The 144,179-nt window shown below is 49.5% G+C and overlaps 2 protein-coding genes across 2 annotated transcripts; both read right to left on the bottom strand.

Annotated features, from left to right (window-relative positions):
• Positions 1-44,271: 44,271 nt before the first annotated feature.
• LOC119185367 (uncharacterized) lies at positions 44,272-52,764 on the bottom strand. The gene is made up of 5 exons (XM_075869948.1): positions 52,684-52,764; positions 50,484-50,723; positions 49,278-49,640; positions 44,849-45,001; positions 44,272-44,625 (listed from the first exon to the last, which is right to left on the bottom strand). Exons 1-5 carry the CDS (start codon positions 52,735-52,737, stop codon positions 44,272-44,274), a joined length of 1,164 nt encoding a protein of 387 aa, XP_075726063.1. The 5' UTR covers positions 52,738-52,764.
• Positions 52,765-56,699: 3,935 nt separating this feature from the next.
• Positions 56,700-128,204, bottom strand: LOC119185366 (uncharacterized). The gene is made up of 4 exons (XM_075869947.1): positions 128,009-128,204; positions 125,859-126,221; positions 121,238-121,390; positions 56,700-57,068 (listed from the first exon to the last, which is right to left on the bottom strand). The coding sequence occupies exons 1-4, from the start codon at positions 128,189-128,191 to the stop codon at positions 56,700-56,702; spliced, it is 1,068 nt and encodes a 355-aa protein (XP_075726062.1). The 5' UTR covers positions 128,192-128,204.
• Positions 128,205-144,179: the final 15,975 nt, after the last annotated feature.

Raw genomic sequence — 144,179 nt, 5'->3', positions numbered from 1 at the left:
CATTGGTTATCTGCATAACATTTTGCACGTTTTTTGACACCAAGCTGGCAAAGGGGGGCAGCATTCTCCACTCTCGACCCAGCACTATAGACGTCGGTTCAACAACAGCCGCGGCAGGTGCATTTTCAACGGTATAGGCGAAATTTGAAGAGTACTGAACATACTAATAAATGCCGCCGTGTAATGAAATGTCTTAACGACGACTTCTCACAGCACCAATCGTCTGGCAACGCGAAACCCTACTTTACTAAAAGGCACACAAATAAAATACTGCTCCGTATGTGTGCATCTTGCGTGTTCAGCCATTTGTTTTTGTTTATCTATTTTAAGATGAGTCAACTCGAACAAGCATTCGTTTTAGCTGACATTGTTAGCACAAGAGCTTTAGTGAGGTTAAACATGTGGCCAGTAGTGAGTGACACAGGTGGAGCTAGAAGTGATAGGCCACTTCAGCTTCACCTCGAGGCACTCAACTGTTCCCACTGTTAATTCACTTCACGGTAAAACGGTGCACGTCGCGGCATCTCACAAAAGAAGGTGCAGAATGGTGCGTCTTCGTGGAACGATTCTGAACTTCGGCGCACAGGCCACTGGCACCACTATATACCTGCCTTACTTTCGACCATCGGAGGCCTCCACTACGGCGTCTCTGATAATCATATGGTGGTTATGATTATCAATCAATCAATTACTTTCGACCATCGGCGCCGCCATCCACCCGAAGCGGATCGGTGATGCCACAAGCAAAAAGTGTGCAATTGTCCGAAATATTTCATGGAATCCTTGTCATGCCATTGCCGATAGCTGCGCGACAAAAACTGTATCGTGATAACGATGACCACGTGGCCGCAACGAGCACGCTTAGCAAAGCCAATCAACGTAGGCCTATTTGCAGACTAGGTCATTGTTGCCTGACGACATCCGGAAGTCAAGACGAGCGTGACATTAAGCTTATATAGCGCGAGCGTATACTACAACGGCGACACGTCCGTAACTACAACGGCGACACGTCCGAAAATGCTCTTTCGAGAAGTTATCACGAAAGCTTCAATCACTCCTTTGCCTGTAATGATATAGGATTATTATTATTATTATTATTATTATTATTATTATTATTATTATTATTATTATTATTATTATTATTATTATTATTATTATTATTAGTATATTAATATTATTATTATTATTATGCTGCAATCATTGGCGTCTCAACAAGCTGTTTAAACAAAGCTGGGCAAAGCAACAGCTTTGACTCATCTTTCCCATGATTAGCCTGCCGACAACAACCTGATGATTTAGTCAACTGCAAACCTGGAAGCTTTGTCAAGCGATCTATGTAGTGCACGAAATATGCAACAGAGATCACGTGCCTGCCGTGGACGTCTACAGCCGTGTGGCCGCCGCGTTGGCAGCTGGCTCGCCCGCCGCGGCGACGTCCACGCCCCTCGAAGGGTCGTCGTCGTCGCCGTCCCTGAGGGCGACGGGGGCGGCGGCGGCCGGGGCATCCACTGGGGGCGCGCCGAGGCCCATGCGCTTGATGGCCGTGATCTTGGCCAGCACCGCCTGCTCGGCCTCGTCCTGCGGGACGCCCCTGTACTGGAGCCAGTCCTGGTCCTCGAGCACAGCGAAGGCGTACGCAGCCGCCACGTGTAGGCCCAGGCGCTTGCGATCGGCTGTCGCCGCCTCGGGGAGGTGCAGCAGCTTCATGTAGGGGCCGTCCACACCCAGCCGCCGGTACGCCTTCAGAAACTCCTGGGCACAAGAGCCAATCAGGTCCTCCAGGGAATTCAGAAGGAGGGTTGTGGTAGTGTCCCGATCTGGACACCGCCTCGATATCTCTATTGATGCGCGGCGGCTTGTTCTGAATCGATGTAGCACTAGTCTAACACGAAAGCCGTTCACACGCGCATCAAATCCGAGGGTTACTTCGGCCTTCTCTTCATTACACAACGGGTGACGTGGCCAGAGTCATCCAGCAGGGCTTTCACGAACAAAACAAAAAAACAACACACTATCGTGAAGTGCCTTGCGAGGCTGTGTGGTGACAGAGAAGAGCGCTTTCAAAGACAACGAGAACACCTTATTCGCTCGTTTTGTAACGTTACCATGACTACCGCGACAGGCGACTTCGGTGAAGAGAAGAAAATGATGTTTTTATGGGCGGACTGCGCTTTCTAAAAAACTTGAATTTATGTGTCCAATTCCGACGTGAGGGTTGAATTCAGGTTGTGGAATCTGGTAAAAGACGCGTGTTACAATGGAAGTATCTTAAAGGCAGATGCCACAATCTTGTATAATACTGCAGGTCATGGCCATATTTTTCTTACAAGGAAATGTGGAGGAGGGAGAGTTCCGTATTGAAAGAATTCTACATGTGAAAAATAAATCTACACGGCAGGTTCCGCTTTGTGACACGTCACTGGTTCGTGACATTGTACACACGCATGGAATAGTTCCGCGGAATATTAGCCCGAGGCCATCGAACTTCGGCCGTCTGGAAGAGGCCACTCTTCTACAAGTTGTTTAATATATTGTATGCCAATTACGATACGACAATGTAGATGAATCCGCTGTATTATGCAAACCTATTCGCGAGGCTTCGCCGAATTCTGTCTTCAACGCGACGACAGAATTGTTGTATTGGTAAGTGTGTTTGGACTTTCGCGGATACCTGGACCACCGCGCGGTCACACGCGACCTCTACACAGTCGTGTAACTCACCGCGATGACATTGGCTGCCCGATTCACCGCGTCAGTCTGCAACGCGAGCACGTGGTACAGGTATGATCTCACGTACCATAGCATTATACGCTTTCCCGCCTCTTATATGGTATCCTCGAGGTATGTACACATGCGCTACCTGGAGTCTGTCACCCTTCGCGCGCAGCTCTGGGATGATGTCCAGGACCCAAGAGTTCTGGCCCCTGACGTACTCTAGGATCAGTTCGACGTGCTTCATGCCAGCGAAGCGCCAGCGCATGGAGACGTAGTTCTGTACCAGTCGCATGGGGCCCTGTGCGAATGTTTGTAGTGACAGACAGTCAGTAAGCATCAGCGCAGAATCTGCTGTATTATATATGACAATGCCACACTGTAGTGCGCGTTTACGGAGAACACGGTTGGAAGAAATACTGAAGCAACGCTTCCTTTATAATCGGACAAACAAGACACGCATGGTACAAGTACCATGTGTGAGAATACCAATCTGTATATGGTACAGGTTCCACTGGGAGAACATGCATTGAGAGGGACATGCATTCAACCGATCTTTGAGTATACTTTTCTTACGTGGGCGGTCACTGTTCAGAATATACGTAACATAGCAACAGTCAAGTACATGCCAAACTCGCATAATTTGCGCTCCTCTAATATTTTGCCAGCTTTGCTAAAAAGAAAATATTCACTCGCAGATTTTGCGCTCCCCGACCCACCCCAAGCCAGCCAGCCTGCGCGCGCCTGAACAGACTTTCCAATCCTTCAGACGGACGCGCACTTTGCAAAGCAGACTATCGCAGTCAAACGAGCTGCAAGTACACAGTCCATTCTTTTGTGGACTCCTCCCGAACTATAGGGCCTCCAGATTACCGTGCACGAACACTCAAACCTAGCTGCAGACAAGTCGGTGGAACTGTTCGAGCGTTTTCCTCCCTGTATTGTCTTATCTCTACCACCTCGAGAATGCACGCTCGCGTCACGGCACAAACAACTTTCTGCAGCGGAGGCGTGCGGGCTCTAAACAATGTCGCACAAACTGTTCCCCTCGTTGTCTGCGTCCGCGCTGCAACGCACATTTGGTCCATTTCCGAAGTTTAGGTTTCTCCATCCGGCCGACGCGTTATATTCGTTCCCTTGCGATGTGCTGCAGTTTTATATATATACGGCTAAATTGAAGCTCGCTGTCGTAAATTTTGCAGAAGAAAACGGGAACCGTGCCACTGCAAAGCATTTCGAAGTGACGAACTTCAACGTGTGACGATCGGCGCTATCGGTACATGAGAAAACAGAGGAGTGCGCGCTTTCTAATGCAAATTTCCTGCCACTGAAGAAGGCCTTTTCGATTATGTGCGAACGCATAAGTCACTCGGTACGGCCGTGTCGTGGACCTAGTTTCTCCCACGATTGTGGCGAAGAGCTTCATAACGGGTCATCTGAACGCACTCGACAAAATCAAGGACGATGCTCTTTGGGAGGGTGGTTGCAGCGGCCGTGACGATGACTCCCAATCGGGCTTCGCGATCATTTATTCCCACTAGATCGAGCGTGACAGGATCGGACTGGTTAAAGTGCGTGCTGATTCTTCTAAATTAACAAGACCATTTCGTTCCTGCTCCAATTTTTTAGACGTATATATTGCGCGCGTTAGAACTGTCGCAAAATATTCCGTATGCCCTCGTACGCCCTCGTGAAATCCCCGAGTAAATTGCGCATCCCCTTCTCGTGGCCCCAAAATTGCGAGAAAAAAAAATGGGGCGCAAAGTATGCGAGTAAATACGGTAGAACACTCAGGACGGGCGTATCTCCTAGGGGTTTTCGAACACCGTATTGACACTGTGCCTCCTATAGTGTAAGTCGTGTTCCAAAAAACACGGGCATACGGCACATCTAGTTGAGTACAACATTATAAAGACTACGCACCTCGAAACGGCCCCTTAGAGGGCGTGGCCTATAACTGCGTTGATGTGCCGCCACATTTGAGTGCAAATAGGGTATATACAATACAGTTTAGCACGCTCTTGAGTTTAACGGCATCATCACTTTGGGCGCCACGCTGCAGAGTAGAACACGCACGACAGGACAGGCAGTATAAGTTAAAGGTGGAACGTCATTCTTACCACGGGAATTACCACATGCTACAGCCTAGTATATTGTGATGTAGGACACTCACTTTGAAGCGGCTCCTGAGCAGGGCGCGGCAGAGGGCAGCCCTTGTGCGGGGCCACCGCTGGCTGAAGTTGGAGACGGCGTCAGCCTGCTCCTCGCCGTACAGCGGCACGGGAGGGGGCTCCGAGACTCCGGGAAACAGCCGGACCAGGTCGTTGATCCGGTTCTGGAACCAGTCGCGGTTTTGGTTGGAGCCAGGGGCGCGCGGCAGGTTACACAGCAGCACGCCCAGGAGCACGTACAAGTCGTCCATGGTGGCCCGGGGCTCAGAGTCGGCGCGCAGGGCGCAAAGCTGGCGTCGCACGAAGGCACCGCTCACGCGCACTTCGTCCAGCCAGACGCCGTCGACGTCGCTGGCGCGGACCACCTGTCCAAGATGAAGGGTAGGATGCACACGTATCTCTGACAACTATGTGGCGTTGCTTTCATGTCGAACTGCAGTAGATCTCGTTACATTGTCCATCTTACCAGTACTTTACCAGGTGCGTTTTACCGAAATCAACTCCATTTAGGGAGCCTGGTCGGACTGTAGTTGGCACGTACTACGCGGGTGCTCCGAGTCTTTATTTGTCTCTACACCATACCCTGATGATCATCAAAACACCAGTGAATTCTTTATCGGGAAAGAAAAAAAAACCTTGGAGGACGTTTGAGCGTCGCTTTCAAGACGTAATTATCCCCCACCCCCTACCCCGCAAAAAGTTTGCCTACACCCCTGCTCCAAACCAGCACTTATTCGAATCCGGTGGACTACATCCATTATTATCTAGGCCAATGCGATGGCAAACGCCATGATATTGCACGAGTAAGCAAATACACCGAACGAAGAAAGTAAAAGTTGCTCACATGATGCACATAAATTTACGCAATAAAATGAAACTAGCCTAGCTTACACTGCATTGAACTTTACTCCATGCAGTAGTGCGTGGCATGCCAGGCCGGTATCCAAGTGGGAAGTGGGGGGGGGGGGGGGAAAGGGGCCACTTGACTTCTGCTTGTGACGGCCTCCTACGACGGCTACGGTAACTATGCAGCCCACAAGGCTTAGCCAATTGCCGTGAAGTTCGGTATATGGCGGTGTCAGTCTGGTATGTGACATAATTTGTAGGGAGGGGAGGGGGGTATTTCCAGGCTGATTTGATAACTGTAAATTCAAAATGCTGTGCTACCTAACGTTATGATCTTTCGCCTACGTGTCCTGAGTAGCTTCGACGGTATGGTATTGTACTAAATTTATTAGAGAAAATCGTGGTGCCACGATCATTCAGCCACCATGGGAATGATAGGTAGAAGCACAACTTTGCCTAGTCTTTGTATTGTCACACGCTAGCCCTAATTCACGAAGAACGCACCGCTTCGTCTTGCCACTCTCCACAACTACTCCTAACTCCCTTTTTCCCACACACGCAACCCCCACAACTTCCCGTCCCGATGATGATGATGATGGTGCCATCATGTAGTGACCTCTCTCGGCCAAATCCCGATGATGATGATGGCGTTGGTGGAGATCATGATAATGGTGCCCTCTCTCGGTCACTCACATTATATACTTGCAGGCTTCGGACGCACTTCTTGCTTTGTTGTGTTTTGGTTTCGGATTAAGAAAAGGACTGTTGGGAACTTTTTAAGCCGACTTGAACTGGCAAACCAAAATGATCAAGGCTTTTAAGGGAAACTGCTGCACAGTTCGCTCAACTTCTTGCCACGAGAGGCGGATTCAGAACAAACGGTGCCAAACTGAGCCCGAAAAACGAAGCCTAGAGACCGATCCGTCTGCTACCCATCATTCCCGTGCAGCCTGAACCACAACTCGTTCCAGCTGTCACAGACATTGTAAGGTCTGAGTTCCCTGTCATACGAGGTTACGACCTCCTACAACCGATCAACAGCGTTCAGTGACCCCGCTGAAGCAGTCTTCGGGGCCACTTCGACTCGAGACGTGCCTGACGCCATCGCTCACCTGTTCGTATCCGTCCTCGCAGACGAGCTTGAAGAATCCCAGCATGTAGGCGACCGCGGTGGCCGGGTCTCGACTCCGAGTCACCAGGCGCACGCAGTTCGGGTCGAACTGCTGTCCCGGGAACACGAACACCGCCTGGCGGACGAACAGCGAACGCGGCGGGGCGCCGTCAGCGGTCGCCATGGCTTCGCACCCGTGTGTGCGTTGCGTAGTTTTCCTGCGTTTGGAGCGGGACGGTGAGGGGCGCTATTGCGGAAACCTCCTGCAATGAATTGCCCCTTGATCTGTAAGTGGTAATTTACTGACCGAAAAGTATAAAGTTGGATACCTTGTAAACTACAAGGTGTGTTTGGCGAACGGCTGTGGCCATGCGACTGACTATGCTATGGTTTTTTTTATCTTCTGTTATTTTTCTTTGCTTCGTGAAGTATCTCGGTGATCACCTGATTGATGGGAGAGTATTGAATGGAGAGGCCACAGCTGCGGCAGCACAACTGTTACTATGCACCGCTGCGCAGAGGGTAAGGCTCAGAGGCCACAGCTATCACCGTTTCAGGGCACGGATTGACGGATGGTCTCCCTGAGTATCAGACAACACATGCTCTCGCTTTCAAGAGGAAACACCAGACCTCACTAAGTATGGTATACCCCATAGAAGACAATTCAGGCCGCCCCTCCCTATATCTCTTTCACTATCGCATGCTCCATTCTAACTAAAATAATAAAAATTACATACTGGGTTTAACGTGTAAAAACCAAGCAATGATCACGCAAGACGCCACAGTGTAGGGCTCTGGACATTGAGACCATCTGGTGTTATTTAACGTGCGCTGACGTCACACAATACACGGGCCTCTACACCTTCTCCTCCATAGGTATGTGACCTCCGCGGCAGGAATCGAACGCACAACCTTCGGGGCAGCAGCCGAGCAGCCTAACCGCTACACCACCGCGGCGTACCCTCCGCTCTAATAATAAACGGTGAATTTCCACAAAAGTGCGCTCTTTCAATCTAGCTCTAAACTACTTCCCTTTGTACTGTCTCGGCAAGAGACGCCGCCATATAGAGCTTCGAGAGATTATCCCGGTGTCGTGACGTGTAGCCAAGCGTAGCGAACGAGGCAGGTATAGGCTTAATCCGCGAAAAAATGTCATAGCGAACAGGTGCGGCAACGAACCGATATGGTAGGCCACAAACACAACTATGCTTTGACTCCCCTGCCGATGGCCCAAATTCCAACGCAATAATAAAAATCCGTAGGCGATTTACCTGTAATTGTTGAATGTTATATTATTTTCAATTAGGATATGCCTGGCAACTTTAAACTAGTTAACAGTCGGCCCGTTAATCGTAAATCATTGTGTTCACACGTAGACAGGAGCTAAGAGCCACACGATGCGTCTGTCTCTGCGCTGTGTTCTGCGTCCGTTACGAGCTACAGTTTACCACTAATGACCAACCAACAAGCCCAAGTTGAAATCCTTCTAAATTCAGCCCACTTTAATTAACGCAGGCTAAAAGTAGGCTGTTCGAGCAGTGCCGGCAATGGAGAGCAGTTTCCACTACTATACATTACGGCCCAAACGCGACAAACGCTAAGGCAAAGCTTCGCGCCAGTAGACAGTTATACTTTCCAGTTAGCGCGCACGGGGTTAATGGAATGGCATTACCGTGCAGCAAAGCAGGTAAAATTAACTTGAAGGAGGTTATCTAATTGGTGGCTAAAGTCAAGGCACGAGTGAAAGTTAAACCCCTCACTGCAAAGTACCAGTCCTGAACTTCACTATTTAAAGGGAAAAAAAAGATTTATCTAGTTTTTGATTCACTAAGCATTACGACTAAGTGACGTCAGCCGCCGCCCGCTTCAAAGGGTACTGCCATATCAATCCATCCATCCATTTATGGCGGACGAGACGGTGATGTCGCGGGCGTTTACGTCAGCGTCGCAGAGCGTGAAGACACGTTCATTGGTTCATGACCACCGAGAGACCGAACTGCGTCGCAGTTTTATCCCCGTGTGACAGCTTCGGAGCACGGTTACATGGCACCGCCTGCGTCGCTGGAATGCCCGAATACCGAGATGTTACGCTGGCCATGCCGCTTCCAAGGACACGTCAGGTATCGCTATCCATGCCTCAGACAACGCTGCTAAGACTTGGGCGTCGCGCATAGCCTGGTGGCATCTATGGTTACCGGGTACTCACCTCGAAGGAAGGTTCTGTCGACGTGTCGCGCTCACGAACAGACCACCCAATAAGAGGCCGGTGGACCAAGCGGATGAGCGGTCCAAGGTCCTCGCGTCGAGCGCCAACGGAGACAACGGTTCCGGGCGGAGATCAAGAGACTAGTGCGCGTGCAGCGTGGAGCACGATGGCGAGCTAACACGAGCAGGCGTTCGACACGTTTGCACGTGCTCTGTTTTTTCTGTTTGTTCGTTCGTTTGTTTGTTTGTTTGTTTGTTCGTTCCCACAACGTTCTGCCAAACAGCCACTCTGGGAGTTGGCCGATATTTCGTAGTTTTATATTTAGCACATAAAATACGGCTTTTCCGATAATGCTGTACCAACTCGACCACCTCTAGTTTCCGGGTGCTCTATTCGAGATGAGGTTCAGGCGACACCAAAAAAAAAATGCCCAGCCACGAGTCCAAAGTTCGGCAGTCAGCGTCGTCGGACGGCATTGGAAGTCCGGACGGAAGGCGGCGCCGAGCGTACAAAGTTCCTCGTTGGCAGGAGGGCATCGTCTCGACCAACTAGCCAGACGCAAAGGTTCTCGACGGATACGACGCAACCATCGCCTTCGAGGTTCGAGGAGGGACGCGCAAGACAGTCCACTTCAGGAAGACCGGCTTGCCAGGAGACCAGTGGCTGGTAGATGATGTGGAGGGCGGCAAAGCGGACCCAAAACGTCACCGACGTCCTTTGCTTTGCCGTACCGTAATCTTGAGGACGCCTTTATCGCGACGTGGTCACTCGACCACTGAAGTAACGCACAGTACCAAAAAGCGAGAGCAACCCATGAAAACGTAACCTATGGATGTTCGCGCAGTTCTAAGATACTATCGCAATGCACATGCAGTCCTTCGTTTTTTTTTCTTTAGAAAAATAACTATTATCTGTCGTTTATTAAAGATTGCGTAATAGTCTAGTTTGTCGTGACCGTATTTCTTGCTGGCGAGAAACCACACACAGTGCTCCGGCAGGTATACAAGTTGCCCTATAAGAATCGTCGCCCAAGCACTCTGTACTTATAACGGGTGGCCCCGGTGTTCGCTATCACTGCGTTAATGGCTTCGGTTCGTTAATCACCGATCCAGAGGTCAGGCTTGGTGTTTGTTACCCATGCGTTCCACGCATTCTCAGCAGTCCACCTGGTTCCTGGAAGAACGGCACAATCCACCACGCGGGATTGACCACGAAATGTGCGGCAGCCGAATTTGGAAGAAAAAAAAAGACAGGCCTCTGTAATCAGAATCGGCACTTCATTTTGACATGCCGAAGATTTAAAAGTCAAAGGAATAGACTACTTGAAGAACCCCTACGAAAGTTGGACCTAATTTTGTCACTTCCAGTGATTCTTTCACTTGGCTTCAACGCTGTTACAAATTTTTGACGACATTCTAAAAGAATAGAATGCTAAGCACAGCTAAATTCAGTTGTTTTAGGCATAAACGTTTAGGTGTGTGTGTGTGTGTGTGTGTGTGTGTGTGTGTGTGTGTGTGTGTGTGTGTGTGTGTGTGTGTGTGTGTGTGTGTGTGTGTGTGTGTGTGTGTGTGTGTGTGTTTATTATGCTATTCATTTCAACTTTTTTGAAACCCTACAAGTTTGAATTATTAGCTGTAATACCAAATGAATTCAAATCTTTCCTTCAAGAGTGAATTAGTTTAATAAAGCAAGGCACCGTCCGATTCATGGCCTGTCCCCCTAAGTGGGCTGCGCCAAGCTGTTCAGGAACCAGCATACCAACCAACCAACAATACAAAATTGAAACGCGTGTTCACAGAGGTAGCTGAGCGTTTGTTGTGCATTGTTTCACCACAAGGTGGAAGAAACAAATGATATAGCTACGAGAGTGAACTAAAAATCGTCACAATTTTTGACACTTATAGCACGCCGCTCAAGCACAACTAAATACGCACAAAGCGAGTGAAAGTGTTTCCCACGTTCGCCGTAACGGCAACAGGTGGCGCTGACTAACGCTCCCACGCTTAAATGCGTATATATACCCTATAGAGTGGTCGGGGGATGACTGCTACCATAGCTGAGTGGTAGAGCATCGGACGCGTTATTCAAAAGTCGCAGGTTCGGATCCTGCCAGCTATTCTTGTTCTTGTTGTCCTTCACTTGTGGCTCATACCAACTGTGGGGGTACGGCCAATAATTGAGTGGTCTTATAAAGTATTATTCTATTATAGAGTAAAGGAACTTACAAAATGAAAATGTTACAAATTTTGGAATGAAATTTTTATCATCACTGATCTGCACTTACTATAAAGTTATCTCACGCGAAAAACAAACTCTTTTCCAAAATCCAAATGCGATGTCCTAACAGCACATTAACTCTTGCGTTTATGGTTTTTTACTGTACTCCGAGAATTAATTTATCGCCTATCATATTTTTTCTGTTTTGTTATGTGTGTTATTTCCGCTTGTGTTCTTTATTTGCTTATTCATTGTAATCAGTGTGTACCCTCATAATGTTACATTGCTTAGAAACTTACAACCTGGATGTACGACCCCCCCCCCCCCCCCTGTTGTAATGCCTTCGGGCCCTTAAGGTTGAATAAACGAAACAAAATGAAATGAAATCTTTTCGTACACTTCTTTTTCTTCACATTTACGCTACAAATACTTCTAATAATACCCCCTGCGCTTTCTCTGACATTACTGTCCGTTAGTCCTCATTAATAACTCTCACAATCGTTATTTGTGAGTGAGCAGCGCGCTTATTATTTCCTAAGCGTGGCCCCATGCAGCGAGCGAAGAAGTGACCTCCGAGCTTTCTCTAACTTCATCGCCCTCTAGCTGTGAAAGGCCAAGACATGCAGACCACCGCGATCACGACACAAACGCGGGCTCACGAGAGACCCCGCCGTGGTCTGACGCACGCGGGGCGACGACCTTTTAAAGGGCTGTCTACTACCCTTCATTGTTTTTCTGTTTCGTGTCGCAACGAAAAAAAAACATACTATCGGAAGTGTCCAATCTTGTAGCTGTTTCTCTGAAAAGTGTGTAGAGATCTTTAGAACTGAATTTTTTCCATCTCCGTTCGGTCTCCTTCATGGAGTTTCTTAATATACACTAGAGGGAACTGTGGCGCTAGTGTCTATGGGAGCTGCCACGCACGGCGCTTCAGCGAGCATGGGAATGATCGGTAGCACACACATTCGTCTAATTTTCGTACTTCTGACCTGCTTCTGGCTCCGTGTGTGTTCTTGTGGCTTGAAGCTGTTTTTTCACGAAAACATAAATTAGCCAATGTTCACCGTTTGCACTTCACAGCCTTATTCTTTTAGGCTTACCATTTCGAATCAAGTCACTAAGTTTAAAAGGGTTCGTTCTTTCTTTCAAAAGAAAACCGAGACACAGCAATAAACGAAGCCGCAAGTATACGATTCGCCACCCGCAAGTACGAAGACTTGGCAAATGTGTGTACTACCCATCATTCCCAAGGTTGGTGAACGATCGCAGCGCCAGAGTCCCCTCTAGGTAATCTTGGGAAACTCTAAGGTCTCCTTCCATCGGTGAGAAAAATTCCCACAACACTGGTCGGTGGAGGCGACGACGATTGTAGCGTCGTATAAAGTCGAGAACTGAAACCACGTACGCTTTCTGCGGGCTCCTTGTTTTGTTTAATAATAAAACAAATATTTTAGAGGTCGTTTAATGCATGCAGACCTTTGTTTGTTGTAGTTCTTATGAACAGCTCGCGTTCCTACGCCGTTCGCAGGCACGCACGAACGCAGGCATGCGAACACACCGCCGGCAGCGCCACCAGGCGCCTCTTCGAAGGCGGGATAGAAGAAGCAAAGCGTCGATGCAACCTATACGCAAAGCTGCTTCTAGTGCGTAAAATACAATTTCAAGTTATAGATGCTCGTTTTTAATTAAAGTGAGTCTATACCTGCAGGGAATTTCTTGTCCTTCCAGTAGGCTGAACCACTTTGCAGTTGGGTGACGCTAGGGGTCATTCTTTGTCGACTTTCGACATAGAAGTAACATTACAATCCATTGTGTATGAATCAAAAGCTCGCTCGAGGTTGTTGCCGCCGATGTGATGAACGATCTTCTCCTTTTCGCCGCAACCAGATTTTTTTCCCCCGCGTGGTAGACAGTTCCATTAAAGCGCATCCTCAGGACACTGCGCGCCATCTATCCATGTAACACCAGAACACGTTGGCGTCACCCATCTCCGAGTACTTCCAGCGGTAATTGGCGTACATGAATAGCTCGCAGTCGTTAAGCCGGACAACAGATGGATGGATGGATGAAAAACTTTTATTGGGGTCCTGAAGGATTCCACCCCCGTTTTATAGGGGTAGGATTGCGGGCCGCTCCCACGTTGGGACGGGGAGGTCCAGCCTCACCGCCGCATCGTGGGCCTTCTGGACAGCCTTGAGTTGTTGTGTGATAACCGGACTCGTGAGCATTAAATGAAAGGAGTTCTCAGAAAATTTTTCATTTTTTCTTTGTAAAGAGGGGCACCTCCAGAGAGAGATATAGAGAAGAAAGGCAGGGAGGTTAACCAAGCTTGGCTCGGTTGGCTACCCTAACGTTTCGCGCTGCGGTGGTAGGGGTCGTAGGTTCGACTCCCGGTGATGGCACTTTTTCTTCTCTATAGCCTGACGGAAATGCGTCAGTGAAGCCGTGGTGGACACGGCATAAAACACTTTCGTCTCAAAAAGTAACAGAAAAAGGGGGAGGGAAGGGGCAATGCAGAAAATATCAAATATAGGGGGTTTTACTTCCATAAACCACAATATATGATTGATGATCGATGGACGCCGTACTGAAGGGCTCCTGAAATTTTGAACGTCAGTTGTTCTTACAGTATGTGCGAAAAAAAATATATAACTTGTAGGAAACAACGTTTCTGGAGTACACTGTGCACGTGAAGTGGTCGTTAAAGTGCCAAAAATTTCCGAAGTCCTTTACTACAGCATCTCTCACGCAATCATATCGTGACGAGATCATTACTATACTATTATTGACAGACATTCCTAACGACAAGATCTGTGTTCACTATTCCGTAAGCAACCCTATGCTTAACGACGTTAGTAAATATCCGCGCGCCCCTTACCCGCAAAGAGCTGACAAAGCCAGCTAGCCATCGAACGACACAGAAAATTTATCAAAACGAAAAATTTATTTTCCTCGATGAAGCCGCCCGGCAATCGTCACCATGACACGGAGGTTTCCTTGCCGTCCGCGGTGGGCGGGGTGGTAGTGTAAACCACCACTCTAACTTGGACACGTCACTCCATCTTGGACACGATCTTTGTCTTCGCCGGCCAATGTATACGTAACCGGGGGGCCGCGAATCGGTGCGGTGGAATAGACGTCGCGCTGCGGCAGGCGACCGGCCACGCCACTGGACTAGACGGGCCGTGTTGGGCGGGCAGACGTGGACCGGCGAAGCGTCCCTGTTGCTGGTCTCGTCTTGTGGGTGACGGCGTCGCCTCGCAGCACTCGAAGCGGCTAGTGGTCGCCGTCGACGGACCTTGCGCGTCCCGGTCCTTTCGCCAATGTTCCTGTGAGCACGTCGTGGTCGTCATCGTGGCTGCGCCTGCGTGGTACAAGATGCGTGTCCTGGTACGTCGGTCCTTGTCTTTCGCGTCTTTACTTCTTAATATTCTGCGTATTTCTTGAAATTCAGCTGGCCAAGGGGGTGACGCATGCACTCCACTTATGACCCGGCACTATAGACGTCGGTGCGACCTTGGCCCCGGCCGACGCATTTCAACGGTACGCGGAATTCGAATAGCGTAGATAAGTGACACCGGGTGGTGAAACGTCTGCACGAGGGATTTCTCACAACGCGTATTTCCTGGCAACGTTGAAGCCCCGCGCAACAAAGGACACGCAGATGTGATGCTGATGACCTCAGATGGATGGCGCTCACCCACAGAGGGGGATGGGCCAAGAACCGGGCGGCAGGATACTTAAATGAAACTTGAATGAAATTAAAGCCGATCTGAAAATTAGTTTGCTAAAAATGTTTCCTGAGCAAGCCGTCAAACAATCTCTTGTTCCTCACAGACATCGCTACGAATTATAAACTAAAGGTCTGAAAAGGTTAGGGTTCACTAGCACCGTAATCTCTTAGTAGTCAAACACAGTTGAGACTTGGCCATCCATGTGGCAGTAACCAAATGAAATGGCGCGCAAAGTTATAGTAGTACTGGTAGATTTACTTGTATTCCTAGCTTTTGTAATGGGGCTACTAAAAAACCCTTTTCTCTGATAATAGTAACGACGACAGAATAAGAAGAAACATTCAATTGTGTCGATTTCGTTGCAAAAGAAAATGCACAGCGGTGACGCCTTGAGTCGAGCTTTGTTAAGGTAATGCGCGTCTTGTGTATTCAGCCTTTCGTTCTTTTTTTTTTGTCGCCTCTAACTTTAACCCCTGTATTCTAGAACCTCCCTTCACTCAATGCTTCGCCTTTACTTGAGAAAACCGATAGGAGCGCCATCTCTAGGCACGGCAAGTCACTGCATACCAGCGATAGTCTGCTGCGACTCCTGAGTGGCGCAGCGTCATTTTCAGACGAGTGGTGGCGCAGTGCTCAACTCTGTCAAGTGAAGGGTGAAAGTAGAGTCGAGGAGCGTTTTTGAATACGGGGGTAAGGGTTAACCAGCTCGCCCACGTGTCCGTTTTAGCAACCAAGCCGAGCTGACAGTGCTAGCGCAAGATCTTAAGATGGGTTACACACTCGGCCGGTAATGACACCGGCGGAGTTAGAAAGGAGTGACCTCCTTTTTACTTCAGGCACAGCGCAGGGCACACAACCGCAGCCACTGTTGATTTTAGTCATGGTGGGTGCGACGTACGCCGCTTCAGAAAAGAACCTGCAGCATGACGCATGTCTTCACGGAATGATCCTGAAGTTCGACGCGTAGCTGGCGCCACTGGCAGTTTTATACTGCCTACCTGCCTTACTTCGACCATCGGCGCCCTCATGCGTCCCAAGCGGCTCGGCCAAAGTCCATGCAGAACTGTGAAAGGCACCGAAACGATTGATGGGATTCCAAAGGTCATGCACTTTTGAATTGCTGCGAGACAAAACTGTCTCTTGATAACGATCGCGCAGCCGCGACGGGCGCGTTTAGCTACGGCCATCAGCGACGATGACGTATTTGCAGACAAGCTGCAGACAACCACAAGGTGCAGTCAAGTACACAACCAGAAGCTTTGGTTAGTCTTCAAGTGCACCAAATATAAAACTGCGTGATCACCTGACGCCGAACCCGGCGGCAGACGGGCCATGCTTAGGAGGCGCGCCGAGGCCCATGCGCTTGATGGCCGTGATCTTGGCCAGCACCGCCTGCTCGGCCTCGTTCTGCGGGACGCCCGTGTACTGGAGCCAGTCCTGGTCCTCGAGCACGGCGAAGGCGTACGCAGCCGCCACGTGTATGCCCAGGCACCTGCGATTACCCAACTCCGCCTCGGGAAGGTGCAACAGATTCATGTAGGGGCCGTCCGCACCCAACCGCTGGTATGCCTCGAGAAAATCCTGCGCGTAAAGTTCCACCAGACTTGGTCATCCCGAAGGGCGGGTGTCCGAATGTCCGGACACGCCCTCGATATTTCGATTGTCGTACGACGGTCTACTGTACCTGCAGTATGGCACCCCTGGCGCGCACCTCGGGGATGACGTCCAGGGCCCACGAGTTGCGGCGGCCGAGGAACTTCAGTATGAGGTAGACGTGCTTCATGCCAGCGAAGCGCCAGCCCTCGGTGACGTACTCCTGCAGCTGCCACATGGGGCCCTGCGCAAATGTTGGCAGTGAAGGGCAGCAAAAAGAAATGTTACAGAATCTCTCAAAGGAACTATGAGTAACATGCGAAACAGCGCATGGGTCGACTTAAAGTTTCGTTCTGTTCACCACGGGCACCTTGCCCACTGTTAACGCGTCCTGACAAGCACTTATATCTTACGTCATGTCCCGAACCCTTGTTGGAACACGCCACGCGCGCGAGCCCGTGCGTTCATCGCGCGTTCGCAGGATCTCGTTCCGCGACGCCATCACGTGAATGCTGAGACAGTGTAAGGGGCGGAGCCCACAGCTTCGCCCCTTACGCAGGCCCGAACGCACGTGCCAGCGCTTTATGACTAGGATACAACGCGTAATTGGTTCATCGCGCGCATGCGGAATTTCATTTCCCGACGTCATCACACGATTACGGAGAGCGCGTAAAGGGGACTGGCTAAAGCTTAAGGACAGGCCAGAGGGTCTTACCCAGTACCTTATGTTGCGTTCACTCCGAGCGCGGAGCTGTTCCGACCGACCACGTTGCCTGCGCCGCGGGCACGGCGCAATCCAAGAATCCACAGTGGGCGTGCACCATCTTATGGCAGTAAGCGATACAGTGCGCACGCCCGTCTCGGGAAGACTGATTGGCTGCGACCAAAGCGGCCAACTTCTTCCGCCCGAAGAAAATCGATCCACCGGAAGCGATTCCGACAAACAGACGCAGATTTTCCGCTTTCGCGGATAATCCGCATTCGCTTTGCGGATCCGCACTTGGTGTTAACGTGCCTTTACACAGGCTGGAACGCGCTAGCACGTGAGCGTGTTCTGGCAGTGCTTGGGTTAGCTGTTGCGTACGCGCAGTAGAGGTTGTCACGCCCCACACCAGCGGACAGAGCTCCGCTATAAGCTGCTTTGCGAACCGCCGGAATCGCTCTTCACTCACGTTCACTGAAGCTGCACTGTACAGTCCACGTTGCACCGTCATGAGAGATGGACAAACAACGCTACTTTCATCTTCAGGATACTCAGGCGCACGGGATGCAGGCATCGCCTATAGTGCCCTCTATAGAATAGGCGTCAAAAGGGGCATCCATTGAACGGACCTTTCAGCATGGTTTGCCAACACGGGCCGTCACCGTTGAGGACAGATTTGATGCACTCTCGAGTAGAACACTCACGACGCATGCATATCGACAGGATCTTTGAGCATGGTATTGGCACAGTTCCTCCCCAGTGTAGGTAACATTTTCTAAATGATCCGGGAGTATTTCACATCAGGGTAAGTCCAACACGATGAAAAAACGTTCTTCGAAACGGCCTTCAGAGGACAGCGGCATACGATCACTTTGACCTACAGCCACACGTCGGTGCTCGCAGGGTAGACGCAGTACGCCATCGTTACTTTGCGCTCACACGCTGCAGCCTGGTACAAGGCGATGTTATACTCTGGTAACGTATGCTACAGCCCATACATAATGAAGTAGAACACTCACTTCGAACTGGCTTCCGAGCAGGGCGCGGCAGAGGGCCGCCCTGGTGTGGGGCCATCGCTGGCCGAAGTTGGAGACGGCGTCTGCCTGCGCCTGGCTGTACAACGGCACGGGAGGGGGCTCCGAGACTCCCGGAAAGAGCTTGACCAGCTCAACGACCCGCATCAGGAACCAGTAGTGACGCAGCGGGTGGCCGGGCACGCACGATAGGTTGCGCAGCAGCACACCCAGGAGCACGTAAAAGTCGTCCATGGTGGCCCGGGGCTCGGAGTCGTCGCTCAGGGCGCGAAGCCGGCAGCGCACGGAGGCGCCGCTCACGCGGGCCACGTCCACCTCGTCCAGCCAGTTGCCGTCGAGGCAGCTGGCGCGAAGCGCCTGTCAATCAACGTGTGTGCTGTTGCATTGGAGTCGAACTGTGAATTTTGTTACGCTATCCGTATTACCATCCTACGCTATTCCACTCTATCCATATTACGCTATCCGTATTACCGCTATCCGTATTACTGCTATCCGTATTACCGTTATCCGTATTACCGCTATCGTATTATTGCTTGCGGTGGTCGGCAGCTCATCAAAGGGCACGAGTTCGACCCCCAACCGCACCGTTCGCTAACCGATGGAGGCGAAATTCTGGAGGCCCCTGTTCTGTGCAATGTCGGCGCGCGTAGAGAACACCAGAAGGTTGAACAAGCTGCCCACGTATACATTGGGGTTCGGCGTTAAACACTGTATAGCGGGCGCACTTCCATTGTATAAAATAGGAGGTCTATTCGATTTGGCTTGCACTGCCCACACTAGTTCTGAGTATAGTGTCGTGGCGGTGCAGTGAGCGCGCAGCACTGGTCCAGCAGGCGCAGGCACAGCCGTGACACTACAGCGCAGCTGTGTATGGGTAGGGCTTCCGGATAAAAGAGCAGACCATTTTGAACTTCGAAAGCGGATTTGAATTGGTAAGCGTGAAAGGTTAATAAAGCGTTGACGTGAAGAACTTGCACATTTGCTGATCCTTCTCGCGACAAAACGGATTCAGGACCAACGGAGCTATAAGGGAGCAGAATAGACAAAACGCAAGACACGTCCGTCTGCTACCCATCGTTCTCGTGCTGTCCGAAGCGCCAACTCGTTCCCGCTCTCGCAGACCATGGCCTCTCGGAGGCCATGCACAAACCCTGTAGGGCAAGAGATCTTCCTTTTTGTACGAAACTATGGCCCTTCACTGCCGACCATCAGCGTTTATTGGCCATGCTGAAAAGAGTCTTCAGGGCCTCTAAAGACGCGGGGCGTGCATGACGCGCTGGCTCACCTCTTTGTATCCGTCCTCGCAGGCGAGCTTGAAGAATCCCAGCAGACAGGCGACCGCGGTGGCCGGGTCTCGGCCCCGGGTCACCAGGCGCACGTAGTTCGGGTCGAACTGCTACCTCGGGAACACAAACACCGTCTGGCGAATGATCACCGGACCCTGCGGGGCGTCGTCGGCGGTTCCCATGGCTACGCACTTGCGTATGCGTTGAGTAGTTTTCCTGCGTTAAAGAACGTGACACCGGGGGACAGACAGACAGACAGACGAACAGACAGACAGACAGACGGACGGACAGACGAACAGACAGACTGACGGACAGACAGACAGACAGACATACAGACAGATAGATAGATAGATAGATAGATAGATAGATAGATAGATAGACGGATAGACAAACGGATAGATAGATAGATAGATAGATGGATAGATAGATAGATAGATAGATAGATAGATAGATAGATAGATAGATAGATAGATAGATAGATAGATAGAACGATAGACGGACGGATAGACAGACGGATAGACAGACGGATTGATAGACGGATAGATAGACGGATAGAGAGATTGATAGGCAGATAGATAGATGGATCGATAGACAGACAGATAGATAGTTACCGACAGACAGACAGACAGACAGACAGATAGATAGATAGATAGATAGATGGATAGATAGATAGAAAGATAGATAGATAGATAGATAGATAGATAGATAGATAGATAGATGGATAGATAGATACATAGATAGATATATAGATAGATAGATAGATAGACGGATAGATAGATAGATAGATAGATAGATAGATAGATAGATAGATAGATAGATAGATAGATAGATAGATAGATAGATAGATAGATAGATAGATAGATAGATAGATAGATAGATAGATAGATAGATAGATAGATAGACGGACGGACGGACGCACAGACAGAAAATGAACTTTATGCGATCCTGAGGAGCTTTCGCGGGAACCCCTATCGTGTTCCCGGGGCAGAGAGAAGAAAAAAATATCAGAAAGGTGGGGAAGTTAACTAGACTAAGTCCAGTTCGGTTTGGTGGGGGGTCAAGTAAATATCTATTGATCTGTAATTTGTTGGTAGTAATTACGCTAGGCCGCAAACACAAGTGCACGCCTTTACTCCCCGACGCAATATAGCAAAATTATCCCTATACGATCTAGACCTAATTAAGCATACTCAACGTTAAGTAATTATGATAATTATAGTTAACATTAGGTTATATTAAGTTAATTAGCTATAGTTAACAGTCAGTCTTGTACTCGTAAACTGTTGCACATAACAGACGTAGACGAGAGCACAGAGACAACCGGAGAGCGAGTCTCTGCGTTTTTCTCTCCGTCAAGCGCAACAGCGCACGAGTAATAACAAACACAAACCAGCAATTGCCCTATAGTTGATACCCCTCTAATGTGAGAACACTTTAACCAACGCAGATAACAGTGGGCTCTTTTAGCACAGCCGGTAATGGCGAGCCTTTTCCACTATGCGCACCGTTAACCCTTTCCCAAACGCGACAAACGCTACACGCAAGGCCTCGCGTCGGCGTACGTCGCGCATCGTCGCACGGTGGCGCGCACTTGATGTTAAACGAGGAGTAACTGTATGGATTCCTTACGGTAAGCTGCCTGAAGATAGCGTACAGAGTGACTCGCGTTAAAAGCGACGATTCCTGCTATAACGTTGCTACGTCCACCAGTAGCAAACCAGCTTTACTCTGACCTGCAACCTTGCAAGACATCTTGTAAAAAGAACAAACAAATAAAGTAAAAGGTATCCTGTAAAAAAAGAAAATGTAGAAAGACCATAAACAATGTATGAAAATTCCACGCCAGCAATCCGATAGGATCAGAGCCGAAAATAATAATATACTAACGAAGTGATCTTTCGTTTTCATTATGTACGCCAGCACAGCAGAGCAAACATTCCTGTGGCTATAACGTAATTTAATCCCTCAAAAGGATAAAATTACTGCAACTTTAACTTTTAAAACTAGCTTTCCAATTGGATCGGCAATATATTTTTGTCCTTTAATAAAAATGCTGATGGCAGAATAAAAATAAATGGTCTATTGTTTCTATTTCCTTGCAAAAGAGACATAACGTAGACGCTGTTAGGCCAGCCTTATGTACACAATAATTCAGATGCGTGATTCTACAACGTAATCTGGTGATTGTAATTTCTAACTGCCGAGATACACGCCACTGTTTATTCCAGCAAATTCTTAGATGTACAAAGTTCCTGGCTTTATCCAATGATAATTTGTCTATTTCCTCAGTGTGCAAACAAGCATTTCTAAATCTTGGTGTTTTTACGTAAGCCAAACCAGGTATAAGAAGGAAGAGGGGGTCTCCTTAAAGATGATTTGGCTAACGAGTCTGCCATCTCATCCAGTTAAATGCCGAAGTGACCAGGTACCCATAGCATTATTAAACTGTTTAATACACTCAAGAGTGTTGAATTTTTTGCTGCAGAAAGTGCAGTGCATACTGAGAAAGAATTGGTAAGTATGACTGCTCCTGATTCGCTTGCAGGAAGTTTACGAAGAGCCCGAACTATAGCAAATAATTCAGCAACGAATACAGGAGTATAATCCGGTAATCTAACTGAAAAATGACCGGTCGAGAGAAGGACAGAAGATGCCTATACTCCAGCCCTTTCGTTTAATATACGGATGCATACGTCGCAATAATGTTGTTTATGGACTGGTGAGTCAAGTAATCTCGGAACTTATTATATAAATATCGAACGAACATTTGTCTTGCATTAGAATAGAAACTATCATCAAAATCTACGTGAAGTTTTGAACTGAGCATACCTGTTGAGGTAATATGATTGGTATTTACATTCAGAGCTTCCAGCTAGCAGCGCGTGAACGAACCTAACCTGAGGGGAGTGTAATCCTGACCATTGTGTTCTGAAGAATGAGCTTGGCTCTCGAATAAAAACGTAAGAAGCTTGTCTCAGTGGCTAACTGTATATTTTTTTTTACGAATGTTTGAACTGTAAGTATTTTAAACCGAGTTCACAAAGTTGGAAGATGCGCTGCCATGCACAAAACATTATTTGCGACAAACTTGGGGCGTCCAAGAAACAAGCGCGAACCTTCTCTTCCCCATCGTATTAGCTGTCCCATTTTATATGTCGCGCTGCCAGAAAATAATACGCACCCGAATTCCACATTATACCGCACATACATCTTGTAAATCATTATGAATGTATTTGTTCGCAATCCTGTTTTTTTTTTTCTGTTTCCTTATTTTCGTAACCACCCTATATATAAGGCGCGAATCGATGCAGGTGCAGCCAACTTCATCTACGTAGCTTTTCCAATTGAATGTTCTGTTATATACGACTTCTACGTATTTAAAAAAAAACATCGACCTGGGGTATTATCTCGTTACTATACATCAGTGAAATGTTGAACAGGGTCCTAAGAGAGAATGAGAGAAGCGCAATTTTTTTTTACGTTCAATGGCATATGAATATTTTCAAGCCATGCTTCCAACGTGTTTATGTAATTCTGCACTGCCCCATACAATGAGTGCAGATCAATATTTGTTGCTAAGAAAGCGATATCACCTGCATACACGTAATTTTGAATGTCCCGAAGGGTGGGAAGAGAACTCTGCAATATGTCGAATAAAACGGGCGGTAACACTGCGGTGCACCTCGTTTCTGCTTATTTATACCTTTTGGAAGAGCATCCACCACAAGAAGCAATACCATTCTGTGTCTCTCATAAACTCTGTAATACATGCTGTTACATATTTTGGGAAGCAATAGTCTTACATCTGCTGTATTAGAATAGAATACTCCACTTCATCGTACGCCTTAGCTAAGTCTAGAGTCACTAGCGCACAGTATTCGCGCCGACGCCGAGACAGCTGTATGCGACTTTCCAAATACACGTGTGCACACCGAATGGAGTGTTGATTATTTTTCACGTTCTGGGCTGGGACAAGGAAACGAGAAAGAAGAAGAGCGCGAGCGAGGGACGCGGGGACGCTCAAGTGACATTTTCCTAAATACGTCAAGTCATTTTCCTAAATACGTAGTAATTTCGACGGACGCAACGCAAAATCTTCAGAAGGCGGGAGTAGGTATTTTTTCTCATCAGCTTAATTGGTCTTTTGCGCTCCGATTGCCTGACTTCACACCAATTTATCTCGCAGAATTCTTGGCTATTACATTGGCTCTTCGAAAACTAAATTATCAGCAATCAAAAGCTATTATTATTTCGGATGCTTTGTCTGTATGTACACATCTCACGTCCACAAAGAATTCTCCTCTTCTCAGGATATTTTGGTCTCTCGTACCGCATAGCCTATCGGAAGTTCGGTTTATTTGGGTCCCCGGGCATGCTGGAATTGAACTAAATGAAATTGCTGATTCGCTCGCTTCGGCATCTTTAAATTTCCCGGTGGTGCTAGTAGCTCCACAGTTTCCTTTTATTACTGCCGAACGATTCAAACGCCTGTTAATCTTAAAAATCAACGAAACGTCGCTTCTACAATCTGAAGAATTTCGCCACTTGCAATTCACATGGAACACCACAAAATGCCTTTCCCGTCAATGTGAGGTGACCCTCACAAGCTTTCGCTGTAGAGTTCCTCTGTTAAATTTTTATCTCAACAAATCAGGATTTTCATTAACTAACCTATGTGTAGTTTGCAATGAACCGGAAACAATAAATCACTTTCTTCTCACATGCCGCCGCTTCGCCTCACAGCGCCGAATAATTCTTGAAAGACCGATTGGTATGCTCGGATTGCCAGTCAATACATCCATCCTATTATCGTTTGGAGCCAGTCAGTTGGGTGTGGGCCGCAGTGCTATTCTGTCAGCGCTACATAAATTCATTCAGGCAACCGGAAGGATACGCTGCTAGTGGTACTGCCAGATATATACAATTCTTTCTCCCCCTTCCTCATTCTTGTTAATTTGTTTTATATAATCTGGTTTATCGCATTCTTCTGCAATTTTTCACGTTTTTCGAAGGAACATTAATATTGTTCCTATCTAATTTATCTTTATTTTTTGCGTTGTAAAAAATGATCTATTATGAGGTACAGTGTGGCCAATCCCCCATGTGGGTATGAGCCAAGATCTCCTAGGAGACAAGACAAGACAAGTGACAGCAGAGCGCTTCCGAACATAGTTAAATAAACAAGTATTTTTGCCTTATACCTTAAAGACGGAGTTGAGTCTGATCGCAGTGTCTGGAACGCCATCGTCTAAACATTGGTGCCGAAGAACCGGGATGGAAAACCAGGACCCTACGGACGGCTACCAGTCAACTGCAGCGGCATGGAGCGACTAAAGTCGAAGCAGACGTCGCGGCGAGCACAGAACACGAGGATTATAAACGAGGCAAGTGAGCTCCTCGCTAACAACTCTGCCTCCTATGACCAGCTCAACTCCATATATGAGAGGTTGAAGGCAAATAACGAAGAGCTTAAAAACCTGAACAACGAGATTGAGCCGCATATACCTGACGAGGAGTTCGAGGTCGAGTATAACGCTGTCTTACAATACGAGGACGTTGCTACGCGCATTCTCGCTGAGATTCTCAGCAAGAAAGATCGCATGCTAAGGACATCGACCGGAACTCAAGAAACGGTTGCCCAGACAGTCGTAGCACCATCAGACGGAACTGGAGTTAAATTGCCTAAACTGACATTAGCTCCTTTTTTTGGAGACCTATGCAAGTGGACCGAATTTTGGAAACAATTTTACCAAATTGTTCATAGTAACAATCGCATCACTGCCACAGAGAAGTTTCATTACCTGCGACTGTATCTTAAAGGAGACGCTGCATCAGTAATTGCGGGCCTTCCGACGACAGAAAGTTGCTACAGTGACGCCATCAAAATGCTACAGAAGCGATTTGGGGACAAGACGCGCCTGGAGCAAGAATATTTTGCCAAGCTACGGATGTTAAGCCCTGTTCGTTCATCGACTGACACCAAAGCGCTACGCAGCTTGTACGACCAAGTTCTCGTGAATATCCGAGGCTTAGAGACTTTGGGTGTGCACAAGTCGTCATTTTCGTCAATGCTCTGCGACATCCTACTGCGTGCTCTTCCACGGGATATAGTCGTGCAGTATCATCGATCGTGTACCGTCCAGTTGGCATATGACTCGAGAGCTGAAGCTACACCCGTGGGACTGGACCGTGTGCTCAACTTCCTGTGTATCGGGCTGGAATGCCTGGAGAAGAGTGATTTTAAGGATGCCAAAGGACGAGAACATGGAACACTCCCCGTGGCCAGTCAGTCGACGTACTCTCGGCGTGGGAAACCGACGTCATCTGTGCTTCACAGCAACTCGGTACGAGAAAAAAAGGACAACTGCGTATTCTGCTCGTCCAGCCATCACGGATCGGAAGCCTGCACAGCTGACTTGTCACTGACGCAGAAGAAGGAACTGCTTTCCAACGACAAAAGGTGTTTCCGCTGCACCACCAAAGGACATCGGGCAAGGGACTGCAAAAAGAGGATTTCCTGCTCCAGATGCCAAGCTCGACACGCTACAAGCATGTGCGATCCCGATAGATGTTCGCGAAAGTCAGACTGTGCTAACAAGAACTACGAAAAAACTACGACAGTCTGTGCATCACTTGAAAGAAGACCCGTCAAGGAAGACTCTACCACTTCCGTTTTTCTTCAGACTTTCAGAGCCTGGGCCATGAATGATGACACCTGCCGCTACATACGAGGCGTTTTCGATGGTGGCAGTCAGAGGACTTTCGTAACTGAAGATCTGTCCAAGCACCTCAAGCTGAAAAGCGTGGGAGCAACTCGAATAGCCTTCAATACTTTCGCAAATACATCGGACCAAGAGGCTAAGAGGCGTCGCATAGTAGAACTACGACTGCGAAGCCAGTTTTCCGACGCGGAAATAGTCTTAACTGCAATAGAGATCCTAAGCATCTGCCAAGACATCGCAGAGACTGCAATGGACGTAGCCTTCGTTGCGTTTTTCAAGAAGCTTGGAAACGATGTTGCCGATGAGCTCCAACATCCATCATAACTAAGAGTGGCATCAGCGTACTTATCGGGTCTGATCAGATGTGGAAAGTGTTGACCGGCGATGTTTCACGGTGCGAAGGCAACAAATCATTGATCGCACTGAACTCCAAGCTTGCATGGACCTTCCAGGGAAGCACATCGCACTTGGTGTCCCGCCCAACTACTTCACAAATGATGGTGTGCGTGCTAAAAGCCCAAGCTACCGATTCTGACGAGATTTTGCGCTCCTTTTGGGAACTTGAAAACATAGGAATTATGACACGATAAACAAGCCACCTGAAATGAGCAACACCATGAGGCATTTTGAGCAAACGATTAGCTTTATAAACGGAAGATATGAAGTGACCCTCCCTTGGAAGGATAATTTCGAGCTTGCAAGCAACAGGCAAGTAGCCGTTACTCGACTGGACAAGCTTGTCAACCGTCTCAACTCCAGAAAAGGACTGCCCGAAACGTACGACCGTACCATAAGGGAGTACTTGAGGGCAGGACACGCCGAAGTAGTCAGTGACGTACCTGCAGAGGTGACGAAATTATATTACATGCCGCACAAAGAAGTAATGCATGAATAAGCACTGACGACAAAAATGAGAGTGGTGTTTGACGCTTCGTCACATGCCAAAGGATGCAAGTCCCTTAATGACTGCCTTCAAAAGGGTGACAACTTATACCAAGACCTCATGCAAATTCTGCTACGCTTCAGAACGCACCCGGTGGCAGTTATCGTGGACATAGAAAAGGCATTCCTTCAAATTGCGATTCGGGAGGATGACAGAGACGCTTTCCGCTTTCTCTGGTTTGCAGAAGGAGATTTATCCAAGGGCAAGCTGCAAGAGTGGAGGATGACACGAGTGCCTTTTGGAGCTACATGTAGCCCATTTTTGCTCACAGCTACTATTCTCTACCACGTGAAAAGAGCACCGGCTGTCATGGCACAAACAGCGCAAACTCTTGCCGAGTCGTTTTACGTGGATGACTTAGTCACTGGTGCCGACACAGAAGAGGAAGCCGCTAAACTATGCCGAGAAGCGCGCACAATAATGAAATCGGCCGGCATGACATTGCGAAAATGGACAACAAATTCAGCAAATTTGATGCGCACGCTTGAAAATCAAGTGGAATCTACTAGTAATGAGATGGTCGTTCTTCACGAAACGTCGGTCAAGGTCCTGGGTTTGCTTTGGAATCCTGCAAAGGATGAATTCAACTTTTCGGTTGAAAATCTACTCCGGTTTTTGACAGCACAGACGGGTACAAAACGATTTGTCTTGCAGTCAGCGTCAAGAATATTTGACCCGTTGGGATTTGTAGGACCATATACTATTGCCATACGGATATTGTTTCAGAGACTGTGGATACGAGTAATTGGCTGGGATGAAGTCCTACCCAATGACCTGCAAAAAGAATGGAATGATTGGGTCATCCAGCTGCCGCAACTGCAAGACGTCGTCGTTCCTCGCTATCTGGGCGGCGGAGCAAGGAAGACCAATGTGCTTCAAGTACATGTTTTCTGCAATGCCAGTCCAGCGGCATACGGAACAGCGATATACGTCGTATCAAGCCCTGAGGAGCCGATACTGTTGATTGCGAAGTCCCGTGTGGCACCCATTAAGGAGACAACGCTGCCGCGATTGGAGCTGCTGGCTGCCTTAATCGGCTCAATAATGTTGGCATACGTGAAAAGGGCTTTGAGGAATGTTCAAGTTGACTACACGATGTGGACAGATTCTGCCATTGTGTTGTCATGGATAAAAGGTGACGTCAAAAAGTGGAAACAGTTCATAGCCAACAGAGTCAATGAAATTAGGTGCACTACAGATCCATCAAAGTGGAGATACTGTCCTGGAACGGACAACCCGGCTGACCTTCTCACACGTGGCGCGACGCTTGAAAGACTGCTGTGCAGCTCAAAATGGTGGCATGGTCCCGAGTGGCTAGCTAAACCGATGTCTGAATGGCCCCTACAGTTCTGTGAACCAGACATAGCGGAAGCCACCCAAGGTGAAGTTACAACAGTCCACGTCGCACTAATGACACGCTTCTCAGTTCCGATAATTGATATTCAACGGTACAGCAGGCTTCAACAGCTACTCAGAGTCACTGCGTGGATTTTCAGATTTACTGACCGATGCAGAAAAAGAAGTAATCATACAGGACATCTCGTGGCAACAGAAATCCTGAACGCTGAACAGTATTGGATAAGATGTACACAAGAGCAAGGCTTTCTTGAAGAACTCACCTCTTTGACCAATGGCCAACCAGTCGAGTCTACATCTCGAATCTCTGAACTACGCCCTTACATAGACAAAGACGGAATTCTTCGGGTTGGAGGCCGTTTATCCCTCATGCATTCCACACAAGATGTCAAGCACCCAATCATAATGCCGTCAAGTCACCACTTTTCGACATTTTTGCCAAACAGAGCCCATATTCAAGTCTTACATGGAGCAGTTAGAGATACACTTACGCAGCTTCGGGAACGCTACTGGATCTGTCGAGCTCGCTCTTTGGTAAAAAGAGTACTGCATGGCTGCAATATATGCAAGCGTTTCAGTGCGGGCCCAGGAACTGCTGAGACTGCTCCGTTAACAAGTCATCGAGTGACACCAAGGAACCCGTTCGAAGTTGTAGGAGTCGACTTCGCGGGCCCTCTGTATGCACGCACGGAGAAAGGGGACACGAAGTGCTACGTTGCACTTTTTACGTGCGCCGTATCTAGAGCCGTGCATCTCGAGCTTGTCTCGGAAATGACATCCGAGGCTTTCCTGCTGTGCCTACGACGATTTGCAGCTCGGAAAGGATCACCTAGAGTGATCTATTCTGACAACGCACGAAGCTTTCACAAGACATCGTCAGACATAAAGCGGCTAAACCGAATGTTCTCTGAAGAGGACGTCGCTGGTCACCTCAGCACCAACGGCATTTCGTGGAAGTTTATAGCACCAAATGCTCCTTGGTGGGGTGGATGGTGGGAGCGCCTTGTACGATCAATGAAGCTTCCGTTGCGAAAAATTATCGGCAAAGCTCGTCTGAACTACGAAGAAATATCGACAGTGCTGGTGGAGGTCGAAGCAGTCGTGAACTCTAGGCCTCTGACTTTCATCGAGACAGATGCAGGAGAACCTTGCACTTTGACGCCAGCCGAACTTCTCCTTGGACGAAGATTGACTTCCATACCGTATGCGACCGCTGACGAAGTCAACAGTAATTCCAAACGATCAGACGCCATACGCAGACACAACTACAGGAAGCTGCTGGTTGAAAGTTTTTGGAAGCGTTGGCAAAAAGAATACCTGTTGCAATTACGATCTGCACACTTTGCCGACACGAAATCAAATACAGCAATGAAGCAAGGGGACATCGTTCTCGTGCATGCGGACAACCCTCCACGCCAGCTATGGAAGCTTGCAAGGGTCACGGAAGTGTACCGCAGTGCAGACGGTCTCATTCGTTCTTGCAAGATCAAGTTGCAAGGCGGTCACCTTGCGATCAGGCCTATACAAAGACTGTACCCACTTGAACTATGTGTTTAACTTTGCGCGGCCGGGAATGTTGATTATTTTTCACGTTCTGGGCTGGGACAAGGAAACGAGAAAGAAGAACAGCGCGAGCGAGGGACGCGGGGACGCTCAAGTGACAGCAGAGCGCTTCCGAACGCAGTTAAATATACAAGTATTTTTGCCTTATACCTTAAAGACGGAGTTGAGTCTGATCGCAGTGTCTGGAACGCCATCGTCTAAACAGGAGTATACCGATCCGAAGCCAACTTGATTAGAGTTTAATATTGAACGCTCATTGATATAGTTCATTGTTCTGGCTTTCGGGGCTCTCTCTGCAAGTTTGACCAGGTTAGACGTAAATGAAATAGGTCTTACGTTATCCAGGGTAAACCACATTCTCTGTTTTTTTTCTTTTGGTATTGAAACTATTTTGGAAAGCTTCCACTCTGCAGGAATACGAGAATTTTTCAGTGAATAATTAACCATATTACGATTTTCATGTGGGAAAATTTCTTATAGCACTTTTTATCACTGTAGAGGTCACCCCATCAGGTCCAGGAGCAGCAGAATGTAAACACTTCACTACATATCCGCCCGTTCTTCTAAAGATACCTCCCTGAAATCCTCATTTCTCCTTAAGTTCGCCATCGGCTTTGGCATAATCGTCATAAGCTTGTGTTCCAAGCCTTTGGCAACATTTTTCGAGAATTCTGAGAGTTTCGCGAGTAGATATAACTGCAGAATCAATACTTTCTGACTGTGGAATTATTTTTCTTGCACGCAGAAACCTGTAAAGCGCCTTCTTACTTTGGGAAGTTAGACAAATAAATAAATTAATTCATATCAGAGTCATCTGTTGATTTGCTCACTGATCGTTTCATTTCAGCGCCCACGAATATATAATCACACCAGCTTTTGGGGCATTGCTTGATTAACAGCTTTTCCCAAGCCGCTTTTCGCTTTCTGTACCCCCTGACACATTCTACATTCCACCATGGAGTAAAATGTCCTGTTGTGTCCGAGTTTAGAGTTAACGTTGAATTTTTTATGATCCCTTCAATACCGCACACCGTCTGATAGACTGATCTTCTTGCATGTCCTCGCGAGAAACTAACGTAGATTTTAAGTATATTTGTTATTTAAAATATATTTACAAGTGAACCAACTTTTCCGGCTAGACCTATGTACCCTCGGGAATTTTAAAACTAATGGGAAGGTGGTCCCTGTTTGTAGCACAATCTAAGATATTCCACGAGGATATACTTAAAGAGAAGTTAGAAAACGTTAAATATATAGTCGCTTTAGAACTAACTCTAACAAATGTAGCAGCATGTGAGTTCAAGCATGAACAGTTGTTATCAAGCGTCCATTCTCACAAACGTCCACCACTTACATCAGATCTAAAGCCCCGAGACACGTGGTGCAAATTGAAGTCACCAAACAGTAATATATCTTTTCTGCATGAAGCTAACGTGATATCAAGGCATCTAGTGTCCTGAACACCTGCTGAAAAATATGCATTTGTAAAAAAAAAAGGGCGAGCAGCCTGGTAGTGTTATGTCTAACACCAAAATTTCGCAATCCGTACACGACATATTAGCTCAGTGACTAAACTTTGTTGGTATTAAGAAAGCAAGACCACCAACTCTACTCGGCCTATCTAGCCGGATTAATCGATGATTTTTAGGGGGGGGGGGGTGTCTACCATTTGCAAGCCAGGTTTTCTTAATAGCATTTATGTCTGGAAGAATTTGCGAAGAACTAATATAGTAAATCTGTAGTTGCCGACCGAATACACCGGAAATTCCACTGCAGAGTTTTCCTTCAACCTATTTTGGTGCTAGAACTGCAGTAGAAACTGCCTGATCTAGAATATCTTTGTTTTGTTTTTTCAAGAAATCATTTTTGACGGGTTCTCAAAGAAGACTTTCTTCCACAGGTTTCTTCTTTTAGTATTTTAAGTTCCGAGGAGACATTTTCGAAGGGGGAGATCGATAGTGCAGCGGCCACCTTAACGATGGGGGCGGAAATGCTTGACGCCAGTGTGCTTAGATTTAGGTGCACGTTAAAAAATCCCAGGTGACCGAGCGGAGACAACGCTTCGTCCTCTCCGCCAGGCACACGCGAGCATATTCACCGAGAATATGCATGTAGCAATAATGAATACACCAACTAAAAGGCATAACGTTAATCCGAAGTAAACTCTCTGGGCACAAGCAATTCGGTTTCACTTGACTATTTCGACAATTGGAAAGGCAAGATTCCGAATTTTCTTCTAGTTCAAAAAAAAAAAAGGAGCACATTCATGCTGAGTAATCGATACAGTTATCATTATGAACGGTGAAGGACGCAACCGCACGTACACAAGACAAAGTAAGGGGACAAAATACAGCGGCTCGGCTAGTTCGTGCGGCACGAGGCGGATGAGATTTCAACTGAGGAGGACGCGTGTTTTAGATGCGGAGCATCTAATACTCGAGGCTTGTAGTGCGGCGCCGTCCGCAAGCTTCCTCCTCCTTCTTCCACCATCTGTGCATCCCTTCCTCCTCTACACACCGCGCGCGCTTCACTCCTCCACCATCTGTGCACCCTTCCTCCTCTACACACCGCGTGCGCTTCTCCTCTTCACGAACATTCGCTAGCTGTATAATGTAGCGCGCAAGCGCCGTCACGCTTCGAAAACATCGGCAGCTGACGCGCGCGCATGCGCCGTCGCGCTTCGAGAACATCGGCAGCTGACGCGCGCGCATGCGCCGTTGCGCTTCTCCCCCTTCTCGAACATTCCACAGCTGACAGTGCATGCGCCGTCGCGCTGTATATATACTCAAGGTCGGCGCTCGCTCGCTCAGTTGCCGCTCGTCGGTTGGTTTGAACGGCGCGTCGACGTCCAAGGTCGCGGTGAAATGAATTCCAACGAGTCCACAAACACAATGATCGACGTCCCTTCGACCAGCGCCGCCCTTTCGCATACGTGTGTACGTGTTCACTCATTTAACACCCCCTCCTACAACCACGTTAACCAATTTAGCCATCGACCCAAGTAAGTCGCAATTTAACACCCCATTTCACAACCACGTTAACCAATTTAGCCATCGACCCAAGTAAGTCGCACTTTAACACCCCGTTAACCAATTATATGCTCCGCATCCTCCTCAGTGTTCCCCCGAGGGAAGCTGCGGGCAATCTTTTTTGCGCTCCCGTCTTTACCCCGATCTTTGCTCCGCGCTCTTAGCGCGCAGCCCTTTTAAGGGATACATATGGCGCCTCAGCGAGGCAGCCGGAAGAAAACACCCCAGCAGGATGCCGTCGTGGCAGCCTCGGCATCATCTTCAGTGCCAACACAGCTGCAGCAGGCAGAATCCAAGCTGGCACGCTCCAAGAAAACCCAACCGCAGAAAGTCAGCAGCCATCACACTGCCGCCCTCTCCCCGGCTTCGAGCAAAGCGAAGGTGCACACCGGAGCTTCCTCGTCTCTTGCCACGGCCGTGGCTATCTGCGAGGGATAACCCCCCCCCCCCTGGCAGCCACACCTCCTCTCCTCGATCGTCCTTCAGCTACTGCGGCCGCCGAGCAAACGGCGTCCGCCCCCAGTGAGCACGGCGTGCCCCCAAGCACGTCTCCGCGTTCCGGTGGTCCTTACGTCGTCAGCGACCTTCCTCCGAGTGAATGTGCGGTGTTACGAAAGACGGCGACGCCAACACGGTCCCGAAGGCGCCACTGCTCCGAACTCCGCCGACACGGTCACCAGCCGTTTGGTAGCGTGTGTTACTCAGCTTGAGACTGCTTCTGCGCAGAGCTGATAGACGAGCGGACGAGACGACGGTGAGTTAGGGCAAGATTTGTGTACAGCAAAGAGATAGAGGCGTTACAAATTCGGCACTGGGGCAGACAGCTTAGAGACTCGAAGAGCCGAGATGTCTTCTCTCTCACGCTGTTACCAGGCGCACCGCCGACGAGGTTACGATGGGCGCCACGAAACTCGCCGCTGCCAAGGACACCGGGCGCGCCGACTGCGAAGGGGCTCGAACCGACGAGAGGCTTCTCTCACGCATCGGTCAGCTGCTGGCGACGCGCCGCAGGTTTTTTTTTTTTTAATAGGCACCGGGTGGATTCTTTGAGCAACCAAATGTCCAACCAGAAGCGCTGCTGGCCGTGATGTCGGAATCCTCTAATGGAGCCCGCCGCTGCGCGTGGTTGCACCAAGGACGAGGGATGTTGCCACGCATTGCGTAAGACTCGCCAGACTGGAAGGCGCCGATTGCTTCAACGGGCTCGCGGGCTGGGGGAGCTCGCGGTGCGTTGCGTGACAGACCGGCGCCGCCGCTTCATGACGTCGTTGAGTTGGTCGCGTCAGGCGGGCTCGATTGCTGGCCTTGACACAGATTGCCTTTTTCAGAGGCATTGACGTTCGGTGTGGACTCACAGGCGTAACAGCGGCCACCATCGTCTTTCGGCCCGTCGGGAAGAAGGCCAACTTCCTAGCTGCGTCGAGGGATGCGATCGCCGCATTCCTTTCGGGTTTCCAGCCACCCAGCGAGTGCGGGCCAATTTCCGGTGCAACCTCGTTGCTGTCGACGCCCACCCTACCACCGATCCCACCGCCCTTCTCCAGGTTGGGACGATCTGCTAAATCAAGGTTCGAGCCAAACAACTCGTCCTAAACACCTGTGTTGGCATGGTTTTTGTAATGGCCGCAACGATCCCCTTTGAGGACCTTGCCGACAACATATTGCTTCACCTGTGCCCCTTGTGTCCGGCGTGCGCAGAGGCAACTGCCTCACCCTCACTTTCGCTGGGACTACTGTCCCGCCGGATATACTGCTTTACAAGCAAAGGCGCCCTGTTCGACCCCGCCAGCCCCGGCCCTTGCAGTGCTCCCGTTGCGACCGCTTCGGGCTCGCAACCGCCACCTGCTCTCGAGACGAACGATTCCTGCGCTGCGGCATCAAGCACGCCCCAGGATCGTGTGCAGTACACCCTCGCTGCATAAACTGTCGCGGGAAACGTCCTGCCACCGAGCCACGCTGTCCAGCCTGGCAGCTCCATCGCAGGGCCGCGGTCATCATGGCCTCAACCGACGGCACCGTGACTCACCGCCAAGCCCTGCAGCATGCTAGGACCCCTGGCAGCAACGCCTCCATCATCAAGGGACGCCCCTTCCGAGATGCGCTCGCCGGTACCGGCGACGCGACCTCGGAGGCCGCCCCTCGTCTTACAACGAGTGCGCCCATCGTCTCCACTACAACGACGATGGCCCCGCCCTCATCCACAGCTCAGCCGGCCCCTACCGTCGTCCGAAAGTGCTCGACGGCGACGCAGACACGGCGCGCTTTTTCACAACCGCCGGTTCCTGTCGCCGTCCCCAGAAGCACGACTGAGCCTGATACTTCGACCTCGCAGCAACCGAACATCAAAACCAGAAATGACAACTTGACATGGGCTTGCTTCGGGACTTCGAATGGCGCTCAGAGCCCTCACAGTTGGCTACCACGAGCGCAATTTTTGTGTTGTGCCCCTGCTCGCCTTCGAGTCCATGGCTCATCGGTTTGGCCTCTCACTGGACGAACCAACTGCACTTCGTGAGTTCTTCCCTGGCCAGTGTTAAAACGTGCACATCACAGCACCCCCGGCCTTCTTGGTGGTAATATCAGTCGACTGCGTGTGGCATACGGGTCTTCTTGCGCGCGCGCCACTCGCAGTTCGGATGCGTTTTTCCTGTCCTCTACCTTTCTCTTGCATCTTTTATCCTCTCCCTTTAATTCCAATTCCCCCTTCCCTGCGGAGAACTGTGGAGGTTCCCTCGCTTGAGAGAGGCAGTAACGGAACTGCGCTTATTTCTTCCTTCTTTCCCTTTTCTGTCACTTCAGAATACAGCATCAACTTAGAGCGCCAACTAGCTCCAACAGCACGTTCTATTACGTCTGCGGCAGTCTAACAAAGGAGATGGTCACCGTTATCAAAATACGTTCTCACCGCTGAAGCGGGCAATATTAAGAGCGAAATGGACACTTGCCGAACAGCAAACGTCGATTACTTATCCTGGGCGAGACGAATGCAGGAAACCATGTCCCTACACGCAGCGACCGCTTCGCGATGGCAACACTCCCCGATCGCGGACGAACCCGCCGTAATTTCGAACCGTGACGAGCTTTCGAACGTTCATAGGACTACACGAGTGTTCGGGTGTCAATCACAAATGAAAACACGAACGCACGATACTAAGCAATGTCGCTCAACACCATGCCGCAATTATACGATCACTGATCGACAAAGTCGCGCCGGCAGCGTTAGCCGCCTTCGTCTCGGGCGAAGTCACGTGACCAAGAAAGCCCGCCTCGCCGCCGCGCGAGTGGAGCGCGCGGTGCGGCGAACACTTGACGTGAAAACATTTGCAAGTAAATTTAACGAACTTCACTGCTCGGAAACGAAATACAACCGCATCCTATCTACGCGCCGTGCTATAATGTGTTCGTCAACGAATACAGGGGATAATTAGGCCAAAATGCTACCCGTGATAAGGTTTCCTCCGTGTATGGCATTTACAGTTGCGTGCAGCGCGTGAATGCACTGAGAAACAAGTGACTAGTATCACTCTAAATAACTGGTACCGTGCATGGTCTGAAGGGTGGCGTGCGCTAACGGATTAGAACACGTTCGGCTGCCCCGTCGAGTTCTTTCGAAACGTATATAGCTTTAACCATCATGAGTGAAGAACGCCTGATGAGTTTACGATGAGTATCGAGGCCTACGGCTAGGCGCTTCCAGCCGAGACGTTACGAATAGCTAAGCCGCTTCACAAACACATCAGACACCGCTGCCTGCCTTTGCCGACATTAATGGGACACTGGGTACTCACCTCGAAGGAAGACTTTCTCGATGTGCTTGTCTCAGCTAATACAGACCACCGCGTAGAGACTAGCGGAGCAAGCGGAGAACCGAACGGTCCGAGGTCTTCGCCCCGAATGCCAACGAAGCCAACGGTCCCGCGCCGTGCTTGTGCAGCTAAAGCTGAAGTCACGTGATGTGGGCGAATCAATCACGTGGCATGTGACGTAATTTGAACCCGCTGCAGCAATATTTCACCCGGCCGGGGATAATTTACGCTACAAGCGAGGATAGCATCGGTATCCAAGCATCCCCACAGATTCTCTCTGGCTTCCGCCGTTTCACGAGTCGGTCCGTGTGGGCCGAAACTGGAACAACCGAGGAGGAACAACCAAGGAGGTTTTTGAAAAAAAAAAATTGCTGGAGTGGAAAGTATTGCCCAGAAGTCTTACCATGCCTATCGCGAGATGCCGCCTGTGGCGTCCATCTCACTAAGTAGATAAATTACCAACACTCCGCTACTACAAAAGAAAAAAAAAAGAAAGAGAGCTTTTCCCTCGCACACCCAACGAGTTCAGATTGGCAACATTTTCCGTTGTGCTGCAACTTCGTCTTAGTGTTACTAGTTTTTCTTAGTAAGCGCATCTAATTGGAGGCCAAGTTCATTGCCGAATCAGTCACTTATGCTCGTTTCTGTGTGTTATTTTGTCGGCAACAACTATCCTTTAATACAGAACTAACGCAGCGTTTAGACTAAGCTATCAAAGCCACTTAATCGCTAAGTGGGAACTACCAGAAAAGAGCACGTTTTCGACACCCTGGCGGGACAAAATCGAGCTTCACTTTCACTGGCTAGGCTCTGCGGGAGCTTCCACTCCAGCAATTTGTTTTCCAGCCTCTCAGTTCGGGCCTGGACAAAAAACTTTGGGCAATCCAGCAGGCTAAGGAAGCTGCCGGGAGACACGTTCTCTCCGTTGGCCCCTAGGTGGGAGCCTATCCCAGCAATCTGCCGGAAATTAATAAAGTCTCTCTCTCTCTCTCTCTCCTTCGGAACGACTGATGTGTGGTGACGTATAACGTAATCCGCAGGCTCACCATTTTTGTCCGCCGTGTGAATACGGTTTAATAATGCGCGTGCTGCGTATGAAGCACCATCGCGAGCTAACGCGAGCAGGCCGTTCGACACATTCGCGCGCGCTTTGTGTTTGTCTGCCTGCCTGTTTGTTTGTTTGTTTGTTTGTTTGTTTGTTTGCTTGCTTGCTTGCTTGCTTGTTTGTTTGTTTACTTGCTTGCTTGCTTGCTTGCTTGCTTGCTTGCTTGTTCGTTTGTGCTTGTTTTCTCCGTCGCGGTGGAACCGTGACTGTGGGGCTCGGCTGCTGATGACCCGAAAATCGCCGCTTCCATACGGCCGCGCACCGGTCACATTTCAATGGAGGCGAATCGGTGGAGGCCTGTGTGCTGTGCCATGTCAGTGCACGTCACGTATTTCTTTCTGTTGGTGCACGTTAAACAAAATACATGATGGAAATTTCCGGACCCCTTTACGGCTTTTCTGGTAATCGTATCGTAGATATGGGACTTCGAACCCCAGTTATTATTAGCGTGTTCCTTTAACATTACGCCATGGGCCCACTGTAGTGGACTTGCCATGAATTCATGGTTTAATATTCAGTAGGTAATTCGAGTAATGTCGAATGATAACGAACAAATTAATTAAATAATTAAAATAATACTAAGTAATAAATCGAATGAATACTGTCAATAATGTGCGTTCGGGCTATGAGACTGGCATACTAGCACTGTCAAAAGAACTTCGAATATAGTTGTTGGATTTAAACACATTCTTCTTAAAATATTTATCGAATACTTGTCACATTTAGACGCTTGAATGGAATTGAAAATCGCATCAAAAGCTTAGCATCTGCTGAGTTCTCCTTGATGGTTGGTTTGTTGGTCCCGCAGTATCTCGTTTTTTAATTTAAATCCTTGATATCCTATACGGGTTTTGAAATAGACGGCTTACGAACAAACTCATTGGTGTAGGCGAGGCTAAAAGGAGTAATGATAAACCAATATTGTTAAAAGAAACTGAACTCGAGTAATCTTCACATTCAGGCTTTTCTTTTTTATTGCAGAACTATGGACGTGCCGAGTCCATCTTCACGACTTCGTCTATAAGCATCAGGTGGGACCATTTTCGATCGCGATCAATAACATAATTGAGGTTGTTTTTTTTTTGTCACCTCGATTGGTTCATTTTGAAGGGTCCTTCTAAACTTTTTGAACATGCTCAGAAAACGCTGTCGATTGGTTGTCGAGGCTCCCGATAAAACGCATGCCAAATATTATAGTGCAGCTCGCGGCCTGTTTTTTACAATAAATTCTCAGTCATCTGAACATCACTTGCTCTTCTCTCGACAAATCGCGCAACAGGCCAAAAAAAAAAAAACTAGGTCCCATGCCTCATATCAGCCCTTGGCTGATTGGGGCATGGAGAGCATGGCCTTCGAGATTCCAAACGCGTGGTGGGTTACCACGCCATGCGCCAGCAATCTCGGAGGCCATGGGGAGAGCTCGGTCGTTACTGTGGCAACCACGGGAGGCCGCAACTTGTTTACATGAGCGCACGCAATCGCACTGAAAAACCAATCTGGTAAGTGTTCTGTGGAAAAACCATGCATTTGAAAAAAAAAAGAAGAGAGAGATAAAGAGAGAGAGAGAGAGAGAGGGGAGTGTTCAAGTTCAGGAGGCATGCGTGAAGTACTTTCTTCTCTCATGCCATCCCTACTGCGTTGCGCCATGCTTCCTACCGGGCTAAAGAAATTGGGCGGCTTCTTCCTCTTCTAACCACTACCACCACCACCATCCCTGCCTGCATAATATATAGCTTGCTGCGCTTTAGTCGGGACGAGAGAAGAGAGAATCCGATTACCGCGTGTGACAAGTCTCTGTGTAACTCCGCTCATACCAGATGGATTCTAAATTTTTGTTGCGGCGGTGAATTCATGGGGCAACAAGCTCCGCTATTTTAGCGAATTCATTTCGTGGCTACTTGAAAAAACCTTTGTCGCGTGAGCCCTCCCCCTCCTCCAACACTTAACCCGCCTTTTTAGGGGCGTCCCCCATTGTCGTAGTGCGTAACCTGTGGTACATACCCGCATGCCAGTGGCACATACCCGCCCTCGGGCACATATCCGCGTGTTACAAAAAACGTAGTACGGCGTCGTTATCACGCTCTCGGTGTTAACGAGTGCGTTATAACGACTGCTGAAATGTGGTATGTACTCTCGTTCAGTCCTTGGATTGTCCGCTGGATGGCGGTACTTGTAGAGCACAGCACAGGCAGCTCTGTCCAGCTCGGATCCGAAGACCCAAGAGGCCCTCGTGAGACGAGCGAGGACAGCGGCCCGTGTAAATAGGATCCCGTACTAAGGATCCCACTCACCGACATTCCTTCGTTCGTCACAAATAAATGTTTTATTCTCTCTCTCTAGCTATGATAAAGAGAAGCAAGATGACGCTACTTCACTTGATGGACAAGCGCATGCATGGATGGACAGAGAGACAAGCAGACGAACAGACAGACGGACGGACGCGTAGACGCACGCACAGACGGACGCACGAACGGGCGCACGTACGGATGAACTGACGCATGGTCGCACGGACGGACGCATGAAGAGACACATGAAAGGGCGCACGTATGGACGGACGGACGCAGGAATGAAAGCATGGACGAATTGATGGAGGCTTCTTCCCACTGGTCATCATTCCTTCCGTAGATATGCTGTGGTTCTTTAATTTTTTTTTGTCGCTTCTCGCTTGCATGAGTTAGAAACTAAGCTGTGCTGTCGTAATATTATTCCTGTCCGCTTGGCAGTGAACAATGTCTGCACACGACCCCGGCACGGTGGTCTATAGTGGCTAAGGTACTCGGCTGCTGACCCGCAGGTCGCCGGCTGCGGCGGCTGCCTTTTCAATCTAGGCGAAATTGCTGTAGGCCCGTGTGCTCTGATTAGGGTCCTTGGTTAACAATTGATCCTTGGCTAACTAGTAACCAACACGATCGTTGGGCTACAAATTTTTCACTTTTTTTTCTTGCGTCAGAGCATCTACATTTTTTTCTCCGAGCACTCTGTCACAACTAGAACGCATATATTGTGCAAGAACTGCGTAGACATCACCCGACCAGTGAGTGAGTGGTCAAGAACTACAGCAATCTCTGGTCGGTAGGTGGCAGGTTCGAATCCGAGGGGTGTCGTATCAGGGCGACATCATAGTCATCTTGTTTACAAGCCAGCTAAATGAAGCAAGCCTGTCGCTGGGTGGACTGTGGCCGTGTGGCCCCGGTTAGATGTGGATCGAAGGGTCATCGTCGAACGCGGGATGTCAGTCATCTCGGTTGGGGTCACGACTCGCCCGTGCTGCCTGGCCTCGCGGGCGAGGAGGAAAGGCAGCAGATGACGAAGGGGATCATCGTCTGAGGGCGGGTGACCACAGTCCACTTCCCCATTTTCTTCACACAAGCAAAGTTCCGTAGCTAATTATTCATTTATTACCAACACCATCGTCTGGTCACCAGCTTTTTTTTTCTTTCGCGTCAGAGCACTTTCACTTTTTCTCTGAGCACTCTGCATGCAACTAGAATACGTATGTTAAAGAAGCCAAGGTGGTCCACATTTCCGGAGCCCTCCACTGCGGCGTCTGTCATAATCATATGGTGGTTTTGTGACGTTAAACCCCACATATCAATCCATGTCTGCCCGCGCGAAAACGTGTCATGGTGTTTATCAAGGCTTTGGCATTCTGAGATTTTGAGCAGGAATGTCGGCCTCAAGCGTTGCAAGTTTGCTCGGCGACGCGATTCGCGCTGTAGCGATGGTCATACGCGTACCCACAAGAACAAATCTCCCCGGAGTCAATCGGTTAGATAATTTTCACTAGACAGAGATTAGTTTTAATGGTAAACGCCGGAAACAGGGTGGAGCACGCATCGAGGCACACTTTATAGCCAATGCCACCAAACGCATGCTGCGTGCGCCTTCTACCCTCATACCCTCAAAGCCCGAAGCCAGTACACCATCCATTGACACGCACAATTTTTTGAAACTAAAAACGTTATATTTTTCCGCATACGACGCCACCCCACCACACTTCCAGCGTCACGGAGGCCTCCCTGCTCACCGCGGTGGTGGGACGGCGCCTTAAACAGCAAGTTTCACCCACGGCGCCTCGAGGCGCCGTGGGGGCGTGTCCAATCAAACGCTCACAGAGCGCGGAAACTGTCCCCATCCACGCCCGTCCCTGCCCGCCTGACTCGAGACCGCGACTTGGGTCCAGCGTCGATGTCGGGCGACGGCAGGCTAATCGCCAGACTAGCCACGGCATACGACGACGTCCAGGTTGGCACCGCGCAACGGACGATGGCCGGACCACGTTGGTGACGGGGCCTGGGGAAGCGCTCAAGTCGCCGTTCGGCTGCTTTCTCGGAGCGACGGCGCCCCTCCGAGTACTTCCCTCTGTTGCCAGTCGCCGCGGACGCGACGTCACGTGTTCCAGCTCTTTCCGTGGCCCCGACGCTTCTGGGGAGCGCATCGTCGTCATACAGCCGTGGCTGCGCCTGCGTATTGAAGGGGCCATGACACGGTCACCCACCAAGTTGCGCTTTTCGGCCAATAAGTAGACAGTCTATAGTGCATGTGCGTGCGTGAAAAATTGGCTGATGTTTCATTGCTAAACAAGCTCTAGAAATCCCCACCTATAAACCTTGCCCACCGTTGGCGACCATCACTTTTACATGAGTGGTGCAACGTCACATCCTACTTTCTTTCGTTTGTAATTTCTTTCGTTTCACAGAAAGAGGAGCAACAGCTAAAGGCCAGGTGGCCTGACGGAGGCTCTTACTCCTTTGGGCATTCGGCATGCATGCAAATGGTTTCGATGCATGTAAAACAATAAAACATCAAGCATGCGACTAGAGAACAATTCTGTTTCACATGACACAAAATGCCTCTAGGTAACAAAACAGTTTACAAACACTCTATGAAACGCATGGAACGCATCCACGTATGCAATCTATTTGTTTCCCCCTGCACTTTCTGAACATGTTTATGGTGCTGCCGTCTGGGTACTGTCATCGTACAAGAGATATTTCAGCGAGAGCAGCAGTAACGAGATGCGGAAACGGGCACGAGAGTGTAGATGTGGTGCAAACCCTATGCTACTGGTCGGCCGTATCTCGGGTTGAGATGGCTGGGATTCGTGAAAGATGGTGTCGCATACGTTGCCAGGCATGTGACACTATACTGGAGAACGTTCACTGCCGTACACGTTGGACGCTGCCAAAACACGACACGAATGCAATCGTCTGTGTCGTATGCTGCAGCTGCAGCCACTACATCACGAGGAGGCGCAAGGGAACCGGTAAACTAGCCTTGCGCTACAGCTACACTCTGTCAGCACGAATACCATGGTGCCGCCGCCATGTTGCACTCGTGAAACGATTCAAACTAATATCGGAGTGCAGCGCCTCCGTGAACCAGTTCACAAAGTGCAGGTGAAATCAGTAGACCTCTAAAGGCCTGACTACACAGTCACTGCGAACCATCTAATTTGCAATGGCAAACTTTAAATTGTGCTGCCACAAAACTTTTGGCCTCATGTTTTGCTTTTTTCTTTGCTGCAATCTTGCTGGAAGCCCGTTCATTGTAGCAGTTGCGCGGCTCGGCAAAGGGGAATGAATCAATACATCATACAACGTCTGCATGCCCTCTTATGACAAATCCGTACTAACTTTCTGTCGTTCTAAAGCTGATACAGCGGCAGCGATACGGCGGTGCGAGTATACCTCGCCATAGCAATTCCTTACGCTCTTCTGTGTGCTAGCTAAGCCAACGAAGTACTTAATAGAAGGCGAACAAAACAGCGCTTCAGACGGGACACGACGTTACGTCCACATGTCCGATACTGTGTTGTGCGCCGTTTTATTCCTCATTTGACGCATCAACCAGCGCGACATGAAGCACACTGTAACAGACTGGTCCATTCCGGGCACTTCGAAAATTGCTTGAAATCTCGTCGCAGGATTTGCCAGTACGGCGCCTTAACTGGCAGAACATAGCGAATGGAAAGAACAGCCCGGGACTAGCAAGCGGATCACTCTCCGAATGGTTACGAGACTATATACCTGCGCGCCCCCGAAGAAACCGAAAGCCTTCGTACTCCGTATACAGTTGTTAAGAGTTCTGGAGCGTTATACAAGGTACGGGGATAACGTGCCTGCCGTGGACGTCTATGGCGCTGTCGTCGACGCGTGGGCGGCGGGCTCGCCCGCTGCGGCGACGTCCACGCCCCTCGTATCGTCGTCGTCGTCCCTAGGGGCGACGGCCGACGGGCCATTCCTTGGGGGTTCGACGAGGCCCATGCGCTTGATGGCCGTGATCTTGGCCAGCACCGCCTCCTCGGCCTCGTCCCGGGGCACACCCCTGTACTGGAGCCAGTTGTCATCCTCCAGCACGGCGAAGGCGTACGCGGCCGCCACGTGCAGGCCCAGGCGCTTGCGACTGGCTGTGGCCGCCTCGGGAAGGTGCAGCAGCTTCATGTAGGGGCCGTCTGCACCCAACCGATGGTACGCCTTCAGGAACGCCTGCGCGTCGAAGAGTTCGAGGCTTTGTCAGGTCGGTCTACCGGAGGATCTGAACGCCATTTCTCTCATTATGTGAATTTATCATTCTGAAAAGAGGGCGTTGCTTGAGAAGCGTGCATAACATGCGGTCTTGGAGACGATGAGTAGGAGGTTTCACGTCCGATCGCAAGCGGCACCACGTGATACGCTTTGTCGCCTCAGCGTTCGTATAGATATACCATACCTGGAGTTGGTCACCCTTGGCACGCAGCTCTGGGATGATGTCCAAGACCCAAGAGTTGCGGCCATGGAGGAACTCCAGGATTAGCTGCACATGCTTCATGCCAGCGAAGCGCCAGCGCGCGGACACGTACTCCTGTACCTGTCGCATGGGGCCCTGCGCGAACGTTAGTATAGAAATGCGTGACTACAACGCCTACGCTGCTCTTGGTTCATGCGTGGTAAAACTGGTTACAAGAACAACTTCTGAATATACGCACAAACAACGCTATTTTCATGTTCAGCCAACACCGGGGCCTACGTGGTACGGGTACCACCCGCTGCACCTTGAAGTAGAACAATGTCAAAATGGACACGCGTGTAACTGACCTTTGAGCATAGTTTGCCTCTGCGGGCAGTCACTGTCAAGGGTATACGCAAAACAGCTACAGTGAAGTACGGTTTGAATCATAACACTGCCGTAATGCATATTTACTTTCAAGACCTACCTTTCAGCCCTCCTTGTCTAATTCGGTAATCATCAATTGCAATTCGTCTCCCTACTCAGAAATGCAATGTCATCGCTGAAGCGCAGGTTACTAAGGTACTCTCCATTAACTATTATCCCTAACTCCTCCCCTTCTAGCCCTTTGAAAATTTTCTGTAGAAATGCGTTGAATAACATTAGGGAGATTGTATCTCCTTGTCTTACACCCTTCTTTATTGTTATTCTACCACTTTTAAATGCGAAGCATTTCTTAGTGAACTTCGGTGATGATGATGAAAAAAATTTATTATAAAAGAGAGAGGTACGGGGCCAAAGCACGACCCCGCTACATGGTCGGCGTCCTTAGTCCGGGACACCGCATGACGAGGCCCCTACTCGCGCTCGTTTCACCAGAGCCCGTTGAGACTCTAGTGATGAGCAGTTGAGGAGGGCAGTCTCCCATGCCTCTCGGGAAGGGGTAGGGGAAGGGGGTAGGTGGGGATTTTTCGGACATGCCCATACCATGTGGAAGATATCACACGTCTCCCCACAGTGTGGGCACCGTCCATCTGTGTTCACATCGAAATGTTTTAGGATTGCAGGACAGAGTAGAGTACCTGTCTGCAGGCGCCTTAGAGTTCGCTCTTCCGCCTTACTCAGCCCCTTTGCAGGAGCCGGGTAAAGGCAGTGAGTGTCGCGATAATAGGTCAGAATTTCTTTGAACCACAGCAGCGGCGTTTTGGCCTCCGAGTCATAAGAGCCAAGGTGAGCGGCCCGGTGGGTAAGCGCTCGGGCGGCCGCGTTAGCGGCCCATTACCTCGTAAGCCCTGATGACCAGGAGCCCATATGATGCGTTTCGGGGCTGGATCAGCGAGAGCCCGTGTTAGAATTTGGCTGGCTAGGGGGGATATCTCTCCTGTCAAGTAATGAGCACATGCTTTCCGGGAGTCCATGATGATAACTTTCGAGTTAGGGTCTTCGGTGACTGAGCGTGTCTATCTATCTATCTATCTATCTATCTATCTATCTATCTATCTATCTATCTATCTATCTATCTATCTATCTATCTATCTATCTATCTATCTATCTATCTCTATCAATCTATCTATCAATCTATCTATCTATCAATCTATCTATCTATCTCTATCTATCTATCTATCTATCTATCTATCAATCTATCAATCTATCAATCTATCAATCTATCAATCTATCTATCAATCTATCTATCAATCAGTCAATCAATCAATCAATCAATCAATCATTCAATCAATCAATCATTCAATCAATCAATCAATCTATCTATCAATCTATCTATCAATCTATCTATCAATCTATCAATCTATCAATCTATCAATCAATCTATCAGTCTATCTATCTATCTATCTATCAATCTATCAATCTATCTATCTATCTATCTATCTATCTATCTATCTATCTATCTATCTATCTATCTATCTATCTATCTATCTATCTATCTATCTATCTATCTGTCTATCTGTCTATCTGTCTATCCGTCTGTCTGTCTGTCTGTCTGTCTGTCTATCTATCTATCTATCTATCTATCTATCTATCTATCTATCTATCTATCTGTCTGTCTGTCTGTCTGTCTGTCTGTCTGTCTGTCTGTCCCAAACTTGGTATGACGAACCATGACTGTATGAACAACATGTTTGACTAGTCATAACATGAAAATCATGACATGTTTGTCATGAATGTCATGATTTACATTTCATGGTCCTGCCACTCTTGCGGTGGTTTTGTTCCCATAGCATGTCGCAAAACTGATATGGTATGACAAGAATACATGGCGAACAAAAGTGAGACTTTAACATGAAATTCATGACATGCGTATCATGTAACAACATGACTATGTTCCACGCTCATGATACGATTGCGGCCGTTTCGCTAGCGTCATATTTACCAAATTTGGTATTACGGTACGTGAATAGAAAACGAAGGTTTGTGACTGGTGCAAACATGATAATCGTGAGATTCGTGTCATGTATTAACATTACTACATGCCACGCTCATGATGCGCTGGCGGTCATTTCGCTAGCTTCACTCATACCAAATTTCGTATTGCGGAACGTGAATGGATGGCGAAGGTATGATACTGGTGCAAACATTATCAACATGAGATGCGTGTGATGTCACAACATGACTACATCCTACGGTCATAATGTGCTTGTGGCCGCTTCACTATCTTCACATCTACCTAATTCGGTATTGCGTCACGCGAACGGAAGACATAGATCAATGACACATCCAAACATGATAATCACGACATGGGTGTTATGTGACAACATGACTATACACGTGCCACACTCATGATGCACTTGCGGCTGTTTCGCTAGCTTCACATAGTCCAAATTTGGTATTACGTGATGTCAATGGAATACGAAGGTATGTGACTGGTGCAAACACGATAATCATGAGATGCGTGTAATGTGAGAACATGACTACATGCCACAGTCAAGGTGCCAATACATTTCGACGCGACGCGGTGCGCGTGCTCGCCGGCGTTCATTTCGTCGCGTCACGCCGGCGTTGCGACGCCAGGCGCCGTTCCTCCCATATACTCGCAGGCGCGCGCCACGCTGCGTCAACGACGCATGCGTGTTTCACCGCGTCCGGCATCCCTCCGTCACGCAGAGAGGCAGACGCAGTGTTGTCTGGGTAACGCATCGGGGCAAAATGCAGCATGTCCCATTTCACGCCGGTTGCCGTCGGGCCGCGCCGACGTACGCTGGTCGCGCCTGGCTTTAGACTGTAAAGTGCTCACGTTTTGCTAACGTAGCGTCGCCGTGCCCAGCGTGCGCGCGCCCCAAAGCTACATTGGAGTATAATGGGCCCATCATAATGCGCTCGCGACCGTTTTGCTAGTTCCAAATTTGCCAAATTTGGTGTTACGGGACGTCGTTAGATGGAAGTATATGACTGGTTCAAACATGATAATTTTGGCACGCGTGTCATGAAACAACATGACAACATACCACGCTCATAGCGTGCTCGCGGTCATTTCGCTTGCTCCACATATACTAAATTTGGTATCACGTGACGTGAATAGTTGACGAAGGTGAACGACACATTTGAACATGTTAATCTTGACACGGAAGTCATGTAGGGCGTTATTTACATCCACCTCGTAACGTTGGGAATGTGACATAACTTTCCTCTTTCCTGCTTCGCATATCATCGATTCTCACTGTACGTGGGATCTGCCAATTTTTTATGGATATTTCATGGGGCACTATGGTGGCAGTTGATCCTGTGTAGATTTCTTCCAGGATGTTTACATGTGTTTCGTCAACGCCCTGATTTCGCAGTGTCTGATGATTCTCGCTACTGAATCTAATGCCTTCTCGTAATATATGAAGACTATGTATAGTGGTTTGGTGTATTACGAGTATTTCTCTATAACCTGATTGATGGTACGAATATGGTCGGTTGTTGAGTAGCCTGTTCGAAATCCTGTTTGTTCCTCTTTATTATGTTTAAGCCCAGTTATGCTTGTGCAGTTAGCATATTAAAAAGAAACCATTCGATGAAAAAAAAACAATTCTGTGTGAGCCGCATGGGGCCCACGGCTCGCGTGTTTGAGACACCTAATCTAGACATACATGCTACACCTTCCGGCCCAGCTATAGCCCAGCAGACGTGAATCAACGTGTGCTTCTCAGCGGGGCGTGGAACAGTACCACCTTACTTTGCCACCATTTACGATGGACGTACTTGTACAGTATGGCACAGCTTAAAGTGGAACGTCCTTCGTACTCTAGGCACAGATAACCCAACTACAGCCGAGTACATTCTCAGGAACCACACGCACCACAAAGAGGCCCCGATGCAGTCACATTTCGGCGCACATACTGGTAGAAACAAAAGATGTAGTCTAGTTCACTGAAAAACGCCATCGTTAATCTGTAAACATGCTACAGCCTCGTACATTGTAAAGCAGAACACGCACCTCGAAGCGGCTCCTGAGCAGGGCACGGCAGAGGGCCGCCCTGGTGTGGCGCCACTTCTCGCCGAAGCTGGAGATGGCGTCCGCCTGCTCCTCGCCATAGAGGGGCACGGGAGGGGGCTCCGAGACTCCCGGGAAGAGCTCGACCAGGTCGTTGACCCGGTTCTGGAACCAGTCGCGGTTCAGGTTGGAGCCCCGGACACGCGGTAGGTTGCACAGCAGCACACTCAGGAGCACGTAGAAATCGTCCATGGTGGCCGCGGGCTCGGAGTCGACGCACAGAAACCGTAGCTCGCGGCGCACGAAGACACCGCTCACGTGCACATCGTTTAGCCAGACGCCGTCGACTTCGCTGGCGCGGACCATCTGTCGTGGACGCGACGTGGAAGAGGAGACACATGTGTGCATAAAGCGCCTTACAAGTTCGCCGATACGCGCAGGAAGCTGGAAGACTGCGCCTAGAGAGTGTTTTACAGATTGACTCGATTTCCTCCATTTTCGGGAGACTAAGAAACAGGGCGGGGAAGCAGGGTATCAAGCATGTCCGGGCGATGCCCAGAAGATCGATACGTCCGCCCCCCCCCCCCATACCACAGTTCTTGCATTTGATGGCCATGACACACAAAACATTGGCAGCCAATCTACGAAGCGAGTGATGGTGGTGCGAAGCTCCTTGAACGGTTACAAAATGTTCGTTAAGTGCTTATTAAATTATTACGAAGGTCCTAGGTAGCCGCTTGGTCGCGCCGGACTCTACAGCGCTCGCACTTTGCTTGCGTGCTGTCAGGGCGAAGCGACCGTTTCACGCGTTCGCAGCTTTGAAGGGAGAGAGTGGAGACGAAGAGGAAGAGGGAGATGGGTGAGAGAGGAGTGCAAGTAATGACGTGGTGGGGAGGTTCGGCGACGGCGAGGTGCGGGCCTAAGGAGCTTCGCTCCAAAAAAGGAATTTATAGCACAACTCCACGACCTATTCACGGATTGCGAGCTGCACGTGTAACTGCAATAAAGTGCTTTGCACAGGTATTTCAGTCAATTTTTTTCTTTAGCTAGCCGCTCGTTCTATGCACACACTTTTTGTTCTCAACGTTCTTCGAACTAATGCTACTTGTGAAACTAAAGAACCACGCTAAGAGGCTAAGTTAACCCCCTACTCCCCACCAATGCCGTGACCTCCCTTGCACCGTTGTACACGTCATGGAAGAGGCTCACCTGTTTGTATCCGTCCTCGCAGACGAGTTTGAAGAATCCCAGCATGCATGCGACCGCGGTGTCCGGGTCTCGGCCTCGGGTCACCAGTCGCACGCAGTTCGGGTCGAACGGCTGCCCCGGGGGTGGGAACACGTACACCGTCTGGTGGACGAACACCGAACCCAGGGCGTCGGCGGCCGCCAGGGGGAGTGAGCGCATCCGTAGCATGGCTTCACGTCCGTGTAGGCGTTGCATAGTTTCCTGCGTTAGACAACGGGGGGAGGGGGGGACACTATTGCAGACGTAGTAGCTAGGGAGCCTTCATTAAGGCTCTCTACGCAGTCACTCGCTCAAGGAAGCAAGGAAGGATATAGGAAGCTATTTTTCACAGAGGTGCTCTCCGAGTTTCGAGGTAAGATGTGCTCTCTCGAAATAAGTGTAAATAACGCAATAGGTTAACTAGAATGGAAGAAACACGTACGTTGCTTGAACTGCACTTCCACGTGTCATATGCATTCCTTCTTTTCGTCTCAAGTTATCGCACAGTTTGGTCTTCTTTAGGTATCATCCAACTAACCAGAAAAATTTAATGGGATCCATGTGTCTTCGTCTCCTGATATGATTATTCATCACGATTGCAATTTCTCTATGTTCTTCGCAAGAAAGAAAACGCCCAGGCGACATTAGGCACTTCGGAGAGGCTTAGAATAAATGAGACTCATGTTCTTTGCAGCTAAAATAAAGAGTAAAGTCTCAAGCGTAGAAAAGAAAGGGGTGGGGCGAGGGAAAGGACCCCCTTATTTAATTGAACCGGACCATCTCTACTGTTAATCCGACCTTGCTCACAGGTGGGCTATTATTTTTTTTGCTCATATATGTGTTCATATATGGGTCCTCCGTACTGTTAATACGGCCCTGCTAGTATATGTCCTTATGACCCAGGGCGATCCCTCGTCTCTCCGGCATAAACAGTAGCGTTTATCTTAACATACAATAGATGGCGCAGTTGGGTGACGATATACGAAATGGCGATGTACGCATTCTGTGTCGTCATCGCACTTGTCGTCTAGTTTCCTAGTTGGCACTGACCCATAGAAATACGCAATATGGTGGTTGGGTGAATCGACACTAGATGGCGTTACAGCTGCCACTACTCGGGGTGTGGAGAGGAGGAGGAAACCGCCGAACACTTGATAATCTGTAAAGGGCTTCACCCTGTAGTTCAAGATGATGGTGCAGAGTTCTTCTGGCACTGGGGTTTAGGGACAGGGGGGGGGGGGGGGCAAAATAGTGTGTAGAATTAACTAGAAGGAGGTTATCTGATTGGTGGCTAAACTCAAGGCACGAGTGAAAATTAAACCCTTCACTGCAAAGTACCAGCCCTCAACTTCACTATTTAAAGGGAAAAAAAGATTAATCTAGTTTTGGGTTCACTAAGTATTACGGCTGGGTGACGTTAGCCGCCGCCCGATCTAAAGGGTACAGCCATATCAATCCATCCATCCACCCTCTTTGATTGGCAGCTGCATGAGGCTGCGCCGGCGCGCCCGTTACCTCGTTCTCCATGATCGTCGCCGTGCGTGTCGAATCGCGAGAGCGGCGCTGGACGTATCCCGAGACGGTGCGCGCCAAGGACGCCGCTGCGAAACGAGCCCAACGACAAGCGGATCCCGGAATGCGAGAGCGGAAAGCGGCGATGTTCTCGGAGGACTCACGCTGCCACCGAAAACCCTCTGCAGCTTTGCCCAACTTATCACCATCCACTCGCTTGAATTCTTTTTTTTTTTGAAGGTTGCGCAGTTCAAAATATAAATTCAAGAGCACGTCAGCCATCGCCGACCCTGCCACAGTAACGCGTCCAATACATGGTTCTCCCATAGCTCCCTACTTGGTGGATTCTGAGCTGAACGGCTGAGCCATTCGCTATCTCGACGCCAGCGCAGCTCTCGCCGATCGGCCCACCATTCGTTAACTCCTCTGACGATGTCATATTTTTTTTCTCAATCTTCACTTCTTAATCTATCCCTTTTACTCCCTGCTAATTCCATTTCCTCATGAGCTACTATGGAGGTGTCGCACTTAGCTGCACACAGTTGCGGGGCTCACTTTTCTCTCCTTTTCTTCTCGTTCTTGTTCACCCATTGCCAGTGGCGCACTCACACCTCATACAAAATCACTGCCCCCACTTTTACGGACAATGGCAGGATACGAGGGGCCTTACCTCGAAGGAGGATTCTCGGCACAGGAACTGACCAGCCGAGCAAGAGACCGACATAGTGGTTCCAACGAACACTCCGGGGTCCTCTAGACGAATGCCAGAGATCCCGGGCCGATCACGAGCTACGAATGCGCGAGCTGGTGCGCGACCACGGGCAACGTGAGCGGACCATCGACGCGTTGGCACGCGCTAATCATGACGATGATCATGCCTCCAACACGGCTCGCACCCACGTGGGGAATCGGCCAAGCATCGATCATTTGATTTAATCAAACGTTTTTCAGCATTAGATATCAATTCACCAAGAGAAAAACAGCGTACGTAAAATAGAATGAGTGCATTTTTTGCACCAGTTAATATCAGACTCTGTATGGTAAATGCCGGCTTCAATATTTCCCACTTGTTACCTGGTGCCGTTTGGGGCCCAATCTGTTCAGTTTCCGCCTGCTGAAGAGCTGTTAGGGACGAAGCGCCTTACGATTGACGATGATTGATGTGTGGAGTTCAACGTCCCAAAACCACCATGAGATTATAAGAGACGTCGTAGTGGAGGGCTCCGGAAGTTCAGACACCCTGGGGGCTCTTTAACGTGCACCCAAATCTGAGCACACGGGCCTACAGCATTTTCACCTCTATCGAAAATACAGCCGCCGCAGCCGGGATTCGATCCCGCGACCTGCGGGTCAGCAGCCGAGCAGCTTATCCACTACAGAACACCGCGGCGAGGGATCCACTGAAGCTGGCTTATTTAGCAGTGTTCCAGGTGAACACTATTTTCGCAAGCGCTACATGTATCTGCTTACCGTGGGCGTTGCGTTTGCGCTTGGGCAGCATACGAGTTCTCGAAGAGCGTCTTTCCCCCGCAAGCGCCGACGCACGATCGAGTCACCGCAAAGGGGATTTGCAGGCCTTGCGGGTCGCACGCCATTTTGGATTTCTTGCGGGTGGACCACAAACGCTAACGGTGGCTAGCATTATGACGCATGCGTAGTGGCAGCAACCGCAACGGATAGTGTTCGCGTACGCTATTTGAAAAGTTCCTAACACCCACGTTGCTGTTGGCGTCATTGCGCAACGGTAGACATCTGGGCATGCGTAACCTTCTCTCTCACCTTCTCTCCGCATGATAAGATCGATTCCCATGGCGAGATCTGCCAAAATTGATGCTTATGTGTCTGCACCCATATATATTGCCACGCCAGCTCCTTTATATTTTCATGTCACCGCCCCATTACAATGCACCAGTTCCTTTACGCTAAGCGCACCCCAGTTACTCCTAATGATCTAGATGTTGGAACCTTCCAATCAGATTACATGCTTAACGCAAACATGATAGTTGTGAAGCTATAGTGCGGCCGCTAGCGACAACACCGGAATCGTCGACAATTCATGCATAAAATACATAAATCCGTTAGCAAACTGTACAACGCACACTTTCGGGCGGGCTAATCTCACCGCGTGCTCCGGAGAGAGTTATCGTATGGCCTGACGGAAATACGTCAGAGAAGCCGTGAACCTGGCATAGAACACATTCGTGTTAAAAAGTAACTGCTAAAAAGGGCATGTGGAGGGTAATACCATAAAGAAAGTATACAATATTGTCGCTACGAAGAAAGAACACAAGACAAGATTTCGTTGTGACGAGAATAAATTCTGTATTTACGCACGGGAAACGCAAAAGCGAGGGCAGTCACGTCGTCTTCCTCGGGAAAAGCCAGAAGCTGCCGCTCGTGCTGCTCGGTTCAATCTTTTCTGTTGTGCTGCCGGCTATTGATTGTGACAATACGTAGAGTTCTACGCCCGCAAATCACAATATGATTGCGAGAGATGCCTAGTGGAATGCTTCAGAAACATTGGCCACCTGGTGTTCTTTAGTGTGTACCGACATCGCACAGTGGGGGTCAAATTATATATCTCACAGGGAACAATATTTGGGATGTTAACTGTGCACGTAATGTCAGTGGACGTTAACGAACGACCACCGAAATTTGCTGAACCCTTCAGTACAGCATCTCAATCACATCGCGACACGATCATTACTAGTAATTATTATTCACTAATGTTTTCTTCACTATTATGTAAGCAACCCTGCCCTTAAATCCGTTAGTAGATGTATCGTACATGCGCGCTTTATCCGCCAGCTAGCCATCGAGAAAGCCAGCTAGCCATCGAATGACAAAGCACATTTACGAAACGAATAAATGTTATTTTCAACAACGGACCCGCCCCGCAGTCGTCTCGTGGTTTACGGTCAGCGAGGCGGCACCGGAAACTACTAGTAAAACCTCGGTTCAAGCCGTGGGGTTGTGTCCTACGAGTGGTCACTTCGGCTCGGACATGATCATGGTTCTCGGCCTCCGCTGTTCGCGTGTCCGGGGACCAGGAATGTGGTTCGTGCCGAAGAAGCCGCTCGACGTGCAGGCGACCCGCCAGGCTGGCTCCGACACAGGCCGACGGGCGGTGTTGGGCGGGCAGGTGTGAGCGACGAGGACCCGAGAAGCGCCTTGTGTTACTGGCCAGGTGTTGCGGCGAAGGCGTCATCCCCCAGCACTCATTGCGCGGTTGGTGCTCGCCATCAGCCCGACCTTGCACGTTCCGGTATTCTCGGCGTTGCAGGCGCCTCTGGTGGCGCCGCCTGCGTACGAAACGAAAAGCGCATACTCCTATGTGGCATCTCCTCTTTCGGGTCATTGCTTAGCTACGTAATAGTTTGCCTGTTCCTTGACACCAAGCTGACAAAGGGAACAGCATTCTCCACTCTGGACCCAGCACTATAGACGTGGGTTCAACCACAGCCGCGGCAGATGCATTTCCAACGGTATAGGCGAAATTTGAAGAGTACTAAACGTACGATTAAATGACACCGTGTAATGAAATGTCTTAACGACGACTTCTCGCAGCACCACTCATCTGGCAACGCGAAACCCTACTTTGCTAAAAGGCACACAAATAAAACACTGATCCGTATGTGTGCGTCTTGCGTGTTCAGCCATTTTTTTTGTTAACCTATTTTAAGAATGAGTCAACTCGAACAAGCATTCGTTTTAGCTGATATTGTTAGCACAAGAGCTTTAGTGGGGTTAAACATGCGGCCAGTAGTGAGTGAACCGGGTGGAGCTAGAAGTGATTGGCCACTTCAGCTGCACCTCGAGCCAATTAACTGTTCCCACTGTTAATTCGCCTCATGGTAAAACGGTGCACGTCGTGGTAGAGGTGGCACCGAATCACAAAAGAAGGTGCAGAACGGCGCGTCTTCGCGGAACGATTCCGAACTTCGGCGCACTGGCCAAAGGCACCACTATATACCTGCCTTACTTTTGACCATCGGAGCCCTCCACTACAGCGTCTCTCGTAATCATATGGTGGTTTTGGGACGTTAAACCCCACAAATCAATCAATCAATTACTTTCGACCATCGGCACTGCCATCCACCGAAGCGGCTCGGTGATGCCACTAGCAAAAACTGTGCAAGTGTCAGAAAGAGTTTATGGAATCCTTGTCAGACCCTTTCCGATAGCTGCGCGACAAAAACTGTATCGTGATAACGATCACGTGGCCGCGACGAGCACGTTTAGCTACGCCAATCAACGTAGGCCTATTTGCAGACCGAGTCATTGTTGCCTGTCGTCAGCCGGAAGTCAAGACAGTCGGATGATGATGATGATGATATGTGGGGTTTAACGTCCGAAAACCACCATATGATTATGAGAGACGCCGTAGTTGGGGGTTTCGCAAATTTCGACCACCTGTGGTTCTTTAACGTGCACCCAAATCTGAGCACACGGGCCTACAACATTTACGCCTCCTTCGGAAGACAGCCGGAAGTCAAGCTGATATCATTCGCGTCTCTACAAGCTGTTTAAACAAAGCTGGGCAAAACAACAGCTTTAACACATCTTTCCCACGATTAGCCTGCCGACAACCTGAGAATATAGTCAACTACAAACCTGGAAGCTTTGTCGAGCGATCTATATAGCACGCGAAATACGCAACAGGGATCACGTGCCTGCCGTGGACGTCTACGGCCGTGTGGCCGCCGCGTTGGCAGCGGGCTCGCCCGCCGCGGCGACGTCCACGCCCCTCGAGGGGTCGTCGTCGTCGCCGTCTCTGGGAGCGACGGGGGCGGCGGCGGCCGGGGCAGCCACTGGGGGCGCGCCGAGGCCCATGCGCTTGATGGCCGTGATCTTGGCCAGCACCGCCTGCTCGGCCTCGTCCTGCGGGACGCCCCTGTACTGGAGCCAGTCCTGGTCCTCGAGCACGGCGAAGGCGTACGCAGCTGCCACGTGTAGGCCCAGGCGCTTGCGATCGGCTGTCGCCGCCTCGGGGAGGTGCAGCAGCTTCATGTAGGGGCCGTCCACACCCAGCCGCCGGTACGCCTTCAGAAACTCCTGCGCGCAAGGTGCAATCAGGTCCTCCAGGGCATTCAGAAGAAGGGTTGTTTTAGTGTCCCGATCTAGACACTCCCTCGATATATCTATTGATGTGTGGCGGCTTGTTCTGAATCTATGTAACACTGGTTCAACACGAAAGCCGTACATACGCGCATCGACTCCCGAGCGTTTCTTCGTCCTTTCTTCATTACAGAACGGGTGACGTGGCCAGAGTCATCTAGCAGGGCTTTCACAATAAAAAAAAACAACACAATCCTGAGGTGTGGGCGCATTTGCGAGGCTGGGTGGTGACAGAGAATAGCGCTATCGAAGACAACTAGAATACCGTATTCACTCGTTTTGTACCGTTACCTTGACTACCATAACAGGCGACTTCGGTGAAGAGAAGAAAATCAAAGATGATGTAATTATGGGAACACTGCACTTTCTAAAAACTTGAATTTATGTGTCCGATTCCGACGTGAGGGTTGACTTCAGGTAGTGGAATCTGGCAAAAGACGCGTGTTACTTTCGAAGTAAGTTAAAGGCAGATACGACAAGCTTGTATAACACCAGGCCATGGGCATATTTTTCTTATAAGGAAGTGTGGAGGGGGAAGGTGCCGTATTGAGGAAATTATACAATTGAAAAAAAAAACCAACACGGGAGGTTACGCTTTGTGACACGCCAATATTTTGTCCCATCGTACAGATGCATAGAACAGTTCCGTGGAATGTTAGCCCGGGGCCATCGAATTTCGGCCGTCTCGAAGAGGCCACTCTTTTCCAAGTTGTGTAATATATTGTATGCAAATTACAATACGAATATATAGATGGATCCGCTGTATTATGCAAACCTGTTCGCGAGGCTTCGCCGAATTCTGTCTTCAACGCGATGACAGAAATGTTATATTGGTAAGTGTATTTGGACTTTCACGGATACCTGGACCACCGCGCGGTCATACACCACGTCTACACAATCGTGTAACTCACCGCAATGACATTGGCCACCCGATTCACCACATCAGTCTGCAACGCGAGCACGTGGTACATGTCTGATCGTAGCATAGCATTATACGCTTTCCCGCCTCTTATACGGTATCCTCGAGGTATGTACACATGCGCTACCTGGAGTCTGTCACCGTTGGCGCGGAGCTCTGGAATGATGTCCAGGACCCAAGAGTTCTGGCCCCTGACGTACTCTAGGATCAGTTCGACGTGCTTCATGCCAGCGAAGCGCCAGCGCATGGAGACGTACTTCTGTACCAGTCGCATGGGGCCCTGTGCGAATGTTTGTCGTGACAGACAGTCAGTAAGCATCACCGCACAATCTGCTGTATCATGTATGACAATGCCAGACTGTAGTGCGCGTTTATGGAGAACATGGTTGGAAAAAATGCCAAAGCAACGCTTCCTTTATTATTAGACAAACAAGACACACATGGTACAAGTACCACGTGTGAGAATCCCAATCTGTATATGGTACAAGTTCCACCGGGAGAACATGCATTGAGAGGGACATGCATTCAACCGATCTTTGAGTATGCTTTTCTTACGTGGGCGGTCACTGTTCAGGATGTACGCAACATAGCAACAGTCAAGTACACGCTGTACTCGCATAATTTGCGCTCCCCTAATATTTTGCCAGCTTTGCTAAAAAGAAAAAATATTCACTCGCGTATTTCGCGCTCCCCGACCCTCCCCAAGCCAGCTCGCCGGCGCACGCACGAAGATACTTTCCAATCCTTCGGACGGGCGCGCACCTTGCCAAGCAGACTAGCACAGTCAAACGAGCTGCGAGTACGCAGTCTATTCTTTTGAGGACTCCTCCCGAACTAGGGCCTCCAGAATACCGTGCACGAACACTCAAATCTAGCTGCAAACAGGTCAGTGGAACTAATCAAGCGCTTTCCTCCCTCTATTGTTTTATCTCTACAACCTCGAGAATGCACGCTCGCGTCACGGCACAAACAACTTTCTGCATCGGAGGCGTGCGAGCTCTAAGGCCCGTCACACAAACCGTTCCCCTCGTTCTTTGCGTCCGCGCTGCAACGCACATTTGGTCCATTTCCGAAGTTTAGGTTTAGCCATCCGCGGCCGACACGTTATAATGGTTCCCTTGCAATGTTCTACAGTAAATATATATATATATATATATGTATATATAAATATATATATATATATGTATATATATATATATATATATATATATATATATATATATATATATATATATATATATATATATATATATATATATATATATATATATATATATATATATACGGCTAAATTGAAGCCCGCTGTCGTAAATTTTACAGAAGAAAACGGGAACCGTGCCACTGCAAAGCATTTCGAAGTGACGTATTTCAACGTGTGACGATCGGCGTTAAAGGTCCATGAGAAAACAGAGGAGTGCGCGCTTTCTAATGCAAAATTCCTGCCACTGAAGAAGGCCTTTTTGATTATGTGCGGACGCCTAAGTCACCCGGTACCACCGTGTAGCGGGACCTAGTTTCTCCCACTATTGTTGCGAAGAGCTTCAAGAAAACGGGTCATTTGAACGCACTCGACAAAACCAAGGACGGCGCGCTTTGGAAGGGCGGTGGCAGTGGCCGCGACAATTATTCCAAATCGGGCTTCGCGATCATTGATTCCCACTAGATAGAGCGGGACAGTATCGGACTGGTTAAATTACGTGCTAATTCTTCTAAATTAACAAGAACATTTCGTTCCTGCTCCAATTTGTAGACGTACATATTGCGCATGTTAGAACTGTCGCAAAATATTTCGTATGCCCTCGCACGCTCTCGCAAAATCTCCGCGTAATTTGCGCACCCCCTTCTCGTGGCCCCGAAATTAGGAAAAAAAGGGGGCGCAAAGTATGCGAGTAAATACGGTAGAACACTCAGGACGGGCGCATCTCCTAGGGGTTTTCGTGCACGGTATTTACACTGTGCCTTCTACAGTGTAAGTCGTGTTCCAAAAGACACGGGCATACGGCACATCTAGTTCACCTTAGAGGGCGTGGTCTATAACTGCGTGTATGTGCCGCCACATTTCAGTGCAAATAGGGTATACACACTGCAGTTTAGCACGCTCTTAAGTTTAACGGCATCATTGCTTTGGGTGCCACGCTGCAGAGTTGAACACGTACGATGGGACAGGCAGTATAAGTTAAAGGTCGAACGTCATCCTTACTACGGGAACACACGCTACAGCCCAGTATAATGTGATGTAGAACACTCACTTCGAAGTGGCTCCTGAGCAGGGCGTGGCAAAGGGCCGCCCTTGTGTGGGGCCACCGCTCGCCGAAGTTTGAGACGGCGTCCGCCTGCTCCTCGCCGTACAGCGGCACGGGAGGGGGCTCCGAGACTCCGGGAAACAGCTGGACTAGGTCGTTGACCCGGTTCTGGAACCAGTCGCGATTCTGGTTGGAGCCGCGGGCGCGCGGCAGGTTGCACAGCAGCACGCCCAGGAGCACGTACAAGTCGTCCATGGTGGCGCGGGGCTCGGAGTCGGCGCGCAGGGCGCGAAGCTGGCGTCGCACGAAGGCACCGCTCACGCGCACCTCGTCCAGCCAGACGCCGTCGACGTCGCTGGCGCGGACCACCTGTCCAAGATGAAGGGCACACGTATCTCTACAAACTATGTGGCATCTTTCATGTCGAACTGTGGTAGATCTCGTTACACTGTCCATCTTACCAGTACTTGGAGGACGTTTGAGCTTCACTTTCAAGATTAACTTCAAGCTATCACGTGATTAATGGGAGAGTATTGGGTGGAGAGGCCACAGCTGTGGCAGTGCAACTGTTACTTCGTATATGTAGATGCTCGATATGTCTGGAGACCTTCATTGCGCGATACCTCATTCGTATCTTAGTTTTGAAAGTAAAACCTCGGTTAATTGTCACCCACAGAAAGCTCTATCAGTGCACCCAAGGTGCGTTTTACCGAAATCAACTCCATTTAGGGGGACTGGTTGGACTGTAGTTGGCACGTATACTACGCGGGTGCTCTGAGTCTGTATTTATCTCTACACCCTACCCTGACGATCGCCACAACTTAATTAAATTCTTCAACGAAGAAGTAAAGAAAACTTGGAGGACATTTGAGTTTCGCTTTAAAGACGTAATTATCCCCCCCTACCCCGCAAAAAATTTTGCCCATGCCCCTGCTCCAAACCAGCACTTATCCGAATCCGGTGGCCTACAGCCATTATTACATAGGCCAATACGATGGCAAACGCCATAATATTGCACGAGTAAACAAATACACCGAACGAAGAAAGTAAAAGTTGCTCACATGATGCACATAAATTTACGCAATAAAACGAAACTAGCCTAGCTTACATTGCTTTGTATTTTACTTCATGCAGTAGTGCGCGACATGCCAGGCCGGTATCCAAGTGGGAAGTGGGGTAGGAAAGGGGCCACGTGACTTCGGGCATGTGGCGGCTTTCTATGACGGCTATGGTAACTTAGCAGTCCACAATGCTTAGCCAACGGCCGTGAATTTTGGTATATGGCGGTGTCAATCTGGTATGCGGCATAATTTGTAGTGAGAGAAGGGGGGTATTTACAGGCTGATTTCATAACTGTAAATTCAAAACGCTGTGCTACCTAACGTTCTGATCTTAGACCCACGTGTCCTGAGTAGCTTCGATGATATGGTATTGTACTAAATTTACTGTAGAAAACCGTCTTGCCACGATCATTCAGCCACTATGAGAATGATGGGTAGAAACACAAGTTTTCCTAGTGTTTGTATTGTCATGCGCTAGCCCTAAATCACGCAGAACGCACCACTTTGTCTTGCCACTCTCCACAACCACGCCTAACTCCCTTTTTCCCACACACGCAGCCCTCACAACTCCCCGTCCCGATCATAATGATGATGGTGCCACCATTAAGTGCCCTCTCTCGGCCAAGTCCCGATGATGATGGTGGTGGTGGTGGTGGTGATGATGATGATGATGTTGATAATGGTGCCGTCACGTAACGCCCTCTCTCGGTCACTCTCACAGTATATACTTGCATGCTTCGGACGCACTTCTGGCTTTCTTTGTTGTTGTGTTTTGGTTCCGGATTTAAAAAAAGACTGTTGGGAACTTTTTAAGCTGACTTGAACTGGTAAACCAAAACGATCAAGGCTTTTAAGGAAAACTGCTGCACATATCGCTCAACTTCTTGCCACGAAGTGGATTCAGAACAAACGGTGCCAAACTGAGCCCGAAGAACGAATCCTGTGGACCAATCCGTCTGCTACTTAACATTCCCGTGCAGTCTGAACCACCACTCGTTCCAGCTGCCACAGACACTGAAAGGTCCGAGTTCCCTGCAGTACGAGGTTACGACCTCCTACAACCAATCGGCAGCGTTCAGTGACCCCGCTGAAGCAGTTTTCAAGGCCACCACTCGTTCCAGTTCTCACAGACATTGTGAGGTCCGAGTTCCCTGTAGTACGAGGTTATGACCTCCTACAACCGATCGGCAGCGTTCAGTGACCCCGCTGAAGCAGTTTTTATGGCCACTACTCGTTCCAGTTCTCACAGACATTGTGAGGTCCGAGTTCCCTGTAGTACGAGGTTATGACCTCCTACAACCGATCGGCACCGTTCAGTGACCCCGATGAAGCAGTTTTCAGGGCCACCACTCGTTCCAGTTCTCACAGACATTGTGAGGTCCGAGTTCCCTGTAGTACAAAGTTATGACCTCCTACAACCGACCGGCACCGTTCAGTGACCCCGATGAAGCAGTTTTCAGGGCCACCACTCGTTCCAGTTCTCACAGACATTGTGAGGTCCGAGTTCCCTGTAGTACGAGGTTACGACCTCCTACAACCGATCGGCAGCATTCAGTGACCCCGCTGAAGCAGTTTTTAGGGCCCCTAGTCGTTCCAGTTCTCACATTGTGAGGTCCGAGTTCCCTGTAGTACGAGGTTATCACCTCCTACAACCGATCGGCACCGTTCAGTGACCCCGATGAAGCAGTTTTCAGAGCCACCACTCGTTCCAGTTCTCACAGACATTGTGAGGTCCGAGTTCCCTGTAGTACGAGGTTATGATCTCCTACAACCGATCGGCACCGTTCAGTGACCCCGATGAAGCAATTTTCAGGGCCACCATTCGTTCCAGTTCTCACAGACATTGTAAGGTCCGAGTTCCCTGTAGTAAGAGGTTATGACCTCCTACAACCGATCGGCAGCGTTCAGTGACCCTGCTGAAGCAGTCTTCGGGGTCACTTCGACGAGACACGTGCGTGACGTCATCGCTCACCTGTTCGTATCCGTCCTCGCAGACGAGCTTGAAGAATCCCAGCATGTAGGCGACCGCGGTGGCCGGGTCTCGACTCCGAGTCACCAGGCGCACGCAGTTCGGGTCGAACTGCTGTCCCGAGAACACGAACACCGCCTGGCGGACGAACACCGAACGCGGCGGTTCGCCGTCAGCGGTCGCCATGGCTTCGCACATGTGTATGCGTTGCGTAGTTTTCCTGCGTTTTTAGCGGGACAGTGAGGAGCGCTATTGCCGAAACCTCCTGTGACGACTTACCCCTTGATCTGTAAGTGGAAACAGTAATTTACTGACCGAAAAGTATAAAGTTGGATACCTTGTAAATTACAAGGTGTGTTTGGCGAACGGCTGTGGCCATGCGACTGACTATCTTATGGTTCTTTTGTATCTTTTTTCTTTTGTTTGTGAAGTATCTCAGTGATCACGTGACTAATGGGGGCGTATTGAATGGAGAGGCCACAGCTGCGGCAGTGCAACTGTTACTATGCACCGCTGCGCAGAGGGTAAGGCTCAGAGGCCACTACTGGCACAGTTTCAGGGCATGGATTGACGGATGGTCTCCCTAAGTGTAGACAACAAATGCTCTCCCTTTCAAGAGGAAACATCAGACGTCACTATGTACGGTACCCCGCAGACGACGATTGAGGGCTCCCCTCCCAATATCTCTTTCGCTTGCGCATGCTCCATTCTAACTAAAAGAATAAAAATTACACTTTGGGTTTAACGTATAACAACCAAGCTGTGATCATGCAAGACGCCACAGTGTAGGGCTCCGGACATTGAGACCACCTGGTGTTTTAAGTGTGAATACTCTTTATAAGCGACCCCAAACCATCCACCGCCATCGGCGGCGTCCACAGTCTTCTCTCTATCCTTAAAAAAAGAGGACTTGACGGGCCACAACGCGATGCTCTACCGAATAAGCCACGGACGTGACGCTGATATCGGTGTCAGTAACACCCTTATATCTTTAACGCCAATGCGCGCGTCCCCCTCCCCCTTCGCTTGCTCCTCCGCTCTCCTCGCTCGCTGCAGCTGCGCGCGCGCCCCTCTCTCTCGCGCGCCCGCCTTCTCTCTCAGTCTCCCGTCGAGAGCGGGTCGTGCGATGGATGTCTCGGAGGCAACGCTACCATCAACAACGAATGCAGTAAAACCGAATGCCAGCACTGCACCCGTCGTTGGAGGTGACGGTACCGCGATGGTTTCGCCGACGTTGGAAGACAAGGCGGCGCTGCGAAGGGCTCGTGAGACCGAACGTAAGCGGGCGAAGCGTGCAGCGGATGGTGAACTGCGCGCTCGCGAGGCCGAGATGAGGCGTCAGCATCGAGCCGCGAACGCGGCCCAAGAAGCGGAATGACAACGCAAGCGTCAGGCGGAGAAGGGAGATGAAGGCCGGCGTCAAGACGCCGCTCGCAATCGTCAACGGTGAGTGGACGTTCCCCCCGTGTGATCAAATTGCGATTCCCAGGAACCATTACACCATAAAGGCACCATGTGTGATTAATAAATATAATAGTGCGAATTGATAAATACCCCTCATAGCATCACCCCGTGCATTCGCACTTAACCATGTTCACCCTCGGGGAAATGCTTGGAAGCTTTTTTTCAACGTGCGCTGACGTCACACCCCTTCGCCTCGATCGGTATGTGACCTCCGCAGCAGGAATCAAACCCGCAACCTTCGGGGCAGCAGCCGAGCAGCCTAACCGCTACACCACCGCGGCCCAGCCTCCGCTCTAACAATGAACGGTGAATTTCCACAAAAGCGCGCTGTTTCAATCTAGCTCTAAACTACTTCCCTTTGTACTGTATCGGAAAGGGACGCCACCATATAGAGCTTTGAGAGAATTTCCCGATGTCGTAACACGTAGCCAATCGTAGCGAACGAAGCAAGTAGGCCTAATCTGCGAGAAAATGCCATAGCGTATCGTTTTGGCTATATATGGGAACCCATACGGTAGGCCGCAAACACAATTATGCTCCGAATCCCCAGCCGGTGCCCCAAATTCCAACGCAATAATAAAAATCCGCCGGCTATTCACCTGTAATTAATAAATGTAGTATTATTTTTAATTAGGGTATCGTGGCAACTTAAAAGTAGTTAATAGTCGGCCCGTTACTCGTAAATCATTGTGTGCACACGTAGACAGGAGCAAAGAGTTGCGTGGTGCACACGTATCCGCGTTGTGTTCTACGTCCTTCACGAGCTACAGTTTACCAGTAATGACCAACCAACAAGCCCAAGTTGATATCCTTCTAAATTCAGCCCACTTTAATTAACGCAGGCTAAACGTAGGCTGCTTGAGCAGTGCCGAAAATGGGGAGCAGCTTCCACTACTATACATTACGGCCCAAACGCGACAAACGCTAACGCAAAGCTTCGCGCCAGAAGACAGTTATACTTTCCAGTTAGCGTGCACGGGGTTAACGGAATGGCGTTACCATGAAGCGGAGCAGGTAGAATTAACTAGAAGGAGGTTATCTAATTGGTGGCTAAAGTGAAGGCACGAGTTAAAATTAAACCCTTCACTGCAAAGTACCAGTCCTCAACTTCACTATTTAAAGGAAAAAAAAAAGGTTTGTCTAGTTTTTTGGTTCACTAAGCATTAGGCCTAGGTGGCGTACGCACATATCAATCCATTTATCCATTTATGGCGGACGAGACGGTGATGTCGCGGGCGTTTACGTCAGCGTCGCAGAGCGTGAAGACACGTTCATTGGTTCATGACCACCGAGAGAGAGAGAGAGAATAAACTTTATTGGGTTCCAGCATGCGGGATTCCCTCCGGCCGCGCAGGGCGTGGGGTTCACCCTATCTCACGTTACACTAGAAGTCCTAATGTCACGCGGGCCTAGACCTCAAGGCCTTCGTGCCCCGGCGCCGCTCGGGTTACTGAGGGAGACCGAACTGCGTCGCAGTTTTATCACCGTGTGACAGCATCGGAACACGGCTACTTGGAGCCGCTGCATCGCTGGAATGACCGAATACCGAGACGTTACGCTGGCGATGCCGCTTCCAAGGACACGTCAGGTATCGCTATTCGTACCTCAGACAACGCTGCTAAGCCTTGGGCGTCACCCATAGCCGGGTGACATCTATGGGACACCGGGTGCTCACCTCGAAGGAAGGTTCGACGTGTCGCGCTCAGGAACAGACCACCCAAGAAGAGGCCGGTGGTCCAAGCGGATGAGCGGTCCAAGGTCCTCGCGTCTAGCGCCAACGAAGACAATGATGATGATGATGATGATGATCCTTGACACTCTGGCGCACACCCACAAAGGGGGATCGGCCAAGAACCGGGCGGCAGGATCTTAACTAAAAGGCTAATGGAAGACAATGGTTCCGGGCCGAGCTCGAGAGACTAGTGCGCGTGACGCGTGGAGCACGATCGCGAGCTAACACGAGCAGCTCGACACGTTTGCACGTGCTTTGTTTTTTTCTGTTTGTTCGTTTCTTTGTTTGTCTGGTTATTTGTTTGCTTGTTCGTTCCCATAACGTTCTGCCACACAGCCACTCTGGGAGTTGGCCGAAATTCCGTAGTTTAATATTTAGCAGGTAAAATACGGCTTTTTCGATAATGTTGTACCAACTCGACCACCTCTAGTTTCCGCGTGCCATATTCGAGATGAGGTTCACGTGACTCCAGGAAAAAAAAACGCCCAGCCACGAGTCCAAAGTTCGGCAGTCACCGTCGTCGGACGGCATTGGAAGTCCGGACGGAAGGCGGCGCTGAGTGCACAAAGTTCCTCGTGGCCAGGAACTTCGTTGGTCAGTTGCCAGCAACTTCGTTGGTCGTGGCCAGTTGGTCGTCGTCCCGACCAACTAGCCAGACGCAAAGGTTCTCGACTGATACGACACAACCGTCGCCTTTGAGGTGCGAGGAGGGACGCGCAAGACAGTCCACTTCAGGAAGACCGGCTTGCCAGGAGACCAGAGGCTGGTAGACGATGTGGAGGGCGGCAAAGCGGACCCAAAACGTCACCGACGTCCTTCGAATTGCCGCACCGGAATCTTGAAGATGCCTTTATCGCGACGTGGTTGCTCGACCATTGAAAACGCACAGTCATGGAAAAGTGAGGACAACCCGAAAAAGCGTCGCCAATGGATGTTCGGGAAGTTCTAAGATATCGCAATGCAGATGCACTACTTCGTTTCTTTTTTTAGAAAATTAACTATTATCTGTCATCTATTAAAGATTACGTAGTCTAGTTTGTCGTCACCGTATTTCTTGCTGGCGAGAAATCACACACAGTGCTCCGGCAGGTATACAAGTTACCCTATAAGAATCGTCACCCAAGCATTCTGTACTCATAACGGGTGGCCCCGGCGTTCGCTATCACTGCGTTAATGGCTTCAGTTCGTTAATCATCGGTCAGGCTTGGTCTTTGTCACCCGTCTATTTCACGCATCCTCAGCAGTCCACTTGTTTCCTTGAAGAACGACACAATCCACCACGCGGTATCGACCACGAAACGTGCGGGAACCGAATTTGGAAGAAGAAAAAAAAATGACTGAGTGCCTTCTTTTGACATGCACTTCTTTTTGACATCGGCACTTCTTTTTGACATGCCGAAGATTTAAAGTCAAAGAAAAAGCCTACTAGAAGAGCCCTTATGAAGGTTGTACCTAATCTTGCCACATCCAGTGATACTTTCATTTGGCACAATCGCAATTGGTTTAGCCACAGGAGCGTTTTCAATGCTGTTACAAATTTTTGACGAAATTCTAAAAAAAATGGAATGCTAAATGTATAGCTAAATTCAGTTGCTTTAGGTATAGACGTTTGGGTGTCTGTGTGTTTGTTATGCCATTCATTTCAAATTTTTTTGGAACCCTACAAGTTGAAGTTATTAGCTGTAATACCTAACGAATTCAACTCTTTCCTTCAAGAGTTAACTAGTTTAATAAAGCAAGGCACCGTTCGATCCATGGCCTGACCCCACGGGTGGGTTGCGCCAAGCTGTTCGGGAACCAACCAACCAACCAACCAACCAACCAAGTAACCAACAATACAAAATTGAAACGCATGTTCACAGAGGTAGCTGAGCGTTCGTTGTGCATTTTTTCACCACAAGGTCGAATAAATGAATGCTATAGCTACAAATTATGTCACGCGAATAACGGCAGAGCCGATCGAAACTTGCAGCGAGTTCCTCAAGCACAGAAGAAGCACGAAAAGGACATACACATCACGGGAGTTAACTAACAATTGTCACAGTTTTCGGCGCTTATAGCAAGCCGCTCAAGCACAACTAAGCACGCACAAAGCGAGTGATAGTGTTTTCCACGCTTGCCGTAACGGCAACAGGTGGCGCTGAATAACGCTCCCACGCGCGTATATATATCCTATAGAGTGGATGGGGAATGACTGCTACCATAGCCTAGTGGTAGAGCATCGGACGCGTTATTCGAAGGTCGCAAGTTCGGATCCTGCCGGTTATCTTGTTCTTGTTGCCCTTGTGGGTCATACCCACTGGGGGGGGGGGGTGGGCCAATAATTGAGTGGTCTTATAAAGTATTATTCTGATTTAGAGTAAAGGAACTTACAAATTGAAAACGTTACAAATTTCAGAATGAAGTTAGAATGATCACTGATCTGTAGTTACTATAAAGTAATGTCACGCGAAAAACTCTTTTTCCAAATCCAAATGCGATGTCTTAACAGCACATTAACTTTTGCGTTTATAGTTTTTTTTACTGTACTCCCAGAATTTATTTATCGCCTAATATATTTTTATGTGTTGTTATGCGTGTTATTTCCGCATGTTTTCTTTTTTTGCTTATTCTTTGTAATCAGTGTGCACCCTCATGATGTTACATTGCTTAGAAACTTACAACCAGGATGTACGACCCCCCCTTATTTAATGCCTTCGGGCCCTTACATGAAATCTTTTCGTACACATCTTTTTTTTTCACATTTACGCTACAGTTACTTCTAATATTATCCCCTGAGCTTTCTCTGACATTACTGTTCGTTACTTCTCATTAATAACTGTCACAATAGTTATTTGTGTGTAAACAGCTAGCTTATTATTTCCTAAGCGTTGCCCCATGCAGCGAGCGAAGAAGTGACCTCCAATCTTTCAGTAACTTCAACGCCCTCTAGCGGTGAAAGGCCAAGACGTGCAGACCGCCGCGATGACAACACACACGCGGGCTCACGAGAGACCCCGCCGTGGTGTGACGCGCGCGGGGCGACGACCTTCTAAAGGAACTGTCTACTACCCTTCACTACTTTTACTGTTTTGTGTCGCAATGAAAAAAAAAAAACATACTATCTGAAGTGTCCAATCTTGTAGCTGTTTCTCTGAAAAGTGTGCAGAGATCTTTAGAACTGGTTTTTTTCTATCTGCGTTCAGTCTCCTTTATAGAGTTTCTTATTAAACACTAGAGGGAACTCTGGCGCTAGTGTCTATGGGAGCTGCATCACACGGCGCTTCAGCGAGCATGGGAATGATGGGTAGTACACACATTTGTTTCATTTTCGTACTTCTGGCCTGCTTCTGGCTCCATGTGTGTTCGTGTGGCTTGGAGCAGTTTTTTCACGAAAACATAAATGAGCAAATGTTCACCGTTTGCACTTCACAGCCTTATTCTTTTAGGTTTACCATTTCGAATCAAGTCACTAAGTTTAAAAGAGTTTGTTCTTTCTTTCAAAACAAAACCGTAACCAGCAATAAACGAAGCCGAGAGTGTGATTCGCCACACGCAAGTACGAAGACTAGGCAAATGTGTGTACTACCCATCATTCCCATGGTCGCTGAACGATCGCAGCGCCAGAGTGCCCTCTAGTTAATTTTGGGAAACTCTATGGTCACCTTCCATCGGTGAGATTAATTCCCACAACACACGTCGGTGGAGGCGACGACGATTGTAGCGCCGTTGGAAGTCGAAAACTGAAACCATGTATACGGTTTCTGCGGGCTACTTGTTTTGTTTAACAATAAAACAACTATTTTAGAGGTCGTTTAATGCATGGAGACATTTGTTTGTTGTAGTTCTTATGAGCGGCTCGCGTTCCTACGCCGTTCGCAGCCACGCACGAACGTAGGCATGCGAACACACCGCCGGCAGCGCGACCGGGCGCCTCTTCGAAGGCGGGATAGAAGAAGCAAAACGTCGATGCAATCTACGCAAAGCTGCTTCAAGTGCGTGAAATACAATTTCAAGTTATAGGTGTTTGTTTTTAATTGAAGTGAGTCTACCTGCGGGGAATTTCTTGTCCTGCCAGTAGGCTGCACCACTTTGCAGTTGGGTGATGCTAGGGGTCATTCTTTGTCGACTTTCAACATAGAACTAACATTAAAATCCATTTTGTATGAATCAAAAGCTCGCTCGAGGTTGTTGCCGCCGATGTGATGAACGATCTTTTCCTTTTAGCCGCAATAAGATTCCCCCCCCCCCCCCCCGAGCGGTAGACAGTTCTCTTTAAGCGCATCCTCAGGACACTGCGCGCCATCTATCCGTGTAACAGCAGAACACGCTGGCGTCACTAATCTCCAAGTACTTCCAGCGGTAAATGGCGTACATAAATAGCTCGCCGTCGTTGAGGCGGACAACAGAGAGAGAGATAGATAAATAGAGAGGAAAGACAGGGAGGTTAACCAAGCTTGGCTCGGTTGGCTACCCTAACGTTTCGCGCTGCGGTGGTAGGGGTCGTAGGTTCGACTCCCGGTGACGGCACTTTTTCTCCTCTACACCCTGATGGAAATTTGTCAGTGAAGCCGTGGTGGACACGGCATTAGACACTTTCGTCTCAAAAAGTAACAAAAAATGGGGGAAGGAGGGGGACGCAATGCGGGAAATATAAAATATGTGGGGTTTCACGTTTGAAAACCACAATATATGATTGAGAGACGCCGTACTGAAGGGCTCCTGATATTTTGAACATCAGTTGTTCTTACAGTATTTGCGAAAACAAATGTAACGAACTAATGTAACGCCGGAAGCTAAAACAGCTATTTAATTATGGCGAACTTGTGCCCGTCAACAAAATACACAAAGGTTATCCTGAGCTCGCTAGTGAAAAGCTCGTCAGCCTCTTCTTTTGCGTCTCGCCGCGTCCCGCTCCTTCGAAAAACCGCCAGCCTTCTTTTTCCAGCGCGTGGTGTGTTGACACGTGCAGCCAGCGTTGCATGGCGCGTTTGGCTTGTCAGGTGGTCTGGCAGAATTCATAAGAGCGGGAAGCAGCGCAAGACTTCAGTAGGTGCCTAACAACATGCGGCATTAGTCCCCCTCCCGAAACGCATCGTCCCGATGCGTACGCTGACGTCCAACAGTTTCGTACAGGAGTATTGACCTGATGCTTGAGCACATTTATCAATTGTGTCGTTCAATGCCTTTCGTAGTACGGTTTCATTCGTACTACATGTACGACTTCTGTGCGATTCCTGCGTCGGGTTGAGCACACTTGCCCTTCAGGAATCACTTCGTAGTTTAGCGGGCCTAACCGGCGAAGTACTTTGTAAGGGCCGAAATAGCGCCGCATCAGTTTACCAGATAGGCCAGGTGCGCGTACAGGCGTCCACACCCACACTTTGTCTCCGGGGTGGTACAGTACGTCTTTCCGCTTGAGATTATAGCGACTTGCGTCGGAGCCTTGTTGTAAGATGATACGATGTCTTGCCAATTGCCGTGCCTCTTCTGCCCTTTCTATGAAGTCGCTGATGTGCGGGTCACTCTCATTCGAATCATTGACAGGTAACATCGCGTCTAAGGTCGTTGTGACCATGCGACCATAAACAAGTTGAAATGTCGTGAAGTGTGTCGTTTCTTGCACTGCGGTATTGTACGCAAATGTTGCATAAGGCAAAATACTGTCCCATGTCTGGTGCTCAACGTCCACATACATCGAGATCATGTCGGCGAGAGTTCTGTTGAGTCTTTCGGTTAATCCGTTTGTTTGCGGATGGTATGCTGTATTCCTCCTATGGTCGGTGTGGGTGAGCTTCACTACAGACTGCATCAAACGGGCAGTAAATGATGTTCCTTTGTCTGTAATGACAACCTGCGGTGCGCCATGTCGTAGTACAATCTGAGTGACGAAAAACTGTGCTACTTCGTTCGCCGTTCCTTTTGCGAGAGGTGATGTTTCAGCATATCGAGGCATGTAGTCTGTTGCTACAACAATCCAGCGCTTTCTCGATGAAGAGAGAGAAAATGGACCAAGCAAATCCATTCGCACTTGCTGAAATGGCCCTTTTGGTGGCTCTATTGGTTGCAACAGACCCGCTGGTTTCGATGGTGGTATTTTACGTCTCTGGCAATCGCGGCATGACTTAACATCATGGTGCACCCAATCCCTTAATTTCGGCCAATAATACTTCCGGCGAATTCTGGCCAAAGTGTGACTACTACCCATATGGCCAGCCGATGGGTCGTCATGACACGCTTCTAAGATTTCTGCTCGCAGTGATGATGGTACAAGAAGCAGTAACATCTCACCGGAGTTTACGAAGTTGCGCTTGTATAGGACGTCGTTCCGAAGGACATAGGATGTGAAACCACGGACGAAAACTCGTGGTACCTCAATTTGGTGACCCTCCAAGTATTGCATAAACGGGCGTAGTTCCGGGTCCTCTCGCTGAAGACGAGCCATCTCCGACACATTCAGAAGTCCAAGAAATGGGATGTCTTGTTCTTGTTCAGATTATGGAGACTCAGCAGGTGCGCGAGACAGGCAATCCACGTCATTGTGCTTGAGACCGTACTTGTAGACCACAGTGATGTCATGTTCCTGCAGACGCAGGCTCCATCTACCAAGTCTTCCTGAAGAGTCCTTGATGTTCGCCAGCCAACACAATGAATGATGATCACTGATTGCTCGATACCGTCTGCCGTAGAGGTATGAGCGAAACTTGCTGATGGCCCATATAACTGCGAGACACTTTTTCTCTGTCGCTGAGTAATTAGACTCAGCATTCAATAGAGTGCGGCTTGCGTAAGCAATAACTTTTTCTTCTCCATTCTGCCACTGAACGAGGATGGCACTGAGGCCAACGTTACTCGCGTCGGTAGGTATGTCTGTATCGGCCTCTTCGTCAAAAGGGGCAAGTATTGGAGGAGACTGCAAACGGCGTCGCAACTCTGAGAAAGCTGCTTCTTGTTCTTCCCGCCAAGAGAATGCTACACTTTCTTTCGTTAGCCGTGTCAAAGGCTCAGCGACCTTAGCAAAGTTTTCCACAAAGCGTCTGTAGTAGGCACATAGTAGCGGGATTCGTCTGACAGCTTTTTTGTCTTGCGGTTTCGGAAAATTTTCAAGTTCAAGTTCAAGTTCAAGTTTATTCATTGCTGAGTACATGAGTACAAAAAAATGAGCTCACATAATATATACAGCGTCAGGAGGTCCCAAAGTAAGAAACTGTCAGGGGGACCTCCTATCGTTAATGGGGTACATAAAAGGTAAGTAACAGCAGCAAAAGCTACAAGTGCGAACAAAAATAAAAAGTGCATTCAACACAGTACAATAAATAGTCAAATCGAAAAAGTTAATTTACCAGAACAACATTATACAAAACTACAAGAATACGTAAAAGCAGGAATTGAAAACGTAGAGGTAATAATGAAAATGTTTTATTACAAATGAACAAGGGGCTCAATTAACAGTATGCTTTTCATGTTATGTTTAAAAGACTGCAATGAATGAGACGACTTAACATGAAGAGGGATATTATTCCAAAGATGAACACAAAAGAAGCGTGCTGTGTATCTGCCATAGTTTGATCTGATTTTAGGTAAAAGGAAGTTATTACGCTCTGAAAACCTGGTATTATTGTTGTTGACGAAGATATGGAAAGGAATATTATCAAGTGATATTTCGCGATGAATGAGACGGTATGTGATGAGCGACAATCTATGATAAAACAATTGTTGATTGGGTAGGATTCGAAGATGTTGATAGATAGGTAGAGAATGGCAACGGAATGGGCTAAAAGTCATTAACTTGATCGCCTGGTTTTGAAGACGTTGAAGCGGTTTGTGATGAATGGCGTATGTGTTACCCCATGATGATAAGCAGTATGATAAATGGCTATTAATATAAGCATGATAAAGTGAGATGAGAACATGAGGTTGAAAAAATGCACGTGTTGTAATGATAATGCGGATACCAAATGAAACCCTTTTTATAAGTGAATTGGCATGACTATTGTATTTAAGATTTTTATCGAGAGTAACACCAAGGAATTTAACATTGTCAGATGCCAGTAAAGTATAATTATCCAGCAAGACAGTTATGGAGGAAGAAACCACAGTTTGTGGGCTATGAAAGAGTACGAAAGTTGTTTTAGTAGGATTAACCTGAAGTTTGTTATTTCTACACCATGAATGCACGTTGCTGCAATCTTTTTCTGGTCCGGGCGGACGCCTTCCGCACTGACTATGTGCCCGAGGAACCGAAGCTGACGAAATCCAAAGTGACACTTTTCCGGTTTGATGATCGGTGCTGCCACGCGATTGGCATCCAGTACCTTTCTCAGTCGGTGGATGTGCTGCTCGAAGGTAGAAGAAAAAACCACTACATCGTCGAGGTAGACAAGACACGATTGCCACTTGAGTCCGGAAAGCGCAGTGTCCATCATCCTCTGGAAGGTAGCGGGAGCAGAGCACAAACCGAAGGGGAGCACTTTGAACTCGTACAGTCCGTCTGGGGTCACAAACGCCGTCTTCTCGCGATCTCGTTCATCCATCTCGATCTGCCAATATACACTTTTTAAGTCCAATGACGAAAAGAAGTGAGCATTGCGTAACTTATCCAAGGCATCATCGATCCGCGGAAGTGGGTAAACATGACGCTTTGTGACTTGGTTCAGCTTTCTGTAGTCAACGCAAAATCGCAGCATATTGTTACGTACAATCCAAATGGTGTACGAATAACTGTTTATTGGGGCGAACTTGTGCCCGAAAAGTAGCGGCGTCTCTAACAGGCGATCAGCAAAAAGGGATCAATCTCCGAGAGAAACCCTCGAGCGGTGGCCCACATCTTTTTCATCAAAATCCCGTGCTGAGGAAGCGCGCGCCGTCACGGCCTTTTCTTGTTTGATCATCAAGCCGCTGATCTCTTGGGGGGCGCACGAACTAGCGCGCGTAGTTTGAATACTGCGTTTGCCTTGCGTCATTATCCCTCCTCCGAAAACGCATCGTCCCGATGCGTAAAAAGCAGTGTTGCTGAGATGGTCTGACAGCGTGATTTCCAATGGAGAAATAGGTATTCCTCATAATCGGGTGTGTATAGTTCGGTGTTCATTGCCTGTCATAGTATGGCTTCATTCTGACTACATGCACGATTTCTGTGCTCCTTCGGCATCTTGATGAGCTCACTTGTCCTTCCGGTGACACCTCGTAGTTCAAGGAGCTGACGCGACGAAGGACTCGGTAAGGGCCGAAATAGCGGCGCATGAGCTTTTCGGAAAGGCCAGGCGTCCGCACAGGAGTCCAAATCCAAACTAGGTCGCCTGGTGCGTAGTCGACTCCTCTCCGACGAAGGTTGTAACGGTTTGCATCCACGCGTTGTTGTTGTTTTATGTGATGTCGCGCCAACTGCCGTGCTTCTTCGGCTCGCTGAATGAATTCGCTGATGTCAGGCTTGTGCTCTGTATTGTCGCCTACAGGCAGCATTGCATCTAATGGTGTGGTAACTACTCGACCATAGACTAGCTGGAATGGCGTCACTTTAGTAGTCTCCTGCACAGCAGTATTGTAAGCGAAAGTGGCGTACGGCAATATCTTGTCCCACGCACGGTGCTCCAAGTCAACGTAAATGGACAACATATCGGTTAGAGTTCTGTTGAGTCGCTCGGTTAACCCATTTGTTTGGGGGTGGTAAGCCGTTGTTTTCCTATGACTTGTGTGGGTAAGTTTCATAATGGACTGCGTCAGATTGGCTGTGAATGCAGTTCCTCGATCCGTGATAACCACCTTTGGGGCACCATGCCGTAGTACAATGTTAGTGACGAAAAATTCAGCTACTTCTATAGCGGTGCCCCTGGTGAGAGAGGCTGTCTCGGCATACCGGGTTAAGTAGTCTGTCGCCACTACTATCCATCGGTTGCCCATTGATGACGTGAGAAAAGGACCAAGTAGATCCATTCCTACTTGTTCGAACGGAGACTCAGGTGGTTCGATCGGTTGGAGAAATCCTGCAGGTTTCAATGGAGGCGTTTTGCGTCTCTGGCAATCTCTACATGTCCTTACATAATGCTGTACAGCATCCAGTAACTTTGGCCAGTAGTATTTTGTGCGGATGCGAGCCAATGTTCTACTCACTCCGAGGTGTCCTGCTGTTGGGTCATCGTGGCAGGCTTCCAGGATTTCGGGTCGCAAGGCCGAAGGAACGACGAGTAGGAATTTCTCCTTGCTGTGCTCGAAGTTTCTTTTGTATAAAACGTTGTTTCTCATGAGGTACGAGGACAATCCCCGGACGAAAACTCGAGGAACACGCACGGGTTGCCCTTCCAGATGCTTGATCAGTTTAAGCAACTCCGCGTCAGATCGCTGATATTCAGTCATGTCTGCGGTGCTGACGGCCCCAAGAAACGGAAAGTCGTCTCCATCTTCCCCAGGTGCAGATTCTATTGGTGCGCGTGATAGGCAATCAGCATCACTGTGCTTGCGACCCGACTTGTATACGACTGTTATGTCGTATTCTTGCAACCTGAGGCTCCATCTAGCAAGTCGCCCAGAAGGGTCCTTTAGGCCTGCGAGCCAGCACAACGAGTGATGGTCGCTCACTGCTCGAAATGGTCTACCATATAACTACGGTCGGAATTTCTGTATGGCCCATATTACCGCCAGACATTCTTTTTCCGTCGCCGAATAATTTATTTCAGCTCTCGAAAGAGTGCGACTAGCATATGCGACCACTCTTTCCTCTCCGCTTTGCAACTGCACAAGGACGGCGCCTAGTCCCAAATTGCTTGCGTCCGTATGAATCTCTGTTTCGGCTTCTTCGTGGAAATGTGCCAGGACGGGGTGGTGTAGGAGTCGCTGTCGTAGCTCATTGAACGCCTCTTCTTGCTCGCTTGTCCAGGTGAAAGGCATGTCTTCTTTCGTCAGTCGGGTTAGTGGCTCCGCAATCTTCGAAAAATCTTTAACGAATCTTCTGTAATAGGCACAAAGTCCTAAGAATCGTCTCACAGCCCTTTTATCTGTCGGTCTAGAAACTTTTCTACAGCTGCTGTCTTTTCGGGGTCAGGTCGAATGCCTTCAGAGCTAACCACATGACCGAGAAAAAGCAGTTCATGAAAACCAAAATGGCACTTTTGGGGTTTTATCGTCAGCCCTGCTGAACTAATCGCTTCGAGCACAGTACGTAGTCGTTCCACATGCTGATCGAAGGTGGCCGAAAAGATCACGACGTCATCGAGATAAACAAGGCAGGAGTGCCATTTTAACCCGGACAGCACAGTATCCATCATCCGCTGAAATGTGGCGGGTGCGGAACACAGGTCAAATGGGAGTACCTTGAACTCGTATAACCCATCTGGGGTCACGAAAGCAGTTTTCTCGCGATCTCGTTCGTCCACCTCTATCTGCCAGTATCCGCTCTTGAGGTCTAGAGAGGAGAAGAATTTCGCGTCTCGTAGTCTGTCAAGAGTGTCATCGATCCTTGGAAGGGGATAGACATCCCGCTTTGTGACGACATTCAATTTTCGGTAGTCAACGCAGAAGCGCAAGGTCTGGTCCTTTTTCTTTACCAGTACTACAGGTGAGGCCCATGGGCTGGCCGACGGTTGAATTACGTCGTCCTTGAGCATTTCTTCAACTTGGCCTCTGATGATTTCTCTCTCTTTTGGTGACACTCGGTACGGGTGCTGGCAAATAGGTCTAACAGATTGATCGACTATGATGCGGTGTTTGATGATAGATGTTCTTTGCACTTTCGATGACGTGGAAAAACATGAGGCGTACTCCCGTATAAGGCTCTCGATTTTTTGTTTCTGGTTCGGTGATAGGGCTGCTTCGATGTGGATAGATGCGAGTATGGAATCTATACCGTCAGGGTGCAGCGGTGCATTCTCGAAAGAATTCAAATCCGTAATCGGAACGTAATCGTGCAAGTAACCAACAACAGTTCCTTTCGCAAGGTGCTGCACCTCATTTCGGAAGTTTGTCAGGAAGACACTCGTACACCCATCACGCAGTCGTACAATACCTCTTGCTGCACAGATCCCTTTCTCGAGTAATAGCCCAGTATTGCTTTCTGCCATTCCTTCATAGTCGTTGTACACATTGCTTTTTACGGTGACAACGATGATGGATCTTGCAGGTACTGTTACATCATCACCTGCAATCTGGAGCGCATCGAATCGTTTTTCGCTCTCGAAAGTCGCGATGGCGTGTTTCGTCGAGAACGAGACACACGTTTCCTGCAAGTTTATCACTGCGCCATTGGCCTGCAAAAAGTCCAGTCCGATAATTACATCTCTTGAACACTCCGACAGGACAATGAAGCTGGCGACGTAGGTGAAGCCGCGTATCCCAACTCTAGAGGTACACATGCCTGCCGGATCGATAAGGTGTCCCCCGGCGGTTCGCACTTGTGGTCCTATCCAAGGGGTCAGCACTTTTTTCAGCGTTCTGGCAAGTCCCCTGCTCATGACGGAATAGTCTGCGCCTGTGTCTACTAAAGCATTCGTTTCGTAGCCGTCTATAATTACCGACAAATCAGAAGCGACGTTACCATTTCCGCACGTAGTCTCGTGTCCATCATCACATTTTGAAATCGGCACTGGAGGTTGTTTTCTTGCGTCGGCAGCGGCCTTACCTCCCCAGGTCGCCGATTCTAGTTTTCCCGAAGCGGGCTTTGGGGAAGTCGCCTCGGAGAGTTTGAAGATGGGCGCGGACTTGGTGACCGATACCTCAGTGGCGCTGTCGACCGAGGCTGATGCTGCTGCGAGGAGTGAGCCCCTTGACGCGTTGACAAGTACTCCTCGATTTCAAAAGGTCGCTCCCCATTCCGTGGACAGGCAGCGTTTACGGGAAAACCCCGAAGTCCAGCTCGGCGATATGCACACATCCGGTAAAGATGGCCAGCTTCGCCGCAGTGATAACAAAGCGGAATTCGATCAGGAGTGCGCCATATATCAGCTTTTCGGATCCTAGTCTCGGCTGGGGACGGCGTAAATCGAGGTTTCGGCAGATGCGTGCTTGCTGCGGCGAAATAAGGTCCAGGGGCGGCGAAAGGAGGTCCAGGGGCGACGAAGTGAGGTACAGGGGTGTTTCTCAGTACCTCGGCGTACGAGACTGCGGGCTGCATCGGAACCGACGCTTGAACAGGCTGGGCTTGTGGCTGCTGCTCACGGACTGCCTGTCTCACCTCGTCCCGAACAACTTCCGCTAATGACGAGACCGTTGAGGGGTTGCTATTTAGCTTCTGGAGCTCTTCTCGAACCACCGATCGAATGAGCTCTCGTAGTAGGTCGATGCCATTCCCGAAGACTGCTGACACCGCGTCTACGGATGCGACGTTAACATCTCGATTGTAGTGCCTCGCTCGCTGTTGCAGAGTCTTTTCAACCGCTGTCGCCTCGGCGCGAAATTCAGCGACGTTCCGCGGGGGACATCGGAGCAAACCAGCAAAAATCTCCTGCTTCACCCCACGCATCAGGTGCCGAAGTTTCTTGTCCTCGCTCATATTTTGATCAGACCGGCGGAATAACCGGCACATGTCTTCCACATACATTGCGACGCTTTCATTGTTGCGCTGGTGTCTTGCTTGCAAGGCAGCTTCAGCTCTTTCCTTGCGGTCTGTACTCGGGTATGTGGCCAGTAGCTCCCGTCGGAAATCATCCCATGATCGAATGGTACATTCATGGTTTTCAAACCACGTTCGTGCGCTGTCCTGCAATGCGAAATAAACTCGACGGAGCTTCCGTTCTTCGGGCCATCCGTTGCAGTTGGCGACGCGCTCAAAACCCTCCAGCCAATCCTCGGCGTCTTCATGAGGATCGCCATGAAAAGGGTCCGGCGTCCGTGGCTCATCGACAACGACGTGCGTGGCAGCGACTGGAGACGAAACGGCGTGTGCGGCAGCGGTTGGAGACGACATTTCGGTACTCTCACCGGAGACAGCTGGAGACACTCTGGGCTCTGGTGGCAGGGGAAATTCCGGCGGCTCACCACGTAGACGACGGCTGGAGCGCTGATGAACTGGCGTGAGCTCAGTTGGTTCGACTGCTCGTGGTTCCGGGCTGCTTCCTCGAAGTCCAACTGGGTTTGGGATCATTACCCAGCTCCTCCACCAGATTTGTTACGTACAATCCAAATGGTGTACGAATAACTGTTTATTGGGGCGAACTTGTGCCAGAAAAGTAGCGGCGTCTCTAACAGGCGATCAGCAAAAAGGGATCAATCTTGTCTTGTCTTGTCTCCTAGAAGATTTTGGCTCATACCCACATGGGGGATTGGCCACACTGTACCTCATGATAGATAATTTTTATAACGCTTGCTAAAAAAGATATAAAGAGAAATTAGATAGAAACAATAAATGTTCCTTTGAAAAAAAAACGTGATAAAATTGTAGAAGAATACGATAAAACAGAATATATAAAACGAATTAACAAGAATGAGGAAGGGGAAGAAAGAATTGGATATATCTGGCAGTACCACTAGCAGCGTATCCTTCCGGTTGCCTGAATGAATTTATGTAGCGCTGACAGAATAGCACTGTGGCCCACACCCAACTGACTGGCTCCAAACGATAATACGGTGGATGTATTGACTGGCAATCCGAGCATACCAATCGGTCTTTCAAGAATTATTCGGCGCAGTGAGGCGAAGCGGCGGCATGTGAGAAGAAAGTGATCTATTGTTTCCGGTTCATTGCAAACTACACATAGGTTAGTTAATGAAAATCCTGATTTGTTGAGATAAAAATTTAACAGAGGAACTCTACAGCGAAAGCTTGTGAGGGTCACCTCACATTGACGGGAAAGGCATTTTGCGGTGTTCCATGTGAATTGCAAGTGCCGAAATTCTTCAGATTGTAGAAGCGACGTTTCGTTCATTTTTAAGATTAACAGGCGTTTGAATCGTTCGACAGTAATAAAAGGAAACTGTGGAGCTACTGGCACCACAGGGAAATTTAAAGATGCCGAAGCGAGCGAATCAGCAATTTCATTTAGTTCAATTCCAGCATGCCCGGGGACCCAAATAAACCGAACTTCTGATAGGCTATGCGGTACGAGAGACCAAAATATCCTGAGAAGAGGAGACTTCTTTGCGGACGTTAGATGTGTACATACAGACAAAGCATCCGAAATAATAATAGCTTTTGATTGCTGATAATTTAGTTTTCGAAGAGCCAATGTAATAGCCAGGAATTCTGCGAGATAGATTGGTGTGAAGTCAGGCAATCGGAGCGCAAAAGACCAATTAAGCTGATGAGAAAAAATACCTACTCCAGCCTTCTGAAGATTTTGCGTTGCGTCCGTCGAAATTACTACGTATTTAGGAAAATGACTTAGATGGTCTTGAAGGAGGCCCTCCAGAACATGCTTTGGAAGTAACTTGGCATTTTTTGGAAAAATATCATCGAAAATTAAGTCAACTGGCACCGAGCATTGGGTTTGGGGAGTTAAATGCCGGAGGGAAACGTGAAGATTTGATAACAGAGACTCGACGAAAATGACTTGGGGTCTTTGATAACGAGACCACGGGCGCTGAAAGAAAGAAACTGGATGTTTGATGAAAACTGTCTGAGAACAGAAGAGGGGTGCATCGTAAAGTTTTAAAAATGTTTGCACAGTAAGCTGTCGAAATCTAGCATCAAGTGGAATAATTCTAGCTTCCAAATAAAGCACGCTATTCGCTACACACCTAGGTAGTCCGAGACACAGCCGCAGAGCTTGCCTTTCTAGCAATATAAGTGGTCTTAATTTGTACTCAGCACTTCCAGAAAACAGAACGCAGCCAAACTCCAGAATTGGGCGTACGTAAAGTTTGTATATCATAAGTAACGTATCCCTGCGCATCCCTGAATTCTTATTGCAAAACCGGCGGAGCAATCCTACGGCGCTTTCTGCTTTACGGGTGTTTGATTCTATTTGTTGCTGCCAATTTAAATTGTCCACGTAAACAATACCAAGATATTTTAGCGCTGTTACTTGTGGAATCGGATCATTTCGATAATGCAGTGAAAGAAATACGGGAACGGATAGAGGGAATACAAGCAGAGCACATTTACTAACATTAGGTGAAAAAGACAGCCCGCCAAGCCATACCTCAAGCTCACTCAAATATGACTGCAAGATTTGATATAAACTATTGATATCTCGGGATGACGAGAAAAAAGCAATATCATCGGCGTAGACATAAAGAGGAACATTTTTATGAACGGGAATAGATGATAATAATATATTAAATAAAAGAGGTGACAGGACTGATCCTTGCGGAACACCTCTTGTTTGCTTATATGAGGCAGAAGTAATTCCCTCGTGGCAACAAAAGAATTGTCTCTCAATGAGAAACTCCTGAACCCAAGATATAATGTACTTGGGAACCTCACAGTCCACTAATCTTGAAATTAATGTACTGTATTCCACACTATCGTAGGCTTTTGCGATATCTAACGTGACTAATGCAGAAAGCTCACCAGATACTTTTGCAAGGCGGATTCGGCTTTCCAAATCAACATGAGCCGACCATATAGAGCACCCCTGTCTAAATCCTACTTGCCTTGGTGAAAGAATGTCCTGACGAGCGATGAATTCACTGAGCCTTCTATGAAGAATTCTTTCAATTATTTTAACTAGGTTTGAAGTCAGCGAAATTGGCCGAATGTTATCCAGGACATATCCGAGGCTTGGATTTTTTCGCAGCAACACAACTTTAGCAACTTTCCATGCGCTTGGAATCCATGTGTGCTGTAAGGAGCAGTTAACAATATTCAAAAGCTCCTCGGGATGGGAATTAAATATCAATTTAATCATAGAGTTTGTAATCTGGTCTGGACCGGGAGCTGCTTGCTTTACAGTTAGTATCACATCTGCCAGTTCAGCCATAGTGACTTCCCGAAAGTCCGAGGTTGCGCTTTTGAATGTCACAGGTCTCAAGCATGACGAAGCGAAACGCGCTTCAAGTCCTTTCGCGATGCCCTCTAACAAATCTGTTGTCTCTTTAGGAGACAGCACTACTGAATGCGAATATGCTGGTACCTTCGTCGATTTTTTGTTCCGTAGAAATCTGTACAGGGCAGATCTTTTATCGGGTTTTGATAAACGCGAATGTAACTCAGAATTGTGTTTATCTTTAGCTATTGCAACTGTACGTTTAAACAGCGCTGCGTGGAACTTATAGTCAACCCAATTTTTTGGAGTATGGTTGTGGCGTAAACGTTTCCAAGCAGCTTTACGTCGCCTATACGCAAGCGTACAATCTTCATTCCACCAAGCTGAATTTGACGGTGTGCTGCCGTACTTAACAGAAAACTCTGCCGGCTGGATAGAGTCACTTAGACACGCTACGACTGAAGCAGCTCGTTGCTGTCCGACGCGTCCTCTCAATGACGAGAGCGCGGAGTTTAAAACAGTTTTATAAATTTTATAGTTGGTGAACCGTTGTTGCCGGATAGCAGAGGTAAGTTGTGGTAGCATTATTTCATAGGTAATTGATACATGATCACTACTCGTCCCATTATCAAACGTTTCCCACGATGAAATCATAAACTGGCCACAAGAAAATGTTAGGTCTAATGTTGATGAGCTTATCCCGCGTAGAAAGGTAACTTGTCCAGAGTTATGGCAGCGAAAATTATTATCCTGCAACCAATTCCACAATCTTTTGCCACAGCTATCTGTTTTAAGCCCCCAAGAGGTGTGATGCGAGTTAAAATCCCCAGCCAATAAAATTGAATTTGACGAAGAATTCTTGATAACACAGTCTAGGTGATCTGTGCGTCTTACTCCATTAGGAAAGTACGCATTAATCACTGTAATCCTGTTGGAGTTAGGTAACAAACAATCTAATCCTAACAATTCACAATCCGGACAAATATGTTCAAATGTTACAGAAACGTGATGACACATTTTTGAAGATATTAGAACCAATAATCCACCTCCTCTACCTGGCCGATCCAGTCTAAATGTTCGAAAATATTTCAGAGTAAATGTTTGGTTTGCTGAAAGCCAAGACTCTTGAAGTAAAATTATACTAGGATTTGTTTGCTGTATGAGATAAATAAGATCTATGTAAGCGGAAGATACGGAGCGACAATTCCACTGAAGAACTTTTACAGGCGCTATGATGAACTTAATATAGTTGACTCTACTGCAGAACGCAAAACGTCCTGCTCATTGTTGGTATCAGTAATAACTTTTTTTGGTTTTGACATTGGCAAATTGGTTGGAGACAATGGAGCATTGCGTCGTTTATGAGTGATATTACCAAGCCTCATGTCACCAAACGACCCACTGGGCCCCACAGGGGTAGGCGACTGAGTGCTGACGAGCGTTTCAGGGTTAACATCTTCTTGACGCCGATTATTTTGTTCATTGTCGATGTGCTCAGCTTCACCCTGGACCGTGACAGTGTGTGCAGCGAAGGAGGGAAGAAGGCTGTTTAACCTGGCGGCGAGCATCTCGGTCAGACCTTCAGCAAAGGTGTTGAAAAGCCGTTCCATAATCATCGGCATGGCCTTATCTATCGCTGCCGACACTGCGGAAGCGACCGTCGCTTCAATTGACCCACACTGGCGTGACGTAGCAGCAGCGTACCCCACTTCGCGCTCTTTAATTAAGGAAGTTGCCTCAGACCGAGAACAACGGCGTTTCTCCATTATGTCTAGAATTTGTGTTTCACGTTCTCGAGCAGGGCAGCTATTGTCCGTGGCTGTGTGTGCTCCATCACATAGGCAACACCTGCAGTTGTCTTCCTGACAATTTGATGCGGCATGTGCCCCACCGCAATTCGCACATCTCAATGAGGACCTGCAAGCATTAGCGCTATGTCCAAATCGCCAGCAGTTACGGCATTGCAGTGGGCGAGGTGTCAATGCCTCTACACGGAATAGATAAGGCCAGGCCTTCAGCTCAGAGGGGCGTGTGAGACCAGCAAAGGTAACGATGACGCTTTCAGTAGGGACTCGCGTATCACCTACAGGTCTGGTGCATCTGTAGACAGATGTCACGCCAGCCGGAGAGACCATCTTTAAGAATGCTTGAGGACTAATGTTAGTTGGAACACCACGAACAATGCCCTTCACGCAAGCAAGATGAGGGGGGATAAAAGCGCGAACAGCAATGAACGCAAATCTCGTGGCGGCCAGTAAGTCTGTTAAGCATTGAATATTTGAAGATCTGCATAGCATGCCAGTCTTGCCGAAACGCCTCACCTCCGAGATGTCCAGAAAATGACCGCTTATGTTGCGAAGTTCTGCTTGGAACACCTCCGTTTCACTCAACCGAATGGTTCCACCATCAGTGGGCACAAGCGCGACAGGCAAACTGCTTACGCCGTTCTTGAAGAAACACTCCAGTGGTACCGATTCAGCAGGGCGACTGGCCGACCAGGGCGAGCCCTGGCCGGGGCCGGAGACCGGCATTGATGGCTCCTGAAAAATCAGCAAAAAGAAATTCTACCGCTATTAAAGAACCAAAGGCGATGAGTGTGGCCAATCCCTTCCCACAGGCCGTGCAATAGAAAGCGCCAACTACTGCAGGAACGCAATGTTGCGATGAGGGCAGCGATGAGGGCGATGACGGTTCTTCGGCGTTGATGACGCAGTCCCGTCCGATCAATCTCCGATCATCTCCGATATCAATCTCCGAGATCATCTCCGAGAGAAACCCTCGAGCGGTGGCCCACTTCTTTTTCATCAAAATCCCGTGCTGAGGAAGCGCGCGCCGTCACGGCCTTTTCTTGTTTGATCATCAAGCCGCTGATCTCTTGGGGGGCGCACGAACTAGCGCGCGTAGTTTGAATACTGCGTTTGCCTTGCGTCAATATTGTCCTTCTTTTTGACTAGCACAACCGGTGATGCCCACGGACTGTTGGATGGCTGGATTACGTCATCCTTGAGCATTTCTTGCAGTCGGTTCTTGATGGCTTCTCTTTCTTTTGGTGCTACTCGGTATGGGCACTGATGCACACGTCTCACGTGTTCGTCGACCACGATGTGGTGCTTTGCGACCGGAGTACGTCCAACTTTCGACGAGGTCGAGAAACACTCGGCGAACTCTCTGATGAGGTCAGCAATCTGTTGTTTCTGAGATGATGAGAGCTCTCTGTCAATGTCTACTGCTTGGAGTACGTTATCTACTGTCTCTGAAGCTTTATCAAGACTGCAAACATCTGGGACTTGCGCGTACTCATGCAGCGATGCTACGGATGTTCCCTTCGCGACATGCTGCAGCTCATTTCCAAAGTTAGTTAATAGGACATGCGCACATCCATCACGAAGGCTCACCAGGCCTCTTGCCACGCATAGTCCTTATCTAGTAGCAGTCCGATGTTTCCGTCCGCTAATCCATCACAGTCACGGAGAACTTCACTCCCCAAAAGAACGGATACACTGGAATATGGCGGCACGGTTACATCTTCGTCCATAATGCGGAGAGGTAGAACGATTGGTTTCTCCGCGTGACAAATAGCGACGGCATTCTTTGTAGAAAACGAAACCTTGGACTCTTGCAAGTCCATGACTGCATTGTTTGTTTGCAAGAAGTCCATGCCTATATTCAGTTCACGGGAGCATTCAGCAAGCACAATAAAGCTGCCGACATACACGAATCCTCTTATTCCGATCCTTGCGGTGCACAAGCCCACGGGACCAACTAAGTGCCCTCCAGCGGTACGTATCTGAGGTCCGGTCCATTCAGTCATCACTTTCTTCAGCTTCCTTACGAGAGAATTACTGACAACGTAATAGTCTGCACCAGTGTCTATTAGCGCAATGGCCTCGACGTCGTCGATCGTGACTAATATCTCGGAAATAACGTCGCTACTACTGCACTTGTCCGTCGTTGCGTAACTGCCGCTGTCCTGTCGGGCTAACAATGGAAGGTCTTCAGTTGTCAGTATATCAGCGGCCTCACCTCCAGCGGTCACTGGCTCTAGTTTTCCCGCCGAGGGCTAGGAGAACGTGGTCTTCGGAGATTTGATGACGGACGAGGACTCGGCGACCGATAGCGCATCGGTGCTGTCGAACGAGACTCCCGTTGTTGCTTGTCTTGAGGTGAATATCGTGAAGACAAGTACTCTTCGATTTCGTAGGGCCGTCTACAGTTCCGCGGGCACGGTGCATTGACTGGAAAACCACGCAGTCCCGCTCGACGATACTGGCATGCCCGGTAAAGGTGGCCTGTTTCTCCGCAGTGGTAGCAGAGGGGCCGCCGGTCTACAGTGCGCCATACATCGCTCTTACGTGGTCTTGCTTCCAGCATTGGTAGCGGCGTACTCGGAGAAAACGTCGGAGGCATCACAGCAGTCATAGCCGTCCGATTCATGCGTCCGAGGTCCTGTCGTACTACTTGCGCGTACGACAACTGAGGCGAAGGCTCCGGTTGTGTGCGCTGTAGTACCTGAGGTTGTGGTTGAAGAAGTGCTTGCCGCACTTCTTCGAGCACAACGTCGGCAAGTGAGGACATAACTGAATGACCTTGAGTCATTTGTATTTTCTGAAGTTCTTCCCTTACGACAGCCCTCACCATTTCACGCAAGAGGTCAATGTTACTCGTGAGGGTGGTCGACGCCGCGCTAACAGATGAGACGCTTACGTCCCTGTTGTATTGGCGCGCAGCGCAGGGTCTTCTCTATCATTGTCGCCTCTGATCTGAACTCAGCAAGAGAGCGGGGTGGATTACGCATCACGCCTGCAAAAAGCTCCTCTTTCACTCCACGCATCAGGTGCCGCAACTTCTTTTCCTCAGCCATGTTCGGGTCGGCACGGCGGGACAGTCGGGACATGTCTTCAATGTACATGGCGACGCTCTCGTTGTTTCGTTGGTTTCGCGTCTGAAGAGCAGCCTCCGCCTTTTCTTTGCGGTCCGTGTTTGGGTACGTAGCAAGAAACTCTCTTCGAAAGTCGTCCCATGACAATAAGGACGCTTCGTGGTTTTCGAACCACGTACGCGCAAAATCTTACAGTGCGACGTAGACGTAGCGAAGTTTCCTGTCTTCGTTCCAACCGTTCAGTCTGGCGACGCGTTCTAAACCGTCGAGCCAGTCCTCGGAATCCTTGAAAATATCACCGTGGAAGACTTCTGGTATCCAGGGGGGTCCATGACGATGTGCGATGGAAATGAAGTCGCTTGGGCGGCCATTGCAGGCGCTCCGGAACTTACGTCCTCCACTGGTCTCGAAGAATCGAAGAGGGCACCGAACTCCAGCTGCTCACCTCGTAGGCGACGACTCGTGCGTTGGTGTACGGGAGTCAACTGCGCTGGCTCCAACCTTCGGGGCTCTGGGCTATGTTCCCTAACCTGAGATGGGCTTGGAATCATACCCAGCACCTCCACCAGTTTGTAACGAACTAATGCAACGCCGGAAGCTAAGACAGCTATTTAATTATGGCGAACTTGTATCGTCAACAAAATACACAAAGGTTATCCTGAGCTCGCTAGTGAAAAGCTCGTCAACCTCTTCTTTTGCGTCTTGCCGCGTCCCGCTCCTTCGAAAAACCACCAGCCTTCTCTTTTCAGCGCGTGGTGTGTTGACACGTGCAGCCAGCGTTGCATGGCGCGTTTGGCTTGTCAGGTGATCTGGCAAAATTCATAAGAGCAGGAAGCAGCGCAAGACTTCAGTAGGTGCCTAACAACATGCGGCAATATTTAACTTGTAGGAAACAATGTTTTTGGAGTATATAGTGCACGTGAAGTGGTCGTTAAAGTGCCAAAATTTCCAAAGTCTTTTACTACGGCATCTCTCACGCAATAATATCGTGACAAGATCATTACTATACTATTATTGACAGACATTTCAAACGACAAGATCTGTGTTCACTATTCCGTAAGCAACCCTATGCTTAACGGCGTTAGTGAATGTATCCTTCGCGCACTTCTTACCCGTAAAGAGCTCAGAGAGCCAGCTAGCCATTGAACGACACAGAAAATTTATCAAAACGAAACATTTATTTTCCTCGATGAAGCCGCCCGGCAATCGTCACCAAGACACGAAGACTTCCTTGCCGTCCGCGGTGGGCGGGACGGTAATGTAAACCACCACTCCAACTTGGACACGTCACTCCAACTTGGACACGATCTTTGTCTTCGCCGGCCAATGTATACGTAACCGTGGGGCCGCGAATCGGTGCGGTGGAATAGACGTCACGCTGCGGCAGGCGACCGGCCATGGCACTGGACTAGACGGGCAGTGTTGGCCGGGCAGACGTGGACCGGGGAAGCGTCCCTGTTGCTGGCCTCGTGTTGTGAATGACGGCGTCACCTCGCAGCGCTTGAAGCGGATGAGGGTTGCCGTCGACGGACCTTGCACGTCCCTGTCATCTTGCCGATGTTTTTGCGAGCGCGTCGTCGTCTTCATCTCGCCGTGGCTGCGCCTGCGTGGTACAAGAAGCGTGTCCTCGTATACGTCGGCCCTTGCCTTTCGCGTCTTTACTTCTTAATATCCTGCCTGTTTCTTGAAACTCAGCTGGCTAAAAGGGTGACGCATGCACTCCACTTATGACTCGGCACTATAGACGTCGGTGCGACCTTGGCCCCGGCCGACACATTTCAACAGTACGCGGAATTCGGATAGCGTATATAAGTGACACCGGGTGGCGAAACGTCTGCACGAGGGCTTTCTCTCAACGCGTACTTCCTGGCAGCGTTGAAGTCCCGCGCAACAAAGGACTCGCAGATATGATGCTGATGATTTCAGATGGATGGCGCTTACCCACAGAGGGGGATGGGCCAAGAACCGGGCAGCAGGATACTTAAATGAAACTTAAATTAAATCAAAGCCAATCTGAAAAATTAGTTTAGAGATAAAACTGCCAATAAACAAAAATGTTTGCTGAGCAAGCGGTCAAACAATCTCTTGTTCATGACAGACATCGCTACGAATTATAAACTAAAGATCTGAAAAGGTTAGAGTTCACTATTACGGTAATATTTTAGTTGCAATGATATAGTCAAACACAGTTGAGCATATATCCATGTGGCAGTAACCAAATGAAGTGGCGCGCCAAGTGATGATAGTACTGGTAGATTTACTTGTATTCCTAGCTTTTGTAATGGGGCTACTAAAAATCTTTTTCTCTGATAAGAGTAACGACGACAGAATAAGAAGAAACGTTCAACTGTTTCAATTTCGTTGCAAAAAAATGCACAGCGGTGACGCCTTGAGTCGAGCGTTTGTTAAGGTAATAATTTAGTTGTGGAACCGTACAGCGCAATTTGGTATAAGTGACAATATCGCTCGGTATGTGCGCGTCTTGCATGTTCAGCCTTTTGTTCTTTTTTTGTCCCCTCTAACTTTAGCCCCTGTATTCTAGAACCTCCCTTCACTCAACGTTTCGCCTTCACTTGAGAAAAACGATGGGAGCGCCATCTCTAGGCACGGCAAGTCGCTCTATATCAGCGATAGTCTGCTGTGACACTTGAGTGGCGCAGCATCATTTTCAGCCGAGTGGTGGCGCAGTGCTCAACTCTGTCAAGGGAAGGGTGAAAGTCGAGTGGAGGAGCGTTTGTGAATACGGGGGTAAGAATCAACCAGCTCGCCCACGTGTCCGTTTTAGCAACCAAGCTGAGCTGACAGTGCTAGCGCAAGATCTTAAGGGGGGTTACACACTCGGCCAGTAATGACACCGGCTGAGTTAGAAAAGGAGTGACCACCTTTTTACTTCAGGTACAGCACAGGGCACACAACCGCAGCCACTGTTGATTTTAGTCATGGTGGGTGTGACGTACGCCGCCTCCTCGGAAAAGAACCTGCAGCATGACGCATGTCTTCACGGAATGACTCTGAAGTTCAACGCATAGCGGGCGCACTGGCAGTTTCGTACTGCCTACCGGCCTTACTTCGACCATCGGCGCAATCATGCGTCCCAAGCGGCTCGGCCAAAGTCCATGCAGAACTGTGTGAGCCACCGAAACCATCAATAGGATTCCAAAGGTCGTGCACTTTTGAATTGCTGCGAGACAAAACTGTCTCTTGATAACGATCGCGCAGCCTCAACGGGCGCGTTTAGCTATGGCCATCAGCGACGATGACGTATTTGCAGTCAAGCTGCAGACAACCGCAAGGTGCAGTAAAGTACACAATCAGAAGCTTAACCATTGGTTAGTATTACAGTGCACCCAGTATAAAACTGTGATCACCTGACGCCGAACCTGGCGGCAGACGGGTCATACTTCGGAGGCGCGCCGAGGCCCATGCGCTTGATGGTCCTGATCTTGGCCAGCACCACCTCCTCGGCTTGGTCCTGTGGGACGCCCTTGTATCGGAGCCAGGTTTTGTCCTCGAACACGGCGAAGGCGTACGCAGCCGCCACGTGTATGCCCAGGCACCTGCGATTACCTAACTCCGCCTCGGTAAGGTGCAACAGATTCATGTAGGGGCCTTCCGCACCCAACCTCAGGTACGCCTCGAGAAAATCCTGCGCGTGAAGTTCCACCAGACTTCGTCATCCCGAAGGGCGGGTGTCCGAATGTCCGGACACACCCTCGATATTTCGATTGTCGTACGACGATTTACTGTACCTGCAGTATGGCACCCCTGGCGCGCACATCGGGGATGATGTCCAGGGCCCATGAGTTGCGGCGGCCGAGGAACTTCAGTATAAGGTAGACGTGCTTCATGCCAGCGAAGCGCCAGCTCTCGGTGACGTACTCCTGCAGCTGCCGCATGGGGCCCTGCGCAAATGTTTGCAGTGAAGGGCAGCAAAAAGAAATGTTACACGATCTCTCACTAAAAGGAACCATGAGTAGCATGCGAAACAGCGCATGGGTCGACTTAAAGTTCCGTTCTGTTCACCACGGGCGCCTTGGTAGCCTCTATAGAATAGGCGTCAAAAGGGGCATCCATTGAACGGACCTTTCAGCATGGTTTGCCAACACAGGCCATCACCGTTGAGGACAGACTTAACACAGCTACCATAATGCAGACTCTCGTCTAGAACACTCACGACGCGCGCATATCAACAGCATCGTTGAGCATGGTATTGGCACAGTTCCTCCCCGGTGTAGGTAACATTTTCTAAATGATCCGGGAGTATTTCACGTCTGGGTAAGTCCAAGACGATGAAAAAAACGTTCTTCGAAACGGCCTTCAGAGGACAGCGACGTACAATCACTCTGACGTACAGCCACACGTCGTTGCTCGCAGGGTAGACGCAGTAGGCCATCGTTACTTTGCGCTCACACGCTGCAGCCCGGTACAAGCCGATGTCATACTCTGGTAACGTACGCTACAGCCCAATACATAATGAAGTAGAACACTCACTTCGAACTGGCTCCCGAGCAGGGCACGGCAGAGGGCCGCCCTGGTGTGGGGCCATCGCTGGCCGAAGTTGGAGACGGCGTCTGCCTGCGCCTGGCTGTACAGCGGCACGGGAGGGGGCTCCGAGACTCCCGGAAAGAGCTTGACCAGCTCGGCGACCCGCTTCAGGAACCAGTAGTGACGCAGCGGGTGGTCGGGCACGCACGCCAGGTTGCGCAGTAGTACACCCAGGAGCACGTAGAAGTCGTCTATGGTGGCCCGGTGCTCGCAGTCGTCGCTCAGGGCGCGAAGCTGGCGGCGCACGGGGGCGCCACTCACGCGGCCCACGTCCACCTCGTCCAGCCAGTTGCCATCGAGGCAGCTGGCGCGAAGCATCTGTCAATCAACGCGCGTGCTGTTGCATTCGAGTGGAAGCGTAAATTTTGTTGCGCTATCCGTATTACCATCCCACGCTATCCATATTACACTATCCGTATTACCGCTATCGATAATACCGCTATCCGTATTATTGCTTGCGGTGGTCGGCAGCTCATCAAAGGGCACGAGTTCGACCCCCAACCGCACCGTTCGCTAACCGATGGAGGCGAAATTCTGGAGGCCCTTGTTCTGTGCAGTGTCGGCGCGCGTAGAGAGCACCAGAAGGTTAAACAAGCTGCCCAAGTATACATTGGTGTTCGGCGTTCAACACTGTATAGCGGGCGCACTTCCATTGTATAAAATAGGATATCTATTCGATTTGGCTTGCACTGCCCACACTAGTTCTGAGTAGTGTCATGGCGGTGCTGTGAGCGCGCAGCACTGGTCCAGCAGGCGCAGGTGCAGCCGTGACACTACAGCGCAGCTATGTATGGGTAGGGCTTCCGGATAAAAGACTAGACCACTGTGAACTTCGAAAGTGGATTTGAATCAGTAAGCGTGAAAGGTTATTAAAGCGTTGACGTGAAGGTCTTGCACATTTGCTGATCCTTCTCGCGACAAAACGGATTCAAGACCAACGGAGCTATAAGGGAGCAGAAAGGACAAAACGGAGGACACGTCCGTCTGCTACCCATCGTTCTCGTGCTGTCCGAAGCGTCAACTCGTTCCCGCTCTCGCAGACCATGGCCTCTCGGAGGCCATGCACCAACGCCGTAGAGCCAGAGATCTTTCTTTTTGTACGAAACTATGGCCCTTTACTGCCGACCATCAGCGTTTATTGACCCGGCTGAAAGAGTTTTCAGGGCCTCTATAGACGCGGGGCGTGCGGGACGCGCTGGCTCACCTCTTTGTATCCGTCCTCGCAGACGAGCTTGAAGAATCCCAGCAGACAGGCGACCGCGGTGGCCGGGTCTCGGCCCCGGATCACCAGGCGCACGTAGTTCGGGTCGAACTGCTCTCTCGGGAACACAAACACCGTCTGGCGGATGATCACCGGACCCTGCGGGGCGTCGTCGGCGGTTCCCATGGCTCCACACCTGCGTCTGCGTTGATTAGTTTTCCTGCGTCAAAGAACGTGACACCGGGGAAGAGACAGCCAGCCAGACAGCCAGCCAGACAGACAGACAGACAGAAAGACAGATAGATAGATAGATAGATAGATAGATAGATAGATAGATAGATAGATAGATAGATAGATAGATAGATAGATAGATAGATAGATAGATAGATAGATAGATAGATAGATAGATAGATAGATAGATAGATAGATAGATAGATAGATAGATAGATAGATAGATAGATAGATAGACGTCTGACATACAGACGGACGGAGAGACTTACAGACTGACAGATTGACAGACTGACAGACTGACAGACAGATAGATAGATTGACAGATAGATAGACAGACAGACGGACAGAAAATGAACTTTATGTGATCCTGAGGAGCTTTCGCGGGAACCCCTATCGGGTTCCCGGGGGAAGAGAGAAGAAAAAAATATCAGAAAGGTAGGGAGGTTAACTAGACTAAGTCCAGTTTTGTTTGGTGGGGGGGGGGGGTCAAGTAAATATCTATTTATCTGTAATTTGTTAGTAGTAATTACGCTAGGCCGCAAACACAAGTGCACGGCTTTACTCCCCCGGACGCAATAGCAAAATTACCCATACACGATCTAGCTGTAATGAAGTATACTTAACTATAAGTAATCAAGATACTTATAGTTAACATTAAAATAAATAAGTATAGTCAACAGACAGCCTGGTACTCGTAAACTGTGGCGCGTAACAGACGTAGACGAGAGCACAGAGACAACCGGAGAGCGAGTCTCTGCGTTCTTCTCTCCGTCAAGCGCAAAAGCGCACGAGTAATAACAAACGCAAACCAACAATTGCCCTAGTTGATACCCCTCTAATGTGATAACACTTTGACCAACGCAGATAACAGTGGGCTCTTTTAGCACAGCCGGTAATGGCGAGCCTTTTCCACTATACGTACCGTTAACCCCTGCCCAAACGCGACAAACGCTAACGCAAGGCCTCGCGACGGCGTTTTGTCGCGCATCGTCGCACGGTGGCGCGCAATTGACGTTAAACGTGGAGTAACTGTAAGGATTCCTTGCGGTAAGCTGCCTGAAGATAGCGTATACAGCGACTCGCGTTAAAGCGACGATCCCTGCTATAACGGTACTACGTCCACCAGTAGCAAACCAGCTTTACCGTGACCTGCAGCCTTGCTAGACATCTTGTAAAAAGAACAAACAAATAAAGTAAAAGATCTCTTCTAAAGAAAGTATAAAAACAACATAAATAATGTATGAAAATGCTACGCGAGCAATCCGATAGGATCAGAGCCGAACATAATATTATACTAACAAAGTGATCTTTTCTTTCCATTATGTACGCCAACACAGCAGAGCAAACCTCCCTGTGGCTATAACCTAATTTAATCCCTCAAAAGCATAAATTTACGGCAACTTTAATTTTTAAAACTAGCTTTTCAATTGGATTGGCAATATATTTTTGTCCTTTAATAAAAAAACTGATGGCAGAATAAAAATAAATGGTCTATTGTTTCTATTTCCTTGCAAAAGAGACATAACGTAGACGCTGTTAGTCCAGCCTTATGTACGCAATACATCAGATGCGTTATTCTGCAACGTAATCTGGTGATTGTAATTTAACCACTGTTTTCCAGCAAAATCTTAGATGTACAAAGTTCCTGGCTTTATCCAATGATAATTTGTCTATTTCCTTGTGCAAACAAGAATTTCTAAATCTTGGTGTTTTTACATAAGCCGAACCAGGTAAAAGAAGGAATAGGGGTCTGTTAAAGATGTTTTGGCTAACGAGTCTGCGATCTTATTGAGTTAAATGCCATTGTGACCAGGTACTCGTAGCATCATTATTATACTATATATTTAACATACTCAAGAGTGTTATATTTTTTGCTGCAGAAAGGGCAGTGCATACTGAGAGAGAATCGGTAAATATGACTGCTCCTGATTCGCTAGCAGGAAGCTTACGAAGTGCTCAAACTATAGCAAATAATTCAGCAACAAATATAGGAGTATAATCCGGTAATCCAACTGAAAAAAAAAAAGACCGGTCGAGAGAAGGACAGAAGATGCCTACTCCAACCCTTTCGTTTAATGCGGATGCATCCATCGCAATAATGTTGTTTATGGACCGATGAGTCAAGTAATTTTGGAACTGATTATTTAAATATCGAAGGAGAACTTTGCTTGCATTAGAAAGGAAACTATCATCAAAATCTACGTGAACTTTTGAATTGAGCATACTTATTGAGGTAATCTGATTAGTATTTACATTCAGAGCTTCCAGCTATAGCAGCGCTTGAACGAACCTAACCTGAGGGAAGTGTAATGATGACCATTGTGTTCTGATCGTTCTGATGTACCGGATCGGGGTGGCCTCAAATTTCCTTCTGCTCTTGTAATCGCAGTATTTATGTACACGGAGATTGTAGTTAAAAAGCTCATGACGGAAAGTACCTCTACCCTGTTTCTCCATGGGCCGAACCAAAAGAATGTCGTTCGGCAACTTACACTGGACTCTCTGCCAAGGCTTGAGGACATAGATACGTGTGAAAACGGGCACACCTACGAGCTCCTCATCACATTGATTGCAAACTGTGCAGCAAATATAATGCTCAACAACTTGTGCAAGCAAAGGAACGATCTTTTACGCATTGAAAAAGATCAGAAGGCGAAAAATAGAAAGGCCCGAATTTTTCTTGGAAAGTAATTTTCCAAGCGTCGCGTCTTTCTCTTCACATTTATTCTTGTGAAACTGCACAGAGTGTATTTGATTGCATGTTATGACTTGATTTCCTTGGTATACTTCTGCCTTATGTAAAATGAGCCTTGTTTCCAGTTTTGTATCTCTTTACAAGTTGTTAGCTTTTGAAAGTGCTGTACTTTTTTCTTTTTTTAAACTCCAACTGCCTCGGTGCCTACTGTAGCAGTTGTACAGTCCGTTTTGGTACCTAAGCTGTGTACACTTTCCTTGTGCACTCTGTGTACAGACATGTTGTGCACTGTGATTTGTTTTTTCTTAGATTTTTGTTTGTTTTTTTCCCTAGGCCATGCACCTACGTGTGGCAGTACAATTACTTTTCTTTCTGTCAATTATCATGCTGTGGACCACAATTTAGTCACCAGTGTTCTTATGTATTGTATTTTTTGGCAAGTGTTTAAACCTGATACCTTGTGTTGCTACTGCTACTATGATAAACGAATGGTATGTTTTCCTCTAACCTACAATTCAAATGAAAGTGTGCTTTTTCTGTTCCAAAGCTCGGGGATGTTTTTGCTGTTACAATCTGTTTTGTTTTCTGAGTTTTATGTGGCAAGATATTGTGTTTTGTACCTTTGGCATATCTTCAGCATTAAAGGCAACATCTTGTGTTGCCTGTCGTCTGTCTGGACCGAGAACAATGCGCACTGTGATATTTGTACAGACGGCGTCTGGCTGTGATAAATAAATATCCATTATTCCATTCGCGATATTCATTATTTCTTGATACCTTGATAAGTTCCCCCGCCGCGGTGGCTCAGTGGCTAAGGCGTTACGCTGCTGAGCACTAGGGCGCGGTTTCGATACCCGGCTGCGGCGGCCGCATTCCTGATGGAGGCGAAAAGCAAAAACGCCCGTGTGTACGAGATTTCGGCACACAATAAAGATTCCCAGGTAGTCAAACTTAATCCTCCCCTACGGCGCGCTTCATTGCCTGCGTTGCGCCGGCGCGTTAAACCATACAATCAATCGATACCTTGATAAATCGTGCGGACATGGTGTCAAGGAACCTCGCCTGAGTCGGTAGGCGTGAAGGGCGCGCGCGGCAAGAGCTCGCGGCTGGCGCAGCCACCCAGCGAAGGGCGGCCGGCGCGATGTGACGTCGTCGACGTCACGTCACGTGACGCGCAGGCCTGAAAAGCTTCCCGGGGTGACGGCTCAACACCATGCCGCAATTGTACGATCACTCACGGAGGAAGGACTCCGTGACGATCACTGATCGACGAAGTCGCGCCGGCAGCGTTAGCCGCCTTCGCCAAGGGCAAAGTCACGTGACCAAGAAAGCCCGCCTCGCCGCCGCGCGAGGGGAGCGCGCGGTGCGGCGAACACTTGCCGCGAAGACATTTTCGAGTAAATTTAACGAACTTCACTGCTCGGAAACGAAATGCAACCGCATCCTATCTACGCGCCGTGCTATAATGTGATCGTCAACGAATACAGGGGACAATTAAGCCAAAATGTTACCCGTGATAAGGTTTCTTCCGTGTATGGCATTTACAGTTGCGTGCAGCGCGTGAATGCACTGAGAAACAAAGGACTGGTATCCCACTAAAAAACTGGTACCGTGCACGATCTGAAGGGTGGCGTGCGCTAACGGATCAGAACATGTTCGGCTGCCCCGTCGAGTTCTTTCGAAACGTATATAGCTTTAACGATCAGGAGTGAAGAACGCCTGATGAGTTTACGACGAGACTCGAGGCCTATGGCTAGGCGCTTCCTGCCGAGACGTTACGCATGGCTAAGCCGCTTCAGACACCGCTGCCTGCCTTTGCCGACATTAATGGGACAGTGGGTACTCACTTCGAAGGAAGACTCTCTAGATGTGCTTGGCTCAGCAAATATGGACCACCAAGTAGAGACTAGCGGAGCAAGCGGAGAACCGAACGGTCCGAGGTCTTCGCGTCGAATGTCAACGAAGCCAACGGTCCCGCGCCGTGCTTGTGGAGCTAAACCTGAAGTCACGTGATGTGAGCGAATCAATCACGTGGCATGTGACGTAATTTGAACCCGTTGCAGCAATATTTCACCCGGCCGGGGAGAATTTACGCTACAAGCGAGGATAGCATTGTTATCCAAGGATCTCCACAGAATCTCTGGCTTCCGCCGTTTCACGAGTCGGTCCGTGTGGGCCGAAACTGAAACAACCGAGGCGGAACAACCAAGGAGGTTTTTGAAAAGAAAAAAAAAAGTTGCTGGAGTGGAAAGTATTGCCTGCAGGAGTCAAACCATGCTTATGGCAAGATGCCGCCTGTGGCGTCCATCTCACTAAGTAGATAAACTACCAACATTCAGCTACTACAAAAGTAAAAAAAGAAAGAGAGCTTTCCCCTCGCACACCCAACGAGTTCAAAGTGGCAACGTTTTCCGTTGTGCTGCAACTGCAACTTAGTGTTACTAGTTTTTCTTAGTAAGCGCATCTTATTGGAGGCGAAGTTCATTGCCGAATCAGTCACTTATGCTCGTTTCTGTGTGTTACTTTGTCGGCTACAACTATCTTTTAATACAGCACTAACGCAGCATTTGGGCTAAGATATCAAAGCCACCTAATCGCTAAGTCGGCACTACCAGAAAAGAGCACGTTTCCGACACCCTGGCGGGACAAAATCGGGCTTCACTTTCGCTGGCAAGGCTCTGCGGGAGCTTCCACTCCAGCAATTTGTTTTCCAGCCTCTCAGTTCGGGCCTGGACAAAAAACTTTGGGCAATCCAGCAGGCTAAGGAAGCTGCCGGGAGACACGGTCTCTCCGTTGGCCCCTAGGTGGGAACCTATCCCAGCAATCTGCCGGAAATTATTAAAGTCTCTCTCTCTCTCTCTCTCTCTCTCCTTCGGAACGACTGATGTGTGGTGACGTATAACGTAATCCACAGGCTCGCCATTTGGTCCGCCGTGTGAATACGGTTTAATAATGCGCGTGCTGCGTATGAAGCACCATCGCGAGCTAACGCGAGCAGGCCGCGTTCGACACATTCGCGCGTGCTTTGTCTTTGTCTGCCTGCCTGTTTGTTTGTTAGTTAGTTTGTTTGTTAGTTTGTTTGCATGCTTGCTTGTTTGTTTGTTTGTTTGTTTGCTTGCTTGCTTGCTTGCTCGTTTGTGCTTGTTTTGTCCGTCGCGGTGGAACAGTGATTGTGGGGCTCGGCTGCGGATGACCCGAAAATCGCCACTGCGATATGGCCACTCACTGGTCACATTTCAATGGAGGCGAATTGGTGGAGGCCTGTGTGCTGCGCCATGTCAGTACACGTCACGTATTTCTTTCTGTTGGTGCACGTTAAACAAGATACATGATCGAAAGTTCCGGATCCCATTACGGCTTCTCTGGTAATCGTATCGCAGATATGGGACTTCGAACCCCAGTTAGTATTAATGTGTTCCTTTATCATTGCGCCATAGGCCCACTGTAGTGGACTTGCCGAGAATACATGATTTAATATTCAGTAGGTAACTCGAGTAATGTCGAATGATAACGAGCAAATAAATAAATTAATTAAAAGAATACGAAGTAATAAATCGAATGAATACTGTCAATAATGCGTGTTTCGGCTATGAGACTGGCATATTGACACGATCAGGAGAACTTCGAGATGTATTTGTTGGATTTAAACGCATTCTTCTTAAATTATCTATCGAATATTTGTCGCGTTTAGACGCTTGAGTGGAATTAAATATCGCATCGAAAGCTTAGCATCTTCTGAGTTCTCCTCTATAGTTGGTCTGTTGGTCCCGCAGTATCTCGTTTTATAATTTAAATCCTTAATATCCTAAATGGGTTTTGAAATAGACAGCTCACGAAAGAATCCATTGGTGTAAGTGAGGCTAAAAGGAGTAATGATAAACAAATATTGTTTTAAAAAAGAAACTGAACACGAGTAATCGTCACATTCAGTTTTTTTTACATTGCACAACGATGCACTTAGCGAGTATATCTTCACCACTTCGTCTACAAGCATCAGGTGGGACCATTTCCGATCGCGATCAATAACATAATCGAGGTTGTTTTTTTTTTGTCACCTCGATTGGTTCGTTTTGAAGGGTCCTGCTAAACTTTTTGAACATGGTCAGAAAACGCTGTCGATTGGTTGACGAGGCTCCCGATAAAACGCGTGCCAAGTATTATAGTGCAGCACACGGCCTGTAATTTACAATAAATTCTCAGTCATCTGAACATCACTTGCTCTTCTCTCGACAAATCGCGCCACAGGCCGAAAAAACTACGTCCCAGGCCTCGTATCAGCCCTTGGCGGATTGGGGCATGGAGAGCATGGCCTCCAAGATTCCAAAGGCGTGGTGGCCCTGGGTTACCACGCCATGCGCCAGCCATCTCGGAGGCCATAGGGAGAGCTCGGTTGTTACTATGGCAGCCACGGGAGGCCACCACTTATACACGCAATCGCACTGAACAACCAAGCTGGTAGGTGTTCTGTAGAAAAACCATGCATTTGAAGAAAAAAAAAAGAAGGGAGAAATAAAGAGAGAAAAAAGAGTGTTCAAGGTCAGGAGGCGCGCGTAAAGTACTTTCTTCTCTCATGCCATCCCTACAGCGTTGCGCCGTGCTCCCTACCGGGCTAAAGAAATTGGGCGGCTTTTTCCTCTTCTAACCCCTACCACCTCCACCATCCCTGCCTGCATATTATATAGCTTTCAGCATTTTAGTCAGGACGAGAGAAGAGGGAATCCGATTACCGCTTGTGACAAGTCTTTGTTTAACTCCGCTCATACCAGATGGATTCTAAACTTTTGTTGCGGCGGTGAATTTATGGGGCAACAAGCTCCGCTCATTTAGCGAGTCCATTTAGTGGCTACTTGAAAAACCCTTTGTCGCGTGAGCCCTCCCCCCTCCTCAGCCACTTAACCCTCCTTTTTAGGGGCGTCCCCCGTTGCCGTAGTGAGTAACATGTGGTACATACCCGCCCTCGGGCACATATCCGCGTGTTACTAAAAACGTAACACGGCGTCGTTATAACGCTCTCAGTGTTAACGAGAGCGTTATAACGACTGCTGAAATGTGGTATGTACTCTAGTTTAGTCCTTGGATTGTCCGCTGGATGGCGGTAGTTGTAGAGCACAGCACAGGCAGCTCTGTCCAGCTCGGATCCGAAGACCCAAGAGGTCCTCGTGAGACGAGCGAGGACAGCGGCCCGTGTAGATAGGATCCCAGACTAAGGATCCCACTCACCGACATTCCTTCGTTTGTCACAAATAAATGTTTTATTCCCTCTCTGTGATAAAAAGAAGCGAGATGGCGGTGCTTGAAGTGTTCACTAGATGGACGGACGGATGGACAGACAGACAAGCAGACGGACAGACAGACGGACGGACGCGTGGACGCACGCACAGACGGACGCACGAACCAACGCACGGACGGACGCATGAAAGGGCGCACGTATGGACGGACGGACGCAGAAATGGAAACATGGAGGAATTGGTGGATGCTTCTTCCCACTGATCATCATTCCTTTCGTAGATATGCTGTGATTTAGTTTTTCTCGTCGCTTCTCGCTGGCATGATTTAGAAACTAAGCTCTGCTGTCGTAATATTATTCCGGGCCGCTTGGCAGTGAATAATGTCGGCACACGACCCCGGCGCGGTGGTCTATAGTGGCTAAGGTACTCGGCTGCTGAACCGCAAATCGCCGGCTGCGGCGGCTGCATTTTTGATCTAGGCGAAAATGCTGTAGGCCCGTGTGCTCAGATTAGGGTCCTTGGCTAACTATTGATCCTTGGCAAACTATTAACCAACAAGATCGTCGAGCTACAAATGTTTCTTTTTTTTTCTCGCGTCAGGGCATCTACACTTTTTTCTCCGAGCACTCTGTCACAACTCGAACACATATATTGTGCAAAAACTACGTAGACATCACCCGACCAGTGAGTGAGTGGTCAAGAACTACAGCATTCCCTGGTCGGTAGGCGGCAGGTTCGAATCCGAGGGGTGTTGTATCAGGGTGACGTCATAGTCATCTTGTTCGCAAGCCAACTCATCGAAACCAGCCTGTTGCTGGGTGGACTGTGGTCGTGTGGCCCCGGTTGGATGTGGATCGAAGGGTCTTCGTCGAACACGGGATGTCAGTCGTCTCGGTCGGGGTCACGACTCGCCCGTGCTGCCTGGCCTCGATGACGAAGGGGATGATCGTCTGAGGACGGGTGACCACATTCCACTTCCCCATATTTCTTCACATAAGCAAAGTTCCGTAGCTAATTATTCATTTATTACCATCACAATTGTCTGGTCACAAGCTTTTTTTTTTCGCGTCAGAGCACTTTCACTTTTTCTCTGATACTCTGCATGCAACTAGAATACGTATGTTAAAGAAGTCCAGGTGGTCCACATTTCCGGAGCCCTCCACTGCGGCGTCTGTCATAATCATATGGTGGTTTTGTGACGGTAAACCCCACATATCAATCCATGTCTGCTCACGCGAAAACGTGTTATGGTGTTTATCAAGGCATTGGCACTCTAAGAGATTTTGAGCAGGAATGTCGGCCGCAAGCGTTGCAAGTTTGCTTGGCGACGCGATTCGCGCTGTAGCGATGGTCATACGCGTACCCACAAGAACAAATCTCCCCGGAGTCAATCGGTTAGATCATTTTCACTAGACAGAGATTCGTTTTAATGGTAAACGCCGGACACAGGGTGGGGCACGCATCGAGGCACACTATATAGCCAACGTCACCAAACGCATGCTGCGTGCGCCTTCTACCCTCAAAGCCCCAAGCCATCCCACCATCGAATGACAGGCACATTTTTTTTTAACTAAAAACGTTATATCTCTCCGCATACGACGCCTCCCCCCCCCACACTTTCAGAGTCACGGAGGCCTCCCTGCTCACCGCGGTGGTGGGACGGCGCCCTAAACAGCAAGTTTCACCCGTCCAATCGTCCAACCGTCCAATCGGGGGCGTGTCCAATCAAACGCTCACGGAGCGCGGAAATCGTCCCCATCCACGCCCATTTCTGCCCGCCTGACTCGAGACCGCGACTTGGGTCCAGCGTCGGCGTCGGGCGACGGCAGGCTTATCGCCAGGCTGGCCACGGCATACGACGACGTCCAGGTTGGCACCACACAGCGGACGAGGGCCGGACCACGTTGGTGACGGAGCCTGGGGAAGCACTCAAGTCGCTGTTCGGCTGCTTTCTCAAAGCCACGGCGTCCCTCCGAGTACTTCCATATGTTGCCACTCGCCGTGGGCGTGACGTCACGTGATCCAGCTCTTTCCGTGGCGCCGGCGGTTCTGTGGAGCGCGTCGTCGTTATTCAGCCGTGGCTGCGCCTGCGTATTGAAGGGGCCATGACACGGTCACCCACCAAATTGTGCTTTTCGGCGAATAAGTAGACAGTCTATAGTGCATGTGCGTGCGTCAAAAATTGGCTTATGCTTCATTGCTAAACGAGCTATAGAAATCTCCGCCTATAAACCTTGCCCACGATTGGCGACTACCACTTTGCCATGACTTGTGCAACGTCACCTCCTCCTTTCTTTCGTTCATTATTTCTTTCGTATTACAGAAAGAGGAGCAAGCGCTAAAGGCAATGTGGCCTGACAGAGGCTCTTACTCCTTTGGGCATTCGGCATGCATGCAAATGGTCAAGATGCATGTAAAACATTAAAGCATCAACATGCGAACAGAGAACAATACAGTTTCACATGATACAAAATACCTCTAGGCAACAAAAAAAGTTTACAACACTTTATGAAACGCGTGGAATGCATCCGTCTTCCACCTATATACGATCTATTTGATTCCCCCTACACTTTCTGAACATGTTTATGGTGCTGCCATCTGGGTGCCGTCATCGTACAAGCTTATATTTCAGAAAGAGCAACAGCAACGGGATGCGAAAACGGGCACGAGAGTGCAGATGTGGCGCAAACTTTATGCTACTGCTCGGCCGTCTCTCGGGTTGAGACGGCTGGGATTCGTGAAAGACGGTGTCGCATACACATGTGTCACATGTCGCCTGGCATGTGACACTATACCAGAGAACGTTCGCTGTCGTACTCGTCAGACGCTTCTAAAACACGACACGAATGCAATCGGCTGTGTCGTCTGCTGCAGCTGCAGCCACTACATCACGAGGAGGCGCAAGGAAACCGGTAAACTAGCCTTGCGCTACAGCTACACTCTGTCAGCATGACTACCGTGGTGGTGCCGCCATGTTGCACTCGTGAAACGATTCAAACTAATATCGGAGTGCAGCGCCTCCGTGAACCAGTTCACAAAGTGCAGGTGAAATCAGTAGACCTCTGTAGGCCTGACTACACAGTCACTGCGAACCATCTAATTTTCGATGGCAAACTTAAAAATACGCTGACACAAAACTTTTGGCCTCGTGTTTTGCTTTTTCCTTTGCTGCAATCTTGCTGGGAGACCGTTAATTGTAGCAGTTGGGCTTGGCAAAGGGGAATGGATCAATACATCAGACAACGTCTGGATGCCCTGTTATGACAAATCCGTACTAACTTTCTGTCGTTCTAAAGCTGATACAGCGGCAGAAGCGGCAGCGATATGGCGGTGCGAGTATACCTCGCCATAGCAATTCTTTACGCTCTTAATCTGTGTGCTAGCTAAGCCAACGAAGTACTTAACAGAAGGCGAACAAAACAGCGCTTCAGACGGGACGCGACGTTACGTCCTCATGTCCGATACTGTGTTGTGCGCCGTTTTATTCGTCATTTGCAACGCATCAACCAGCGCGACATAAAGCACACTGTAACAGACTGGTCCATTCCAGGCACTTCGAGAATTACTTGAAGTCTCGTCGCAGGATTTGCCAGTATGGTGCCTTAATTGGCCAACCAAGGCGAATGGAAAAAAACTACGCTGGACTAGCAAGCGGATCACTCTCCGAATGGTTACGAGACTATATACCTGCGCGCCCCCGAAGAAACCGAAAGCCTTCGTACTCCGTATGCAGTTGTTAAGAGCTCTGGAGCATTATAGAGGGTACGGGGATAACGTGCCTACCGTGGACGTCTATGGCGCTCTCGCCGACGCGTGGGTGGCGGGCTCGCCCGCTGCGGCGACGTCCACGCCCCTCGTATCGTCGTCACCGTCCCTAGGGGCGACGGCCGACGGGCCAAACCTTGGGGGCGCGCCGAGGCCCATGCGCTTGATGGCCGTGATCTTGGCCAGCACCACCTCCTCGGCCTCGTCCCGGGGCACACCCCTGTACTGGAGCCAGTTGTCATCCTCCAGCACGGCGAAGGCGTACGCGGCCGCCACGTGCAGGCCCAGGCGCTTGCGACTGGCTGTGGCCGCCTCGGGAAGGTGCAGCAGCTTCATGTAGGGGCCGTCTGCACCCAACCGCTGGTACGCCTTCAGGAACACCTGCGCGTCCGAGAGTTCAAGTCTCTGTCAGGTCTACCGGAGGATCAAAACGCCATTTCTCTCATTTTTTGAATGTATCCTTCTGAGAAGAGGGCGTTGCTCGAGAAGCATGCATAACATGCGGTCTTGGAGACGATGAGTAGGCGGTTTCACGTCCGATCGCAAACGGCACCACATGATACGCTTTGTTGCCTCGGCGTTCGTATAGATATACCATACCTGGAGTTGGTCACCCTTGGCGCGCAGCTCTGGGATGATGTCCAAGACCCAAGAGTTGCGGCCATGGAGGAACTCCAGGATCAGCTGCACATGCTTCATGCCAGTGAAGCGCCAGCCCGCGGACACGTACTCTTGCACCTGTCGCATGGGGCCCTGCGCGAACGTTTGTACAGTATAGAAATGAGTGACTACAACGCCTGCACTGCTCTTGGCTCATGCGTGGTAAAGCTGGTTACAGGAACACCTTCAAAAAGATATACACGAACAGCGCTACTTTTACGTTTAGCCAACACCAGGGCCCAAATGGTACGGGTACCACCCACTACACCTTGAAGTAGAACAATGTCAAAATGGACGCGCACGTAACTGACTTTTGAACATAGTTTGCCTCTGCGGGCAGTCACTGCCACGGGTATACGCGAAACAGCTACAATGAAGTACGCTCTGAAGCATAACACTGCCGTATTGCAGATTCTTTACCTTCTGTAAGCACGCGGTAAATAGCATTGAGGAGATCGTATCCCCTTCTTAAAACCTTCTTTATAAGTATTTTGCCACTTTTGTGGATATTTCATGGAGCACCAAGGAGGCAGTATCCTCTGTATATTTCTCCCAAGATGTTGACATAAGTTTCGTCGACACCCTGATTTCGCAGTGCCTGATGAGTCTCTCTACTGAATCAAATGCCTTCTCGTAATCTATGAATACAATGTATACTGGTTCGGTGTATTGTGAGCACTTCTCTATAACCTGATTGATGGTGTGAATTTGGTCAGTTGTTGAGTAGCCTGTTCGAAATACTGTTTGTTCCTGTTCAAGATGTTTAAGCCCAGTTAAGCATGTGCAGTTAGCATATTAAAAAGATACTATTTGATGAAAACAATCCCGTGCGAGCCGCATGGGGCCCACGGCCCGCTGGTTTGAGACCCCTTGAGGCATGTCTGTGGGGCCTGCAGCACAGCTATAGCCCAGCAGACACGCCTCAAAGCGTGCTTCTCAGCTGGACGTGGCACTGTACTACCTTACTTTGCCACCATTTATCGGTGCACTTGTTGTACAGTCTGGCACAGTCTAAAAGTGGGACGCCCTTCACACTCTAGACACACATAACGCAGCTACAGCCAAGTACATTCTCAGGAACCACTTACACCACAAAAAGGCCCCAAAGGAGTCACATTTCAGCGTACATACTGGTAGAAACAAAAGATGTAGTCTAGTTCACCAAGAAGAGGAACGCCATCGTTACTCTGGAAACATGCTACAGCCCCGTACATTGTAAAGTAGAACGCGCACCTCGAAGTGGCTCCTGAGCAGGGCGCGGCAGAGGGCCGCCCTGGTGTGGCGCCACTTCTCGCCGAAGTTGGAGATGGCGTCCGCCTGCTCCTCGCCATACAGGGGCACGGAAGAAGGCTCCGAGACTCCCGGGAAGAGCTCGACCAGGTCGTTGACCCGGTTCTGGAACCAGCCGCGGTTCAGGTTGGAGCCACGAGCGCGCGGCAGGTTGCACAGCAGCACGCTGAGGAGCACGTAGAAGTCGTCCATGGTGGCCGCGGGCTCGGAGTCGGCGCACAGAGAGCGTAGCTCGCGGCGCACGAAGACACCGCTCACGTGCACATCGTTTAGCCAGACGCCGTCGACTTCGCTGGCGCGGACCATCTGTCGTGGACGCGACGTGGAAGAGGAGACACATGTGTGCATAAAGCGCCTTACAAGTTCGCCGATACGCGCAGGAAGCTGGAAGACTGCGCCTAGAGATGTTTTACACAGTGACTCGATTTCCTCCATTTTCGGGAGACTAAGAAACAGGGCGGGGTATCAACTACGCCCGGGCGATGCCCAGAAGATCGATACGTCCCCCCCCCCATCCCACAGTTCTTGCATTTGATGGCCATGACACACAAAACATTGGCAGCCAATCTACGAAGCGAGTGATGATGGTGCGAAGCTCCTTGAACGGTTACAAAATGTTCATTAAGTGCTTATTAAATTGGTACAAAGGTCCTACGTGGCCGCTTGGTCGCGCCGGAATCTACAGCGCTTTCACTTAGCTTGCGTGCTGTCAGGGCGAAGCGATTGTTTCACGCGTTCGCAGCTTTGAGGGGAGAGAGTGGAGACGAAGAGGGAGAGGGAGATACGTGAGAGAGTGGTGCAAGTGGTGACGTGGCGGGGAGGTTCGGCGACGGCGAGGTGCGGGCCTAAGGAGCTTTACTCCAAAAAAAGAAATTTATAGCACAACTCCATGACCTATTTCGAAAGAAAAATCCACGGATTTCGAGCTGCGCGTGTAAGAGCAATAAAGTGCTTTACGAACGTCTTTCAGTGAATTGTTTTCCTTAGTTGGCCGCTGGTTATATGCACACACTTTTTTGTTCTCAATGCTCTTCGAACTAATGTCACTTGCGAAACTGAAGAGCCACACTAAAAGACCAACCACTGTATTTACGAACGCTCCTCGACTCGAATTTCACCCTTCACTTGACAGAGTTGAGCACTGCGCCGCTGCTCGGCTGAAAATGACGCTGCGCTACTCAAGAACAGCAGCAAATTATCACTGATATGCAGTGACCCGCCCTGCCTAGAGATGGCGCTCCCATCGGCTTTCTTAAGTGAAGGTGGAGCATTGAGTGAAGGGGTGTTCTTTAATACGGGGGTAAGTTAACCCCCTACTCCCCACCTATGACGTTACCTCCCTTGCACCGTTGTACACGTCATGGAAGAGGCTCACCTGTTTGTATCCGTCCTCGCAGACGAGTTTGAAGAATCCCAGCATGCATGCGACCGCGGTGGCCGGGTCTCGGCCTCGGGTCACCAGGCGCACGCAGTTCGGGTCGAACTGCTGTCCCGGGGGTGGGAACACGTACACCGTCTGGTGGGCGAACACCGAACCCAGGGCGTTGGCGGTCGCCAGGGGAAGTGAGCGCATCCGTAGCATGGCTTCACGTTCGTGTAGGCGTTGCATAGTTTCCTGCGTTAGACAACGGGGGGAGGGGGGGGACACTATTGCAGACATAGTCGCTAGGGAGCCTTCATTAAGGCTCTCTACGCAGTCGCTCGCTGAAGGAAGCTAGGAAAGATATAGGAAGCTATTTTTCACAGAGGTGCTCTCCGAGTTTTGAGGGAAGATGTGCTCTCTTGAATTAAGTGTAAATAACGCAATATGTTAAGAAGAATGGAAGAAACACGCACGTTGCTTGAACTGCGCTTCCACGTGTCATATGCATTCCTTCTTTTCGCCTCAAGTTCTCGCACAGTTTGGTCTTCTTTCAGTATGATCGAACTAACCAGAAAAATTTAATGCGATCCATGTGTCTTTGTCTCATGATGTGATTAATCATCACGATGGCAATCTCTCTATGTTCTTCGCAAGAAAGAAAACGCCCAGGCGACATTACGCACTTCGGAGAGGCTTAGAATAAATGTGACTCGTGTTCTTTGCAGCTAAAAAAAAGAGTAAAGTCTCAAGCGTAGAAAAGAAAGAGGTGGGGCAAGAGAAAGGGGCCCCCTTATTTGATTTAACCGGGCCATCTCTACTGTTAATCCGACCTTGCTCACAGGTGGGCTTTTATTTTTTTGCTCATATATGTGCTCATATATGGGTCCTCCGTACTGTTAATCCGGCCCTGCTCATATATGTCCTTATGACCCAGGGCGATCCATCGTCTCTCCGGCGTAAACAGTAGCGTTTCCCTTAACATACAATAGATGGCGCAGTTGGGCGACGATATACAAAATGGCGATGTACGCATTCTGTGTCGTCATCGCCATTTCTCGTCTAGTTTCCTAAATGGCACTGACCCATAGAAATACGCAATATGGTAAGTTTTATTTATTTTTATTTATTGCATACTACCAGCCACCTCTTGGTGGCCAAGGCAGGAGTGATACAAACTTTCATACTTGCAGCCACTTATAACACTACACTTCATGGCGCAGAAATAAAATCACCACATAACAGGTTTGCGTGGAACATGAATACTCGGGTTACAGGAGCAACACAAGAGCGGTATCAAAAATACGATCCAAATTTTTGTTCCTAACACGAATTGCATCATTAGAGAAATTGAAATCTGCACATACGACCAGACAGCTTTTACTACAGACAGGCAGTGGCAGCTGATAAGAATGCGTCGGGCGCTGCAATGCTGGTGACGTCATGAGGTAGTTCATTCCAGTCGGAAATTGTTCGTGGAAAGAATGAATATCGCCGAGAATTTGTTTTTGTAAGCGGCACCATTATGGTGTTATCATGCTTGTTCCGAGTTTTTCGCGATGTATTGTGCTGCATGTAAGTGTTAAAGGCGAGTCCTGAGTGTCCGTTGACTATGTTATAAAGGAATTTTAAGCGATGTAGCTTTCTACGGGACTCCAATGTGGGAAGAGCGGATCTATTACGGAGTTCAGTGACTGAACAGTTTCTACTGTACGCGTGGTAAATAAACCGAAGGGATTTATTTTGGACTCGCTAGTAAGTATATTTCTGTTTGTGTGTGTGGATCCCATACAACGTCAGCATATTCCAACAATGGGCGTACCAATGTAGTGTAAGCGACTAGTTTTGTTTTGCTGGTGCAGTGCCTCATGCGATGCTTTAAGAACCACAATCGCCGCAGTGCTGCTGATGTTATACCTTCTATATGAGTTTTCCAGCTGAAATTAGAAGTGATTGTCAGACCAAGGTATTTGTACTGGTTAACGGTTGTTATAGCAGTGTTGTTTAACATGTAAGTGAATTCTGAGGGATTTTTTACGTGTTATGGTCATCTTGACGCACTTTGCTATGTTGAGGCTCATTTTCCAGGAGTTACACCATGCTGTAATAACCGATAAGTATTCATTTAGGGTGGCGTGATCTGTTCTTGATTGAATGGGCAGGTACGCAACGCAGTCATCCGCGAAAAAACGACACTGCACAGTAGATTCGGATGGCGTGTCATATAGATAAACTAAAAATAAAAGTGGCCCTAGGACATAGCCCAGCGGTACCCCAGAATGCACGGGAGCGGAAGAAGAATTTTTATCTGCTATCCGAACGTGTTGGTGTCGGTGGGATAGATAACAATCAAGCCATCGAAGAATTTTTTCGTTGGTTAGGATTCGGCGAATTTTAAACAACAAATGGGAATGGGAAACTCGGTCGAAAGCTTTTTCAAAGTCTAAAAAAATCGCATCTATTTGTCCGCCTTTTGTCAAGTGTTTTTAGAAAGTCATCAGTAGTGTGAATTAACTGTGTGGTGGTTGAAAAGCCTTGCCGGAAACCGTGTTGATTTGGGGAAAAAATGGTTACTCTCCAGAAATGAACTTAAGTGTTTGAAAAGGAAGTGTTCCATAACCTTGCCGGCTGTACATAACAACGAAAAAGGGCGGTAGTTTTTCACGTCATATTTATCACCTGATTTATGAATGGGTACCAATTTACCCTTCTTCCAATCTACTGGAACTTCGCCTTGTAACAGGCTTTCCCTAAATATTAAGCCTAAGTATTTGGAACATTACTCGGCGTACCGATAAAGAAAAGAATTAGGTATTTCATCTGGCCCAGCCGATTTTTTTGTGTCTAGATGAAGTAGAGCTGACAAGATGCCTTCATCTGTTATAATCAAGTCTGGCAGTTCGAGATTGTTTGCGTGGAAATCAGGAGGGGTGTCACCCGTTCGCAAAAAAACAGAAGAGAAGTAGTCGTTAAATGCTGTTGCTATGCAGCTGGCATCAGTTACGTCCGCGTCCTTGGTTTTAATTTTTGTCACTTTCACTTTTTTGTCGGAGAGGTGCATCCAAAATTTTCTTGGATTGGTTGTGAGAAAGTTGTGCATTTTTACGTTGAAGAAATGAAATTTGGAGCTTTTAATCTTGTTGCGCAGTTCGGCACGGAGGCTCGTCAGAGCAGCACTACGTGGTTGTGTTTTTGAGCATGACAGGCGTTTTATCTTGCGTTTTAGATGGAGTATTTCGCGCATAATCCAAGGACTACGGCCGTGTATTTTTTTCACTTTCTCCGGAACGAACGAACTTATACATTTGTGAACGGTTGTCTTTAAGTGCGACCATAGCTGGTTAACGTCACAGCGATTATGAAGATGTTTGTTAGTAATTTTGTCATACTCCTCCTCTAGGAGGTCCAAAATACTTTCGTCCGAAGCAGTATTAAAATTGGGGAATCTACATACTTGGGTAGCCGAGGGAGTACACAACATGTTGGTTTTAAATATCACTAGTTCGTGGTCCGATATACCTGGTACAACCTAATTGTGTTGTTAAACTTGCAAATAGACTCAGAAACAAAAATAAGGTCCATAATCGAACTTGTGCCTGCAGTGACACGCGTAGGAGTCTTTATAGGTTGCGTCATGCTACAGGAAAACGCTATATCAAGTAGCAATTCGGAGTGCTGGCAGGGTGTTGTAACACAAAAGTGATCCCAGTTTATTTTTGGCAGATTTAAATCACCTCCTACAAGAATGTGGGTATAAAGTTTGCTTCGTTCGAGCAAAAAATCTTGCAAAGCTTCGAGTACCGCTATATCGGAATTGGGCGGCCTGTAGACAGCGCCAATGAGCATGCTCAAATTTGTATGCCGAAGAACTATCCAAGTCATTTCGACGCACGTCCCGTGCGACAAAACCTTAAAATCCATGCCCTTTTTCAGCACTATCGCTACACCGCCCCCCTTTGCACCTCGGTCGTGACGAACGATTCTATGAGAGCTAGGAATTACTGCCGAGTCGGGAATGTCATTTGGAAGCCATGTTGTCCGGGAGAGCGCTGCACTTCGCCTGCCCCTGACTGGTGAATGAAGCGAAGACCACGGCCTGTACGAAAAACAGGAACGGATTCCTGAGCAACATATTCGCAGAGCTTCCGCCGTGCAGAGCTTCCGCCGTGCCGCCGTGGTTGGGCGAATCGACACTAGATGGCGTTACAGCTGCCACTACTCAGGGTGTGGAGAGGAGGAGGAAACTGCCGAACACTTGATAATGTTCTGTAAAGGGCTTCACCCTGTAGTTCAGGATGATGGCACAGAGTTCTTCTAGCCATAGGGTTGTCTTGTGGCTGGTGCCGCGCCAGCGTGGCAGAGCACGAGCGCAGAGAGACGATACACACGACAGCTGCTCAGCTAACGAAAAGGGGCCTCCCACTTTATTCGGGGCAGAATATATACAATCTCAGGGGCGCCACCTGCTAGTGGCAGCCGAACTAAATGACTGAAGGGTGGCGACCTCTACATCTCCTCCCTTGAAGACCAGACGGAAGACGGAGGACGCCAGACACTGCAGATCACAAGTTCAGGCGGTTCGGAGGCACAACACGGCGGCCACTACGTGTTCGTGTCACACCATCACTGCGGTCACTGTCTGCAGGGGGCAGTCCAAGGGAATCGGGTGGTTGCACTATAGTAGTTCGCTGGGGTTCCAGAGGGGGCAGTGTTCGCTGTGGCTCCTGCTCCTCGGACGGCGGTGGTTCCACCCTTGGCGCAGGAGGTACAAAAGGCACTAGGTGACGCCGGTTGCGCTGTAGGACGCCACCCTGCTCCGTTTCCACGACATAACTTCGTGGTCGGCGTGCTGGGCTAAGCATTGTAGCTTTGACCTGCTCAGGTCGTACCCAGACACACTGGCCTGTTCGGAGCGATGACAGATCTTGAGCTCTGTGACGCCTGTTGAAGTCAGCGGCCTGTTTCTGCTTGTAGGCTGCATCTTTTCTCCTCACGTCTTTCCTCGACGGCCAGTGAGGACATAACTGGGAGTCCTGTTTCGGCACTTTGGTTCGGAGTTGTCGTCCCATCAAGAGCTGGGCAGGGCTGAAGCCATCGACTCCGGGGGTGTCCCGGTAACTGAGCAAGGCCAGATGAGGGTCTGTTGCTTTGCGAAACAACTCCTTGATTGTCCTGACCATTCTCTCCGCCTCTCCGTTCGATTGCGCATAGTGCGGGCTGCTGGTGACGTGGTCAAAGCCGTAAGATGCCGCCAATGCTGCAAACTCGCGTGAAGAGAACGGTGGACCGTTGTCTGATCTGACTTCTCGCGGAATCCCATGCCGGGCAAAGATGCTTTTGAGATCGTCGATGACTGCCTGAGCCGTTGTGCTCCGCAAGGTTACAACTTCAGGGTACCTGGAGTGGTAGTCCACCACCAAGATGAATGTCTGGCTGCGGAGGTGGAACAGGTCCACGCTGACAAGTTCCCAGGGACGTCCAGGTAGGACCGTGGAGACCAGGGGCTCTGCATAGTTCACCCGAGTGGAAGCACATTGCTCGCAGTTAGTTACCAGAGAGGTAATGTCTGCCGAAATTCCAGGCCACCAAATGGACTCTCGAGTGAGAGCTTTCGTCCTGTTGATGCCTTGGTGTCCCTCGTGCAACAGCGTCAAAACAGCCGGCCGAAGAGAATGCGGGATGACCATCCTGGCGCCTCTCAGTAGAACACCGTCGCAGACAGAGAGCTCATCAGCTGCTGAGGCATACTGGGAGAGGTGCAGTGGCAGTTTGGACTTCTGTGGCCAACCATTCTGGCAGAAGGAGGTGAGGGCTCGAACCCACGATTGTGGGCGTGGGTTCGAATCCCACTTCTGACCCCATGTCTTGTGGCTGGTGCCGCGCCAGCGTGGCAGAGCACGAGCGGAGAGAGACGATGCGCACGACAGCTGCTCAGCTAACGAAAAGGGGCCTCCCACTTTATTCGGGGCAGAATATATACAATCTCAGGGGCGCCACCTGCTAGTGGCAGCCGAACTAAATGACTGAAGGGTGGCGACCTCTACAGGGGTTAGGGACAGGGAGGGCAAAACAGACTTTAAGTGGGTATAGTTAAATGGAAGGAGGTTATGTAATTGGTGGCTAAAGTCAAGGCACCAGTGAAAATTAAACCCTTCAGTGCAAAGTACCAGTCCTCAACTTCCCTATTTAAAGGGAAAAAAAGATAAATCTAGTTTTGGGTTCACTACGTCTTACGGCTAGGTGGCATTACACGCCACCCGAACTAAAGGGTACAGCCATATCAATCCATCCATCCATCCTCTTTGATTGGCAGCTGCATGAGGCTGCGCCGCCGCGCCCGTTCCCTCATTCTCCTTGATCGTCACCGTACGTGTGGGATCCCTAAAGGTGCGCCCCAAGGACGCCGCTGCGAAACGTGCCCAACGAGAAGCGGATCCCGGAATGCGAGAGCGGGAAGCGGCGATGTTCTCGGAGGATTCACGCTGCCACCGAAAACCCTCTCCATCTTTGCCCAACTTATCGCCATCCACTCACTTAAATTCTTTTTTTCTGAAGGCTGCGCAGTTGAAAATATAAATTCAAGAACACGTCAGCCATCGCCGACCCTGCCACAATAACGCGTACAATACCTGGTTGTCGGTTAACTCATAGCTCCCTACTTGGTGGATTCTGAGCTGCACGGCTGTGCCATTCGTTATCTCGACGCCTGCGCAGCTCTCACCGATCGGCCCACCATCTGCTAACTCCTCTGACGAAATCACATTTTTTTTTCAATCTTCACTTGTTAATCTATCCCTTTTACTCCGTGCTGATTCCATTCCCTCGTGAGCTACTACGGAGGTGTCGCACTTAGCTGCAGACGGTTGTGGGGCTCACTTTTCTCTCCTTTTCTATTCGTTCTTGTTCACCAATTGCCAGTGGCGCACTCACATCCCTTACAAAATCACTGCCCCCACCTTTAAGGACAATGGCAGGATACGAGGGGGCTTACCTTGAAGGAGGATTCTCGGCCCAGGAACTGACCGTCCGAGCAAGAGACCGATGCAGTGGTTCCAACGAACAGTCCGGGGTCCTCTCGTCGAATGCCAGAGATCCCGGGCCGATCACGAGCTACGAAAGCGCGAGCTGGTGCGCGACCAAGGGCGACGCGAGCAGACCATCGACGCGTTGGCACGCGCTAATCATGGCAATGATCATGCCTCCAACATGGCTTGCACCCACGTGGGGAATCGGCCAAGCATCGATCATTTGATTTAATCAAACGTTTTTCAGCATTGGATATCGACAACCAAAGAGAAAAACCGCGTACGTAAAATAGAATGAGTGCAACTTTTCCTGTTTTTCACCAGTTAATGTCACACTCTGATACGTGCCGACTTCAACATTCGCCACTCGTTACCTGGTGCTGTTTAGGGCCCCGATCTGTTCAGTTTCCGCATGCTGAAGAGCTGTTAGGGACGAAGCACCTTACGATTGATGATGATTGATGTGTAGGGTTTTACGTCCCAAAACCACCATGAGATTATCAGAGACGCCGTAGTGGAGGGTTCCGGAAGTTCAGACCCCCTGGGGGCTCTTTAACGTGCACCCAAGTCTGAGCACAAGGGCCTACAGCATTTTCACCTCTATCGAAAATACAGCCGCCGCAGCCGGGATTCGATCCCGCGACCTGCGGGTCAGCAGCCGAGCAGCTTATCCACTACAGAACACCGCGGCGAGGGATCCACTGAAGCTGGCTTATTTAGCAGTGTTCCAGGTGAACACTGTCCTCGCAAGCACTACATATACCTGCTTACCGTGCACGCGTAGCGTTTGCGCATGGGCGCAATATGAATTCTCGAAGAGCATTTGTTCCCCGCAAACGCAGACGCACGATCGAGTCACCGTAAAGGGGCTTTGTGGGCCTTGCGGTTTCCACGCCATTTCGGATTTCTTGCGGGTGGACCACAAACGCTAACTATAGCGTTACGACGCATGCATAGTGGCCGCGACCGCAAGGGATAGTGTTCGCGTACGCTATTTGAAAAGTTCCTAACACACACCTTGCTGTTGGCGTCATTGCGCAACGTTAGACAACTGGGCATGCGTAACCTTCCCTCTCTCCTTCTCTCCACATGATAAGATCGATTCCCATAGCGAGATCTGCCAAAATCGATGCTTATGTGTCTGCAACCATCTATATTGCCACGCCAGCTCCTTTGTATTTTTATGTGACTGTCCCATCGCATTGAACCAGTTCCTTTGCGCAAAGAGCACCCCAGTTACTGCTAATGATCTAGATGTTGGAACCTTCCGATCAGATTACATGCTTAACGTGAACACGATAGTTTTGGAGCTATAGTGCAGCCGCTAGCGACAACACTGGAATCGTCGACAATCCATGCATAAAATACATAAATCTGTTAGCAAGCTGTACAACGCTCACTTTGGAGAGGCCTAATCTCACCGCGTGCTCCTGAAAGAGTCGTATGGCTTGACGGAAATAAGTCAGAAAAGCCGTGAACCCGGCAGAGAACACTTTCGTGTTAAAAAGTAACGGCTAAAACGGGCATGTGGAGGGTAATACGATAAAGACAGTATACAATATTATCGCTACGAAGAAGGAACACAATTGAGACAAGACTTCGTTGTGACGAGAATAGATGCTGTATTTACGCACGGGAAACGCAACAGCGAGGGCATACACGTCGTCTTCCTCGAGAAAAGCCATAAGCTGCCGCTCGCTTCGATCTTTCCTGTTGTGCTGCCGGCTATTGATTGTGACAATACATAGAGTTTTACGTACGCAAATCACAATATGATTGTGAGAGACGCCTAGTGGAATGCTTCAGAAACATCGGTGCACCTGGTGTTCTTTAGAGTGTACAGACATCGCACAGTGGGGGTCAAAATATATAATTTACAGGAAACTATATTTGGGATGTTTACTGTGCACGTAATGTCGGTGGACGTTAACGAATGACCACCGAAATTTGCAGAACCCTTCAGTTCAGCGTCTCAATCACATCGCGACACGATCATTACTAGCAATTATTATTCAGTAATGTTTTCTTCACTATTATGTAAGCAACCCTGCCCTTAAAGCCGTTAGTAAATGTATCGTACATGCGCCCTCTATCCGCCAGCTAGCCGTCGAGGAAGCCAGCTAGCCATCGAACAACAAAGCACATTTACGAAACGAATAATTGTTATTTTCAACAACGGATCCGCCCCGCAATCGTCTCGTGGTTTACGGTGAGCGAGGCGGCCCCGTAAACTACTCGTGAAACCACGGTTCAAGCCGTGGGGTTGTGTCCTACGAAAGGTCACTTCGGCTCGGAGATGATCATGGTTCTCGGCCGCCGCTGTTCGCGTGTCCAGGCACCAGGAATGTGGTTCGGTGCCGAAGAAGCCGCTCGACGTGCAGGCGACCCGCCAGGCTGGCTCTGACACTGGCCGACGGGCGGTGTCGAACGGGCAGGTGTAAGCGACGATGAACCAAATGGTGCCTTGGGTTAGTGGCTGGGTGTTGTGGGCGACGGCGTCATCCCCCAGCACTTGTTGCGTGGTTGTTGCTCGCCATCAGCCCGACCTTGCACGTTCCGGTTCTCTCGGCCTTGTAGGCGCTTCTGGTGGCGCCGCCTGCGTATGATAGGAAAAGCGCATACTCCTATGTGGCATTCTGTCTTTCGCGTTCATTGCTTATCCGCAGATATAAACATTTTGCCCGTTTCTTGACAGCAAGCTGGCCAAGGGGGGCAGCATTCTCCACTCTGGACCCATCACCATAGACGTGTGGGCTCAACCGCAGCCGCGGCAGATGCATTTTAAACGGTATAGGCGAAATTTGAAGAGTACTAAACGTACTTTTAAATGACACCGTGTGGTGAAACGTCTTAAAGACGACTTCTCGCAGCACCAATCGTCTGGCAACGCGAAACCCTACTTTACTAAAAGGCACACAAATAAAACACTGATCCGTATGTGTGCGTCTTGCTTGTTCAGCCATTTGTTTTTTTAAACTTATCTTAAGAAGGAGTCAACTCGAACAAGCATTCGTTTTAGCTGATATTGTTAGCACAAGAGCTTTAGTGAGGTTAAACATGCGGCCAGTAGTGAGTGACACAGGTGGAGCTAGAAGTGATTGGCCACTTCAGCTACACCTCGAGGCACTCAACTGTTCCCACTGTTAATTCGCCTCATGGTAAAACGGTGCACGTCGCGGTAGAGGTGGCACCGTCTCAGAAAAGAAGGTGCAGATTGGCGCGTCTTCGTGGAACGATTCTGAACTTCGGCGCACTGGCCACTGGCACCACAATATATCTGCATGCCTTACTTTCGACCATTGGTGCCGCCATCCACCCGAAGCGGCTCGGCGATGCCACAAGAAAAACTGTGCAAGCATCCGAAAGAGTTTATGGAATCCTTGTCATACCCTTTCCATTCGCTGCGCGACAAAAACTGTATTGTGATAACGTTTGCGTGGCCGCGAGGAGCGCATTTAGCTAAGCCAATGAATAATAACACGTCTTTCCCACCGTTAGCCGGCCGACAACCTGATGATTTAGTCAACTACAAACCTGAAAGCTTTGTCCAGCGATCTACATAGTGCACGAAATATACAACAGGGATCACGTGCCTGCCGTGGACGTCTACAGCCGTGTGGCCGCCGGGTTGGCAGCGGGCTCGCCCGCCGCGGCGACGTCCACGCCCCTCGAGGGGTCGTCGTCGTCGCCGTCCCTGAGGGTGACGGGGGCGGCGGCCGGGCATCCACTGGGGGCGCGCCGAGGCCCATGCGCTTGATGGCCGTGATCTTGGCCAGCACCGCCTCCTCGGCTTCGTCCTGCGGGACGCCCCTGTACTGGAGCCAGTCCTGGTCCTCGAGCACGGCGAAGGCGTACGCAGCGGCCACGTGTAGGCCCAGGCGCTTGCGATCAGCTGTCGCCGCCTCGGGGAGGTGCAGCAGCTTCATGTAGGGGCCGTCCACACCCACCCGCCGGTACGCCTTCAGAAACTCCTGCGCGCAAGGTGCAATCAGATCCTCCAGGGCATTCAGAAAGAGTGTTTTTGAAGTGTCCCGATCTGGACACCACCTCGATATCTCTATTGATGTGTGGCGGCTTGTTCTGAATCGATGTAGCACTGGTTCAACACGAAAGCCGTACACACGCGCATCAACTCCCGAGTGTTACTTCGGCCTTCTCTTCATTACAGATCGGGTGACGTGGCCAGAGTCATCCAGCAGGGCTTTCACGATCAAAACAAAAACACACACAATCGTGAAGTGCCTTGCGAGGCTGTGTGGTGGCAGAGAATGGCGCTAAAGACAACGAGAACACCGTATTCGCTCGTTTTGTAACGTTACCATGACTACCGCGACAGGCGACTTCGGTGAAGAGAAGAAAATGATGTAATTATGGGCATACTGCACTTTCTAAAAACTTGAATTTATGTGTCCAATTCCGACGTGAGGGCCGATGCAACATGCTTGTATAACACCAGGTCATGGCCGTGTTTTTTTACAAGGAAGTGTGGAGGGGAAGGTCCCGTATTAGGGGAATTCTACCTTTGAAGAAAACTACATGGGAGGTTACGCTTTGTGGCACGTCAATAGTTCGTCACATAGTATACACACGCATGGAACAGTTCCGCGGAATATTAGCCCGGGGCCATCGAATTTCGGCCGTCTCGAAGAGGCCACTCTTCTCCAAGTTGTGTTATATATTGTATGCCAATTACGATACGACAATGTAGATGGATCCGCTGTATTGTGTTAACCTATTCGCGAGGCTTTGCCGAACTCTGTCTTCAACGCGACGACAGGAATGATGCATTGGTAAGTGTGTTTGGACTTTCGCGGATACCTGGACCACCGCGTGGTCACACGTCACGTCTACACAGTCGTGTAACTCACCGCGATGACTTTGACAGCCCGCTTCACCGCGTCAGTCTGCAACGCGAGCACGTGGTACACGTATGATATCGCGTAGCATAGCATTATACGCTTTCCCGCCTCTTATACGGTATCCTCGAGGTATGTACACATGCGCTACCTGGAGTCTGTCACCCTTGGCGCGCAGCTCTGGGATGATGTCCAGGACCCAAGAGTTCTGGCCCCTGACGTACTCTAGGATCAGTTCGACGTGCTTCATGCCAGCGAAGCGCCAGCGCATGGAGACGTAGTTCTGTACCAGTCGCATGGGGCCCTGTGCGAATGTTTATAGTGACAGACAGTCAGTAAGCATCAGCGCAGGATCTTCTGTATTATATATGACAATGCCACACTGTAGTGCGCGTTTATGGAGAACAAGGTCTGAAGAAATACAGAAGCAACGCTACCTATATAATCGGACAAACATGATACGCATGGTACAAGTATCACGTGTGAGAATATCAATCTGTATAAGGTACAGGTTCCACCGGGAGAACATGCATCGAGAGGCACATGCATTCAACCGATCTTTGAGTATGCTTTTCTTACCGATATACGTAGCATACCAACAGTCAAGTACACGCTGAACTCGCATAATTTGCGCTCGCCTATTATTTTGCCAGCTTTGCTAAAAAGAAAAATACTCACTCGCATAATTTGCGCTCCCCGACCCTCCCCAAGCCAGCTCGCGGGCGCGCGCACGAAGATACTTTCCAATCCTTCGGACGGCGCGCACCTTGCCAAGCAGACTAGGAAATTCAAACGAGCTGCGAGTACGCAGTCCTTTCCTTTGTGGACTCCTCCCGGACTGTAGGGCTTCCAGAATACCGTGCATGAACACTCAAACCTAGCTGCAGACAGGTCGACGGAACTGCTCGAGCATTTTCCCCCCTCTATTGTTTTATCTCTACCCCCTCGAGAATGCACGCTCGCGTCACGGCACAAAAACTTTCTGCATAGGAGGTGTGCGAGCTCTAAGGCCCGTTACACTAACCGTTCCTCTCGTTCTCTGCGTCCGCGCTGCAACGCACATTTGGTCTGTAGCGGCGAGAGAAGAAGAGACGTGAGATGACGTCGAAGGCGGCCGATGGGGCCGTGCCGATCTCGCCACTTTATTCCAGGCCTGAAGCGGAGCCACGTCGGCTACCAGCGTCCGCCACGCCAGGCGTGTCAGCTCCTTCTAAGTCTCGCGCAGCTCGAGCTAGCATCAGCTGCGCGAGAGGCGGGGCTTGGTGATGAAGAAATGATGATGGTGATGATGGCGCTACAGGGCTCCCCCCTAGCTCTTTGCGCGATTTGAAGGCATGTGAAGAAGAAAGAGAGCGACAAATGCTATATACATGAACGGCAATCCATAAAGTGTTCATTTGGCCAGTCCAGGTTGTCAATGTTTATGGCCATCAGTAGGCAGTGTGTCTCCGGTGGGCGACTCTGGGAGAAGCGCAAGGGACGAAGAAAGAAGTGCCGGGTCGCTGTGTTCATAGACACGTCCATCCCACAATTACGCGACGGGACCATTCGAATGCGCACCCGCCGTTTCGAGTAGACGCGGCTGACAAACGTGCCCACAGCTGGAACTGTGGACAGGCGCTGCAGAGCTCGCGCCGGCAATGTGCGCGAAATAGTATGAAGGATCGGAACGCACCCATGATGACCGAGCGCTGAAGTTTCACAGCCACAGCGGGGTCTCGGACAGCGCACAGGGTGCCGAGCATTCTGTCGACGAGGAGCAGCGTCGCGGTCGTGCTGGTGTGGACGTCCCTGTCGATGAAACACCGGCCTCCGCGTAGCACTGCGACCGGCCTGCCGGGGCGTGTGGCCGAGTCGACGGATGCGGAAACGCCGTGCATTGCGGCTAGTCATGTGCACGGAAAGTGGTTGGCCCTTGCGTCGAGAAAACCTCGTAGGTGTTTGCGCCGTCTTGAAGGCCAAGGCTGCAACACATGACTGTTTAGCGAGAGGCTTGGAAAAGGGCCTCTCTGTATTATGCCGAACGTGATGATTTTGTTGGCATGCTCTCAAGAGGGCAGATATGCAGTTGAACCGCACGTCGTCGCTGTTGTTACCAACGAGCCTGCGTGGCGGACTGCATCCAGCGCCAAATGCTCTGGGGGATAGTTGTGAAGCTCTGAAGACGTGAGCTTTGATGAGGATCGGGTGGCACACCTGAAAGACCATCGGTTCTCCGCGCATGAGGGTTGGTGTGGAGGTCTGAATGATCGATGACAACCTCTACAGCATGTGTGGCATATGTAGCCTGCAGTGCCATAGGCGCGCCAGGTAGTCGTCCTCAGCTGCGTCAGTCATAGTCGCAGCCTCTCGGAAGTTTGGCTGTGGTTGACGGTTTATGACTTTAACTTCAGCTGCGGTAAACTGCGGGGCTGAAGATGGTCGCTGCTCGCAGGATGCAGAGAGCGTCGAGGTGGGTGGGGAGGCACCTTCGGACATCATCGACGCTGAAGTCTCCGCGACCAAGGGGCGAATAGTGAGCGTGAGGATTTCCGTAGTCTTGGCAGACTCCAGGGCATGCGGCGATGAAGCCGTCGTGGAGTCTGACATGTCTGAGAAATCGTGGTCTGTGTAGGCCGGAGAAGACATGCCGGTGGCGAGAGTGCCCGAGGGACAATCGGCTGAGGACTTCGAAAAAATGCGCCTCGTGGCGACCCGGTCGTTGGCTACAGGAACGTATTGAAGAAGCTCGTCGGATTCCGTGGCTTACTGGTCGCGTGCAGCACGAATGTTCTGAACCTCATCGGATGGGAATTCGTACGCGGGACTCGCGTTGATAGTGGTCGGACGAGATGTTGTAGGAGACGTAGTCGGGGAAGTTAAGTCCCGGTCAGTGAAGACTTTCGGGCCGGAGGGTACCGCACGCTGCGACGCAGACGAAACCTGTAAGTCGCGGGTGAACGGCAGCGGGTGGTAGGTGACACCATATCTGGCAAGCACCGCCGAGCAGAGGTCATCGTAAGGCTGCTGGCTGGAGGTTGAAGTGCCAGAGAGATGACGCAACTCTACCGGAAGGGCGTCTTGAAGAATGGCGTGCATCAGCGGCTGGTCCGTGACGCCATTCAACGCCAGAACGGCATCGAGCTGCATGAACCATACCTTCAGGTAGGTCGATTGGAACGGCGGCACTGGCGGGCAGAGTTGCGGGAACATGGCAGCGGGCCGCTCGGCGAAGGGCGTGTTCTCCGGGTCACCAATGTAGCGGCGAGAGAAGAAGAGACGTGAGATGACGTCGAAGGCGGCCGATGGGGCCGTGCCGATCTCGCCACTTCATTCCAGGCCTGAAGCGGAGCCACGTCGGCTACCAGCGTCCGCCACGCCAGGCGTGTCAGCTCCTTCTAATTCTCGTGCAGCTCGAGCTAGCATCAGCTGCGCGAGAGGCGCGGCGCGGTGATGAAGAAATGATGATGGTGATGATGGTGCTAAAGGTCCATTTCCGAAGTTTAGGTTTGCCCATCCGGCCGACGCGTTATAATGGTTCCCTTGCGCTGTGATACAGTAATTATATTGATACGTGTATGGAACTGTCACCCCGACACAGCTGAATTGGCACCCAAATGAAGAAGACCACAACGTGGTTGTTGCGGGTTGGTCTCTCGAGCTTCTCCCGTTGGCCTGCATGACTGTGCGCTCTTTAAGCCGTTAGCAAGACCAGCTCTCGGTGAATAAATCTTCCCCGTAACATCTTTTGGTGGAAGGTGCGGGGTCTTCACACAACCCCGCTCTGGAACTCCGCAGTGGACGCCAGCTTCCCCGTAACAATGTATATACGGCTAAACTGAAGCCCGCTATTCTAAATTTTGCAGAAGAAAACGGGAACCGTGCCACTGCAAAGCATTTCAAAGTGACGTACTTCAACCTGTGACGATCGGCGCTATCGGTACATGAGAAAACAGAGGAGTGCGCGCTTTCTAATGCAAATTTCCTGCCACTAAAGAAGGCCTTTTCGATTATGTGCGAACGCCTAAGTCACCCGGTACCGCCGTTTCGTGGGACCTAGTTTCTCCCACTATTGTTGCGAAGAGCTTCAAGAAAACGGGTCATTTGAACGCACTCGACAAAACCAAGGACGACGTGCTTTGGAAGGGCGGTAGCAGCGGCCGCGACGATGACTCCCAATCGGGCTTCGCGATCATTGATTCCCACTAGATCGAGCGTGACAGGAAGGTACTGGTTAATTTACGTGCTAAATCTTCTAAATTTACAAGAACATTTCGTTCCTGCTCCAATTTTTTAGACGTATATATTGCGCGCGTTAGAACTGTCGCACAATATTTCGTATGCCCTCGCACGCCCTCGCGAAATCCCCGCGTTATTCGCCCACCCCCTTCTCGGGGCCCCAAATTGCGAAAAAAAGGGGGCGCAACGTATGCGAGTAAATACGGTAGAACACTCAGGACGGGTGCATCTCCTAGGGGTTTTCGAGCACGGTATTGATACTGCGCCTCCCTGGTGTACGTCGTGTTCCAAAAGACACGGGCATACGGCACATCTAGTTCCCCTTAGAGGGCGTGGCCTATAACTGCGTAATATGCCGCCACATTTCAGTGCAAATAGGGTATATACAATACAGTTCAGCACGCTCTTACGTTTAACGGCATCATTGCTTTGGGTGCCACGCTGCAGAGTAGAACACGCACGACGGGACAGGCAGTATAAGTTAAAGGTCGAACGTCATCGTTACTACGGGAACACATGCTACAGCCCAGTATATTGTGATGTAGAACACTCACTTCGAAGCGGCTCCTGAGCAGGGCGTGGCAAAGGGCCGCCCTTGTGCGGGGCCACCGCTCGCTGAAGTTGGAGACGGCGTCAGCCTGCTCTTCGCCGTACAGCGGCACGGGAGGGGGCTCCGAGACTCCGGGAAACAGCCGGACCAGGTCGTTGATCCGGTTCTGGAACCAGTCGCGGTTCTGGTTGGAGCCGCGGGCGCGCGGCAGGTTACACAGCAGCACGCCCAGAAGCACGTACAAGTCGTCCATGGTGGCCCGGGGCTCGGAGTCGGCGCCCAGGGCGCGAAGCTGGCGTCGCACGAAGGCACCGCTCACGCGCACCTCGTCCAGCCAGACGCCGTCGACGTCGCTGGCGCGGACCACCTGTCAAAGGTGAAGGGTTGGATGCACACGTATCTCTGCAAACTATGTGGCGTTGCTTTCATGTCGAACTGCGGTAGATCTCGTTACCCTGTCCATCTTACCAGTACTTGAAGGACGTTTGAGCTTCTCTTTCAAGAAGTAACTTCAAGCAATCACGTGATTAATGGGAGAGTATTGGGTGGAGAGGCCACAGCTTTGGCAGTGCAGCTACTACTTCGTATATGCAGATGGTCGATATATCTTGAGACCTCCAATACCTCATTCGTATTGTAGTTTTGAAAGTAAAACCTCGGTTGTTACACACAGAAAGCTCTATCAGTGCACCCAAGGCACGTTTTACCGAAATGAAATCCATTTAGGGGGCCTGGTTGGACTGTAGTTGGCACGTACTACGCGGGTGCCCCGAGTCTGTATTTGTCTCTACACCATACCCTGAGGATCATCAAAACTCCAGTGAAATATTTATCGGGAAAGAAAAAAAAAACAAACTTGGAGGACGTTTGAGCGTCGCTTTCAAGACGTAATTATCTCCTCCCCCCAACCCCGCAAAAAGTTTTGCCCACGCCCCTGCTCCAAACCAGCACTTATCCGAATCCGGTGGCCTACAGTTATCACTACCTAGGCGAATACGATGGGAAACGCCATGACATTGCACGAGTAAGCAAATACACAGAACGAAGAAAGTAAAAGTTGCTCACATGATGCACATAAATTTACGCAATAAAACGAAACTAGCCTGGATTACACTGCTTTGTACTTTACTCCATGCAGTAGTGCGTGACATGCCAGGACGGTATCCAAGTGGGAAGTGGGGGAGCAAACGGGCCACGTGGCTTCGGCAATGTGGTGGCCTCTCATGACAGCTACGGTAACTACGCATAACACAATGCTTAGCCAATGGCCGTGAATTTCGGTATATGGCGGTGTCAATCAGGTATGTGACATAATTTGTAGGGAGAGGAGGGGGTGTTTCCAGGCTGATTTCATAACTGTAAATTCAAAACGCTGTGCTACCTAACGTTATGATCTTTGGCCCACGTGTCCTGAGTAGCTTCGACGGTATGGTATTGTACTTAATTTACTAGAGAAAACCGTGATGCCACGATCATTCAGCCACCATGGGAATGATGGGTAGAAACACAAGTTTGCCTAGTCTTTGTATTGTCACGCGCTAGCCCTAATTCACGCAGAACGCGCCGCTTTTTTGCCACTCTCCACAACCACGCCTAACTCCCTTTTTTCCCACACACGCAACTCCCACAACTCCCCGTCCCGATGATGATGATGATGGTGCCATCATGTAGTGCCTTCTCTCGGCCAATTCCCGATGATGATGATGATGATAATGGTGCCGTCACGTAGCACCCTCTCTCGGTCACTCGCACAGTATATACTTGCAGGCTTTGGACGCACCTCTGGCTTCCTTCGTTGTTGTGTTTTGGTTTCGGATTTTGTAAGCCGACTTGAACTGGCAAACCAAAACGATCAAGTATTTTGAGGGAAACTGCCGCACATACCGCTCAACATCTTGCCACGAAGCGGATTCAGAACAAACGGTGCCATACTGAGCCCGAAGAACAAAGCCTATAGACCAATCTGTCTGCTACCCATCATTCCCGTGCAGTATGAACCACCTCTCGTTCCAGTTCTCACAGACATTGTAACGTCCGAGTTCACTGTAGTACGAGGTTACGACCTCCTACAACCGATCGGCAGCGTTCAGTGACCCCGCTGAAGCAGTCTTCGGGGCAACTTCGACACGACACGTGCGTGACACCATCGCTCACCTGTTCGTATCCGTCCTCGCAGACGAGCTTGAAGAATCCCAGCATGTAGGCGACCGCGGTGGCCGGGTCTCGACTCCGAGTCACCAGGCGCACGCAGTTCGGGTCGAACTGCTGTCCCGAGAACACGAACACCGCCTGGCGGACGAACAGCGAACGCTGCGGGGCGCCGTCAGAGGTCGCCATGGCTTCGCACCCGTGTGTGCGTTGCGTAGTTTTCCTGCGTTTGGAGCGAGACGGTGAGGGGCGCTATTGCGGAAAACTTCCTGTAATGAATTACCCCTTGATTTGTAAGTGGAAACAGTAATTTACTGACCGAAATGTATAAAGTTGGATACTTTGTAAACTACAAGGTGTGTTTGGCGAACGGCTATGGCCATGCGACTGACTATGGTTTTTTCTTTAATTTTCTGTTATTTTCCTTTTGTCTGTGAATTATCTCAGTGATCACGTGATTAATGAGAGAGAATTGGGTGGAGAGGCCACCGCTGGGGAAGTGCAACTGTAACTATGCACCGCTGCGCAGAGGGTAAGGCTCAGAGGCCACAGCTGGCACCGTTCCAGGGCACGGATTGACGCATGCTCTCCCCGAGTATGAGACAACAAATGCTCCCGCTTTCAAGAAGAAACATCAGGCCTCACTAAGTACGGTATACCCCGCAGAAGACGATTCAGGGCACCCCTCCCAAAACCTCTTTTGTTTGCGATGCTCCATTCTAACTAAAATAGTAAAAATAACACATTGGGTTTAACGTATAAAAACCAAGCTATGATCATGCAAGCCGCTACAGTGCAGGGCTCCGGACATTGAGTCCACCTGGTGATTTTCAACGTGCGCTGACGTCACACAATACACGGGCCTCTACCCCTTCTCCTCCATCGGTATGTGACTTCCGCGGCAGGAATCGAACCCTCAACCTTCGGGGCAGCAGCCGAGCAGCCTAACCGCTTCACCACCGCGGCGCACCCTCCACCCTAACAATGAACGGTGAATTTCCACAAAAGCGTGCTGTTTCAATCTAGCTCTAAACAACTTTCCTTTGTACTGTCTCGGTAAGAGACGCCGCCATGCATATAGAGCTTCGAGAGATTTTCCCGATGTCGTGACTTAGCGTAGCGAACGAGGCAGGTAGGCTTAATCCGCGAAAAAATGTTATAGCGAACAGGTGCGGCTACGAACCGATACGGTAGGCCACAAACACAACTATGCTTTGACTCCCCTGCCGATGGCCCAAATTCCAACGCAATAATAAAAACCAACCGGCTATTCACCTGTAATTAAAAATGTAGTATTATTTTTAATTATTGTATCGTGGCAACTTAAAACTAGTTAACAGTCAGCCCGTTACTCGTAAACCATTGTGTGCACACGTAGACAGGAGCAAAGAGTCGCGTGGTGCACACGTCTCTGCACTGTGTTCTACGTCCGTTACATGCTACAGTTTACCAGTAATGACCAACCAACAAGCCCAAGTTGAAATCCTTCTAAATTCAGCCCACTTTAATTAACGCAGGCTAAATGTAAGCTGTTTGAGCAGTGCCGGTAACGGGGAGCAGTTTCTGCTACTATACATTACGGCCCAAACGCGACAAACGCTAACGCAAAGCTTCGCGCCAGTAGACAGTCACACTTTCCAGTTAGCATGCACGGGGTTAATGGAATGGCGTTACCGTGCAGCGGAGCAGGTAGAATTAACTAGAAGGAGGTTGTCTAATTGGTCGCTAAGTCGAGCCACGAGTGAAAATTAAACTCTTCACTGCAAAATACCAGTCCTCAACTTCACTATTTAAAGGGAAAAAAAAGATAAATCTAGTTTTGGGTTCACTAAGCATTAGGCCTAGGTGGCATACGCCGCCGCCCGCTTCAAAGGGTGCAGCCACATCAATCCATCCATCCATTTATGGCGGACGAGACGGTGATGTCGCGGGCGTTTACGTCAGCGTCGCAGAGCGTGAAGACACGTTCATTTGTTTATGACCACCGAGAGACCGAACTGCGTCGCAGTTTTATCACCGTGTGACAGCTTCGGAACACGGCTACATGGAGCCGCTGCATCGCTAGTATGACCGAATACCGAGATGTTACGCTGGCTATGCCGCTTCCAAGGACACGTCAGTTATCGCTATCTGTACCTCAGACAACGCTGCTAAGACTTGGGCGTCGCCCATAGCCTGGTGACATCTAGGGGGCACCGGGTGCTCACCTCGAAGACAGGTTCTCTCGACGTGTCGCGCTCAGGAACAGACCACCCAAGAAGAGGCCGGCGAACCAAGCGGATGAGCGGTCCAAGGTCCTCGCGTCGAGCGCCAACGAAGACAACGGTTCCGGGCCGAGCTCGAGAGACTAGTGCGCGTGACGCGTGGAGCACGATCGCGAGCTAACACGAGCAGTTCGACACGTTTGCACGTGCTTTGTTTTTTTCTGTTTGTTCGTTTCTTTGTTTGTCTGGTTATTTGTTTGCTTGTTCGTTCCCATAACGTTCTGCCACACAGCCACTCTGGGAGTTGGCCGAAATTCCGTAGTTTAATATTTAGCAGGTAAAATACGGCTTTTCCGATAATGTTGTACCAACTCGACCACCTCTAGTATCCGCGTGCCATATCCGAGATGAGGTTCACGTGACTCCAGGAAAAAAAAACGCCCAGCCACGAGTCCAAAATTCAGCAGTCACCGTCGTCGGACCGCATTCCAAGTCCGGACGGAAGGCGGCGCCGAGCGTACAAAGTTCCTCGTGGCCAGGAACATCGTTGGTCAGTTGCCAGCAACTTCGTTGGTCGTGGCCAGTTGGTCGTCGTCCCGACCAACTAGCCAGACGCAAAGGTTCTCGACTGATACGACACAACCGTCGCCTTTGAGGTTCGAGGAGGGACGCGCAAGACTAGTCCACTTCAAGAAGACCAGCTTGCCAGGAGACCAGAGGCTGGTAGACGATGTGGAGGGCGGCAAAGCGGACCCAAAACGTCACCGACGTCCTTTGCTTTGACGTACCGGAATCTTGAGGACACCTTTATCGTGACGTGGTCGCTCGACCACTGAAGTAACGCACAGTATGGAAAAGCGAGGGCAACCCGTGAAAACGTAACCTATGAATGTTCGCGCTGTTCTAAGATATCGCAATGCAGATGGAGTCTTTTGTTTTTTTTCTTAAGAAAAATAACTATTATCTGTCGTTTATTAAAGATTGCGTAATAGTCTAGTTTGTCGTCACCGTATTTCTTGTTGGCGAGCAACCACACACAGTGCTCCGGCAGGTATACAAGTTGCCCCATAAGAATTGTCACCCAAGCACTCTGTATACTTATAACGGGTGGCCCCGGCGTTCGCTATCACTGCGTTAAAGACTTCGGTTCGTTCATCACCGGTCCAGAGGTCAGGCTTGGTGTTTGTCACCCGCGTGTTCCACGCATTCTCAGCAGTCCACTTGTTTCCTGGAAGAACGGCACAATCCTCCACGCGGCATTGACCACTAAATGTGCGGCAGCTGAATTGGGAAGAAAAAAAAAGACTGAGGCCTTTGTCGTTGTAATCGGGACTTCTTTTTGACATGCTGAAGATTTAAAATTCAAAGGAAGAGACTACTAGAAGAACCCCTACGAAAGTTGGACCTAATCTTGTCACTTTTGGTGATTTTTTTCTTTTGGCGCAATCGCATTTGGTTTCAGCCATGGGAGCGTTTTCAACGCTGTTACAAATTTGTGACAAGATTCTAAAAAAATGGAATGCTAAACGTATTCAGTTGTTTTAGGCAGAGACGTTTGGGTGTGTGTGTTGGTTATTCCATTCATTTCACATGTTTTTCGTATCCCTACAATTTTTAATTAGTAGCTGTAATATCTAATGAATCCAACGTTTTCCTTTAAGAGTCAAATATTATAATAAAGCAAGGCACTGTCCTATTCAGGGCCTGTCCCCCTGGGTGGGTCGCACCAAGCTGTTCAGGAACTAACCAACAATACAAAATTGAAACGCGTGTTCACAGAGGTAGCTGAGCGTTTGTTGTGCAATGTTTCACCACAAAGTTGAAGAAATGAATGCTATAGCTTCAAGTTATGTCATGCGAGGGACGGCAAGCCGATCAAAACTTGCAGCACGTTCCTCAAGCACAAAAAGAAGCACGAAAAAAAATTGGCTCCGTATCTGCATGTTAATCTGCAAACTTCGTCGAAAGACGATAGTCGTGCGTGTGGTGAGAGTGAACAAAACACTCATTTGATGTTCTGCGCAAGAAATCGGTGAATGGTATTCTGGAATAGGGAGCCTTCATGTGCGCGTGTCTCCGTGTTTTAGGGTGGTGACAACTCTAATCATGGTTGCTTACAACTGGCTAAAACGGCCCCCATACTTGACGGACCACCATGTTGGTTCTAATATGTCGCTCATTTACATTGATGGCAGCGTGGGTTTCAACGAGAACAGGGTTTTTTTTGTATAGGAACTGCTGAAGGCTGAAGGGTTGTTTTCTGAAGTTAGCCGTGGTTTGGTAGAACAGGAAAGACATGTTCGTGACTCGAGTTTGTATAAAATACTGTTAAAACAGTTCGTTTCTCCCACTTGGTAGACTCAACCGCATTGGCGGAGTGAGGTTATTTAGGAAGCCTATATATTTGTGAGGGGGAGAACCTCGATGTCACTATGAATGGATTTCAATGTCTGCGCGCCATTCATGAAGCATATTCACCTTAGCACTGCAAATACCTCAAAGGCCTCTTAGTGCAAGGCTTGAAACCGTGCTGTTTATATGATGGAACTCGTGACGACAGGGAAGGCAGAACAAACAACCGGCTAGCTCGCAATGTTCTCTGATAACCGAATAGCTCAGCTAGCCTGCTTCTCATACCCTAAACATTGGGTTTCTCCGTAATATAATTTCTTACAGCAAGTTTAGTTCCTGTGAACGAATCTGTACAATGACTGCTTAAAAACCTTATAAGCTGTAAGCATTGCATTCAATCACATTACACCGCCCTCCCCCTATGCCCACAAGCATGTATATTAGGCTAGAAGAAAAGCAAAGGGGAGCAACGAGAGACAAATCAAGTTTTTCCAGGTCAGATTTTATTGCAAACAGCATCCAAACGGCATCTGGCCTTGTGTCTTCAAACCATCCTGCCTCATTTGCTAGAAGCTGGTGTCCTCGCAGTGGGCCTATAGAGTAAAGCAATGAGACAAAAAATCATACACGGCTCGACCTCATATACGGAGTTCATACACATTTTCTTTACAAGCACTAAATAAAAGCAGAGTTTACGATATCAAATCATCTGTGTGTCTTGTTATAAAACAAAAGGACGACACAAATAACGATGCACCACATAGAGAATTTCGAGTTACGGGCTGACAACCGACTTGCTTACTGCACATATGCTGCTCCGTTCAGGACCGACAGATAGAAGGATGGACGGACACGAACAGTAAATCTGTCGCATTCTATGTCATTGAAGATAAGTCCTGTTTGCAATTATTGAGCGAGTTTCGGCGTGGTTGCACGTGTCATTGAAGCGAAGAACGAATACCCCATGGCAAGTCACACAAAAAGTTTGTTGCGTTGCAACTGTGCAAGACAAGCGCCTACAGGGAACGCGTTCATTGGCTCATCTGTCTACCTCTGCAAATGCCCTTTCTCTGCAACCGAGTAAATTGCAGGGATGCGAACATTTGCCAGAAAAGGAAGAAGCGAACGGGAGCGTCTGTAGTTGGTCTACGGGCCCGGAGTTTTCCGCGACGAATGCAGCGATGGCTTCGCAAACCGACAAAGTGCAGATAGTGAATGCATGCAGGACCACACATTCGACTAGTCATATCATTCTATTGAGGAACTGTGCTTTGACTACTACAAGGATAAACAAGCATACTCAACCATCTTCCGCTCGCACAGCGTAGCCGAACGAAGCCTAATTCATTATTATACTGTGCACGTTGTCGTGCTTACTTTGCTCAAACTGCTTTTCAGTGCATGGCTAAGTCAGCCATTTCACGAAATGTGCGTTGATATACTCAACCCACTCGCAATACAGCGCGTACTTACCTCACAATCACGACGAGAAGTAGTCGCCTCCAAGCAGTCTCACTTCACTTGTGTAGCCCAGCGTTTCCGTTGGCTAGAGCAAGTCGGGAAGCGGGAAGGTCTCCAGATTGTTTTGTGTTGTGGCACGCAGCACCCTGGCATATAGACTTCAAAGTTCTGTTATGTGTGGTTAGCACGAGGATGGTGTCGTAGCGGAAGCTACGTCTATGGGGTAATCAGACGCAGCTCATACCGCAGCTTGCACACCCGCGTTAACATGCAGCTGGTGCACTGCGAAGGAGCAGGAACGCCTGACCGCAAGAAACAACACGGCGCAACATTGTGTTTTAGCGGGTGGCGGCAAGTGGTGGGTCAAAGGCTGACACCACCCTAAAACACGGAGACGCGCGTACATTAAGGCTCCCTATTCTGGAAGCGCTGCGAGTGCCCCGAGCGTGCAGCGGAGGCGAACGAGCGCATCAAGTAACGTCCCACGTGAGATATGAGCGCTATCTGGCAGTTTTCTTGGAAAACAAGGCACACGACTCTGAGACGGGTGTGCGCGCCCGTCTCAGAGTTGAAAAAGGTATAGAACGCAAGGCGACTGGTAGGTGCCACCACCGTGTCGTCTTAGCAAAGCGTTGGAAACATTCGACTTTTCGTGCAAGCGTTGCATGGTCAGCGCAGCGTAATAAATGCTACGCTCCTTAGAATTAATTGTGTATGCATTTTCTAGTAAAAGACGCACATACCGAATACGTACGCGTTGTTATGGTGCCTCAGATGTGCGCAATATTTGCTTTTCAATCGAAAATCGCACATGTATGAACGCTGAAACTTGAGCAACATTGGTGGACGCTGCGGATGGGGTCGGTCATTTGGGATATCAGTGGTGCCGTTTCGAGTATAGATACTGTTAAGAATAGACCAACAGACAGACAGACAGAACAATTTTTTTCATCGAAGGTCCCCAAGAAAGACTGTCGTCTTTAAAAGACATACACAACACGAGAGTGAACCAAGCATCAATAGTCGCAGTTGACACTTATAGCACACCACTCGAGCACAACTAAGCACGCACAAAGCGACTGAAAGTCTTTTCCACGCTCGCCGTAACGACAACAGGTGGCTCTGACTAACGCTCCCACGCTTAAGTGCGTATATATACCCTATAGAGTAGATGGGGGATGACCGCTACCATAGCTGATTGGTAAAGCATCGGATGCGTTATTCGAAGGTTGCAGGTTCGGATCCTGTCGGTTACAGGTAATCTTTTCGTCCACTTCTCCTTCTTCATATTTGTGCTACAATTACTTCTAACAATATCCCCTACGCTTTCCCTGATATGATTGTCCATTGGTTCTCAATAATAACTCTCACAAATGTTATTTGTGTGTGGGCAGCGCACTTATTTCCCAAGCGTGGCCCCATGCAGCGAGCGAAGTGACCTCAGAGCTTTCTTAAGGTCCCTATATATAGAGGGACTTTAAGCTTTCTGTAACTTCAACGCCTTCTAGCGGTGAAAGGCCAAGACGTGCAGACCGCCGCGATCACGACACAAACGCGGGTTCACGAGAGACCCCGCTGTGGTGTGACGCGCGCGGGGCGACGACCTTTTTAAGGGACTGTCTACTACCCTTCACTGTTCTTCTGTTTCGTGTCGCAATGAAAACAAAAAAAAAAACATACTATCTGAAGTGTCTAATCTTGTAGCTGTTTCTCTGAAAAGTGTGCAGAGATCTTTAGAACTGAATTTTTTCCATCTGCGTTCCGTCTCCTTCATAGAGTTTCTTAATATACACTAGAGGGAACTCTGGCACTAGTGTCTATGGGAGCTGCAACACACGGCACTTCAGCGAGCATGGGAATGATCGGTAGTACAAAAATTTGTCTAATTATCGTACTTCTGGCCTGCTTCTGGCTCCGTGAGTGTTCGTGTGGCTTGGAGCTGTTTTTTTACGAAAACATAAATTAGCAAACGTTGCACCGTTTGACTTCACAATCTTATTTGTTTAGGCTTATAATTTCGAATCAAGTCACTAAGTTTAAAAGGGTTTGTTCATTCTTTCAAAACAAAACTGAAACAGCAATAAACGGAGCCGCAAGTACGATTCGCCACCCGCAAGTACGAAGACTAGGCAAATGTGTGTACTACCCATCATTCCCATGGTCGCTCAACAATTGCAGCGCCAGAGTGCCCTCTAGTTAATTTTGGGAAACTCTATGGTCTCCTGCCATCGGTGAGAAGAATTCCCACAACACTGGTCGGTTGAGGCGACGACGATTGTAGCGCCGTTGAAAGTCGAAAACTGAAACCACGCACGGTTTCTGCGGGCTCCTTGTTTTATCTACAATAAAACAAATAATTCAGAGGTCGTTTAACGCATGGAGACATTTGTTTGTTGTAGTTCTTATGAGCGGCTCGCATTTCTACGGCGTTCGCAGCCACGCACGAACGCAGGCATGCGAACACACCGCCGGCAGCGCCACCGGGCGCCTCTTCGAAGGCGGGAGAGAAGAAGCAAAACGTCGATGCAACCTACGCAAAGCTGCTTCAAGTGCGTAAAATACAATTTCAAGTTATAGGTGTTTGTTTTTAATTGAAGTGAGTCTACCTGCGGGGAACTTCCTTGTCCTGCCAGTAGGCTGAACCACTTTGCAGTTGGGTGACGCTAGGGGTCATTCGTTGTCGACTTTCAACATAGAATTAACATTAAAATCCGTTTTGTATGAATCAAAGGCTCGCTCGAGGTTGTTCCCACTGATGTGATGAACGCTTTTCGCCGCAATAAGATTTTTTTTCCCCGAGCGGTAGACAGTTCCCTTAAAGCGCACCCTCAGGACACTGCGCGCCATCTATCCGTGTAACACCAGAACACGCTGGCCTCACCCATCTCCGAGTACTTCCAGTGGTAAATGGCGTACACAAATAGCTCGCCGTCGTTAAGCCGGGCAACAGGGAGAGAGAAAAATAGCGAGGAAAGGCAGGAAGGTTAACTAAGCTTGGCTCGGTTGGCTACCCTAACGTTTAGCGCTGCGGTGGTAGGGGTCGTAGGTTCGACTCCTGGTCACGGCTCTTTTTCTTCTCTACACCCTGATGGAAATGTGTCAGTGAAGCCGTGATGGACACGGCATAGGACACTTTTGTCTCAAAAAGTAACAAAAAAAGGGGGAGGGGAGGTGCAATGCGGAAAATATCAAATATAGGGGGTTTTACTGCCAAAATCCACAATATAAGATTGACGATTGACAGACGCCGTACTGAAGGGCTCCTGATATTTCTAACATCAGTTGTTCTTACAGTATGTGCGAAAAAAATATATATAACTTGTAGGAAACAATGTTTCTGGAGTATACTGTGCACGTGAAGTGGTCGTTAAAGTGCCAAAATTTCCGAAGTCCTTTACCACAGCATCTCTCATCCAATCAAATTGTGACAGGATCATTACTATACTATTATTGACAGACATTCCTAGCGACAGGATCTGTGTTCACTATTCTGTAAGCAACCCTATGCGTAACGGCGTTAGTGAATGTATCCTACGGGCGCCCATTACCCACAAAGAGCTGAGAAAGCCAGTTAACCATCGAACAACACAGATAATTTATCAAAAGGAAAAATTTATTTTCCTCGATGAAGCCGCCCGGCAATCGTCACCACGACACGGAGGCTTCCTTGCCGTCCGTCGTGGGCGCGATGGTAATGTAAACCACCAGTATAAACCAGTGTAAACCACACGGCGTGGAACGTGTCCGATCAAACACGTCACTCCATCTTGGACACGATCTTTGTCTTCGCCGGCCAATGTATACGTAACCGGGGGGCCGCGAATCGGTGCGGTGGAATAGACGTCGCGCTGCGGCAGGCGACCGGCCACGGCACTGGACTAGACGGGCAGTGTTGGCCGGGCAGACGTGGACCGGGGAAGCGTCCCTCTTGCTGGCCTCGTGTTGTGAATGACGGCGTCGCCCGGCAGACGGCGCACCAGACTGGCCACGCCCCCGGACTAGACGGGCCGTGTTGGGCGGGCAGACGTGGACCAGGGAAGCGTCCCTGTTGCTGGCCTCGTGTTGTGGCTGACGGCGTCGCCTCGCAGCACTTGAAGCGGGTGGTGGTCGCCGTCGACGGACCTTGCGCGTCCCGATCCTTTCGCCGATGTTCCTGCGAGCACGTCGTGGTCGTCATCTGGCCGTGGCTGCGCCTGCGTGGTACAAGATGCGTGTCCTGGTACGTCGGTCCTTGCCTTTCGCGTCTTTACTTCTGTGATGATGTTCTGTACGTCTTTACTTCTTAATATTCTGCCTATTGAAACTCAGCTGGCTAAGGAGGTGACGCATGCACTCCACTTATGACCCGGCACTATAGACGTCGGCGTGGCCTTGGCCCTGGCCGACGCATTTAAACGGTACGCGGAATTCGGATAGCGTATATAAGTGACACCGGGTGGTGAAACGTCTGCACGAGGGCTTTCTCTCATCTCGTGTTTCCTGGCAACCTTGAAGCCCCGCGCAACAAAGAACTCGCAGATGTGATGCTGATGACCTCAGATGGATGGCGCTGCACCCACCTAGGGGGATGGGCCAAGAACCGGGCGGCAGGATACTTAAATGAAACTTAAATGAAGTTAAATACAATCTGAAAAATTGAGTTTAGAGATAAAACTGCCAATAAACAAAAATATTTGCTGAGCAAGTGGTCAAATCATCTCTTGTTCCTGACAGACATCGCTACGAATTGTAAACTAAAGATCTGAAAAGGTTAGGGTTCACTAGCACGGTAATCTTTTAGTTGCATTGATGTGGTCAAACACAGTGTAGGATATATCCATGTGGCAGTAACCAACTGAAGTGGCGCGCCAAGTGATGAGAGTACTGGTATACATTTACTTGTATTCCTAGCTTTTGTAATGGGGAAAATCTTTTTCTCTGATAAGAGTAACGACGACAAAATAAGAAGAAACGTTCAATTGTTTCAATTTCGTTGCGAAAAAAATGCACAGCGGTGACGCCTTGAGTCGAGCTTTGTTAAGGTAATAATTTAACTGTGGAACCGTGCAGCGCAATCTGGTATTAGTGACCATATCGCTCGGTATGTGCGCGTCTTGCGTGTTCAGCCTTTTGTTCTTTTTTTTGTCCCCTCTATGTTTAACTCCTGTATTCTAAAACCTCCCTTCACTAAACGCTTCGCCTTCACTTGAGAAAACCGATGGGAGCGCCATCTCTAGGCACGGCAGGTCACTGCATATCAGCGGTAGTCTGCTGCGGCTCTTGAGTGGCGCAGCGTCATTTTCAGCCGAGTGGTGGCGCAGTGCTCAACTCTGTCAAGTGAAGGGTGAAAGTCGAGTCGAGGAGCGTTTGCGAATACGGGGGTAAGAAACAACCAGCTCGCCCAGGTGTCCGTTTTAGAAACCAAGCTTAGCTGACAGTGCTAGCGCAAGATCTTGAGAGGGGTTACACACTCGGCCAGTAATGACACCGGCGGAGTTGAAAAGTAGTGACCGCCTTTTTACTTCAGGCACAGCGCAGGGCACACAACCGCAGCCACTGTTGATTTTAGTCATGGTGGGTGCGACGTACGCCGCTTCAGAAAATAACCTGCAGCATCACGCATGTCTTCACGGAATGACTCTGAAGTTCGACGCATAGCGGGCGCACTGGCAGTTTCGTACTGCCTACCTGCCTTACTTCGACCATCGGCGCAATCATGTGTCCCAAGCGGCTTGGCCAAAGTCCATGCAGAACTGTGTGAGCCACCGAAACCATCGATGGGATTCCAAAGGTCGTGCACTTTTGAATTGCTGCGAGACAAAACTGTCTCTTGATAACGATCGCGCAGCCGCGACGGGTGCGTTTAGCTACGGCCATCAGCGACGATGACGTATTTGCAGACAAGCTGCAGACAACTGCAAGGTGCAGCCAAGTACACAACCAGAAGCTTTGGTTAGTCTTGAAGTGCACCAAATATAAAACTGTGATCACCTGACGCTGAACCTGGCGGCAGATGGGCCATACTTCGGAGGCGCGCCGAGGCCCATGCGCTTGATGGCCCTGATCTTGGCCAGCACCGCCTCCTCGGCTTGGTCCTGTGGGATGCCCTTGTATCGGAGCCAGGTTTTGTCCTCGAACACGGCGAAGGCGTACGCAGCCGCCACGTGTATGCCCAGGCACCTGCGATTACCTAACTCCACCTCGGTAAGGTGCAACAGATTCATGTAGGGGCCCTCCGAACCCAACCTCAGGTACGCCTCGAGAAAATCCTGCGCGTGAAGTTCCACCAGACTTCGTCATCCCGAAGGGCGGGTGTCCGAATGTCCGGACACACCCTAAATATTTCGATTGTCGTACGACGGTTTACTGTACCTGCAGTATGGCACCCCTGGCGCGCACCTCGGGGATGATGTCCAGGGCCCATGAGTTGCGGCGGCCGAGGAACTTCAGTATGAGGTAGACGTGCTTCATGCCAGCGAAGCGCCAGCTCTCGGTGACGTACTCCTGCAGCTGCCGCATGGGGCCCTGCGCAAATGTTTGCAGTGAAGGGCAGCAAAAAGAAATGTTACACGATCTCTCACTAAAAGGAACCATGAGTAGCATGCGAAACAGCGCATGGGTCGACTTAAAGTTCCGTTCTGTTCACCACGGGCGCCTTGGTACCCTCCATAGAATAGGCGTCAAAAGGGGCATCCATTGAACGGACCTTTCAGCATGGTTTGCCAACACGGGCCATCACCGTTGAGGACAGACTTAACACAGCTACCATCATGCAGACTCTCGTCTAGAACACTCACGACGCGCGCATATCAACAGCATCTTTGAGCATGGTATTGGCACAGTTCCTCCCCGGTGTAGGTAACATTTTCTAAATGATCCGGGAGTATTTCACGTCTGGGTAAGTCCAACACGATGAAAAAAACGTTCTTCGAAACGGCCTTCAGGGGACAGCGACGTACAATCACTCTGACGTACAGCCACACGTCGGTGCTCGCAGGGTAGACGCCGTACGCCATCGTTACTTTGCGCTCACACGCTGCAGCCCGGTACAAGCCGATGTCATACTCTGGTAACGTACGCTACAGCCCAATACATAATGAAGTAGAACACTCACTTCGAACTGGCTCCCGAGCAGGGCACGGCAGAGGGCCGCCCTGGTGTGGGGCCATCGCTGGCCAAAGTTGGAGACGGCGTCCGCCTGCGCCTGGCTGTACAGCGGCACGGGAGGGGGCTCCGAGACTCCCGGAAAGAGCTTGACCAGCTCGGCGACCCGCTTCAGGAACCAGTAGTGACGCAGCGGGTGCTCGGGCACGCAAGCCAGGTTGCGCAGTAGCACACCCAGGAGCACGTAGAAGTCGTCCATGGTGGCCCGGGGCTCGGAGTCGTCGCTCAGGGCGCGAAGCTGGCGGCGCACGGGGGCGCCACTCATGCGGCCCACGTCCACCTCGTCCAGCCAGTTGCCATCTAGGCAGCTGGCGCGAAGCATCTGTCAATCAACGCGCGTGCCGTTGCATTCGAGTGGAAGCGTAAATCTTGTTAGGTATCCGTATTACCATCCCACGCTATCCATATTACGCTATCCGTGTTGCCGCTATCCGTAATACCGCTATCCGTATTATTGCTTGCGGTGGTCGGCAGCTCATCAAAGGGCACGTGTTCGACCCCCAACCGCACCGTTCACTAACCGATGGAGGCGCAATTCTGGAGGCCCCTGTTCTGTGCAGTGTAGGCGCGCGTAGAGAACACCAGAAGGTTAAACAAGCTGCCCACGTATACACTGGTGTTCGGCGTTCAACACTGTATAGCGGGCGCCCTTCCATTGTATAAAATAGGAGATCTATTCGATTTGGCTTGCACTGCCCACACTAGTTCTGAGTAGTGTCGTGGCGGTGCTGTGAGCGCGCAGCACTGGTCCAGCAGGCGCAGGTGCAGCCGTGACACTACAGCGCAGCTGTGTATGGGTAGGGCTTCCGGATAAAAGACTAGACCACTGTGAACTTCGAAAGTGGATTTGAATCAGTAAGCGTGAAAGGTTATTAGAGCGTTGACGTGAAGGTCTTGCACATTTGCTGATCCTTCTCGCGACAAAACGGATTCAAGACCAACGGAGCTATAAGGGAGCAGAAAGGACAAAACGGAAGACACGTCCGTCTGCTACCCATCGTTCTCGTGCTGTCCGAAGCGCCAACTCGTTCCCGCTCTCGCAGACCATGGCCTCTCGGAGGCTATGCACCAAAGCCGTAGGGCCAGAGATCGTTCTTTTTGTACGAAACTATGGCCCTTCACTGCCGACCATCAGCGTTTATTGACCCCGCTGAAAGAGTCTTCAGGGCCTCTATAGACGCGAACGTGCGTGACGCGCTGGCTCACCTCTTTGTATCCGTCCTCGCAGACGAGCTTGAAGAATCCCAGCAGACAGGCGACCGCGGTAGCCGGGTCTCGGCCTCGGGTCACCAGGCGCACGTAGTTCGGGTCGAAGTGCTCTCTCGGGAACACAAACACCGTCTGGCGGATGATCACCGGACCCTGCGGGGCGTCGTCGGCGGTTCCCATGGCTCCACACCTGCGTCTGCGTTGAGTAGTTTTCCTGCGTCAAAGAACGTAACACCGGGGAAGAGACAGCCAGCCAACCAGCCAGCCAGCCAGCCAGCCAGCCAGCCAGCCAGCCAGCCAGCCAGCCAGCCAGCCAGCCAGCCAGCCAGCCAGCCAGCCAGCCAGCCAGACAGACAGACAGACAGACAGACAGACAGACAGACAGACAGACAGACAGACAGACAGACAGACAGACAGACAGACAGACAGATGATACATAGATAGATAGATAGATAGATAGATAGATAGATAGATAGATATATATATAGATAAATAGATAGATAGATAGATAGATAGATAGATAGATAGATAGATAGATAGATAGATAGATAGATAGATAGATAGATAGATAGATAGATAGATAGATAGATAGATAGATAGATAGACGTCTGACAGACAGACGGACGGAGAGACTTACAGACTGACAGATTGACAGACTGACAGACAGATAGATAGATTGAGAGATAGATAGACAGACAGATGGACCGAAAATGAACTTTATGTGATCCTGAGGAGCTTTCGCGGGAACCCCTATCGGGTTCCCGGGGGAGAGAGAAGAAAAAATATCAGAAAGGTAGGGAGGTTAACTAGAGTAAGTCCAGTTTTGTTTGGTGGGGGGGTCAAGTAAATATCTATTGATCTGTAATTTGTTAGTAGTAATTATGCTAGGCCGCAAACACAAGTGCACGCTGTGGTGATTCCACCGCCGGTTGACGAAGGAAGAGGCAGGACGTTGGAGGATGCGAAAAACAGAACAGGGTTTATGGCACTATTTACAAATATTTACAGCATGAGGTTAAGAGTTCGCAAACCACGAACGTGGTGGTTGAACCGCTACACAGTTCAGAGCCATCACAAACTACGAACGTGGTGGTTGAACCTTTACTTGGTCCAGAGCGACGTCCCGCACTCAGCGGCGTCCTTATAAGCCCTGTCGGGCTCCTCCTTCTTGCGGGGAACACCAATCACACACACACAACCGGTGCAAGGTACGAGCAGGCACGGCGCACGTGAACATCCAATTTCGAGTCAAGATCACTGCACTTAAAGGTGGCGCCAGAGAGGCTCTTGCTCGTCGTGTATGTCGCTGGTCGAGGGGTCCCAAGCTTCGGACAGCAGACATCAAACGGTCCGCCAATCTGTCCGCTCAATTAGCAGGGCACTTTGTGGCGGCGGTCGCCGTTTCTTCAAAGGAATAGGCTGTCTTTGTAGTCCCCTATGGAACGGCTTACAGCTTTGTGGCGACCTGACGTCTCATCCGCCGGCTAGCAGGGTCAATACCTGGCGGTAGCGTAGGCATTCGGCGAGTCGGCGACTTGTTTAAGCATTAAAAGAGCGCCGCTCCCCCGTCAGCTTTCGACGCTGGTTCCAAGAAAACTTGGGTTCCAGGCGTGGGAACGCGGCCCGGCTACGCTTCTCAGCGACAGCATGGCGCCTACCGATGACGGTCATAACAGCTTCCCCCTCGCCAGATGAGTCACGGAGGGCAGCGGTCAACACTGCTGCTCGCAGGGACGACGAAAGGGTCAGTAGTTGAATGCCAAGAACTGGCCTTCGCTTGTGGCATGGTCCGGGTGATTGCCGAATCT

Source organism: Rhipicephalus microplus, chromosome 7, assembly GCF_043290135.1.
Source record: "Rhipicephalus microplus isolate Deutch F79 chromosome 7, USDA_Rmic, whole genome shotgun sequence".
NCBI lineage: Eukaryota > Metazoa > Arthropoda > Arachnida > Ixodida > Ixodidae > Rhipicephalus > Rhipicephalus microplus.
This window is presented reverse-complemented; position numbering and strand designations above follow the sequence as displayed.

Bases quoted from the DNA above. Each gene is read 5' to 3' on its own strand.
- LOC119185367 (XM_075869948.1), bottom strand. From the start codon at position 52,737: ATGTCGGTCTCTTGCTCGGCTGGTCAGTTCCTGTGCCGAGAATCCTCC. The intron at 49,641-50,483 runs GTGAGCCTCTTC...CGTCCACGACAG, and splicing joins GCGAGGACGGATACAAACAG to ATGGTCCGCGCCAGCGAAGT. The intron at 45,002-49,277 runs GTGCGTGTTCTG...ACGTTCGCGCAG, and splicing joins TGCTCAGGAGCCGCTTCGAG to GGCCCCATGCGACAGGTACA.
- LOC119185366 (XM_075869947.1), bottom strand. From the start codon at position 128,191: ATGGCGACCTCTGACGGCGCCCCGCAGCGTTCGCTGTTCGTCCGCCAG. The intron at 121,391-125,858 runs GTGAGTGTTCTA...ACATTCGCACAG, and splicing joins TGCTCAGGAGCCGCTTCGAA to GGCCCCATGCGACTGGTACA. The intron at 57,069-121,237 runs GTAGCGCATGTG...CCTTGCGCGCAG, and splicing joins CCAAGGGTGACAGACTCCAG to GAGTTTCTGAAGGCGTACCG.